Here is a 121,896-nt window from a genome sequence, read left to right on the forward strand (position 1 = left end):
TGGCAGCAAATGATGTGGCATTAATGGATTCTAAAATCTAGAAAACAAATCTAGCTGAGTTGGTCCTTCTTCTGCTCCAGAACTTCACAAACTTCTCAAACACTTACCTAATGTAGGCCTGCCATTCTACACTTTTTTTTTTTTTTTTTTAGGTAAAGTCCTGCTTAAGAAAACAGATATTTCACTGGATACAGCTCCTCATCTCTTCCTCTGCTTGTTCTGAGACTTTTGCACTCACTGCCTTTTTTGACATCTGTTTTCTGGCTGCTGCCATCTCTTTCTTGCACCTGCTGCACTTAGTGAGCTTAAACAGCACTGGCATTAAAGGTGAGCGAAAAATTCTGACTGGAACTAGTAATTGTGCACTGCAGTACAGGGCCAAGGCAGATGTCCATCTGAGTTGTGGCACCGTGGAGTCAGGACAGATCATGGGGACCTTATTCCATGGGCTCCACATTCCCACAGTGAGTTCAAGAGATGCACCTCCACAGTCAGAAACCACTGACAAAGACACCGATCCGACCCCCGGCAAAATTCATACCAACCCTCAGGCTTGTTTCTGTAAACTGTGGCACAGGACCCAAATACTTCTGATGAAAACCAGGCAGCATTTGTTAGAGCAGTTGGCAGGTAGGTTGTCTGAACAATAGTAGCCAGTGTTAATAACTCAGGGTCCAGCCAACAAGGCATTTGATAAGAGCAGGAAAGTCTTTGTTCTTTATGTCCACCAATGAAATTTCTTGTGCAGTTTTACTTGATTTCCCCAGAATCACTCTTTTAGAGCAGATACCTTAAGATGATTTCTCTTTTATAAAGTGTACTCTTTACTTCGTGAATTATTTGGGGGAATGCCACTCAACACAATATTTCTGAGTCAAGCATTTGTAATAAGCTTGAGACAATTCTTATTCTCCTTTTAAAAATTAAACGAGATTCTTAGACAAACTGATAAGCACCTAGGTTTTGTAAAAATAAAAGGACTGTAAAAGGTAAGTCAGAATGTGTCTGTTATTACAGACTACTACAGAGCACCAAGAGAAATGCAGTCCACTGCAGTGGATTTAGTACCTCTTCGCTTTTGGTTTGTAGTTTGTCTTTACAACCTTCCCCCGCTCCTTATTTTCTCAGGGTCAGCTTCCTTGCCAGGTTCCTGAACTAGAATCTGACAAGAAGGGCCACAGAAACTGGAAACGTGCTCTTGATAGGCTGCATTTGCTGTGTTTTCTCCTCTGTCAACAATTCTAAGACTGTGTGGTTTATTTTCTTAGAAGAAATATGCAGCACCTTTAGCAATAGGGGAAAACTGTAAAACCTTACAAAGCATATAACGCCTAATAATAAATAGAAAGGGAAAATTATGTTTTAGCTTAATTTTTGTTTATTTACTTATGATACAAAACATGCTCTGGGATTTGCCCACTGATCTTACCTCCAGGGACAAATCTTGTAGAGAGCCCTGGGACTGGAAACTGGAAAATATATGAGGAGCCAGAACCCCCAAAGACACTCCCTGCCCACCCCACAAGTTTTGCAGAGCTGCTGCTGGAGAGCACGCACAGCTGTACTTCAGCCAGATTTTCCCTTTCAATCAAGCCCAGAGGGGAAATACTGCCTTCTCGCACATGCAGATAAAGGGACAGAAAATATATAAACCCATTCTAAGGTGTTCAGGACTCACCTCTTTACCTTAGAGTGTCAGTTTTTATTAAAAAAAAAAAAAAAAAAACAACCAAACCCAGGAAGTTTTAGCCTTAACAGCTCCCAAGAAGAATTTGAGAAGGTGACCTGACAATATTAAATACACAGGCATCCCCTTGAAACAACAGTTTATCTGAGGCTCAGACAGACACACCTGAGTGGGATTTTGACCAAGAGATGCACCACTCTGCAGAGCGCATCTCCTACAAGTTATTCAGCAGAAAAACGTAGAAGGAGCAGGAGTACAGCAGGCCCAGACCCGGCATCAATTGGGTGTACCCTGGATCCAGCTGCTGCCAACCTCTAAAGGCATCTTCCGCTCCAGGTGGAAGCAAAGATGAATCTCCTGATGGAGGCAGATAATCCTTTGCTGCTATTCTGCCTCTCTGGTAGATGAGTATCATCTCATTCCACACATCCCAGGCCAGGAATAAAGGCATCAGGAAGGGAGGTAGTTATAGGCAGCTTTAGCAGAGGTGTGCTTACAGCCATAGACTGATTGCTTCTCAGAATGACGGTATTTTTAAAATACATAATTTATGGTTTTAATCCATCAGGATTAGTATTGCTTTTCATTTGAAATTATATTCTTTTGGTACTTCAGTGCTTGTAAAGTACTTTCTGCTGTTCCATTGAATTTATTCTAGTGCATTAAAACAAATCTCAAGGGTGAACGATGTTAACTGTTTATTTCAGGCATTCAATAATTGTGGCCTTTTGTAGCCTCAGAAAATAATGTTTTATAGCAGGACATAGAGGTTTCTGGATTAAATGCTAAAAGCCAGTCTGGGTAGACTATCAGCACAGCCTTCCGAAACCATCAGGGAAAGAAAAAGGTCCTGCATTCTTCTGAGCTGTTGGCAGTTTCACCCATGATAGCTAAAGCTGGAAGTAAGGCTAAAAACCATCCATTGTTACTTAGTATTGATTTGGACTCTGTCAAAGTGCTTGGAAGATACAGAACAAAGAAGACAACAGAGTTAATGACAACTGTTAACAGGATGTGTGTTGAACGGCAAGGACATCAAAACCAGCTCACTATGGAAACTGAAATAATTGGCTTGAGAAGCTTCCCGAGAAGCATATAAAGCAAACATTTACAAAGGTTATTGGATGGTATCTTCAGTTTCATCCCAGCTAGCCTCAAATTAGCAAGACCATAAAATAGGTTTCTTAATTGATCAAGAAGTTAAGATTGTTACATGAAAAATATTGTGGAAAGTGCATATTTAGAAAAAAAAAAAAAAGGAAACGTTTGTCACTGGTAGGGCTTTATATCTGATACTCCCAAAATGAAGCCAGATGTAGACCATGCTCTATTATTATGTAAAAGCAACGATTTTAAGTGATCATATTACATACCAGAAAAATCTACTAAACCTGTCCCTGGCAGACAGAAGAGGGAACAAACCAAGGACTTCTGCGAGGCAGCTCACCACAGGCAGACCTATTCCCTGCAGTGTCCCGTCGGGAAAGGCTGGGATCGCTCTGTATTACCTCCCTCCCAGAGGCCAACAAGAGGCTTTAGAGGGCGAGTGATGCAGTGGTCGGGGAGACCTGAAAAGGCTCCGCTCTGCCCAGCCTGCTCAGAGGCTCGCAGGGAGGAAAACAGGCAGCAGCAGGGCAGGCAGCATGCGCCAGAACTGACTGTTTTCACTCCTGCTTCTCACGCAAGAGCAAGGGTGGTCGCAACCGCAGCTAACAGGCCTTATCTTCGAGATGTGCCGAGAAGATGCTTCCTAAAAATGGTGGTGGACCTACGGTACTCCTTGCCAAAAGCTGGAGTCGATGTGGCTTCACAGAGGCTGAGGAAATTAGTGGTAGAGGAATCTACTGAGGGAGGGGAAAACAAACAAACAAACAAACAAACAAAAAACTAAGGGGTGAGAAAACAACCCCAAATCGTTCAGCAGAGGTAGTCATCTGGTTGGAAGCTGGGAGAGAAGCAGGGAAAATATTCTACATGAACTTGTGAAGTTCTCACTTGTTTCCTTGGTACCTCCTCATAGTTACTTATGGAAACAAGATGCTACTGAAAAAAGACTTTTGGAAACCCTTACGTGCCATTATACTGCTATTCACTCTAGTTAAGTAGCTCATAGTTTCCAAATTGGGTCAGGGCACTGTGGCCAGTTAAGCTCTGTTTCCTCAGTACGCTCTGAAAGAAAAAAAAAAAAAAACACAACAAAAAAACACAACAAAAAAACAAATAATCCACAATGAGATAAGCATCACCAGAAAACACACATCCTTTGCTTGTCTGGAGACAGGGAAGGAAGGGGACCTTGACAAGCGCCTGGCTTATTCGCAGGGTACCACACCGAGCAGCCATTCGCATGAGTCAGTACCGCACTTTACACAGGTGCGTGGAAGCGGGAGCGCACAAGTGTTTTTTGACGCTCTGATTTATCAGACCCAGCACGGGAATGTCATGCCACCTTTCCCTTTGGGAGACAAAAGGGGCTGCCTGCCGCTCCCTGACCCGCGGGGCACCCTGCAATAGCTTCACCCCTGCATGGCCCAACTGACTTGACGCAGCAGAGATAATTTGGTGACATTATCATAGAATCACAGAATGCTTTAGCTTGGAAGGGACCTTAAAGATCATCGAGTTCCATCCCCCCTGCCATAGGCAGGGACACCTCCCACTAGACCAGGTTGCTCAAAGCCCCATCCAGCCTGGCCTTGAACACCTCCAGGGATGGGGCCTCCACAACTTCTCTGGGCCTCGCCACCATCAGAACGAAAAATTTCTTCCTAATATCTAATCTAAATCACCTCTCCTCCAGTTTGAAGCCATTCCCCCTCGCCCTATCACTACACGCCCTTGTAAAAAGTCCTTCCCCAGGAAGGAATCACATATTTCCTACCCACGCCCCCGCTGAAAAACAAAACAAAAAACAAACCCCGTTGAGAAGAAACCCGGCGGCTGGTGCGGTTACGCTGAGGCAGGACGCTGAGTACTCCCTACTTCGACCGAATCCAAGGGGGGCCCGGGCCCCGGCCCCGGCCCGCCGCACTCACCGCGGGCGCGCACCCAGGAAGGCCAGGCCGGGCCGGGCCGGGCCGAGCCGCGCCGCAGAGCCCGACGAGAGGCGGCGGCGGCTGCCTGGCCCGCAAGCCCCTCCTCTTCCTGCCCCTCCGGCTGTAGCTGCTCCGCTCGCCGGTTGTTTCCCGGCACAGGCGGCGCGGCTGTGGCGGCGACAAGCGCGGCGGGTTGTGTCCCGCTCCCCTCGCCCCCCCCTCCTTCCCCGCCCAGAGGCGGAGCCGCCGCTTTCCCTCCCGTCCGCCCGCGGCCGGGGGTTGTGGCCATGGTTATGGCCATACTTCGCGGAGCGGCGGCGGCGGCCCGGCGATGGGGCCCCGGCCCCGGCGGGGGGAAGGTGGCGGGGTGGCGGCGGTGTTGCGGCGCGGCACGGCGGCGGCAGCGGGAGTGGGTGCTGCCGGCGGGGTGGGACAGCGGGATCGTGGCTTACAACAGCCGGAGCCGGAGCAAGGAGCCGCTCGTACTGGGCACGGAAGGAGTGGCGACCTGGTAGCGGCGCGGTGGGAGGGAGGGCGGGCGGGCGGTGGGGCCGGGCCGGGCCGGGCCGGGCTGGGGGTGACGGGTGCGGTTTGTTTCCCCTCTCCGCAGGTACAGCTGCGGGCCGACGGTGTACGACTGCGCACACCTCGGGCACGCCTGGTGAGTCGCGACTGTCCCCTGTCGCGGGGGGGGCGTGGGTGGGGGTGGTGGGGGTAGTGGGGTGTCCCATCCTGCGTGGGCACAGCACGGGTGGGAACTGCGGTAGGGAGCAACGTGTGCCTGGGTGACAGACCCCCTGCGCGGGTGACAGACCTCCTGTTCCATGACAAGACCCTGCATCTGGGTGACAGACCCCACATCTGGGTGACAGACCCCCTGTCTGGTGACAAGATCCCGCATCCAAGTGACAGAACCCCTGTCCAGTGACAAGACCCTGCATCTGGGTGACAGACCCCCTTCCAGTCCAGTGACAGACCCCCTGTGCGGGTGACAGATGCCCTGTACAGTGACAGACCCCACGTCTGGGTGACAAGACCCCGCACTCGGGTGACAGACCCCCTATCCAGTGACAGACCCCGCCTCAGGAAGCGCAGAAGGGGCTGTTGGTGCAGCTTGTCCCGAAAGAGACAGTTCTGGGGTGGAAAGTGTCAGGAACACGCATTTTTTGTGCCGGGCAGGGTGAGTTATTCCAAACCATATTGGCAGAACATCACCTCCTGCGCGGAGGAGTAGGGGTCCGGTGTCAGAGCCTCCTGTCCCTGTGAAATGGCAGTTCTGCCTGGAAAGGAGTTCGGATGCTCTGTTGGCACCCAGGACAAGCCATCCAGGGTTGACTGTTACTAAAAAGGTGCTTTTAAGGTTAACGGCTAAAGTGTCGGCTCCTAAATGTCGGAAAGCCCAGGTAGCTTAAAGGCCTTTTTGCACAGTGGCTTATTGTGTTTAAAAAAGAACAACAAACAAACAACCCCAAACAGCGCAGTGTTTTCTCGTTAGGATAATGAGAATAATAAACCAGCTTCATTATAAGTAATCTTGAAAAAAACCCACTTTAAATGCGCCAGAGAAGGTTGCTGCCTGTTGTTCCGACACGTACCTGGTGAGATGACATGCAGGGTGCCTGCAGGTTCCGGGGAAGCCAGCGGGAGTTGCAGCAGCTCTGCTGCTCTTCAGCTCCCATCCCCGAATTCTTGAAAGAACGAGATGTGTTGGGCTCCTTGGAAGAGCCGGGGTTTCTCGGATAATTGCCGTCTGCATGACAATCAGATGCTGTATTGAGTAATTCCCTTTTCAATGTAGGGCGTTACACAGCTTCTGGTCCCCTCTCAACTTCATTCAGAAACTTGTGTTGAATTTTGCTGAGTGTCGAGCGATCGCAGTGCTGCACAACTGCTCCTTTTTTCTGTAAAAGGGAAGTTTTAACATACCAATCGTGTAAAAATACTGTTGGCAGCCTCTCCTTAAGCATTGCTATACTGTTGTGTGCATGTGGTGGTGTCTTTTTCCTCATTGCTTTTGTCCAGTCTTAGCAGAAAACTAACCTAGCTTTTTACTGGTGATCTAAAAATCAAGAAAATGGTATATTGAATTATTTCGTTTGTACTTAGTACCTTCAGGGGAACTTAAATATTTTAAAAATAAAAGTCATAGCAATTTGTATATTTAAATGTACAGTTATAATACAGTTGTAATACAGGCTATGTTGCAGTTTACCTTGAAATAATTACAGTTTCAAATCATCGCTTAAGAGCAGCTGTATAAAAAGATGCTAGTACATATATTATCTCTGATCACTCAGTGGAGGTTTTCTGGTACAGTGGGGTCTCTCTTCCCTGAGGTGGTGTAACAGGGGAGGGAATTGCAGACGAGCTCCCATGCTAAGGGCTACAGTGGATCTAGAGCACAGTGTTTACCGAGGTGGAGAACTTCACCTCTCAGTGTTGCCACTCTCTGTGGCTTTTGAACGTCTGTTTTTGTCAGTAGTTCTCCCTGTTCTCCTGCCTTCAGGCTTCTTTGATTAAAGGCAGGAGGAGTAGGAAGGCCTTGCTCTCTCTGCCTCTTCTCTTACCCATCTCTCATCCTAACAGTTTCAAGCTTCCCTGATGTGGAGGTTTGCCGTACGTCTGTGCCGCCTGGCTTTGACCTCTTCACTTGCTGATTTAAGAAAGACTAGTTAGGGCTGAATATCGCCTTTGGAGCTGTGTATCACGCAGATAAGTGGCTGTGTTACACCCTTTCTGCTGCCTCTTTAGCTTCTTCACGTGTTGTTCCCGTAGGACTGTTGCACGGCAAGATGTCTGCGCTGAAGACCTCTCTCTTCTGTTCAGTTAAACCCTGCAGTGTGTGAGGAGTTGGCTGTTCCATCCCAGCGTCTGTGGTCTTGCACATGTCAGCATTGGCATCCAGTTGCTCAGCTGATTTGTTCAGGATGGTGGAGCACTCTTGATTTTATAGATTAAAAAAATAAAAAATAAATATTTTTTCCCAGTAGGTCCAACTGTAGAGCTTTGGTAGGCACAGCTGAAGTGCATGCTGCTGATGGAATTCTGCAGGCCAGGAGATGCACTGGGAGAGAGCATGAAGTCAAATGGGGTGATGGCCATTGCTATTGTGCCACTCTTGTAAAACACCATCTTCTTGTTGCACTCTTGCAAGATGTTATCATTAGAATTCCTTTTTTCCCTTCTTTTTACATTTGACTGGTGGCAGGCACAAAAAACGCGACAGGTAGTAATACAGAAATGAATAATGCAAATGAGCTTGAGGTCCTTGAGAAGAATTTGAAAATCATGGCATTATTATTTTTCTCCCCTCCTCCTTCCCCTCCGCAAGGATTTCTTTTTTCTCTAAATAATCCAACTTTCTCTAGTATGTTGTGCTTCCAGACTTCAAAAGAGGTGGTCTGTGTGCCTTGATACAATATCCAAAACTTATTCTGTATAAAGAAAAAAATCAGGTGGGCAAAGAATGCCACCTTTTCCCTCCATTCTGAGGCTGGCTGTGGTCATGCTGGTGTAAGCTGTAGCCTGGTTGGCATCCAGGTTCCTGGCTGAATGCTCGGAAGGAAGGGTAAACCCAAGCACGAGAGGAGATTTCATTCAGTCCCTTGTGCCTGCTCTGCCGCTCTCCTGATTTTGACTGTTTGGTGTTTATTTTTTCTTTTCAGTCCCGAAGTGGTAAGGACCTTGCTTTCTGAGGTGTCGGGAGATCTGCTCGGGCTCTTGCAGTGTTTCTTCCATCAATTGGAAGATCAGAGGAGAGGGAATGGTGCAAAACAGCGCAGAATTTGTGTCTGCTGTGGGAACTAGGACTGCAGGGCTGTTAAATCTAATATCGGGCCTTTGATGCTGGTATTGTTCATCTGAACGGGGTCTGAAAACCAATTTAATATTCTTATGGAATTGTGTCACCGTGTCAGATGAGCGTTACTTCCAGTGAGCTGGTGTTCATTAAAAAACATCTCCCTGGCAGCACGTGCCACCTTTCAGAAAGCCTTTTCCTACATGGGCATAGTGCAAACACCACCACCACAAAGTATTTTTCTTCATCAAGATATTACACGCCCATAAACCTGAGCCTTAGTGCCACCTGGTCCCTGCAGCTAAGGGGAAGGATGCAAATCCATTTGCAGTATTTGCTTACACTTTTTTTGCTCTGACAGCCGCGGGAGTTCTGGTTCAAGAGGTGCTGCGGTGAAATGGGAACCTGTAGGTCTGCAAGTCTCCTTTTGGGCTCCATTTTCTCCAAAGCTGGCGCAGGCTGAGGATTCCCATCACCTTGCAGGGCAGACCCAGAGCCTGTTAGTCACCTTCTAATCTCTCACCTAACTGGGTTTTACTCAGTCAAAGCGTGTTTTGAGAATTACGAGCGGAGAGTCTGTGAGCGGCAGGAGGGTCTGCCGCAGCCCCGTGCAGCTTGTAGGTACATCAGTCTATCAACGTTCAATACTCTCTTTTGTGGCAAAGAGCCCGAATAATTTTGAAAGTTTATTCTCGAGTGTAAATAAAACAAAATAACCCCCAGAGCAGCTGTTCTTTGCTATCAGAAAAGATCTGTGGTGGTGTGTGAATGAAATAGTTTATTGGTGGCTGGTAGCTGTAGTTGTTACTCAGCCCCAAGCAGAGTTCATTTGAACCCTGTTTTATTTCTCCCTGTTCTTCTGCCCTGTGGCTTTTGAAAACCTGTTAGTATATACAAAGCCTGAGGGATGTATTTCGAGAATATCTGATCTGCGTGTCTGTTTGTGGTGTTTGCTTTGAGAGAGTCTTCTGGCGCACGCGTAGCTTCCAACGACGCACTTCGGTGCTTGAATAACAAGATGCAACAAAAGAAAACACTCAGAAAATTTGATGTAATGTGTCGCTAATGCCAGAAGAGGGTAGGCCAGTTCAAGGGAAATTTGCATGACTTTTGTGCAGGTGGTAACTGGGTTTGGAAAAGCACTTTATGCACTTACAGACCTTTTCATTGCAAGTGTTGGGGGGGTTTAGATTGTCCCTGTGGCTGTTAGTGCTGTTGGGTTTATTCTTACTACTGCATGTTTAAAAGCTTGTGTTTTTTCTTTTCCAGCTCCTATGTTAAGTTTGATATAATTCGGAGGATAATGACTAGGTTTTTTGGAATCGAAGTTGTCGTGGTGATGGGGATCACAGACATAGATGACAAGATAATAAAAAGAGCCAATGAGGTAGGTATTTGCTGCAGTCTTTGACCCAAACTTTTGGTATTTTCTACAGCTGCTTACATAGGGAAATTAACCTGGGTTTGGGCTTTTTTTGGTTGAGTTTTGTTTGCTTTAATTAGTAGATAATCAATGTTGAGATTTCTGGTCCTCTGGCATAGCTGTAATGGGGCTGGGAGTCCGGAGGGCTGTGTGTCGAGAGCTGCGCGGAGGTAAATTAAGGGGTGAGGGGGAGCGGTGGGGAGGATGGTGTTACACACTCCTCCTGCCCTCACCCACTGCCCGGGAGGCCAGCGGGGAATGAAAAGCTGTGGTGAATCCTCAGCACAGCTGGAGAGTGTCTTATCCCAAAAAGCAACCCAAAACGTAGCAGCCAGTAGGCTTCTGGCTGTGTTCTGGAGAAGCATTGTGTACCGTCGATGGTTCAAGGCAGCATATGTATAGATATATGTGTAGCATTGCCAGGGGAGAGGCTGAGGGTGGTTCCCAAAAGGTGCAATGTCAGCACTTGGAAAGCTTTATCAGTCTTGTCACCTACATGAAAGGTGACACTGAGTGTATGGGTAAGTCTTGATAAGACCGGGGCCTGGTGGCTGGATCAATATAGAAAATATAATAAATAATTAAAAAAAACCCAGCACAACCAAACTTTTTACTGAATTCTTGGGGTTGTTGGCCTGATTGAAGATTTTATGGCTATAAGTGGTTCTCAGTTGGATTTTAATCAGGCTTTTTTTACCAGCAGAGCTTGGTGAATGATTATTCCAATTCTTTTCTCTTTTTCTTGAATTTTTTTTTGGACCCTAAGTGCCAAGAATGCATTCTGCGTTTTGAAGTTGGCTTTCTTTTTTTAAGCATTACATAGTGTTTTTTTTTAAATCTGTAACTCACGTCTTCTGGATCATAAATGGATGCGTTGGATCAAATTGCAGTTGCAAGCTTTAAGCCAGTTTCTTGTAGCCAGAGAATTTGACAGCTGTCATTTTTATTTAATCTTTAAGTAAACAGTTACTATTCCTGTGAAATATAGGGTACTACGTTCAAAAGAATACTAGCACAGCACTTGTAGAAATATGTTTGTTCCCATAGTTCATTTACTTGCATTTTTTAAAGGCAGTAGGCCATCTTAAAAAAATAAGATTGCATTTTAAATCTACATATATACATTTTAAAATTTTTCCTTATTGACAGAACGTTATGGAGAGTTTATGTTTGAGGGGTGGAAAATGACATGTTTTAAAAGAACTTGTGTTTATTTACTGCATTCTTTGGTTCTCTGAAGAAATCTTTTTGTGGCTTTTTTATGGCTTTTTGAAATGCCTGCTCTGCTCTCTGCATTTTGTTTGCATGGCCAAGGCCTCTACCTCTGTGGGTTGATTTTGTTGTGGGGACCTTTCTACTTGAAGCGTTACAGGCAGTAGGGTCAACATGCCTAAGTTGGATCTCCATCCTCTGGTGGGATTTATCTAGGAAAAACATGAAGTTTGGGCATCTAGTCTATGATGACCATGCTGCGTGCCCTCAGTGGTCCTTTGAGAGAGAGATGAGTCTCTTTGCATTTTGGGCATCTGTCTGGACAGGAGGAATTTCCCCGTCTTCCTCCTGTAGGCACCTTTGTCTTCCGCATTGATTGAAGAAGCAGCTGAGTTGTCTGGGGAGATGAGTCCCATCACTGGGGTCTGGAAGAGCACTCTGGTCTATAGGCAGAAGTGTGCCTTCATTTCTCAGTGCTGGCTACCTTCATCATTTCATTGCTCATTGAGCATCTGGTCTGTCTTCACCAGAACTCCTGTCAGTCTAGGAGCTTGTCCAAATAGTGGTTCCCACCTGCGCTCTGAAAATCAGCCCTTTGAAGATGCTCCAGTAATGAATTGGAAGTGATGAAACCGGATTTGTTTTGTTAATGATTCAGTTATCTGCAAGCTGGAGAGACTGACTATGTTGTCTCCTCCCCAGTAGGTTCTTCTCAGAGAAGACGTAAAAGCTTGCATTTGAAACACTTTCATATCATGCTTTTGCTTGCTAGGGCAGGTTTTGCTGTCCTGCATCTTTCAAGCCCTGGCCTCTTCTGGGTATTGGAGAACAAGTGTCTTGGCATGCGCAAGTTGTCCCTTTCCTTTCGGGTTGCATTTTCTCGTTACTTCTGCACAGATCTCTGTTCCTGTCCATCGCCCCGTGAATGAGGAATGCGGAGAAGGTGCTTGAGAAGTGCTGCAGTTGGCAAAGCATGGGACTGACTCTCAGTTCATTTCCCCCGGTTGTACTGAGATCTATGAGTAACCATGATCAGCTGAAAGAGCTTATTTTTCTTAATCACTGAAAATTAATATCCTGTCTCATGCAGCAAGTCTCTGATCTGTCTTTCTGACACGTAGGTGGTATCGGTGTCCCCTGCCAATAAGTTGAATGAATTTCACGTCCCACGTACTGTAGTATATCTTGTCACTGGAAATGGAAGACCCTCTTGAGAGGAAAATAATGAGGGAGGGAAGGAGTTTGTTATTCTAATCTTTGGTTGCTTTCTCTTAAAAGTAGTATTTCATTTACGCTTCTGAATTTCCAAAATATTAATACATAACTATTAAGTTATTTATAACTTACATCTCCTCCCCGTGACTGTTAGATTAATAAGCCTTTCTGACTCTTTACCTTGGGGGCTTTGTAAGTTTTCCAATTAGCTATTAACTGTCTGATAAAAGATTGCAATATTTTATATTATTACTTTGATTTATGATTTCCTAATCTACTTTTCTCTTTTTCAGATGAATATATCGCCAGTAGCTCTTGCTCGTATTTATGAAGAAGACTTTAAACAAGATATGGCTGCCTTAAAGGTACAGATACCCGACCTTCTAAATTTAAGAGTATTTTAAAGCAATTATTTTATTAAGGAATCTGATTTTAACAGTTTGATATGAAAAAATAAATTGATTGCTTATGTGATGAAGTGTTGCTTGGAAACTGAATACTGATTCACTTTTTCATTCTTCTGGAAAGGTGCTGCACACCTTTTGAGTAAGGAAATGGGGGGAGAAGCAAACCGTAGCTTTGGAAGGAACAAGTTAAATTTCTTTAGGAATGCAATTTTTTTACCCCATGCAATAGAGCCTTGGTTCACAGATAATACATCAAATATTCTTTCATTGACTTCAGGTGACTTTGCTTCTTGTGTAGAATACTTGTCAAAAGCACAGAGTAAGCAACTGGGAAAAATTAGTGGATTTTTTTTTCGAGTGTGTATTATCTTAAATGCTGCTTATGACCTTTTTATGATTGTCATGGTTTGGGCCAGACTGGCCACTGAGACAAATGACAGATGCTCCCCCCCCACTTCTCTCTCGCCTGTGCTGTGCTACAGGGACTGTTCACAAGAGCCATCCCACCACTCATTGTCACAGGAGTTTTGACTTGCTCTGTCTCTTGCAACATTTTTTTTTTTGAAAGATAAAATTTAAGAGAATGTTATTTAAAGTTTGTTTCTTAGATTGAAGAGACTTGTCAGCAGTGTGTTTCATACAGGCTTATGAGATATTACTCTTTCTTTGTTTAAGGTCCTTCCTCCTACAGTATATATGAGAGTGACGGACAATATTCCTCAGATAATTTCCTTTATAAAAACAATAATTGCAAGTGGACAAGCTTATGCAACCTCGCAAGGTAAGATGTATAGCAAGGCAACTGCTTGTTCAGCTCATGTGCAGGAAATCAGCGCTCTTAGTAATCCTGTTTTGGGATCAGATGAGATACCCTGTGCCAGGCTTTCCTTCTGTTGATTAACAGACAGGGTGTGAGCAACTCGTTTGTGATTATATGAGTGGGCAGAACAAGTATTACTCAATTTCTGAGTTAAATGTAGCTCATTACCTAATATAATTGTTTACTGTCATGAACTGCTATCTAAGCTCCTGTGGGGAAGTCCTGGTCTGGCTTCTACAAGAGAGCTGGGGGAACCTCTTAGCTCTAAACAGGAGGTGCTGTAAGAGATGTGCCTGCAAAGCACAATATGTGGATTTTTTTTTTAACAGAGATGATGGTTGTAGAAGCATTCGAGTGCATTGTAACTCGACATAGCAGTCAGCTACATCTCAGAGGGAATTGCTGATTGTGCATGGGCAGGGAAGAACCTAGGGAGATCTCCAGAATACAAAGTTACCCTATGCGCAGAATGAACAGATGCAGTGAGGTTACTGAAAAGCTGGTCATATGGAAACACGTGCTACTAGTTTTGCAATATTTCTGAATTTATGAATTATAATTTCAAATGGGAGTCGAAGGCCATTTTGTTTTGCTTTCAGGGAAATGTTCCCTCTTTATCATGAACGTGTCCCACCTTTTCTATAAAACTAAACATTTTTTTTTCTGTTAGGTAATGTTTATTTTGATGTTAAGTCTTGGGGAAAAAGATATGGAGTATTAACTGCTATTTATCCTGATGCCCAAGATGAAGCAGGTATGTTCATGGCACCGACTTGTTCATATTAATGCATTGTCTGAGCTCTTGATGTCTCTATGCATAAACCTTAATTCAAAAGCCTGAAAAAGTTTTCCAGCCTGTTGTGTATAACCGCATTATTAATTAATTAATATAGTCTTAATTAATTTGGATGTCTTTTTTTTTTACTGGTACCCTAGAAAGATTAAGATTCTTAATTTTATTTAAATATTTGGGAGTGGTACATACAGACTTCATAGTGAGGTGGTGGTCTCATCTGTTGCGCTAGCCTGCAGTGAGATAGTCAAGTGTGAGTAAATGCAGGGAAACGTCACCTACCGTGTTATTGTATGGGCAGTTGCACCCTTCTGATCTGTGCTGTCCAGATGAATTTGCTTCTTTCATTGCTTGCCACTGGACTACTGGTAAGCACCCTGTTTGTGTCAGGGTGAGTAATCTCTTGACAGGCTGTGCTAGAGCATGCCGATACCCTCAGCTGGGCGTTTTTTGCTGCGGTTGTCCAGCTGCTGAGCAGGATTGCTGAGCCGCTCTGTCGTTTCTGTAAATTTGGGTCAGATCAGGTCTCTGCATTGGAGAATTAGATGCAGGTGTCCTGCATCCTTTGCACGCTGAAGTTCAATATTTCTTCATTGAAAAAAATCTGTTTGCAATTACTGAAGATGCCTGGCAGGCTGATGCTCAGGTGAATTGCAGCCAGAAGGAAACTTCTCACAGCTCCGTTCTGGAGTTGTTTCAACATTACAACTCGCAGAGGGAATGTGTTTTGTCGACAGTTATTTAGAGGCAGTTACTGACTGCAAAGGCAGCCAACAGCTTCCGGGGCTGCACTGGGAAGAGTGTTGCCAGCAGGTCAAGGGAGGTGATCCTTTTCTGCTCAGCACTGGCACGACATGCCTGGAGTGCTGGGTCCAGTGCTAGGCTCCCCAGTACAAGAGAGACGTGGGCATATTGGAGAGAGCCCAGCAAAAGGTCACAAATACGATGAAGGTACTGGAGCATCTTTCATATGAGGAAAGGTTGAGAGAGCTGGGACTGCTCAATCTGGAGAAGAGAAGGCTCAGGGCATCTTGCCCATGTGTACAAGTACCTGATGGGGGAAGTAGAGAATATGGAGCCGGGCTCTTCTCAGTGGTGCTTGTTGACAAGACAAGAGGCAATGGGCACAATCTGAAACACAGGAAATTCCATTTAAAGCTAAGAAAAACGTTTTTTACTCTGAGGATGGTTAACACAAGAACATGTTGCCCAGAGAGGCTGTGAAATCTTGCTCTTTGGAGATGTTGAAAACCCCACTGGTCACCATCCTGGGCAGCCTGCTGTAGCTGAGCCTGCTCTGAGCAAGGTTTGGACTAGATGATCTCGAGGTGCTTTCCAGCCTCAACTGTGACTAATTGCGTGTTTTACCTTATTTCCCCTCCTGTCACCTACAACTAAATTTATTGTTATTTCTAAAGACTTTGACTCTTTAGTTCATAACTGAGAAGATGAAGAATGTTTTGTGGTTGTGTTGTTTTCTTTTTTGTAGCAGTATACTCAAAAAAGGCAAGAGAAGGTTGCAGTCAGCTGATACCGGTCAGCCAGAGTTTGGCAAAGTAGTGAAAAAGCCAAGATGAAGATTCAGTAGATAAAACTAGGGTTATATTTCTGTCCCTTTATTTCTTATCAATTTTGAATGATGAAGCAGGTGTAATGGATTTTTGTAATGTGCTTCCCTTAATATTGCATGACATTCTAAATAAAAACTGACTCTGTATATCAATAAAGTACAAGCGGAATGTCTCAAGGAAAATGACCATCTAATGGTTGTCCAAAAATAGCTGTGAATCATCATTAAAATGTGTTGATATCAGGGTGCTCCAGACCCAGTGATACACCGTGGTTTCATTAGTGATCTGAAACAAGTAGAGGAAAGAAGTAAATCTAGCATCAACTGCTGATAAAACAGATGAGCAGTGTTAAATAAGGGAACTTAAAACAGTGCGAGTTGCTTGCCAAGCTGGATCCCTTCAAGCCAAATAGGTATATCATTCCGCATCAGTCAGATGTGAGGTCATGTATTTGTCAGCAAAAAAACCCCACAGAGTCCAGAACCCCGTTCTGTAGCTCCTGCCAGGGAGAGGTGTGTATCTGCCCGTGGGTTAGGAGCCAGTAGAGACAAACCCTCCTCTCAGCTGTACTGCGGCAAAAAGGAGTGCATCCTTGGCTGTGTGGTGAACGAAACAACAAATCTAGCTTCTCTGTAGAGAAGCCATTGGTGAAAATGATGCTGGAAGGTTCTGCTGTCCAAGAATAGTTTTGTTTTTTCATCTCTGTGCTGCTCTTGGTTTTATAGAATCTGAACTAGAAACTATTTGTGTCCCAGAGGAAAAAAAAATTTTTTTTTTTTTTAGTTTTTTTTTTATTATTATTTGTGGGTTTTGGTTTGGGTCATTTTTGTTACCTTTTCTATTGCAGGGCAATCTGTTTTTCCTGGGAAACTGGCTGATAAGTAACTAAATGAATGATGTAAAACCATAGAAGGCCAAAAGGACTAAAAGGATAGCATGTATTAAAGAATCTTGAATCCATCTTTTTAGCCTGCAGAAATCTAATTCAATGTTATTTTTTTCAAACACTTGATTGAGAAACTGGAAGCCCTGTATAAGGGGGAAGGGAGGAAAGTTGCAGGAAAAGAAGTTGAGCAAAAGAGATTAACATCTGAGTAGTTCACTAAATGCACATTTCCACTTGCTTTCATTTGCTCATTTTTTTTCCTTTGAGACGCATCCCATTAACAAATCATTTATTCTTGGCAGTTGATACTGATAAACGACATGGTAAAGATTTTGCTCTATGGAAGGCTGCCAAACCTCAAGAGCCATTTTGGACTTCTCCATGGGGAAAAGGAAGACCTGGATGGCACATTGAGTGTTCCACAATATCAAGGTCAGATTTCTTGGATTTTAAATCTAGTGCTGGTTTTTGTTTTCGGTTACAGTACAATGGTAGCAGCAGTACTGAAAGTGTTTTTTTCTGATCAGTAGAAATAACCAGTTTTGATGTGAATACTTTGTGCAATTTTTGATGTTGTGTGCAGCCCAAATGAACTCTGCTCTACCTTAATGGCATAGCTGTCTTGCTGTGTTTAGGCACCTTCTCGTGAGACAGATGTGTTTAAAATATGACGGGCAGGATTGCACAGTTGATTACAGAACCATAGAATGGTTAGAGTTGGAAGGGACCTTAAAGATCATCTAGTTCCACCCCCCCTGCCATAGACAGGGACACCTTCCACTAGACCAGGTTGCTCAAAGCCCCATCCAGCCTGGCCTTGAACACCTCCAGGGATGGGGCATCCACAGTTTCCCTGGGCAACTTGTTCCTGTGCCTCACCACCCTCAGAGTATAGAATTTCTTCCTAATACCTAATCTAAATCTACCCTCTTACAGTTTCAAACTGTTACCCCTTGTCCTAGCGCTATAATCCCTGAAAAGAGTCCCTCCCCGACTTTCCTGTAGGCCCCGTTTAAGTACTGGAAGGCTGCTATAAGGTTTCCCTGGAGCCTTCTCTTCTCCAGGCTGAACAACTCCAACTCTCTCAGTCTGTCTTCATTGGAAAGGTGCTTCATTCCTCTGGTCATCTTTGTGGCCCTCCTCTGGACTCACTCCAACAGTCTATGTCCTTCTTATGTTGGGGGCCCCAGAGCTGGACGCAGTACTCCAGGTGAGGTCTCACTAGAGCAGAGTAGAGAGGAAGAGTCATCTCCCTCGACCTGCTGGCCATGATTCTTTAAAGGCAGCCCAGGATGTGGTTGGCTTTCTGGGATTAGCAAGTCTTTTAACTTGAACTGAGTAACCAGAGTTTTAGTGAAAGTTATGGTACCTCTTTCATTTGCATCCCTTCCACTTCTTGCAGTCTCCATCGGATGTAGTCCAGCATGTAGTACTGTGTCAGGAGGACAGGGTGTGGGATTCCATCTTGACTCCAGCGAGTGTATGAGATCTTGCTCATCTTACCTTAACAGCAGTTGTGGATGTTCATGCTAATCATCTAAGTGTTATTCAACTTTCTTTAAAAGTCAGTCACAGTATTAAATATTCTGATTTCTCTGTGGCAGTATATTCTGTGGGCACGATGGGAATTGTGTGTAGCAGCGTTTTGCTTGTCGTTGGTTTAAATTAACTTGCTCTTAATTTGGAGGTTTTTTTTCTCCACAGGTTGGTAGTACTTACACTGCACTGTGTTAACTTATGGCCTATTCATTTGTATTTTAAAAAAAGAGACTAAATCTCTCCTGGAAGATTGATAGCGGTACTTAGTTTTGCTTTAGTCTTAGTTCTTTTTTTTTTTTTTTTTTTTTTTTTTTTTTTTGAAGCTAATAACAAACTATTTAGATCTGGCCCTGTTTAACTTAAGTTTTCAACCCAAGCTGAAATTAGATGGAACAGGTGCTTTAGATTTCTTTCATATGCTTTGCTGCTGCACTTGGGGTTGTTAGTCATTACTACCTAGTTGTTTATAAGGGTGATTTTCTGTCTGTAAATAGTTTCAGCACTGTGAAACAGTTCTTAAAGCAACTGAAGTGCACAAAAATATGCTATATTTGGAGTGCAACCTGTGACAGAAGTGCATAGGTAGGACATGCCAGTTATAAAATGGCCTATCTGCTGATGCAGTGCTACCTATAGTCTGCATTTCTTTCTGTAAAGACTTATTTTACTGTGGTTGGATGAGGCTCCTGCCATGTAAATAAGAGTTGACCGATGGAGAGCATAAGTGTGGTAACCTTGGGACTGTGAAAAATGGAGACCTTATTTTGGTAAGGTACCGAAGACATTTTGCTGTCCCAGTCAGCTGTCCAAGGCCCATTTTAAGCAGTACCTACTTACCCGTCTGTTTTGCCAAAGATCTTAAAGCACTTTAAGTAATCTAGGTGAACTAATTTTGAAAAGTCTTTGAAGTGTGCCTCTGGGGAAGGTGAGTGGGAAGGGCACTGGTCTCTGGTGCAGCCCTGGAGGAGGGATTCACCTGCTGTGACTGAGGTCTGATCTCACAGAATCACGGAGTTTTCAGAGTTGGAAGGGACCTCTAGAGATCATCTAGTCCAACTCCCCTGCCAAAGCAGGATTGCCTAGAGCACATTACTCAGGCGGGTCTTGAAAATCTCCAGAGGAGGGGACTCCACAACCTCCCTGGGCAGCCTGTGCCAGTGCTCTGTCACCCTCACCGTAAAGAAGTGTTTCCGTGTATTTGAACGGAACTTCCTATGTTCTAACTTGTGCCCATTGCCCCTCGTCCTGTTACCATTGAAAAGAGCCTGACTCCATCCTCCTTCAACCCACCCTTTAGATCCTTTATGCCATAATAAGGTCTCCCCTCAGCCTTCTCCAGGCTAAAGAGTCCCAGCTCTCTCAGCCTTTCCTCATAAGGCAGATGCTCCAAGCCCTTAATCATCTTAGTTGCCCTTTGCTGGACTCGCTCCAGCAGTTCCCTGTCCCTCTTGAACTGGGGAGCCCGGAACTGGACACAGTATTCCAGTTGTGGCCTTACCAGTGCAGAGTAGAGGGGGAGAATGACCTCCTTTTATCTCCTCCCTGGAGTTTTCCTTGTGGTGAGATGGGCTGCTCCTCCCACCCCTTTAACGTTTTGCAGATCCATCTCTCCCCTCTCCCCAGCTCTTAATGGTTTTGTTGGAGGAAATGGCGAGTGGCTGGTGCTCCTCTGTAGACGGTACAAGGGAAGGCATGAGCCAGGGCGGCTCCTGTGAAGGTCTGTGCTTAAGCTGGGTTTGGAGCAGACAGGAGGAACCGGAGGGGCACGAGCCTGGGAAATGGCAACAGCCCGTCTTTCTTCCCTCCTGTCTTCTCCTTGTTTTCTTTTCTTCCTGTGCCCTAACTGCTTCTGCAGAGCCATCATGAGCCAGGTCATTAACAGGGTGTTTTGTCCCAAAAAGGGACAAAATTGTTAATATCTAGTCAGCTACCAGGAGCAACTTGTTAACGTGACATATGGAAAGACTGTGTGTGTCTGTGTGTACACACACATGCACGCCTGTGTGGGGCTTGCCTTTTATTTTCTGCTGTGTAGACTTTGCGTCTTCCCCAGCTTAGGTGTCCCTGGTTTCTGGACAGTTAGCGTTGATTTACCTCCCTGTGAGTAGATAAATGCTGTCTTTGTTTAACAGATGGGCAAAACGAAGTTATTCGATTGCCCAGCGTGACCTGGCAGGGACTTGCTGGAGCAGTGGAAAGAGTGGAGCAGCCTTGACTCCTGGGGTTTCACCAGAAAGCGCCTGAGTCTGTTCTGTTGCCACATGAATACCTTGCTGCCAGGCATTGGTGTTTGCCGAGACCCTATGGGTGACCTGCACCGATACAGCAGTGATGTTGGGATGAGAGGAATGGCCTCGGGAGATCAGAGGCACCGACACTTTCTTTTGACATTATAATGACGTAGAGCTAAAAGTTTTCTATCATGACTGGGTATGGTGTTGCCTGAATTCTTACAGAAAAGGTACAAGATAAAGAATAGTAATACCAAATTTACAGAAATGCTCGTCATTTTGAAGTCGTTGGGTTTGCAGATGAAGGCAGCTGTCTGATACTGAAACTGTAGCAGTACAAGGAAAGGAGATGTCCTGCTTGCCATTCTTTAATCTACATTAGAAAAATAGTTGTTCCTACTAAGGAGAATTAATTGCGGGCAGATATGGGTCCGGTCCATGCAAGTTCTGCTGCAGTTTTGGTGTCCAATATCTGTGCAAAGTCTTGTTTTAAAATTGCAGTTGTTAAATTGTGCACTTAAATTTATGTTTTTTCATCTTATTCTTTTCTGCATTTCTTTTACAAAAAGCTTTTGTAGTGTTCTACTTACCGATCAGGAAAATATTGTTACAGTGCAGTGTTTGGAAAGCAGCTGGACATCCATACCGGTGGAATAGATCTTGCATTTCCTCATCATGAAAATGAAATTGCACAGTGCGAGGTGTATCATCAGTGTGAGCAATGGGGGAATTACTTTTTGCATTCTGGTAAGTAAAATGTTAATCATCTTAAGAGGCCTGTAGGATTTTTTTATTATTATTTTTATTTTTTTAGGTTTGGCATTTGTATGGTATGTGAGGGAAGCCTTCCAGGCAGATGGTCCACTACAATGACTGAGTTCTTGTACTCACTAAGTGAAGAAACATAAATAGGAGTGAAGCTTGAACATGTCAAATGAATGCCTTTATTAGTGAAGCAATTACAGTGAAATACTCCTAAATTTCATCTGGGAAAATCTCCAAATAATAACAGTATGTGCATTGCTCATGTACAGTGTTTACTCCTAATTAAAAATGTGGAAAGAAGAGTTCTTCCTGTAGAATCTCTTTCCCTTTCCCTTGAGTTTCCTCGAAATTTGAAGGTGCTCTTTGTGATAGGCTTTCTTTTTAATTGTATTTTGGCCGTAACAGTCCTCCAGGATGAGGGTGAAAATAGTTGATCTTTTCCATATGTGTTTTTGTAGTCCTTCTAAAACCAGAAATTCCTGCTGTCTTGGAAACAGGACCCCCAGTATCTGAAGGCAAGGCGTGGAGGTGGCAGGCGGGCAGGTAGATGGTTGTAATGTTCTAAAAGCATTGAGAATAGAACAAACCACTCTTGTTCTCCAACGTCTCTCAGCACCAGTTGCTTGTGGGCTTAAAAATAAGTCTTCAGCAGCATGCAGAATAATATAGCCTTTTATTTTATATTAAAAGCCTATATTTTATAGGCTTTTAATTGTGGTAAGAAAAGACATCTGTACTACTGGAAAATAAGAATGGAGAGAATGCTAAGATACATGAACAGATGAACCAACAAAGCTCACAAAGTTGTGGTCCTGCAGAGAAATGTCTGAGTTGGGATGTTTCTTGTGGTTTGAAACGTGGGGGAAGCCTTGCAGGCAGACATTCTGCTGCAGCAACCAAGCACTGGATGTTCCATGTGCGCAATTCACATACCTGTAACTATTTAAATTTTCCTGGGAAGCCTTTTTTTATCCACCAGTAGCATTAGGCCTAATGATGGGTATGAGAAACAAGATTCATGCTAAAGACCAAGCGAGTCAGATGCTTTGGTCAGGCATCATCAGTGAGGTTGCTGGTGGGTAGAGACAAGGTCTGTGACATCTGTGGGCTACATAAAGACCAAGTCACTCACCCCTTGGGTCTGTAGAAAAGTGGAGACACTGAGTCCTGTCACTATAATCCTTAACCCTCTCCAGTGCTTGGACCAACTTAGCTGTCTCTCTGCTTTCCCGTGGAGTGTGAGTAACTTGGTATTGGTGTAGCCCGTAGACGTCGCAAACCTTCTTTCTTTCCCCAGGAGTGACCTCGCTGGCTATGCCTCACTAAACTGTACCAAAGCGTCTTTTTACTCGCTTGGTCTTCACCTTACGATACTGCCTGGCATTATGTATTCTTTTTGCCTTTGCACGATAGTGCTTCAGTGACATTTGTGCCATACAGTGCTTTGAACTACATCATTGTCTGATGGTCTTAGTGCTGTTGCCGTTGATGGAAATCTTGAAATCTGTTCTTCCAGTTGCAGTCGTGGTGGTTCTGGATGGTCTCCAAAGAGCTGAAGTCAATAAAAAGTCAAGTTCAAATCTGTAGTCTCTCTTCTTGCTGAACGGTACTTTGTGCAAGATGTCTTGGTGAACTCTGAGCTGCTTCCATGACTAAGAGATGCAGAGTTAAGCCTGTGCTACGCTCTGGGCATTACTTGGGCTTTCTTTTTTATATATATTTGTACTGTATGGAATGAATATTGAATTATAGTTTCAGTTCCCAGTGTAGAGCCTGTAATAAACCAATAGCAATTGTCCAGAGGCTGATGCATCCTCCAGGGTGTGCTTTGCTCTTGAAGTGTTGGGGAATTCTCTGTGCTCCCACTAAGATCCACTGAATACTGCCAGGTGCAGCCTTCTGTTGAAAACCAGTGAATCTGACTTTTCAAGCTTGGAACTGAAACTATAGGGGAAATATTCTTTGAAACTAACTAAATAAAGAGGAGTCAATTTTTCTTAAAAAAAAAAATAAAAAAAAAAGGATTAAAAACAAAAAAAGAACTTAATTCCAAGGGCAATTTGTACACTGAGGTTCTCTAGGAGCTGACAGATCACATTCATTAAGTCAAAAAATTTTGCTGGAGGACGACAGTGTGAATTATTTAGGGCAAATGAATCAGCTTCAGAAACAATTTATTCTGGTAGCAGACTTCAGAATTTTAGCAGGCTCAGAATTGGAGGAGCAATCCCCATTAGAGGAAGAAAATCCCCGCACTGGGGATAAATCTTTTTATAAGGACTTTATTTTTAGACTGCTTGTAGTCTGGGAAGAGCGCCAAGCCAAAGTTATGAAAATCCTTGTATTTTGTGATTCTTTAATGAAATCATTCTAAGCACTGAAACTCTTGAAGAGGAGTATTATTTCAAATTCAGATGTTACCTGTACCTTATTAGGAAAACACAATCAAACTATTTTAAGCTTGGCTGCCTAAAGTTTAAGTCAGTCAATACTTAGGCACCTTTGCAAAAGAGAAGATAATAATCACACCCAGGCTCTTCCCTGTCTCCCAGGAGAAGTTTGTCTGTGGGTTTTACTTGGGTTGCAAGAGCTGCAGGTGTCCAGTGCCGCTGACAGCCTGAACGTTCTTATTAAGGGCCCTGAATTTAACCACGCAATGGTGAAAGTGGCCTCGCCTGCTAGCAGTCAGGACAAATATGGTGCAAATGAGATTTTGGTTTGATCATAGATTTCAACTGTAGCTGGTTCTGTATCCACAGATCTCTTGATGCTTTCCTACTCCGCGTAGAGTGTTGTGCAAGCTTAAATTTCCAGGTGGTCGGAATAGGACCAGAGATAGCCTTCTTATGGAGAATCCCCGCTGCTTTGAATCATTGTCAGAAGTAGTTAAGAAGTGAAAACAGATGCTTTTTACGTCCGTTTACCAGGCCTGAGCGTGTTGCTTTTGTATCTAGATGAACATAATGGGGATTTTATGGGCTTGGGGAAGTGAGGGAGTTCCAGGCAAGGCTGCAAAATCAGCGCTGTGCAGAGTAGCACAAAACTCAGAGAGCTGCTTGGGGTGCTGAGCAAGAAATGCCACCTCTGCCAACACCTGTAAAAGCTAGGAAGCATGATCATATGTTGTCTTTGCGGAGTACTCTGCGGTGTTGATCATGTTGGACTGCCAAATCTGAAAGAATGCAGAGCGCTGATGTAGTATTCCAGAGTAAGAAAAGTTCATGCTTAAACATCTGCCACCAAGTAAGATTAAGTGCTGGATTCTGCAGGTCATGAAGTGCCTGAAAATTGCTTGTTAGTTGTGGGTGCTCGGTAACTTACAGGATTACTCCTTTATTAGGGGAAGCCAATTAAGGCTTTTAACAAAATTTCTGAAGTGATGCTGAGTAGTCTGCTGTTGGCTACATGTTTGGCACGTCTCTGGTGCTGTGAATAACTCATGTTTTCCATCAGCGGTGATGCTGTGGCTAGCACAGACAAGGCCCAGGACCGTACAGCCTGAGGTTGCCCATCTCCTGTCTTCTTTGACAGAACTTTCAGTCCTGATGCTGAGCTCTGCGTATTCTCCTAAAGGCAATGGAGATGGTTACTGCTTTTTTTCCTGTACCACAGCCCTGCAAACCAATGGTCCATGCGGTTGTTGAAAGCTCTGGCAGTGCTCAGAGATAGCATTTTAAAATAAGCTAGTTTAAATTAGGCATCATAGCTACATCCCTCCCTCCCCCTTCTTTTTCTCAGTCTCCCAAAGTCTGTAGAAATAGGGAATGTGCAGAAAATGAATTGTACATGTAATGTGTTTTGGACTGGCACAATAAACCATTGGATTAAAAAAAAACAGTGTAGCAGCCACCAGCAAGTCATAAGTACAGAAAATTGCTTGAGTTTCAAGAATATTTTAATGCGAAGTCACTGGAAGATCTTTAAAGGTCTTAAAATATTTCTGAAAAGTCAAGAGTAACAGGTAAAGTACTTTTCTGTGAAGATTTAAAAGTATTTGCTTGTTTGCTTGTTTTTATCAGTTTATTATCAGTTCCGAGCAGGGAGACTTTTTGTTCCTTATTAATGTCTCTGCTTATGGTGGTGTTTTCTTTTCCTGTGTTTTAAAATTCGCCCAGCCAAAGTTGAGGATGGAGAGGTGTGCAGGACTGTAGGCAAAGCTATTGAAAAATATGTTACAAGTTGCATTGAAATGGTTGGCACATATCCATCACAGCATATGCTGCCTCCAGCGTTTCCAGTGTCTCAGTGCAGTCTTTCTCTTTCACTCCTCATTCAGAAGCAAGCTCATTTATCCTGATTTTTTTTTTTTTTTTGTTCTAGGGCATTTGCATGTTAAAGGAAGTCAAGAAAAAATGTCCAAGTCATTAAAAAACTACGTAACAATTAAGGTAATCTATTTCTGTTGATTGACATAATGTATGTTGGTAATATATAAATATTAATCACAACCCTCTTTTTGAGAAGACTCTGGAGTGTGTACTTACACTGCAGTGAAAGACCTGACTCGGAGTGTTTCTGTAGTGCTGGTGTACCTGTTATTGTGGATCTGGGTGTAGGAGGGTGTAGGAACCCCGCTCCGACTCAGGGTTTCCTTATTACATGGATCTCACTGAGCTGAGAGCATTTGTAGGAGCAGCATTTGTGCCCCATACCAGACTTCTGCATTACAGGTTTATGGTTGGACTTGACGATCTCAAGGGTCTTTTCCAACCTAAATGATTCTGTTCTATAGGGGTGGGTTCTCATCTGTCTGCTCTTAATAGAGCTTTTGGGACTTAGAAAAGAGCAGACGTTTTCCCTCGTTCTCCTTTAGGTGAAATTGGACACAGTGTCAGCGTTGTGTCAGGAAGCTGTTGGGTGTCCTGCAACTGCACTATGCCAGTGGTCTCTCGTACTCTCCTTTATTTTTATACAGTCACCTTGCTGATGCACAGAGAGCTTTATCTTTTGGTACCCACAAGCCACGTGAATATGTCCTGGTTTACTGTGTCCCAAAGTTTTTGGCGTAGCCCAGAGCAGGGTTTCCCTGCCAGGCGTGTGCCGTAGAGCTGTGCTTGGCGCTGGGGTGGCTCCTGTGATGGCTGACACCTATCGCTAGAAGTGGGTAATTTCCTTCCTTTAGACAAAGCTTGAGAGGCCGTTTCAGCACATATGTTCCCCTTTGCACTCTTGGAAGACTTAATTGAAATCCCTTTAAAAAAGAGTTCAATATGAGCTGCTTTATTCTTAATTCTCCTGATGCTGTCTGGGCATGGTTAAGCCCTGTCTCCCCCAGGGAAATTACCCATCGCTTTCAATTTTCACAGAAATTTCCTGAGTCTCAGCAGACGTTTTGCAGAGGGTGGAGAAATGACCACAAGTCAGAGAACGGTTAGAGCTGGAAGGGAACTTAAAGATCATCGAGTTCCACCCCCCCTGCCATGGGCAGGGACACCTCCCACCAGACCAGGTTGCTCAAAGCCCCATCCAGCCTGGCCTTGAACACCTCCAGGGATGGGGCAGCCACAAATTCCCTGGGCAACCTGTTCCAGTGTCTCATCACCCTCAGAATGAAAAATTTATTCCTAAGACCTAATCTAAATCTACCCTCTTTCAGTTTAAAACCATCACACCTCGTCCTAACACTCACTACACTCCCTGATAAATTAAAAAATGCATGCAGTCAAAAATAACATGTAGAAACGTTCCCCTCCATGTCTGTGGTGGGACTTCTTTATGTTGAGAAAACAAAAACTTCAGGCCCATCTCTCTTCCCTTGTGGGTCTTGGCTTTTAATTTCTGCCCTTAGACACGGCTAACAAGTATTAATCCTTCCCTGTAAGCCATTTTCAGTCCGGCCAAACAAACTTCTTCCCGTACAGCCTTCCTGAATCTTGGAGTTAAGCCCTATATGGAAGTTTTCATGCCCAGTCCAAACGACAGGAGGCCTGTCCGGGATGGGGCCTGCGGCATTCCCTTGGTCCCACCAGTGGCCATCTGCATTCCAGGCCATAACCCAGGCACAGCCGCCCTGTGTCCTCTGCGTCCAGCTGCCCTGTTTTCCCTCCCCCTGGTCACCTTCTCTGATTTTTTTTCTTTTCTGCTTTATTTTTTAATAGCTGTTAATTCTGACCCCCAGATAGCGCATGGCTGAGCAACCTCCTTTGAAAGAGCAGTGATATTTCCTCTGTGCTCCGTTTTTAACAACATGCAGAATTGTTTTTTCCTGTTTGCATACTCCTGTCCCAAATTTGAATTTATTTCTGTACTTTACTCATATTGTTCTACCTCTGTATATTAGCATAAAGCTTCTGTGCACATTGGGTACACTCAGTTATATAGACTATTTAAAAAAAAAAAAAAACAAACGAAAACAACAAAACCCCCCAAAAATGCGCCTACCAAAATAAACAGTATCGCCATCTATTTCTTCATTTATCTTGCCCTGATTGCCTCAATTATTTCTGTTTTCACTTGAGAGACAGCACATTGCTGACAGTTTGCTATCTTCAGTGCTCAGGCTGGTTTAGTCTGGTAGCAGAAGCTAAATTTTGAAATGTGCATCTTTAAGCAAATGGCACTTTCCGTATTTTCTCACTTGTATTCACTTCTCCCTAAGATTTTTCTGTTTCAGTGGCACTTCTGTGTTACAAACTTACCATCAGCAGTTTGAAAATTAAAAAAAAAAAAAAAGTTAGGGTGAAATTAATGAGGTTTCATAATTAACACAGATAAATTTTAGAAATATAAAAAAAGTATTTTGTTCACCCCTGTTTTCCTTCATATTATAGTCCTGCAGAAAAAGTACACTTACTTTCTTTTTCAAGAAATATTTCTTATTTCATGAAGTTTGCAAAGCTCAGAACCTGTCCTTTCCTGTATGATTGTATCCCAATCTTAGCCTGCTAATTTCAGTTTGTCTTTTTGCAAAGGTCTTTTTACAGTGTATGTTTGATCATAATTACGAAGTCTTATATTTGACATTGACATATATTTATATATTGTATATATGTACGCACATCTATCTTATATGGAACTAGATTAACTAGATTTTATTTAGTTTAGACTTTAAACCGGTGTTACAGTTTAAAGCTTTATGCCTATCTTAAACTACAAAGATGGGTTATTTGTCATGTTAGTTTGTCTGAAATATGCTGTGAAACTAGGTAAGGGGGTGGAATAGCTCCTGAAGAAATTGTTTGATATAATGCTAAAGCTGTCTTTTTGTGGGTGGAGTTTAGGATTTCCTGAAGAAATTTTCGTCAGATCAGTTCAGAATGTTTTGTTTGCGCAGCAGATACAGCTCAGGTAAGGAAAAAAAAAAAAAAACAACACCACCCAAACCCCACCCTTATTTGTTGAGATATGCATGGTTTCCCACGCATGCTTCCCAAGCTGGCGGTGCAGTGGTAGGGCGGTGGAGCGGGGTCTCCTGCGGTGCCTCGCTGTCTCCATCGGGGAGGTGGAAAGGCTGGCGACACTCTGCGGTGCTGCTCTTTGGCTCGCATTTAGAAAAAAACATCTTTACCGAGCACAGTACGTAACCATTCGTCTAAATACCTTCCTGAGCTGCAGTTAATTGCGACTCTCAATTAATTGCACTTTCAATTAATGAATTACCTCCATCTCTGATTTGCATCTGTTGCAGTCACTTGTATTTCAGTCACGATCAGCTGGTTTTGGAGACGTATCTAGGTAGAGCTTTGCCTTATATTCCCGCAGGGTATGACAAGGGCTTGCTAATAACTTTTTATCTCCCTGCTGTGTTATCATTTTTTGTCCCGTGGAGTTACTGAGTGTTCAAGCAGTTCGACTCGCTTACACCAGTGCTTGATAACCTAATGATCATCTTAGCCTGGCAAACACTGTCGGTGGGGAGAGGTGCGGGAGATTTTGTCAGCTTCCCTGTCCACACCTTGGTGTTTCCAGCAGGCAGATGCTACTTTGAACTGGAAGAGGTGTTCATATGGGTAGTGTTTTTACCAGTTTATTGGGGCCTGCCAAAACCAGGTGGTATTTCCCTAACCACAGCTACGTCGTCTGGCTTGTTGGCCATTCTGGCAAGGAAAGGGGATGGTGGAGCACGGGGCAGCACCTGCTGTGATATTTTGGTGGACCTCTAGGAGTGTGACCAGGAGAGCTGGTGTGGGTAAGGCTATGTGGCTTTGCTAGTGTCCGTCAGCGTGCAATGCGCTGCAACCTTTATAGACATGCAGTCATTGGACCCAGAAGTCTTTTTGCTCATTAATACCTCTAGCTGCTGATAGGAGGCACCCGTCTGATCTTCCTGGTGCAGCCTCCCTCTCCTAAGGCAGCTGAAGGCATTGGAAATGCCATGTATTCCGGAAGCATTTTGGAGCATGGGATAGTACAGAGACTATTGGTTATTAACTGCTGACCTCCACTGTGGTAGGAAGGGAGGAGGCCATCCAGGTGGGAGGTTTGCTGCAGAAGAAGCCCCTGTTTGGAGCAGGAGAGGGGGCAGGCAGCGGGGAGCACTCACCATGGGGTGAGACGGTGGGATGGTGGCATGTCTGGCTGTTTTGAGGTGATGCTGCAGGGCAGTGGCACAGCTGGCTGTTTCCTCTGGGTCTCTGTCAGGAGATGAAACACATTGTGCACACATAAATGGCACCCCGGCTGCAGCTGGGGGCACTTGGGGGTCTTCAACAAATGTGTGTTTAAAACAAAAGAAGAAAAAAGGCTAACACCTACAACACTGTCATATATAAGTTTGTCCTGTAAACAAGAGCTGAATGGCTGGCAATTTCTAAGCTTGCCTTGGGGAAAGGAATGGCACTGGAGCCCGGCAGCAGAGGGCTGCCTGCACTGCCTGCACCCCTTCTCCGCTATGTGTCAGAAGGATGTGAGCCTTTTTTGCCTTAGTTCTAGGTTAAACACCTTCCTGTGATAAACACAGAGGGCTACTTGTGCAAATGTAGGTGGCTTTGATGAAAGGATACGGTGGTGTTATGTCAGAGTATAGCACCAGTAAGCCAGTCAGCAGATAAGGATTGCTCAAAGGTCTGCTGCGTTTGCCACCTCCACCTTATGAAGTGGGGTGCAGTTGTCCGCTGTCAGATCACAGAATCACAGAATGGTAGGGGTTGGAAGGGACCTTTGGAGATCATCTAGTCCAAAACCTTCCTGCCAAAGCAGGTTCACCTAGAGCAAGTTGGACAGGAACACATCCAGGTGGGTTTTGAATATCTCCAGAGAAGGAGACTCCACGACCTCTCTGGACAGCCTGTTACAGTGTACTGCCACCCTCAAAGGAAAGAATTTTTTCCTCATGTTGAGATGGAATTTCCTGCATTCCAGTTTGTGCCTGTTGCCCCTTTTCCTGTCACTGGACACCACTGAAAAGAGTCTGGCCCCATCCTCTTGACACTCGCCCTTTCAATATTTATAAGCATTGATGAGATCCCCTCTCAGTCTTTTCTTCTCCAGGCTAAAGCAGACCCAGGTCTCAGCCTTTCCTCGTAAGAGAGAGGCTCCATTCCCTTGATCATCTTCATAGCATTCTGCTGGACTCTCTCCAGTAGTTCCTTGTCTTTCTTGAACTAGGGGGCCCAGAACTGCACACAGTACTCCAGTTATGGCCTCACCAGGGCTGAGTAGAGGGGGAGGATAACCTCCCTCAACATGCTGGCCACAGTCTTAATGCACCCCAGGATACCACTGGCTGCCTTGGCCACAAGGGCATGTTGCTGGCTCATGGTCAACTTGTTTTCCACCAGGACTCTCAGGTCCCTCTCTGCAGAGCTGCAGAGATGAATAGCCAGAGTCAGTCCCTGCTGAGCCAGGTATTTACTGTGCAGCCTGTCAGTTTGTGTCCCTGCTATCAATTCACTTTGGGCTGAAGATAAGTTTACTGCACTCCTTCTCATCTTACTCTCTGCTTCCTAAGTGTTTTTATTAGAAGTGAGATCCCAAGCACCTTCTATTTGTTCCGAAAAAGGTTTTCTTAGCCTAAACCTGTTGGCGATGATTCCTGCCATCCCTGCCTCTGAAGCAGAGCCTTTTGTACTTGCTAAAATCCAGGTCTGGGAGGTCGGGTAATGTTACCGTACTCGTTGGATTGGGTTTGTAAAAGATCTTTGTAGGCGTGTGGATGAGGGCAGCACCTGACAGTTCAGAATGGCTTGTGCTGGGTGCTTGGTGGATCTTGGGCTTGGAATGGGCCTTTTTCATGGTCTAGGCTATTCCCAGCCTGCATATGTGCTGATGTGTTTGCTGGGGACAAACACAACTCCAAACTGCCCCAGCCACAGAGGAGCAATGCCTGGAGGGGCACGTGCAAGGAGGTGCAGCTGTTTTGTGAAAATTGCTGCCCCCCACTTCCCCCTCCCCCCCGAAGTGGTCATTGTCGCAGGGTGGATAAAACTGGATGTCTTTCCCGTGGGGAAGAAGAGAAAAGTCGGAGGGAAGAGGCTGTGATGCAGGACATCACCCTTCCACAGCGTGTCTTGGCAGCCGTTTCTTCTGCTCCATCGCCCTCCCTGCCTGTGCAGGCTGGTGGGATGGAGCTGCTCGGGGTTCAGCTGAGCGCTGGGGACAGCGGTGGTGATCCAGCCTCCTGCTTTGGCTGATGCCTCTGGCTGTCCCCTGCTCGGCCTGAGTCACCACCCTTTGGCCCACCTGGGGCTGTTGGGAAAAGGTCTTTCCGAGGTGCCCCACCACCAGTGTGCCTGCCAGGCGGCTTCTGGGTGCAGCTTAAGTGGAGAGATGCCATCTCCAAAGCCCTGTGGGACCCCGCTGTGAGGCACTGCTTTTCCTCTTGCACCTCGTCAGCAGTGGCTTTGCTTCTGCACTTAGGTGGAGGGGCTGTGAGCCTGCTGTGGGCAGCAGGGTTCTGTTCCCAAAATGCTCTCCTGGTCACCAGAACTGCTCCGGTGATTTTGTGAACCTGAGTGAACTCCAATGTTTTGGTCCCTCTGGTCTTTAATTACTTGTTGGTGCTAATAAACACATGTTTTGTAATTTGATGATGCAGCGATGTTGCCCTCGGTGGCAAAGGAGGGAAGGAGTCGGGAGTACGGTGAAGATTTATATTGCTGGGCTTGCCTGTGACGCGCTGTGGGTTTGCAGTGCCTGCAGGCGGTGGTTTAGGAGAGTGCCGTGAATCGGGGAAGAAGAATGGCTTTAATCAAAGCGGGCTTCATCAGGATAAACTTTCATCAAGTATTCCTCGCTGAGTTCCTATAACCAGGGTAATCAGTTGAGTAATCTTAGTGGCTAGAAATGATCTCTTTCAGTATCTCACTGTTTTCTAAAAATCTGTACACAGGTCTTTTTAAAAGCTGAGTAAAGCTTTTTAAAAGGAGTAAACCAGTGTTAATGAGGCTGTAATGCAGATTCTTGATTACACACAAGTGTAAAATCTGTCAAATACAGGTCCAGACTTATGCCTTACTTATACTGGGGCAAATCCTGCGGAGAGTCTATTTAAACAGTTAGGCTTCTTTGGGATTTAGGCTAATGGAACTGAGATCAGGTCTCACATCTGGCTGCTTCTGCGCTCTTAGATTGTCCCCTCAGACAGTGCTGATGCTCAGTGCTGATGAGATTAGGAATACGCTGCAAGCTCTAGTTTGGCTGTGCATAAATGGTGAAGCAGTATTGCGCTGGCTATGTTTGGCTCTTCGATACAAGTCATCGACTCTGGTGTGATATTGCGGGAAGGAATGCATTTAAACTTAGGCCTGTCCTCGGTGGTTGCAACTTCCACTGAAGCCGGGTGAGCTGTTTGATGTGGGGTCTGAGTGCTCTTCCGCAGAAGATTGCGTGTTGCTGTACAGATAGTAAAATTGCCCCTTGCTGATGGCAGGTCGCCATAAAAGTACTGGGGGCCAGTGCGGCACCCGGGCTTCTGAGGGCGTAGGCAAGGCGAGAGGAGCCTGCTGAAATCCTAAACCCGCAGGAGCGGACGCTAGTGGTTCTCACAGCGCAGTTGCTTGCTGAAGCCAGAGTCCTGCTGGAGGCAGTGAGGGCGTCCCTGTGCATGGATGCCACGATAGTGGGGCGGGCAATGTCATCTTTCCAGTTGGTGGAAAAGAAGCACTGCAGGGTTAGGGTATAGCAGATCGCCTTATAAAGCAGAGCTTTGCTTAGGATGTGATGAATCATTTACCTTAAGGTTTTGTCTTTCTTTCCAGTGCCTATAAAAAGGCTTAGCTGTAAATGTGTAAGTTGAGTGTGACGAATCCCATCCCAAACATGCCCTTACAAGTTTAAACAACTTGCATTTTCTTTAATAGTTGCCTGCAAAAATTGATATGGCCAGTTTAGCTTTGATATTGTGAGGGAATTGTATATCTAGTGCAGAATCTAGACTACAAAATTTCAGGTCCATCTAGATTTTAGATGCTGGTAAACCAGCCCTTTAACTATTAAGTGCCTGTATTCCTCACAGAGTCAGTGGTGAGGGCTGGGTCTCTCTGGAGGTCTCCAAAGACAGATCGTGCCTACCTAAATTAGAATAGGAACAAAATTAGGAATGAGATCAAAGATACGTCTTGCCAACTTAAATCTGGGGAGGATGCTTAGAAATATATCCAATCCAAATGCTTTGGAGTAATAACTTCACAGTGAGATTCAATAATGAAAAAAAAAATTAAAGCTAAGTAGCTATTGCTTCAGTCAGCTTCCAAACACTTTTTGAATCAGTCTGATACTTTTCCGGTAGGTTATACTTTGTCATATATAATGAATATGGTTTTATATTGATTTAATTCACCTACTGTGCATGAAGAATAGAGTTTTTAATTAAATATGCAATCAAATGTAAGAAAAGTTTGCCGTGACAAATAATAACAAACTTTTCCTGGAATGACTTTGACTCAGAATATTGTTCCAATGGATGACAGACAACATCCTTTCTGTCATAACGCCCGAATATTTTTTTTTCCTTTAGCGGTAGAATTTAGTGACGAGAGCATGGATGATGCAAAGCACCTTCTTCAGGCAATTTCCTCATTTACTAGAGAGGCAAATGCTTATATAAAAGGACAGCTGGTATGTGACCCTGTTAGAGAAGACATACTGTGGGAAAGGTAAGTGCATCTCCTGTATCTGAAAGATTCTGATTATGTGAGCAATAATTTGCTGACAGGCTTAGAGGGCTGACCGCTGTGGTGTGCTGAGTTCTCTTCAACAAGCAGGACAAGAAAGAGGCCCGAGAAGCAGTCTTCCCGGCCAGCCCTTACCAAGGGCAGGTTTTTTTAGTTCTTTGTCTAGCCAGCTGCTTTTCCTCACGCTACACTTAGTTGACTGTATTTTTAAAATCCATGTTGTTTATCTAGCGTGCCTGCCCCAGCGCTTGTGTCTTTGCCCCTTTTGAGTGATGTAGAAGGCAAAGCTGTGACTGACGTTGTGAGGCTGTTCAGTTCATAAGTAGAACTGTGCGTTAGCAACTGAAGAAGAAAGAGGATGACTGGAAAGTAATGTGCCGTGAGCACATGAGCGTGTAATCAAGCTGGCTGGCACTGTGCCATGCACAGAGGAAGAAGGGGCTACTAAGAAACTGGCCAAGACGGAGATGTCGCAGGAAAAGAAGAAATTATGGTTGCTGCCACCCTGACAATGATGGGGAGAATCCTCTCTGGAGTCCCTCAGGAAAACTAGATCATCTTCCAGGAGAGAGATGTGCTGTGTGTTGGGTGTGAAGCTGAGAGGACGAGTGCAGTGCTCTGGAGGTGGGACAGGAGGGGGGCGTTGAGCACCCCGAAACAACATATGTGCGGGCAGCTCTGGGGCATTGGATCAGAGGGGAAACAGCCTGTGGTGCAGAAGTGAGATGCAGCTCCCTTGTGGTGCGGGCACCGAACGGTCGGGGAGCTTGCGGTTGCACTGACTGAGGCTTGCAAGGGGCGCTGGGATGTGTTACAAGGAAGGGCAGTTGAATTAACTGGTTGTGGTATTTGGCAAAAGGAGGTCCTTCAGCGTGAGGCTGCCGGAGACCTGCTGGTGAGAGTGAAGGCTGAGAGACGTGAGGCGAGTGGGGAGGTTGAAATGGATTGCCAGTGGGGGATGTGTGGGAAGGAAAAATGCGTGTATCGCTAGATGTTAAAACAACCATGATGAAACAGAGCTCTTGATTAGGAAAGTGGTAGATGTTCAATGGAGAAGGGGGAACTTGCAGGGAAGAGCACTGGGAGGAATGGATTAGGGCAGCAATCATCTGATATCTGAGGGGAGGTAGGCAAAACCACTCAGAAAGAGGCACAACAGGGTTAAGGAGAGCCCCAAAGGCTCTAGGATAGCTTGAGGCTCCCAAGGTAACCCTGCTCCCTGAGCTTTATCATGAGGTGGCACCCTTGGTTCAGCGCTATCGAGGTCCAGTTCACCTGGCTGAGTACAAGAGCGCGCTGCCAGCAGCTGTTTGCAGCTCACCGTTTATTTCCCCTGCTGTCCTCGTCCTGCTCACAGCGGCTGCAGCAGGTGGCACTGGTCCTGCGGCGATGAGTGCTGGTTGCCTGCTGGCTGGTGCTGTTACACAAAGGGTCCCACCAGACCTTTCCGTCTGGGCCAAGCCGAGTGGAGTCCCGGGGCTGGGACTGGGCTCACCTGGGAAATGAGGAGTCGGCGCCCGTGTCCGAGCAGGACTCCTGGCCGACCCCGAGACAGCTCTCTTGCCAGGCACTGGAGTGATGTGTGTGACCTGGCTTTGGAAGAAAAACACACCGTTAGCATGAAAAATGGGCTGCTGGAAAAAAAAAAAGGCTTAGCAAAATCGTTAACGTGCTTAACATCAACCTCATTTTCCATCTGTTTTTAAATGATTAAGGCAAGCCTTGCTCTGCTGTTGGTGGTTCCTGTGATTAACCATGTATTTATTGAATGGATGTAGCACTCTGGATTTTGATGTGCATCAAGTTTTTTCCCTTTGCAGCTGAAAGATGTATTCTCCCTGATCAGCGTAGCATCACCCATCACAGGACAGCTAGGAAGGAAACGACGGTGTCCTTTCGATGACTCCCTCTGGCTGAATAGCTGATGAATTCCGTGTACTGCTGGCATCTTGTTTGTCTTATCTTAAAAGTTACCTTTTCTTCTTGAAGGCTAGCCAACACAAAAGTAACCGTGAAGGCTGCGTTTGCAGATGACTTTGACACCTCCAGGGCTGTTGCAGCAATTATGGACCTCATTCACCATGGCAACAGACAGCTTAAGGCTGTTACTAAGGTAACCCATTAGGATACAGAGATCAGAAAATGACAGCTGTCCACTGTCCTACTGCTTAATGCAGACAGATTAGTTTATTGTTCACATAAGAAACCAGCAGAAACAAAGCTCCATAAATTGTTGACCTTAACGGTGCCCATTTGTCCTGACTGTATCGCAGGAATTGTGTACGGTTATTGTTTTGTGCTTCGTTGTGTCCAAAGGATGTTTCTTTCCCGCTGCCCTGTATTATTTATACCTTAGGTTTTTGAAAGGCCTGAAGCCACTGTGGCATGCTGCTAATTTAAGTGCTGGTTTTATGTTCTTACCCGGCTTCTTTGCTTAATACCCATGCACAGAAATCAACCTAAATTGGGAAATGGGGGGGGTGGTTGCTGTGCGGGCTTTGGTAGGCAGTCCCAGGTGCACGGGGCAGTCGTGGTGGTGAGCTCAGCTTTGGGGACCGAGTGGCTTCTGCTGTTGGCAAATTGTAACTGCGGCCTCAGCACGCCTGTGTGAGTCCGTCTTCAGGGGCATTTTGGCAAACTGAGACCCTGTAAAGGTCTCTCGATGCTGAACAAGACCTGAGCAGTAAACGCAGTCTGGAGCACGTGTGAGTCTCCTTTTACCAACGGCTCCCTTTCTCGCTCAAGGCAAGCAGCTCAGCCTTGTTGCAGTGCTCCTTGGTTGCTGGTGTCGCCACAGCCGCCATGTTTGTGCTGTGAAGGAAATGCTGAGTGCATAGTAAAAACTGATTTTAAGAGAGAATTTGCCCATTGGTTTAGAAATCCCGCCTCCTCCTGGTCCTGTTTTGGCGCTGGCTTTAATTTCTGTCCTTAGCCTTGTCTTGATAAAATCACTCTCTGAGCGAATCCCTGACCCGAACCATTTTGCAGTGGGGATCTGTAACAGCATTAGCACTCCTAAATACAAGTAGCCTCATTTTGCCAGTCGTTGCTCGTTTCCCCTGAATTCCTTCTGTCAATCGTTTTGTTGAGAATGGGGTGAGGTATTTGTGGGGCAGCTGACTTGGATCTCTGGTTGCGGTGGTGGAGCTTTTCTGGGCGCAGCCCAGCTGTCTGAGCCTTACCTCGTACCGACTGTGCGTGTAGTTTTTCTCCTTAAGAACTGCGAGTTTATTCACATAAACAAAACCACTCATTCTTCTCTTTAACCTTCTCACTGTTCTTAACCTTAGTTGGCACGAACCTGTTTCTTTCCCTCAGCAATCCACTTCAGCTCCTTCCAGCTCAGATCTTTTGCAAATTTTAGGTTATGGCTTATCTCAGGCCCTAATGGAGATGTCGTATAAAATCCACTACCAGCTGCTAATTTGGTTGTGTATGTCATCACTCTTTTTTTAGGCAAGGGTTAGTCCTTTAAATTGCTTCTCAGTCTATTGTTTAATCTTGATTTTTTTTTTTTTTTTTTTTTTTTTGTGAAACAAATATGGAGGAAAGAAAGAAATACACGTGTTCTTAAAAAATGCTATTCTATCACTGCTGCTGGTCGTTGCTGGTGCTACCGGGGCATGACAAAATGCCATAAGCTATCTCAAAGCAACCTTCACATTGTTTAAATCAATAAGGCACTCAAAAAAGGATTTGAGTTTTTTTTTTAATCATTTATTTTATAGGTGCCCTTGAAGCTGGGATTTTGTTCTTTTGTGTTGTTTTCATACACACAGACCTTTCATGCCCAGAAGTGCTATTTTTAGGTCTAATTTATTGTGTGCGTGTAATGCATGGCAGCTCCACGCATCTCTTTTCCTCGCCACGCATGCTGCTAATACACTTTTTCCCTCCCCTGGTTACTTAAATCTTTTCCCTTTGTGTTGTGAGGTGCTTTTATATCTCTAAAAGTTCCCGTCTGGGCAGGTGCTTACTGGTGAAGGTAGATCTATATAATTAGTAATAGTTTTCCCTTGTGGACCAGGCTGCAGAGAGATGCTGAGTTCTGTAATATGTATTGACTGGACTATCTCTTCTGAGTGTTTTTTAAACAGGATGCTGGATTTCCTAGAAGCTCCGTTGTGTATGGAAGCATTATTTCCTATATAGAAGGCTTTTTTAATGCCCTTGGGATGTCCTTCGGAGAAAGACAGGTACGAAACATCTCTTCTGTGTGTACTAGTATGTGATAGCAGCGCCAGCGTTATGTTTTATAGAAAGCTTTCCGAAAGCGTCAGATGTAATAAAGTTATTTATGGTTTTAGTAAACCTTTCTGCACCGCTTGCAGTTTCTGTCTTGATGCCTTAGGAGAGCATGTAAGCAGGTAGAACAGGAGAAAGCAAAGTGTGTTGTTTTTTTTTCTTCTCTGAGGTACTCCTGGGTGACTTCTGCAGCAATTGTGCTGGGGAAATGAAAGTTTGAGGAATGAAACGAGAAAAAGTTAGCACTGGAGGCCTTTTAAGTTGGTCCTGTTACGTCCCAGGCTTTTCCCCTGCTCTTCCTCTTCTTTCTGATGGTTGCACCCAGGCTGACTTGGATAGCCGTATGAATATTTGCGGTTGTGACCTCCCTGCACAGCAGGAGCCGGGGTCCAGCCCCTCTGCGGAAAGCCAGGGCTGCTCTGCCTTGAGCCACGGTGGGGTGCGGGGAGCGGAGGGCAGCGGGGGGGCTGTCACTGGAAATACCTTACCTATTCTTCAGTGCTTGGAAAGGTATGAATGGGGAGGGGAAAAAAAGGAGAGAAAAACCTCAAAGCAAAGTACTGCACAGGGAAGAGAGTGATAAATATGGAGGTGATGTCCTGATGTGTGGAAGGGGAGCATTTAAGATGGCCCAGGGTGTTGGAGACTAGCAGGTGGTTCTGTGCTCCTCTCTTGCTCGAATCTGGAGCTTGAATACCAAGAAGTTGAAAACTTTCTTCAGAGAAACTGTTCTGCAAAAATTTATTTTGAGGAGCAGGAGAAGAGGATAAAAAAATGTGGATAACTTTATTCATCCTTTGAAAGTCAGGTAGTGTAGCAATAAATGCTTTTATTTATTTTTTCTCTTTGTGGATTTTTCCACAAAATTTCTTTCAAAACAGCGGCTGGATGTGATTTGGCTGTGTGTTACTCCTCATAACCCATGGTTTGTCAGGTTAATTTTTAGTGGCATACTAAACGCTTATATTTGTCTGTAAGTTGGATGGCAGAGTCATTCCTCCAGATTCTGGGCTGTCCGTATGCCGGTGCCTGCTGCACCTACATTTGTGCTGAAACAAGTGTCTGAATGCTTTTCTTTTTTGTATGCTGTGCTGGTTTCTCTGAGGCAGCAGGGTCAGCAGAAGACATTGGTGCAAGGTGGGCAGGAAGGAAGGAGCAGCACGGCAGGCTCTTCGCTGTCCCTCTGCCCTTTCAGCTTCCAGTAAATGAATCAATCAAAATCTTCATCAGAAAGGTCTGTGGGCTGCCACAAGCTAGTAAATAAAATGGTGTGGGGACTGTTCTCTGGCCTCAAGACCAGCCACAACAGCTCAGCATCCAACCTTTCTTGCCCCTTAGCCAGGTGGCCCTGGGCATGCAGCTTGTCGGGAGCAGTCCCTGACCACCACGGGTCCTGGCAGTGGGCTGTCTGGGAGAGGGCTAGCTGGCCTGGCCACCGCTGTGCTGGCAATTTAATGCAGAGGCTACTGGGAGCGGTGTTTGGGCTCTCTTCATTTGGATGTTCGCATATAGCCTGTGGGTCCATCTTGCTCTTAGGATGGGATTCATCTCAGCTAATTGGCCTTGCAGTCTAATGTCGCTGCCTGTGCTTCTGCAGTAGTTGGTGGAGAGAGATGTACTGCTTAGGGACAGTTAATCTTAGTCTGGTGGCTGTATAAAATAGGACTGCCTGTCTCTCCTCTCTTCATTGGCAAGAGAGGGAGCCTGGGCAGCCACAGGCAGGTAAGATGAATCTGTCTGAGAAGACAATGGGTGGAAACCATTGTGCCTGTTTTAGAACTGGGGAGCAACGGTGAGGACTTTTGCTCTGCCGAGGAGTGCTGCATTGCAGCTGCAGCCAGGGACAAATAGGTGATCATCTGTGAAGCAGGCAAGGGCCAAATTTTCATATAAAGTGTCATATGAGGATTAGTTGGTACCACAGGAGAAGACATTAGAGATCAGCCCTGAGAGGCTGCAGTGTTTTATGTGGAAGTGGGATCGGTTCATCTCCTAAAGCTGCCCCTTCTTTTGGAGGATCTTGCCTTGTGTCATGAAGTAGGTGCTTGGTTTGAACTTTGGCAGTGGTGTTTGTAGAGGTGTGTTTCTTACTCCCCTCATCTTTCCACCCCCTTCTGTATTTAAGCATTTATCCTGCTTTTTTACCTGCCGCGGGTTACAGTGGAGCATTTCTGGCTCTTAGTTTTATTGTCGTCTTCTGTCTTATAAACTACTTCTTTAGTATGTTTACATGTTTCGAAAGTTTGGGGTATTTGCTGCCTTTTATGATTGTGGAGAGCACTGAGCATCTCACATTCTGTCTTTGATAGCTTCCCCCTCACCTCCTTCTCCTCCTCTTTGTTTGTTTGCTTCAGTCAGTGACCTCTGAAACTGCTGCCTTTCATTTCTATCCTGCTGTTCGGTGACTAAATACAGTCCCCTCTGGCTTTAATTACTCAGCTGCTCTTCTGCTCCCAGTTGAGCGTCACTGCCAGCAACTTCACCCCCCGGCCTTGGTGTGCTTTACATTTCACTTCTCTCTTGTCTGTTCCCCCTCTTGTGTCTTAGTGATAAAATAACACCATGGCGTTTCCTTGTTTGTTGGAGGCTTGTCCTTTTCCTCCCACTTACGAGTTTGCCTCTAATGAGAAACAGGGATGGTTTCTCTGCCAAGAGCGAGACTGAGAGCCTGGCTGTGCCTGCACCGAGGATTGGCCTCCCTCTTCTGCTGGCACGTGCGCTCCCGTCCCGGCAGCCGTCAGAGTAGGACCCTCTAGGAGGAGCGAGGCCATTCTCTTCCCGAGTTGTTGACCAGCGAGACTTCAGCCAAGCCAGAGGAGGCTGAGAAAGCTCGGAGCTGGCTGAGGGCAGGAGAGGGTCAGTGCGTGCAGTGGCTGCTGCTCGGTCAAGTCTTTTTGGGTAGCTGAAACTGGATAAGGTAGATCAGATAAAAGTTCTGTGGATTTGGGGAGGTTCTCTGGGTGCACGGAGAAAGGGTAGTCATAGAATCACGGAATCATAGAATGGTTTAAGTTGGAAAGGACCTTGAAGATCATCTAGTTCCAACCCCCCTGCCATAGACAGGGACACCTCCCACTACACCAGGTTGCCCAAGGCCATGTCCAGCCTGGCCTTGAACACCTCCAGGGATGGGGCCTCAACAACCTCTCTGGGCAACCTGTTCCAGTGCCTTACCTTTTACTTAGTAAAAAGTCCTTCCCCAGCTCTCCTGTAGGCCTCCTTTAGGTACTGGAAAGCTGCAATAAGATCTTCCCGGAGCCTTCTCTTCTCCAGGCTGAACAGCCCCACCTCCTTCAGCCTCTCCTCATAGGGGAGGTGCTCCAGCCCTCCTTGTGGCCCTACTCTGGATACACTCCAGCAGGTCCATGTCCTTCTTATGCTGGGGACTCCAGAGCTGGATGCAGTACTCCAGGTGGGGTCTCACCAGAGTGGAGTAGAGGGGCAGAATCACCTCCTTTGACCTGCTGGCCACACTTCTGATGCAGCCCAGGATGCAGTTGGCCTTCTGGGCTGTGGTCGCACGCTGCTGCCTCATGTTGAGCTTCTCATCAATTAGCACACCCAGGTCATCCTCAGGGCTGCTCTCCAGCCATTCCCCGCCGAGCCTGTATTTGTGCTTGGGGTTGCCCCGACCCAGATGTGAGACCTTGCACTTGGCCTTGTTGAACTTCATGAGGTTTGCTTGGGCCCACCTCTCCAGCCTGTCCAGGTCCCTCTGGATGGCATCCCTCCCCTCCAGCATGTCTACTTCACTTGGTGTCATTGGCAAAGTTGCTGAGGGTGCACTCAACCCCACTGTCCATGTCACTGAGACTTAGACTAGAGACTTAAAGCCAAAATACCTGATTTTCCTGGTTTGTGATTCTTGAAGAGGGTTTGGAGCTCAAAGGCAGAGTAAGGGGCTGGTGCTGCTGTAGCTCTGCAGACGTTAACAGCCGAGGGACTGTCTGAGCTGGCAGCTGGGCTTCCCTTGCTGTGTCGGGTGGCTGTTGTCAGGCCTTTCTTCCATTGATTTGACTAATCCCTTTTTAATTTATGCACGCTTCTGGCATCTTGGAGGTTTCCTGTGGCGATGAGTTCCACAGTTGGGTTATGCAGCATATTATGTTCACATGAGAGCCCTCTGCTCCAAGATAGACACTTTCCTGTACAGGAATACACTGAACTACTTCCACCATATCCACCATTAGTGAGATTGCAATGTTTTAATCGTACTAATACAATGGAAGATGCAAAACCAAGAGAGGTGACAAGACCTCAGCGTGTGCCACTCAGTTGGGGTTGATTTTTAAATCATTCTCAGATGTTTGTAAAGCAACATGTTTCATTTCTAGATGGCTCTGGGAGGAGACAACTCTGCTTTGCTCTCTAACATCATTGATGAGCTTGTAAAGTTCCGTGCGAAGGTCCGTCATTACGCGCTCGCTCTGCCAGAAGAAGCAGAAGACACTGTGCCACTGGAGGGTGCCACAGGAGCCCAAGGACCAAAACAAGAACAGAAGGAAAAGAGGCAGCAATTGATGCGGGAGAGAAAACCCCTCCTGGAGGCCTGTGACAGTCTGCGTGGAGACCTTGTTGCCTTTGGAATCCATATAAAGGTAGAAGACAGTAACCTTATTTGTGAAACTGGTAGTCATTTTTTAAGACAACATTTATTTTTGCCCTTTGTGCCCCTTCGGCAGCTTTCAGTGTTGTGGTTGGTAAGCTGAGAAAACTTCTGAAAATAATGCCTTCCCTCTACCCTCCCCGCATTCCTCCACCGAAAATGGTAAGTCCTCACGAGGAGGCCTCTTCTGTCTTCAGCAGTTCCATTCCCAACTGTTCCTGAGCCATAAGTAGTTTGCCTGATTCCTGTACCACTCCTCTCTCCCCCCTGCTTTCTACTTTTAGCCTATACCTAATCTTTTCCTTTTCCATTACCCCAACGGTGTCTCCTGCTCAAGAGAAATCCCTTCACTGGCTTACTGTCATCTGCTGGTTTCAAAGCATTATATTACTTCTTTAATGGGTGCCGCTTCCTCCAGTTCCTCTTGCTTCACTGCCCTTCTCACCTTGTTGGGTCAGCGTTGCTCCTCACATGCAGAATAATCCTCCACTTTCTCTCCAGCATCTTCCTCCCTCCCTCCAGTTCACACTACTCGTTTTTCCCTTGCTCGGGAACCACGCCTTGCATCGTCTCCTTGCACCATTTTACCAACGGGAAGATATAAAGCACAGTGACTTTAGGGAGTGACGACATACATCCTCTTTAATTGCTGAACATGAGAGCTGTCATTTGTCAAAACACCTATTAAAACCAAATAAGAAGTGTGGTCGGCTGTCTTGTGATCTCAGATGCAAGTGAGGGTGCTGATACAAACTGGGGTGAGGGCCAAAGCGCAGCGGTGGTGAGCTACAGCTGTGAAAGCAAAGGAAGACCGTGGGAAGTTGGAACATCTGCTTCCGTAACTTGTTTGTACATAGCTAAATCCTCGCTCCACTTATCTGTCAAGAAAGGCTGCAAATCCAAACAACTGCACGGAGACAAAGTCTTGGAGAAGACGATTCCCTTTTGATCTCTTTGGCAAAACAGATGCAGCCCCACCTCCACCCTTTTGAAGATTTGTTTTTGAAGGGATTTATAGGCGTTTTATAACCTCCTAGAAACTGGCCTTAGCCAGGATTCAGCCCATTCCATTTATTTTGATTTTTTTTTTTTAATAACCTGAAGCTCGGCATAATCTGTCTCCTGCTTGTCCCAGAATAGTTTGCTTCTGAAGACGAAGCACGCATATGCACGCGTGAGGACAGGCAGCACGCATCCAAAGCTGAACTCCTGCTTTTTTTTTTGCTGATGCTTTGGAAGTATCTGAAGGTGTGCTGTGAAGGTTGCTCGTATCTTGCCTTTGCAAATCCCAGAAGAGTCCTGCAAACCGAGCGATGCAGCTCTGCAGTCCCTCACACAGGCTCACCGCAGCACACGTATGACAAGACACGGCCCTACCCAAAGTGGGGCTCTCACCCCCCTCGTGCTCAGCACGTGTCTGCTTGGCTGGGCTGGTTGGCCGCCCTGGGTTGGCTGGTGCCAAAACATGGCATGGTAACACAGCACCTAGCAGCTGGCTCCTGAAGCACTTGAAGAAGTAATTTGAATTTCTCTTTTCTACCCAGCCTCCCACTTCCATGAAACTTTTACGAGCCCCACGATACGCATGTGGTCATACGTCTATTAATGTGCTCTCCCTCTGTCAGGTGTGGCTGAAGTCAGCCAGCAGTTTCTCAAGGCCACATGCAGGAGGAAAAGCAGAAGAACCGATGAAGCAGATGAGCCTCATCTCCACATAGTGCAGCTGAGGAACCCCTGGTCTGGGACTGGGCGAGGAAGGGTTGGCCGCTCTAGAGTGCGAGCGGCAGTTTAGGGAATGCTAGTAACTTAATTCCTTTAAAAATCAGCTTTGAAGAAAGGGTTTTTTCTCCCTCAGCTTCTAAGTTTGTGGTTTCTGTACACTGGTTTCTTCTCTCCTGCTGCTCAGTGTGGATGATGTTGTTTGCCTGAAGTTACCGAACTTGCAACAAACAGATTAAAATATCCACCGGTCTTTTTGTGTCAGGGTAGTGTGCTGGAAATGCATTCTAATCTGTGCTATTAAGTGAAATATAGTAATTAGCTATTTATGCATCAAAACCAGTTTTCGCTTTGAGGTAAAGAAAATTCTACATTGTATTCCGGCCTCTCTCATGTGTCAGAGCTCATGGAACATTGTTGTATTTCAATAGCAGAGTAACTTTTGGTTTATTTGCAACAATAGCAGTCAAACAGCTAGATCTTAACAGTCAGAAAGGCTCAGTTTGACTGTAATATTTGCTTTCAAAAATATGACAGTATTGCATTACTGTTACTTATGGAAATGGGCTACTATTCTAAAATGCAGACCATCAGGTATGTTAGGCAATATATTCTCATGTATTGGCCATAATAAGAGCTGTTCTCCACATACATGAGCCATTTAAACACAAAAATGCGATTGCCTGAGTCTAATAGAAGTTACTCATGAGAGAGACTACATACTGCTGTGGCATCCCCTGCTAAAGAATTTACATTTCTGTTGTGGTGGGGTTTTTTTTACTTCTTAACTGGAAAGACTTGCCTGGGTTTTACAGCTTCTGAGCAGTAGTAATAATGGCATTCCTGTGAGATGGTAACTGGATGAAGAGCTTTGCTGTATGGTCAAAAACCTGTGCCTCCAAATACCTACACATGTATATGAATGATACCTGTGTGATCCAGACCACTGGGACTGACCATTTTTGCTTCTTCTTACAGGACAGAGCTGCTGTTTCAACCTGGGAAATGGTGGAAGGAGGGCAAGCAGAGCAGCAGACTGAGAAAAAAAGCTGATTGATCCTTCATCCTTGGACTTGGTTGTGGTGTTTTTTTTTCAGCTGCTTTGGCAACAATTGTAAATACTAATACTTTCCCAATAAAATCTTTGGAACAGAAAGGCAAACAAAGATATAACATGATCTGAACAAAACTGCTGCTGCTACTACTAGGTAAATAAATACAGGACTCGCAGCAGGTCTGTATGGGGCACAGGTGGTGGAAGCATCCAAAACACAGGGCAGCAGGACAGCAGCCGCGTTGTATGACACAGGTCTCGGTGCATTCTAACGTGGGGAATGCCCCAGCCCCAGCTGCTACAGGATCTGTACTCGCAGCCTGTTTTGCTGAGCTGGCACTGAGCACTAAAACATAGTGAAGACAGAGGCACGAGCTCAGGCCTGTCTTTGAGCGTGAAAAGTTTTATGCCTACTGGCTTCAACAATTCTGGTTTTCTCAGGCACAGAAGGAGGTGATGCTTTTAGCCTTTAAGTATTTCCTTATGGCAGTGTCGCTAGCTTGGTCCTAAGCAATCTTTAACTGTAATATGACGGTATCCAGTTACCTGTAAGGCTCAAATTCTTTCTGGTTTTCTTTTGCACGGTTTCCCTCACGCTGGGAGTACAGCACGCTCAGGGTCTCTCCATCAGAATTGGGAAGATAAAATTTAGTATGTTTAAGCTATTACTTTGCAGGGGATTAATGAGTGAACAGGTAAGTTACCTGCATAAATTTCAGGATCAGTATTAAGTGTCACGCTGGAGGCCTGCCTTACACGTGAGGTGACCCATGTTCTAGTGGCTGAGTTTACATGGGGCTTGTACTTACCCACTGGCATACTTCCTTTAAATCAACACATGAGAAGATGACAAAAATAAGAACGTGGATTCATATATGCAGAATTTCATTTGAAAATACAATTCACACAAGTAATCCGTTCAAAAGGCTTTCTTTTACATTGTAAAGCACAGAATAAAACTGCTGCCCAGGGAGGTTGTGGAGTCCCCTTCTCTGGAGATTGTCAAGACCCGCCTGGATGCAGTCCTGAGTAATGTGCTCTGGGCAATCCTGCTCTGGCAGGGGAGTGGGACCAGATGATCTCTAGAGGTCCCTTCCAACTCTGAAACTCCGTGATTCCGTAAAAACGTGCAGCTGTTTTTCTGCTCCCTTTCTGGTTATCGATACTCCTAGGGAAGATGGGGGGGTGTCTTGATTAGCAGTTTGGCAGATACTTATTTGCCACTGTTAGTATTTTAGATTTGCTAGTGGCTGTATTGCTCTAGTAAACTAGAATGAGTGGAAAACAGTCAGCACAGTTTTGGCACGCACCAAATAAAGTACACACAATTAATTTGCTATTATTTTTATTTCCTACCAAAAGAAACTGCTACATTTCCAGAATGTTTAAAAATTGTAACAATTTGTATACATTAGTGAATAACAGAGTTACAACGTCTGTAGCTTTAAAACCAACAGGGCAGGTTGAAACCTGTACTGAGCTCTGGTGATTGATTGACTTCGCCTACAAATGCCATTTAGATTATAATACCACTGATGTTCTAAATACCAAAAAAATTTGCTCATTTTAAAGGAAATTCAGTAGCTGTTCTAAAATCAGATTTAACTTTCTGATTTTATTTAAAAGGAGTTGGGTATCCCAAATAGTTTTAGGGGGAAAAACAGTAGTAGCTTAGTTCCCCCCAAATTGTAGACAGTTTACAAAACTGCTTAAATTGAACACCAAAACCCCAAATCTTACGAGTAGATGTTGCTCTGATCTAAAAAGTCTGTGAACCCTCATAGACCAACATGAGCAAACACCTAAAAAAATCTATTTTAAAGATAGGTAACTGGTTTAAAAAGAAAAACACAAATGCATCAGGGTGAGGTAGTAGTCACAGTGCATCCAGAAATATTGACTATAAGGGCAGAAGGGAAATAGTCAGAGCAGCCTTTCTGATTCCAGGTGCTTTCTATGGGCAGCTATTGCAAGGTATGAGAACGCAATCTGACCAGTATGCATGACACAGTCTTCCAATCTAGAGCTAGATCACAGGAAAAGAGTGGCTATAACGAATATATAACATCTACTGCAATAACTAGACACATTATATGCTTGTTCCTGTGCTTTAATGAGTATATGCACTTGGAGCTAGATTGTGGGTTTAAGGGCAGTACCCGCTTCCAGAGCTTACAGGAAGTTTTGTAAATGTACTTTGCATGAACTTGCCTCTCTCTCCCTATTGGTTCAACCCCTACAAGCTTTGACTGAATTTCCAAAAATTTAAGAAATGATACTGTGCAAAATCCCACGCAACTTCCCCTTTATACCCAACACTCATCTGCTCTGCCAAGGGGCCGGACAGATGCGGCCCTAACAGTAGAAGTCCTGTCTGTCTTGAAAAGGACAGAGCAAAAAGCTGCTACGCCCCAGTGCAGCACTCACAGCTCCAACATCTGCCACCATTTTTCTATTCCTGCCTTTGACTTGCAGCGTATGGCTGCCTGCACAGCACTGAGAGCGGGCAGACAGGTGCTGCTGTCTGCCTTGGGGTTTTTTGTTTGTTTGCCTTCAATTCACATTCCTGCCGGTTAATAGAAAGCCACCTATGTATCTGTATGCTGATCTTCTCACAGCTCTAACCCAGCAGGCAATTTGAGTTTTAAAAGCACTTCACTCTTCCGTGATCACTGAGAGTCTGACCAGTTCAGTCAGGTACCACTAAGTTTCTTACCCTGCCTAGTACCTCTCCAAACGATAATTTTACAAAGTTCATCCTACCGAGTTCTAGATGAGTCAAGGCCAGCTAAAGGAATAGAATTTTTTTTTTTTAAAGGTAAAAGCATAATTACTGTTTAATGCTAAGATACCTACAGTATATCCTTATTCTGCAATGGGGGAGCCTTTTCCAAAAAAAACCCCAAGGTGTTGCAGGAAGGGGTATACTGTCGAAATGAACGCTGCCTCTGGGACTGGGAATGGGAAAAGGCAACTAATTACATTCAAAATCTACAGCAACTCTCATGCATTCCCTTTCTGAAGAGGCTTACTTTTTGCTTCTCAATATACTAGCGTGGCAAAAAAGGAAATGCAATAGCTAATTCTAGACAGAGGGTCTAAGAATGAAAACATGACAACCTTGGTGCAATCCAAGGCATTCAGTTGAGCTGGTGGAAGAATTTTATCTAAGTATCAAGTGCATTATTTTTTTTTGCTGTTCACACTTTAGTTATTGCTCAATAACTATCAAAAAGAACAGAGGAATATTTTCAGTTTAGTTTTATTATATTATAACAGATCTGCAACTACAGCTTATTTCAGCCAAAACATTTTCATATTCCAAACTCTTAAAAAATATCTACATTAATCATATTTTTCTATTCTTAAAAATAAAAAAAAATCTACCTAGCATACCAATGCTGCTACAGCACTTGAAAGGGTGCATTACATATGTAAATTCTACGGTAAATGTAATTACTCTTGCAGTCATTGTTCTTCCTTTTCTTCTTCTCTGCTGCTTTGGCTTCAGGTTTCAAAAAGTTTGTTAAAAGCTGTTCCAACTTCTGAAACCATGTCAGAGGCAGTCATTGAACGTCCAAATTTTTGAAAGGCTTGGTGGTTGGACTGCCGCGTAAGAGAGCAAGCTCCAAATGCAGCCACTAGAAAGGGATTTTGACTAAAAGGAAAAAAAAAAAACAAAACAAAACCAAACAACATTATAAACAAAACCTGAACAGTCTTGTGTAATTTATAAGGTGGTGGAGGTAATCTTTGTACCCACAGATGTTTGTCCGCATTATTGGGAAGGCCTCTTAAGCAAACACCTGTGTTTCTCAGACTCTTGCAGAGCACCTTTGGCTGAACTTTTTTTTTAACGAGTACTTCCCTTCCCATGGCACAGCATGTGACTGAGAGAGAAACACCACTGGGGCTGAAGCGTGCAAAAGGAAAACATGCTTAAAAAGCGGGTAAGAAGGTACTCCATGTCTAGTTTTACCGATGTGAGACTTCATCCTTTCCTCCAGAGGAAGACTGCAGTCTCATCTGGCAGCCTTTTTACTCCCCTTCCTCCCCAGTCACTGGGTAACTCAATTTAGTTTTGTATGGCAGGGGGTGAGGGAAGGACGCGGGGATGCGGACAAGAGACAATTTTTAACAGGGCCATAGTCACTGCTCTGGGGCCTTCATTAGATCAGCTTAACAGGGGTACAGTGGGAGCTGTAGACCACAACAGAAATTAAGGCACACATCTCTTCATGCCTCCTACATGTTTATGGACTTCCTAAGAGAGTGTATCCAGCCCTATTCCTCAAGCGCTGAACATCCCCTGCAGACGGCAGCACAGACCTGCTACCTCCAGAGCACCTTCTCACAGCCTGGGCCACGGGAGCCGCTCCTGCTGCCTTTACAGCACCAGAGCAGAGGAAAACAACCGCAGAATAATTTAGCAGCCAGCCCTGGGCTCCAGTTGCTGGCTGGTTAAAAACCAGACAAAGCTCAGCTGTGGCTGGGACATAGCTGCCCGTAAGTCTCTAAGGACCCGCCGACTTCTGTGCCAAGTAAGAGTTTTGTGAAGGATCATGATATAAAGCACAGCCAAAGCAGAAAGTGAGTTTATGATTAGGTGGTACCAGGGCAGTTTGAAGTATCTTTTCCTTGAAAATAGCAACTTCATGCACTCATCAAGGTGCAGGGGTGAGTATTTAAGCCACCTTGAGAGTCAATCCTGGATGCCCAAATACCGCTCTGAAACAAGAGCTGTGTAGCACAGGCTTCTGGGCTCAAAACAGCTAAAGCACCTATTTTCTAAGGTACCAGTGTGATACACACCACGCTCCAAAGACATCACCTTAGCATCCTGTCTACTTAACAGGAGAATCCTACCTACTGTACCATTAGCATCGTGAAAGCCAGTGCAATCTTAATGTTTCAAAATCCTGCTCTGCACAGACCCGTTTTGAAACAAGAGAGCCCGGCACAAGCGTGGAAGGACTGGCTGGACTGCCTGCAGTGCAGCCTACGAGCTGATGCCCTCATTCGCTGAACCCAAAGAGCTCCTCCTTTCCTGAAACACAGGAGATAAACAGGACTCGTACAGCAGGTGTTTGAGAAGGGTCACTTTGACACCACCACAGGAGACATCATCTATTGCTGATGCCAATTATACTCTCCCACTTTTCCTTCATCTATAAAATAACAGAGTTTGAGTGAGCTGTTTGGAAATGCCACAGGAGCCCAGGTCAGGAGAGCCTGGAGAACACATGCTGCATTTGCTAATCTCTCCAACAATTTAATATTGATGTGTTGCACACCATGCAAAAATGAAGTCACTCTTTAATGAAGTAAACCAAAATTTCTCCTTTAGTGGCAGCTGCAACTTTAGATACACAAACCACCTTGGTTTCATTTTTCATTCTGGCTATATTAAGATTTCAGAATTTTAAAGCCTGGTTCAACTGGTCCCTTATTCCTCCTGGGGGACCTAGTGCAGTGCTCTCACAGTAATGCAAGCACAGACTAGTTAACTCCCATGGACATCTAACTGCATGCATCTGTAGCAGCCAAAAGACCACAAAATATCTCCCCTCCTAAAGTTTCAATAGCTCTTTACTTATTGAGAAGAGGGAATGTTATTCCCTAACTGCTTGTGTCAGGGTTCCTTTCAACTTTGTTTAAAGCAGCTACTTTCACAGAAAGACTACATGACTATATAGACCAACTAGTCGGACAGGAATGGACACAATTTAACAAAAAAGTCACTAGTCAGCTGCAGCTGCGTGGCTGCTTTACATGCAACCAGACTGGACTGACATTTGGCCTTAAAATGGTTTTGAAATTGTATTTTATTTGCAAGTTTCAACTTACCTGCCCCACTGAATTACTTAGGTATAATGCAAGAGGATTCCCCAAATTACAAAACCAAAGGTAAATAACATGTTTTTTGAATTGTTTTGAGATGTTACTGCCAGTGACTACCACTTACTTATTCTTCATACTTTCTGCCTACATTCAATTGCTTTGAAAACACATACCTTATACATAAATGTCCTTGGGAATCGATCCAGGTTCACACTCCTCTGCCTCAAACTTGGGAGATGTTAGATTACTGGAGAGTTTGTCATATTAAAATTGTAACTATTATGTAGACGGCTCTAGAACACCCTTACATTTTTTAAAAATACATGGATACCTTAGTCCCAACGACTCCAATTTCATTTGGAAATTTCTATAGCAGGTCTACGACAGTTGCCATAGGAGAAAACAGACTCACAAGAATTAGGAAGCTATTAATTAATGTTCATACCCATTTGTTTTTTCTGCTCCAGCAAGAAATGCCCAGTGCGCTAAGACTCCAAGAGAACCAGAAAGGAGGTCCCCCTGTCCACCACATCTCCGGCTGCTTCCTTCGTGACTGCATACAAGTACTATGAACAGACAAACCAAAAACAGTCATGTGCGTTTTTCCTTCTATTTGCAATGATATCACTGTAGCTGTGAGGGTTAACCTCTGAGACACACAGAGATTAGCAGGTAAGAGATTAATCACAGGCAGCAGCATGTGCTGAAGTACACTATTCTTAAAAAAAATAATAAAGCATTAATACGTAAAAAATAATTTTCTATTACTTTTCAGTCCTTTACAAATAACATCACACAACGTACACACTTTCTCCACTCAGCCTGTACAGAGGATTTGGTCACTAATGAGTTTAGTGATTCAGGTGAATGGATGCTGCCATGATAAGCAATCACCCCAAATTCAACCGGGTCCTTCCACAAAGCCATTGCACAAACGCAGCCCTCCAGAGTCTCTGCCCTTCAGAGTTTACAAATGTAAACCAAGGTGTTTTACAGAGAGCAAATGCAAAATAGAACTAAAAACTCAAGTCTTCTGCCATGCCCATCAGAAAGATATTTTACTGAAAACAGCCTTTTCCTTAGGCTTTGTAAAAACCATAGGCAAAGAGATCTCTCTGTCTGCCAGTCAACAGCGTCCTCAGCATCTGTGTATGTTTCTGTCAGCAGGTCACTGCTCTGTCAGAATATCAGATGTTACATTTCTATTTTAAATATACAAAGGACCTTGGTCAAACTGATCTCTTTGTGGAGCTCTAACTATGAAGAACACGCAAACGGTTTCACTAAATTTAACTCCTTTCTTCTCCACTCTCAACAAGCCCAAGCAGGAAGCCTGAAGGATATGTAAGGCGCACAAAAAGAAAACGGCATCAATTCTGCTGCCCATCTCCAAAATCTCTTGTAGGTGTGTATCTATCCTTAGCTTTCCTTCTCGCTAGGCTCTGGGGGAAAAAAAAACAAAACAAAACAAAACAAAAAACAACCCAGGAGAAACTTATTTTCCTCTCCTAGGAGAATGGAAAAGCTGGCAGAATCATTGGCGGCCAAGTAATGATCCTTAGCATCTCCAGTCAGCTCCTGCAGAGCTACTCAGGTTCAGGAGTATGCTCACAATCGTTTGTGAGCTCCTGAGTGTGCCAAATACACCAGCAAAATTTAAAGCAAGACATTGTTTGGACAACAGCTCTTACCTCAATTTTCTCAAGTCACCTGGGCTGGGTTTCTTCAAGGTGTATGAACAGAGCAGCTCAGGTGTTTTAGAGGGAGTACTATTCTTATTTTTAAAAGGAATTTTTCTCTTACAAAATAATGATAAAAATCTGCACAAAATTGAAGGAGTTGCAGGTAAATCTTCTTAAATAGCAAGAGATAAAAAAAATACTTAACGCAAGTAAACCTTTTCCAGTTCATTAGCATAGTTCATTTCTGCTTTTTGTTACTCAGTGCAGGAAAGAATTGCACTTCCATTTCCCACTGATTCTTCCAGCAGTAATTGCTGGGCTCATGAGGCCAGGCAGTTGTGCATTCTTCCTGCCACTGAGAGGGCAAAGATTCATTAGTCACCACGAACACAGCAGACACCGCTGCAGCATTGCCAGCAGTTAATTTTCCCAATCACTCTTCTCCCCTCCCCCCCTCCCCCCCAAATTAAGATTCTGGATGTGTTTCTCAGTGAGCAGTAGTTAATGTCACATTTCACAAGTGTAATGCTCTTCTGAGTTAGCTATTTGAAGAAGGTATGCCCTTTTAGGTAGTGTGGTTTATTTAAAAAAAAAATAAAATACAGTGCTTTGGAGAAATTACCTCTAATTCTGCTACTTTGAAGATGGTATCTCACAGGATTTTCACTTTGAGGGCTTGAACTCCTGGCAGGAGGCAGGATGGAAATCCTCTGTTCAAAAGCTTTGGGGCCTTCTGACTGACAGCTGAGCACAAGCCCCTGCTTATTAGCTGTATGTCACCATCTGCCACTATTCTGTAGCCCCACAACCTTCCAGTCAGTTTTCAGCTGTATAGGAAAGCTCTCCTCAAACTAGGCCAATTATAATACCCCACTACAAAAAAAAAAAAAAAAAAAAGTGGTCTTTTGTTTGTGACTTTTTAAAAAGTAAGTCTCAAATATGTGCAGACTACCACACAGGCAACAACAAAAGCAGACCTTTGTACTCTGCACAGAGATGCCGGAAAACAAATCCATGCAATACCTTCAAAGAAGCAGAACTACAGGAAATTCACTCAAATGAGAGGGGAAAGGTATAATGCTCGGGCAATTCTTGCGCAGAGGCTCAATTCCTCAAAGAACATCTCAAAATAAAAGGATGATGAACATTACAACAGGCAATGGGAAAAAGAATGAAAAACTCCTCTGAACTACAGTCACCATTAAGAGCTTTTAAAATAAAAGGAGGAATCCCACACTACCATCAAGACAAACTGGCACACTACCAAATCCGCAAAGGACAAAGTCTTCCTGATGCTTTTCCCAGCCTTCTCCTAGAACAACAAAAATAAAACTGCTGTCTTCTCACTCCCCCGATCCAACATCCCCCACTAAATATCCATGACCTGCTGTGAAGACAGCTCAAGCAGCTCTTTAAGACCACGGGGGTGACGTCCTGATATGCTGCACTGAGCAGTGACAACCAGTGGCAACGTTACAAGACCTCGATTAGACGGACATAGCTGAATAGTCAGCGATGATGCTGAGAAGGCGGGGCAGTTCTATTCCCTGGAGAGATGCAGAACGACATATTTACATGAGGATGAAGTATTTTTTGGTCCGTTGCTCAGCGAGGCTATACCACATTCAACTAGGGATGAAGGTGTACATCAGAAACCTAGAAAACGTGGTACTCGGAACAGCTGAGCAGACCAAGAGGACTGGATGCTGGACAACAGGGAAACTGCAAACACTGAAATCACCACAATGTGTCAATGTTGAAAGGCAGCAGTCGGGCCACTTAAGGTCAATTAGTCTGACACCAGTCCCAATCAAAATAAAGGAGACGTTCATCTATAGTTTAACTGACAGACCTTAAGAGAGAGAAACACATAACCACTCGGCTGCTGGGCCAAGGTGTCTTGTTTTATTTTTAATAGGTCTGGGCAACCAAATTTGATGTCATTATTTCACAGGGTGACGAAAGAAAAAAAACCTCAGTGTAATTAATAAACAGTGTTTTAATGAAAACTGATTTATCCTAAGTAACTTTCTGAAAAAACCCCAGCTCCCTAACACTTGCCTGTGGAACATACATATACTATGATAAGAAAAGGCTAGATGAAATACAAATGTTATCATTGAAAAAAATCGCTGAACAAAGTATGGCAAGGAGACCTGCCAGAGTCAGAACAACCACAGCCCTATCAAACAGTTTCAACAATCTCAGTGATTAAACAGCGCGTAAATATTGCCAGAGCTGTATGCAGCAAATACAAGACATCCCTCACATACAGTCACCCGGACCTCTTGCTTACCTAAGTCCATTGAAAACAGTTTGCACTGAAACACGAGTGCAACAGAAACAAAAACAAAAACAAAACAAAAAAAAGGCTGTCATACTGACAGGATATTGGAAAGTAGAAATTCAAGACTTTTAGGTTCCACACAATTCAAAATTCTGCCCCAGACTTCCTGGGTAACTATGGCCAAGTCATTTAGTAGCTCTATGCTTAATATATTTCAGGCCAAAAAATAAATTACCATCACTCCCTTTTCAGCAGTCCTTGAAGGCAAGATAAACATTAGCATTTGGGGCACATTCAGACCATGGTGTCATGCTTAACTATACCATTGCCAGCAAGTTTTAAGCTGAAGAAACTCTCAGTCCTAACTGTGCTGGCAGATCAAGGCCCAGAAGAATGACCCATTTATGGGTATTGTATGCTTAATTAAAAAAAACAGCCTGTTATGTAACTGAAAATAGATGCCCCCTCTTTGAAGGAAAAGAATTAGAATTTAATACTTTAATGCTGAGATAAAACACAACGAGTTAACTGGGAAGCACAACTTTTGATATGGCTGTACACAAGGCAGCCCTACTTACAACACTAGCTCCTAGACACGTTGCAGTTAGAAAACCAAGGGCCCATGTAGTATAAAAAGTAATGTATGTTGGCGTGCATTTGCAACGTTCATAGTAGTGAAAAAAACCTAACAAAACAGGGATTCAGTTTTGATGTTTTTGTTTAGAGCACAGAATGTGAAATACAGAATAGCTAAAGGTTAAACACATAATACTGATGGTGATAAAGAAGGCTAAAGAGCCTACATGAAACATCACACTTACTGAGGCTGCAGACCAAAGGACAGCTTGGAGATTATAATTTAAATTCTTGCACCTCGTATGTCCTGAACAAGTTGTCTGCACTTGTTTTCCTCTTACAAACAGGAGTATTACTCTTATCCTAACATGCTCGAGGATCCGCGTGTGTAAAAGTACAACCGTTCTGACTCTTGATATGATTCAGCTGGATTAGATCAACTAACATCAGCTACCTTACAGAACAACAAACACTTTTGTTTAATTAAAAGGTTTAAGATTTCCATTTGCTATGCAAAATAATGTAGCTGTCAAAGACCATTTTGCTCCATCAAATGCACGACTCAGGTTTAGACCATTATCAGATTTGAGTAAAATCTTTTACCAATATATATTTCTGACCTGGCAGATGTTCATACTAGTAAGAATTTTGTCTTTTTCCTTTTGCAAGTTAGTTCACAAAAGTACATAGTTGGAGATTGTGGACTCCCAGAAACATGTCCCAGAGTGCATACAGACAGGGAGACCAATATTGATGATTTGGGCTGGAGAAATCACTCAACTGATGTGGAAAATGTAAGTTGGCTTTTATATAAAGGGTGCTTATACTTTTATATTCCCTAATCACACTTTTAAAACTTAGATAGGTCCTTGAGTGTGAGAGAGTAGGCAATTTAAGTTAAAAGAAAATAATCCAAATTTTATATTACGTTTCCTGGATAGGTGCAGGAGCTAGGGGACAGATGTCATGACAGATGAGCAGTGCCAGGGAGACAGCAGGCAGGGCTGCGCAGGCAACGGAGAGAGCACAGTGGCACAGTGGACAGGAACCACACCACCCTGTTTTGCTCACTCTGCAGAAGCGGGACTAGAGACAAAGGTGCTGCCTCTCCAGACAAAATTCGCTGGGCAGCTGGACACCATAAGAGCTTTTAGTTGAGTGAGCCAGGGACTGACAAGCGCTGAATAAGCTCCCTTTCCAGCTGTACAAAGAATGAATGGTGAAAATTACTATACTGCTTGGGGATTTATGGCAAGAGCTGGCTTTTTACCCCATATTCAGTACTCTGCACACTCTCTCACGTGCTTCTTTGCTTCTCTTGACCATAGCTGGAGCTGAGCAACTGGAGAGAAACAATGTTTGGCTACTGGCTCCAGGTAAAAGTAGTCACAGGCAGCGGCAGGCTGGTTACCCGTAAAGTCTGCCTTTTGGAAAAGAGGAGAGGACAAACACGAGTGCTGGGGAAAATACAGAAAAACTCAACATTTAAAAACAAAAATCCAATTCCTCTACTTCAAGGACCTAACCAAATTTTAAACATGTTAGGAACTAAGACTGGTATAACCACACTTTATTATTGACCAGTTCTCCAAAGAATAATAAAAAGAAAACCTTAGAGAGCTGTGCCATAGTGAATAAAAGCTGACTTACCTTTTACCCACAGGCTGAGTACTCATTCCTACCCTGGTCAGTGATGGCACTGATATCACCTACCAAGAGCATGGTGAAGCTCATCTTTGTAGAGCAGGGAATCAACAACTGTAGACCAAGCTATAACGTGAAATTGCAAAAGGAAAGAGAAAAAGAGTATATAAAACTTAATTTTAAATCTTGGTGATTATGTTTACAGGGCAGTGGGCAGCTCATAACTGAAATGGAGACAAATTTGAGAAAAACCTCCTTTATAGTGGAGGACTGCTACTGATTTCAGAGAGGCCATGCATGTGATTCAGTACTGATTTTATGGCCATATGGATTCACCTGCATCATCTACTCTGATCTGTAAAAACAAACCTCAGAGGTGTCCAGACACTTTACATTTGGCAATCTATCAAAACTCTAGGTATGTTATTGTCATAGCTGATTTAGGTATGTTATTGTCATAGCTGATTTCTTTGTCTGTTAATAAAATCTGCCTTACCTTTAATCTGAATTTAACCTTCTGCTTCCAATTAGAATTTATTGTGCCTGTCTGCTTAGATTACAGAGCTATCTGTTAACAGTAATCCTTCACCAGCACTTGTACTTCCAGCTTACTATCACATCACCCGATAACCTTTTTTGTCTTCAACTAACAGAATTAAACTGTCTGCTGAATTTCCTACAGACTCATGAATAAAAGTATTGTGAAAATAACCACTATAATCACTCTAAGCTATAAAGTATTCACCACGCCAGTCTTCCCTGCTGCAGAATTCAGCATCTTCAAAAAGCCTTCCTTCCCCAACAGCCAAGCACAGAACACTACAGCAACATTAAGTTTGCAACTTCTGTTTTTCCTGGAGACCATTGAGACTTACTTTTTTTTTTTTTCCCTTTTTTTTTTTTTTTTTTTTCAGAAAGCATGCATGCAGTATATTCCCAAGGAGAAATTTTAAAAGTGATATATGGAAACTACAGCATCAGTGTGCTAAGCACATGAACTCAAGCAGGAAATGCCCCCAAACAGGTATGGTTTAAGCACTACAAACAGATGTTGACATGAAAAATAAAAGGCAAGAGTAGTACACAGATCTTTTAATAATATTTGATTGTGCTCAGAGGACATTGGCCTGATCCAATGATCTGGATTTCCCTCACACTGGAATCATGATGTATGTTGTCTTAGCTGAAAAAAAAAATGGTATCAGATCAAAAGAACAGACAGATGAAAAAATAAGTTAAGAGTGAAAAACCTGGAAGAGAATTCAAGGTCAGGGACATGACAACATGTTCTGTGTTGTGGCACAGAGCAGACAGAATCTCCTTTCTCAATGCAATTTTGCATTTGAGGAGCTTTTAAAAAATTGGCTGACAGTAATTCCCAGACTCAAAGAACATTCTTGTTAAAAGGAAGCTGAAGTCTATAGTTTCTGCAAAATTCTCAGGAACCTTCCTGCAAGCAATACAAACCCTAAAAACAGTGTTTGTAACAGACATTATAACCTGTATTAAACCTTTCTTACAGCTCAGCTGTAATGTCTGTAATACAGGAGGGAGAAAGCATCACTGATAGAACCAAGGTAAGAACAAGAAAGCAGCCTATAGTCAGACATCAAACAACTGCTATAAAGGCACAGAACTGTTTTTATTTCAAATCAAAAAGCCAATTACCTATGAGAAAAAAAAATATCGGAACACAACAGAGACAAAGAACAAGGTGGGAAAAAAGTTAAAAACAGCAAAAAGCCCCAAAAGCACAGAAGACATACACCAAACTTGCGCCACACTCAAAATTGAAATTGGAAAGAGTTTCAGTTGCTTCCTGGTTTCTTGAATCCTGCATGACAAGAGACAATGAAGATGGAGTGTCCCCTCTCCAGAAATGATGGGTGTACACTTATCTCAAGAACAGCAGCTCAAAACAAGAACAGAGATATACCAGGTAATGTGCTCAATCTAAAGCGCTCATCCAGTTTTCCCGACATTCATTAAGAAAACAACAATCCTACATAAAAAGAACATTGTTGACATAAAAACAGGGAAAGAAGATACGCTACGGTGCTCTAAAGCTCTCTAGCTGGCATAAACTGGAGCCAGGATATTTTATCCTCCAGCAGAGTTCACCCTCCCTTAAGCCTGGCCTGACTGCCCGAGGTTACAAATCAAGTCTGCTATGGGTGCAAATATAACAGCAGACTTCATGCAGCACAACTTGAGTACTGTATGACCGACTGAAGTCCTTCATCAAATACGCATAACTATACTGCTTCCAGATCCCATCTTGCTTCACAGTCTGCTTTAGTATCTGTACTAATGGGGGTATGTGGAAGGTGGCTCTGCACAAACCAGTTGTCATATTACATCTGTTTTTCTGTTATAAAAGACTCCCACGGCTCCCAATAATGAAAAATTGACTGCATGTACAAACCAGTTCTGAAGAGGCATAAACATTTACCAGAGATTAGCATTTCAAGCAATTAGAGGCAGAGCTGCTGCTTGTTATGTATATGAAATAACACTATGTAGTCAAAGTGTGATGAAGGCACTCATGAATTAATTTTATACTGATCACAGTAAACGATCAGTTTAAAAAGCATCAGACAGGCAGCTAATTTTATTAAGTATACTTTAATCATATTAGTAATTGACTGTTTTAAAAAAGTTGTAATGGCAATCTAGAGTTAATTTTTTTGTTTGTTTTTTGTCAGGGCTAATGTACAAGTTATATATTTACATGCTAATCTACAGCATGGTGTACAGTATCAAGGAACTGAGCAGCTTATGAACCTCAAGATGTATTCATTTCTCAAACACACCAATATATGGTGAAAAAACAATATTATTCTGCAGAAATTTAGCAATGACATCTGCACTTATATAGACCATAACAGCTAAGGATTCTAAAACAGTTCACAAAGAATAAAAAATTAATTTCTCAATACCTGTGTCATGTAAAACATGTTACAGCCTTTTAAATGAGAAATAAAATCAGCAACTTTTTTCAGCAAATAAATTAAGTTGCACTCTTTTAAAATATCAATTTACACAAATCATCTAAAAGGTGATCTGCAAAGACAGCCATCCTTCCCCTTCAATCTTCAGGGGAATACACTCAACCCATTACTGTATGTAGTCCAACCACTGGACTACAACTGAAAGAAAACAAACAAAAAAATAATCACATTGATAAAAGCAAAATGCTTCACTTACCTTTCTCTCCATCTGAAATAAGATCTCTTTCTCCCTTTTGAACAATTGTCAAATTCCCCATGGCTTGGCTGAGTCTTAACACACATCCATGATGATCACTACTGTCTACGGGGTCTCTAAGCTACAACACAAGAATTCCATACACAGTACATTTTACTACTAGAACAATATATTCTAACACATGCTACTTCAGCATATGTATGGGAGGGGAAAAAAAAAAAAAAAAGCATAAGCATCATCATCAGTCTTTCCAGGTATTTGTTTCTATACCCACTGCAATGCCAAAAAATGCATAAGAATGGGTCATCTTTAAAGACGAGCTCTGTTTAAGAATATGCATTATTGTGGCAATTATCCCATGGAATAAAAACCCAGAGAATACTTCTCGCAGATAAGAAACAGCACATGATGTTCAAGCCAGTAATAAGTTGTTTATTTTTAAAACTAAAAGACTAAACTTGCACATACTTAAATATCAAAGAGGAAAACAGCTCACCATGGCTTCATACAGTCTACTAAACTCCATGTAGTTTGGAGTAAGAATAGCTCGCTGGTAGCCTTGAATAAGAGAAGGCTGCTGGGAAATGAGCCACAGTCCATCCTGCAAAAACCAGTAAGAAGAACGTTTACTGAATAGATTCTTAAATGTCAAACCACTGACTGAATCAAGAAAATACTTACAGCATCAATAATGATAGGAATTCCTTTCACTTTCGATTTTTCTATGATACCCTGCAAAAATATGCAGATAACTTTAGGATGCTTGCTAATTTAAATCCCATAAGATCCAAAACAAATTCATACAATAAATCTGACCGCATAAGTTTCTTCTCAAAGTAAGACAGAAAACAATCTGTTATATTCTGCAAACTAAGGTAAGACATTTTCATATCAACTGGTAATTTTAGTTACATTATTCTCTTCCTGGTTCAAGTATAATCAACACGGTTTCCACAACTGATGCCTCGGTGTTGATATGCAAATAAGCAAGCAATTGCACTCCCTCTCCTTGCTGTAGGAGGCGTGCAATGCCAACTAAGTCACCAGAGTACACATGCATCTCCAATTATAAAAAAAAAAAAAAAAAAAAAAAAAAAGAAATAAAGAAATATCCAAATGAGTACTGCCACGATAGAAATCTATCACTAACACTAATTTTAGTTGCCTTTGTGACGATAGCCCCATTGCAGTATTTGAGTCTATGTCCCAGGACAAGCAGTACATAAGACATGTCATTTCAACTCATGGTCCTAGAGGTTTTAAAAACCTACAAGACCCAGAGAACAGACCATTTGCAAAACTGTTTTCCAGCAAACGGTATCTACCAGCAGACTGTCTGCCCTTGATCTCTCTCCTAACCAAGCAGTGGCAATGACTGATACTCAAGTTTTTTAATGAGCAATGGCTGACAGTCAAGTTTTTTTTGAATGCTGGTCATTACCAACTTATCTTTGAAGCTGGAAAGTTTATCTTTCTCCTGTACAGATAACAGAGGATGGTATCCATCCAAAAGTCTAATTATTTTTGAATGTTATTAAGCTCTTCAGATTAACTATCATACGGCACTAAGCTCCACAGGTTAGCAAGTCATTACGTAAGGAATAAGGAAGCAGTTTTTAATTAATTGTCAGGGTACTGAACACACCTCTGTTCTTGTGTTGTGGTCAAAATAAACACCGCCCATCTTGCTTTCTGTAAACTATTAATTATGGCACATACATACTGTCACTAACTCATTTCTACCCGATTCTGATTTTTCCAACACCAGTAGAAATATTTCCCTTCTATCTTTAGCTGGATGATCAGAATTTAGCAGCGTGCTTCAACTCCACACTGCTTTTGCTTGTTTGGGCACTGCTTGCATGTCGTAAGCGTGAGACTGAAACACTGCCCACTGCTCCAAAGCCCAGGACTTGTCTCAACATACAGCTGCAGCTCCATTAGAAGCCTTTACAGAATAAAAACCTTTCCATGACATACACACACTTGCACAGGTCTCGGCTTGGGCTGTGTCACAGACTGCCAGGTGTCCACCCTCCTTGGGATCCTAGGGGAACACCACAAGTCTTCTCTTATATTCAGCTACTGAAATAATTTTGAATCAACAGCAAGTTTTACACAACCCGTACCATTCAGCTACTACTAAATTATTCAAATTTATGAACAAGTATATTTAATAGCTGTGCAAGGATGGAATCTTAAAATGTACCTAGAATTAGTTGTGGCATACTGAAAACCAGAGAGCCTTACTTTCAAAGCTTTTAAGAAATTTATGAGACGGAGTCATTTCTTTATTCATTAATGTTAATCTGCACAGATGTGCGCAGCTCAGTTTTCCTTCACAGAAACTGTACTGCTTTGACCCTGCTGTGTTAAGTTCATTAACAATTATGTTTAATTTGACTCACTTGGTTATAATAAAATAAGGCTGTGGATCTAGCAACCAGGTTTATGGGCTGGTTTTTTTTTTCTATATGAATGAATGTTAAACATCCAACAGTCCAATTATTTTTGAACCATACTAAGCTCTTCTGATAGGTGTCATATGGCACTGAGCCCCAGAGGTTAGCAAGACATTATGTAAGAAAGCATTCAGACCATCCTCCCCCAATTTTTGAAGATACAAATCCCATTTACTGCAACCTCGTTTTCCAAGTGGTTTTAATTAGAATATTTTTGTACATTAGCAGCTTCACCAAACTCCTTCAGTACACTTAAAATGATTATTTCTCCACTTCCCACTAATATGAATCACCAATTTATTCTAGTATGTCAACTTTAGTAAGCCAGTCTTTCATGACACTTTATTTTTAAAACCAGAAAAGATTTCCCCAACAAATTCCATAAGGAAGTCTGAAGAAAGACACTAGATCTTAGAAGTCCTTGTCCTTCCAAAGTATTCTCTTAAATTCATTATGAGCAATCCATGGAACTAATTTTGGCAAAGTTCTGTTCCTGAAACAGTTAAGGTTTGGCTGCTGCTGTTATTGTTTGGCCCCTTTTCACTTTTCCTCAAAAGTGTCATCCCGACTACTGATTAGAACCTCTCTTTTTGTCTATATATGTATCTAACAACAGGCTAAATCAAGAATCCTGAAGATCCATTGTCCACCAAAAGAATGTAAGTATAAGAAAAAAAAGATAATGTGGAAGTTACAAAGCATGAAAGTATACATACAGGTAAATAGCTTCTGGAAGGCTGTGACACTGGTACACCCCAGAGAAATAAGACATTTCTTCTGAATAATAATCTGAGTTCCTACCGCTCTGGTCCTCCACAATCTTGAGACATTTGACCTCTGCTCTGAAGAGAAATTTCATCTTGCTAAGTAAAACCTACTGGCCAAGCAACTTTTATTGTGTACCATGTCTCTGAGGTATCAGTTTCTAATCTAACATACTGAGTGATCTGTGCTTTTTCTTTCTCCCCTTACAGAACAAATAATCAGGGGATACAAAGTCCTTTATCTTATTTAGAAAGCTCATTTTTGATTTAAAAGAAAAACAAAACCCCAAAAACAACAATAAAACCAAACCTCAAACTAAAAACTACCCTAATTAGTTTCCTTTCCTCCTTTTTCCTTAAAGCCAGAAAGAAACTGCTGGGAGACAGAGAAGAAACCTCAGAGAGGAAGTTCTGGGGAAGGAGGGGGTAACCTGGCAACTGTAATAAAGCAGTAACAGAGATAAGAGAAACCCCTGTAAGACAAACACCCATTTGAAGGACACAACATTCATCGGAGAACCTCTGCTTCCTATTGATTGTGGACAGAACCCATCTCACCTGCTGCCATTTAAAGGTGAAACTGCTCACCACTGGAGAGCAATTCATCCTATCTGGCTTAGACGCTGCATTTAGGGTGGATGAATCACCAACAGACATACTTGTCTCTCCTCAGCTATCACAGACACCTTACTGCTTTATTTTTAGTCACCAAGAACTAGGTGAGATAAAGTCCACTTTTAAATGCTCTATTACTGCAGATATGGTCTAAAAAAATATTTGTTGTAAGAGGTGTTTACAGCAATAATGGCTACATCCTCTACGCAGTATTTTGTCCCTGGAAGCAAAAAATCAATTTTTAGCTGAATATGTGTCTCCATATTTGGCATGGACTTTCCTGTTTTAATACTTGTAGCATATAGAAAACCTTCACTGTTAATTGCACAATTAATACAGCTCAGACGACCTCTACTTTCACACCAAAACCTATTTAATGGTTTCTGATAGGACTCTATGTATGAGCAGGAACCATCTGTTCGGTTTTGTCCCATGTAATAATTATTTATATGGGAAAGGATTTAGAAGAGAGCATTGCTAATTAAAAATACTAAGAAATGTTACTAAGAAAAGACTTGAAATCCAAACACCAATCACACAAGTGAACAGCAACACATACAGGTATCAATGACAAAATCAAGACATCACCCCTTCCCTTCAAACAGCATTTTGTCTGTTACGATTTTGGAGATTCTAGCTCCGGGATATCCCAATGGACTACCTTTCTTTGCACAGAATATATTAGACCACAACAGTGGTGGTACAGCTTGGTGCAGAAGCAATTCCTTCACTCGATTCCTAAGCACTCGAGGACATCCAGAAATGAAGGACTGGGCTCACAGGGCAACCTTGGCACTAGCCACAAAGCAGAGAGGACAATGAGGAGGAGGAGAGTGACATGCTGCTTGCCATCCAACCTCATGACCTACAGCCACACTGGTTAGCTAAGATACCAAAGACTGAAATTCGGACCTTTCCTCTGCAATATTCACAGCCAGGCACAAATTTCAGTCTCCCTACCTTTCATGTAGAGAGTCCTAATAACAGGGGTTTGGGCAGTCTCTTGCTAGAGATACTCTGCTTTCTATGAGTTAGCTGAATACTCAGTAACTCTCCAAAACAGTGATTCCACAGCCCACAAGATTTGAATAAGAAAAAGGAAACAGGTTCCAGCCCACTGTGATTAAATTCGGCAATAATGAACTGTATTACAAGACTGCAGTACTCACACTAGAACTAATCTGTAACAAGAGCTTCCTCTCCTAATAAGTGAAGGTGAAAGCTTAAGTTTCTACCCTAATTAAGCCAACAAGGAAATGACCTGGGATTCACACATCCCATGAAGATGCTGTAGAGAACAACTTCCCACACAGTTATCATTTCTTAGTGGCATCAAATATTCGACATTTAGGAATGCCCAAAATAATACTCCAGTGATTGCAATTTTTGGTGGAGGTGGTTGAGGGGAGAAGAGCCAGAGAGGGTAAAATTAACCTGAATCTACTCCCACTCTACTCTTGAAATACACAATTTCCTGAAAAAAATCTTTGTTCTGTGACTGGGTACCCAGGACTTGTATGCAAGCAACCTACTCAAAAACTGAAAAAGAAGCGTCACAGTAGAAACCAGTGCTCTATCTGGGTAAAGGTAACCCTTTACTGTAATTGGGAAAATTAACAAAGCAGGAGCAAAGAATTTATGTGTTTTAATTTATTAATTCTTTTATTATCATGGAAGCTATTCTCTTAAATGCAATGCATTCATTTTAGTAGAAATCTGTGTTCTGTGTCCTGTCTTTCACATGGGAATTATAAAATAGATTCCCAAAACCAAATTCCAATCTTTTATTGGAAAACAACTCCAACAACCCCAACAACCAACCAAACCACAACACACTGAAAACCAGAACACCACACACACAAAATCAGAAACAGTCAGGCTGGAAAGGACCTCAGGAGGAAAAGGCTTGAAGGAACGGATGGACAGACTACTGCTGAAAGAGTACAGTAATGTAGAAAAGCATGATGCGATTTATCCAGTCGCTAGCCTGCTGCTGTGCTATGAAACACAATATTCACCTGCACTGCATTAACACAGACATCCAGGACTCTTGCACGCTTCCACAATTACTATGGAAAAAGGGAATGGGCCAAGACGAACCAGTGCAAGACACTGGCTGCAAAAAACAGCTAGGAGGGGAATGGGGGGAACATGTGAGGGAGGAATAAATTGCTGTGGAGCTTCTAGGTATAGAAGCCACGGAACTCTTCATAGAGCAGCCACCCTGGGGCACCAGGAGCAGATAGCAGGTGGTGCACTCATAGTGAGCATACACAGCCTCTTGCAAAACTCTGCAGTCCGTCCGGACTTCTCCACCCAAATCCATGAGCCAGCAATAGCACACATACCCTATTTACTCTGCCTGCCTACAACAGTATACAAGCTGGTTTTCCATGGCTCCTTGGAAAAGACAATTATGCATAGTTTTGCCTGCACCTGGCTTAAATGTACTCTTCAGCTTTTTTAATTAGATGTGGACTGGCAGCAAAATGTCTGCAATGATTTTTAATATATTATTAGTCATATCACTACTTGTGTTTTTCCTGATGAACTGGTTTACCAACACAATAACTTTGGCATTTGGTGCCTGCAAAGGGAAGAATCAGGAAATTAGAGCCAGTGGTTTTAATAAAAGATTGAATTTCAATGAAATAAACAGAAAACCACAATAGCAGCATATAAAGCAACATCTATCCCACAAGAGTAATTAATTTTCACTAAGGATGCATCATGCTGTCATCTTTCGACCTTGCAAAGGAAAGATACTGTGGGCAAGGTTTCCTTTACTGACACTAGCTACGAACACTGCATTTCCCAGGTCCCTTCAAGAGTCATGTCTTTGTCTACTCTTGGCAAAATTCCTTACCCATGTGCTCAAAAAGAAGTTCAAGCTTCAGCATGCCATAATAATGGATAGCATTCACCACGATGACATCCAAACATTTTAGGAAGCAGTATAACCTTGCCTTCAGCCCACCAAAAGTGCATTCTACTGCAACCTGCAAGTGCCAAGTATGTAACTAAATCTTCTGCTAGATGTTCCAAAGTAAAGTTAAAATATCTTAGGAGAGCAGCTAAGCAGGCGAGGTCCTTTAAACAAGAGTTTGCACCCATGCAACTTGTTAATAACTGGATTTCTAAGAGAAAGTAATATCCTTGCTTGTCCAAACAGGAAACTGCCAGACCTCCTTGGCATCTGGGCAGTATGTGCCTTGCCAGCAAAACGCCGTGCCTGCGTTCACGCATCTAAAACTCCAGTCAGCTGAGGCCTGCAGAGCAAGTCAGTGCTATCCTGCTGTACTCCTCTGGCAGGGTAGTCGAAGGCCTGCCCATAGCCCAGGAGAGCTTGAAAGGCCCATTCTCTAAATGCTCAAATACTACCTTCTGGAACACTGGTTACATTAAGGTAATTGATAGCACAGTTTAGCTCCACTGCTCCTGTCCGTGCTACTGATTTGAGAACACTGGATTGACCCAGGCTCCTGGCTGACTAAGCTGGAGTCACCAGACTCAAGGCAGCAAGAGCAACTAGCTTCTGGTTTGGTAGAGACATGCAAGCATACCTGGCACTTAAAGAAACAAAAAGGAGCGGCAGCCCCTTTCACAAAGACCCCTCTACTAAAAACTAGGACCAGAAACTGCTGCTAAAATGCCACTATAATTGCTTGTATTTTCCGCATGGATGCTGCTCCCATCAAACAATCCTGAAGCCATGGTTTTGTCTGGAACAGAGAGATAAAAGGGAAGCAATAGCCAGAAATTTCGCTGTAAATGCTGCAGCTGGAAACATTTCTGCACACCCCCCTCCCCAAGGTGCCCGGGAGGAACAAACAAGTTCAATCCTGCCACGCTGCAAACCAATTCCTACAAATAGGCACAGAAAAGCCTAGGAAGCATTTCTGCATTCCTTGCTTCAAGCCTGGATAAATGCAGAATTAACAGGGACTCAGCTGCATAGAGGTCAGGATGCAGCTCTGTGGCGGAGATGCTTGGAAAATGGGCTTGGCAAGCAGAAGTTTGTAATCTTGCACAGCTAGAGGTAGCCAAATATCCCGAGCTCAGGCTGTGCTCAAGGCTACAGTCAGGGGTGGCAGGGGGGAGAAGCTTCCCTAAATAGCATATATTCGATACAGGAGGTTTTGAAAAACGCTAAAAATGGTGTTGCACTGTTTGAGATTCTTCACGTTAGAGCCATATTTTCAGTAACTCGTTTTGGTTTTTTATTTACCCACTGGTGGAAACATGCAGTTAACACTGAAGTTTGCTTTCATTAGTTCCCACAAACCGATCCAAGAACTCATCCCCCTTTCGCAGCTCAGCAACGTCAATCAAAATCTCACTTTGTGAACAAGATTTATATAAATCACCTTTAACTAGCCTAATTGCCTCAGTTTTACTTTATATATTCCTATATGCGTAACTATCACTAGCTCATTAATCACTCCACTAAGCTCTCAAACCTCACATAAGAAATGATTAACTACTGACCACCATTGATACTACTTGAACGAAGAGTCACATAACAGAGACGAATATCCTTTCTTTGAAAAAAATAGCTTCTTTATCTCATGGTTTACGCTCCATTCAATTTAACTGGGTCTTTTGTCTTTTAACTGTAGGACCACATGCTAGGCCCCATTTTCCAAAACAGATTTTCACTTGCACAGGAAAATACTTCATTTAAGCCAAGCAGAGGGTTATAAGGACTCTAAAGAGTACCCCACTACATCATCAAGCTCATTAAGTGCTTTGGGAAATATTAAAAGCTGTTGTTACAACTAACAAAGCTGAAGATGCTGTAAATCGCAGTTAATCAAAACTGTTCTATTCTACATAAAAAAAAAAAAAAAAAAAGAGATGAGAATGATCCACTTGTAGATTCCTTCTTTGAATTCAAAGTAGATCACTTGCTGTCAAACTTGGAGTAAAACTGCAGCTAACAGTTTCTTTATATCTGCCTCAATCATATGCAAGATTCTTAAAGAAGTGACATAATTGAAAGTAATGCCTAAATATAAGGAACACAACAAAACAAAATAAAAGCCCCTGAAATACTATCCTAGTTAGGCAAAAAAAAGAGCACTCCTTTTTAGCTATCCCCCCCCAAATTCATGATCAACCAGACACCACTTGAGAAGCTCATTTACACATTTCCATCTCTAAATACATCCAAATCCAGTTTAAACAATAATCCTGTTTACTCCAATCCAAAGTAAAAAATCTAAATCAGAATAAATAAAGGCACTAAATTTTGTCATGCTGTCTCATCCACTGAACGTATGCACTCACAAAGCAAACTCCACGAGGTTTCCAATTTATGGTTGATTATGTTAATGTTAGATTTGGCTTAAGATATTCATGGTCAGCTGTTGGCATTTTGTCTTAAAATAAAATCAATAAACATAAACTTAAAATGAACTCTGGAATTTATCACTGCCAATTTTTTTTAGTGTTTCTAGCTGAATGATGCTCAGAAAGAGTTGAAAACATATCCAATTCCAGTCTTTTGCTTACAAATGCTTGTAAGTACCGAACAACAATATAAGCCTATGCACAGAAAGCAAATAAACATCCCACTTCACTGTGAATTACTTTCAACAAGATCCATTACATATATTAGAAAATAAATTTTGCTTGCAAGCTGCATAAACCTGTATTTAAGGTCCTGTTAGCAAATTTTCAAACAGTGTTTTCCTAATCAAGACATTTACAAGGAAGCCACAGAATACTAACAGTTCTTAGCACATGCAGCAATAGTTCTTAGCATAACCAAGAGGATCCCTCTGCCTTGAACTGCCGCTCCCAAGCTTTATCCACACAAGCATCACCATCACAGAGGAAGAACTGCATCCTGTCCCAGCAACTGCTTTACCTTAGGTGAAGATGCCCACAAATTCTGCATCTCATCGGGCTGTTTGAAAGCAATAAGGCTTGGCTGGTAAGAAAGTAGTTTTTCACTGGATACTACTTGTGGTACATGCATCAATCTTGGAGGTTGGGTGGGGGCTGAAAGAAATACAGTTCACCCACACATTCTCACAGTGGGTGTGCATAAACGTCTTCTGGTTTTGCCTCTGCATTATTACAGGCAGAAGATCCCATCCACCTCACCTCCTTCTAACTGAAGGCTGAGAACAGAAGGTGGCACGTCCTCACTGTTACTCCAGTTCTCTATGAACTGCTGAATCCCCACAGCAGGAATCTCCAGAGGACATAAACAGGGCGGGAAGTAAATGTACATGTGACACATACTGAAGAATTAAGTTTCTGGTAAATAATTGTTCTGCTAACTTGAGTCAACGTGAGCAGTGATTCTAAAGAGTTAACATATCCTGTTGTTCATGTTCATACATGGTGGCAGGTACCACAGACAATATTAATATCTATCAACTGCAGCATTAGCCCCGGATGCTTCTCAGATGTCTTACACCTGGTACAAACAGAACCCAGGGGGCTGCTCAGGAGCAAGAGGAAGATGCTTCTCAAAGCCCATAGCAGCAAATTTAGCTTTAACAGACTGCTTATGACAACAAAAGATGGCTCTGTATTCTGTAGTCCATTTAAACTTGCAAAAACTAGTGCAGATAGTGTAGTAAAGCACTCGGTCCCATTCTCTCAATTTATTAAGGCTGAGAAGTGTTGCCTAAATCATGAAGGCATGAGGCTTGAAGGGGGGAAATTAATCCAACTAACGAAAAACAAACACAGAAAGGATGAGGTATCAGTTGACGTGGAACTGAGAATCCATATGAAAGAGAACATTTCAAATGGGCTCTCTCTGGGCGCACTCGATGAAGGTGATCCATGACAAGCTCCCTCTCTCACCAAAGCTCTCCCACCCTTTGCTAGACATCAACTACAGCCAAGATATTTCCACACAACCTTAACATGATGTCCACAGGAGTGGATAATGACATTTCTGAAATTTATATCTCAACAGATAGGAAAGATCTTTAAGGGCAAACGGCTGGCTGAGGGTGGCGTTTGCAGGCTGAGAGGGGCAGAAATGGCAGCTAGGCAGGGCCTCAGCTAAAAGAAGAACCCAGGCTGGTATTCAGGACATTTTCTTAGAGCTAAAACAATAACTTAGAATTAAGCAAGAGGAGCAAGCATGCAGTTTGAGAACCCAGTCAGTTTTACCATGTATTCTGAGTTACACAGAGCCATTGTTGCTATTAATCATTACCTCTTTTACAGGAGAGAAGCAAGCATGCTCTGCTGAAAAAAACAATCTAACTTTGCGGCTGCAAGACAAAACATGGCAAGACTGGAGTGACCAAGTCCAGGATTCAGTGCTGTCACTTCAGGGAGAGAGGCAAGGAACCCAGTGACGATTCCAACATTAAAGTCTTACTTCAGTTAAGGATAGGGGTCTTCATAAGGATGAGTGATTTCCCCCCCCTCCCCCCATCAATCCCAACAGTAACTACTATTCCATCAATGATTCTGTATCAGTCCATTTGACCACAAAGCCAGTAATGTACCCAATATAAAGATTCACCAAACTCAGAAGCAGAAAATTTGACAGGAGCATCCCACCCATGCCAGAAGCAGCTGGAGGAGAAAGGAGATGAGAAGAGGCTGGAAACTGATACAGGACAGAGCTAAGCCTGCGACTGCCTAACCGTTCGGTAGCAGCAGAATGCAGAACGCCCTGGAGCACCAGGCAGCATCAGCTCCTCTCCCAGAGGGCTATGCAAGGAATATAATATTCTTTCCAAAGTCGTCTCGGGAGCTGCACTCATCACCCTGCAGGAGAAGAACTTGGTTCTCTCACAAACCTGAGGAACAGCTCTTGATGGTACAGACAGGAACTCCCCTACTTCCAAGCCTCAGGCTAGAAGAAAAATCAGATCAGAGTAATACCAGAAGTGCAAACATCCCTGGAACGGCCAAATGAAGAACGCTGTGGTGGGTGGATATGATAGTGACATAGTATTGCTGCTGTGTGAAAAAAGGAGAATATCCAGTAGCTTTGGAAACATGCTGCTTCTAAGCATTGACAGAAGACAGTTGAAGGGACCTTGGCCTTGCTTCCATGTGGCAGCTAAACTCTTTCTCAGCAGAGTCTAAACCATCACCAGTAGCATACCAACTGAGATGAAATCGGGAAAGTAACTACTGTTGTCTCTGGCCAGAATCAATCATAGACAATGAAGGGAAAAACAGATGGCCTGATGTTGCCTACAAGGAAGCTGGCTGTGGTGGTCAAGTTCCACACCAGATGTGGTAACAGCATTTTGGAAGTCTGAAGCAGAACAGGGAGCAGAGGTGCTTCAGTCTGCACAGTCCAGAACTGAGAAGTGGAGGAGAAACATGGTTTTGTTCCTTTTTCTTGAAGAGAAATAGCTTGGACTGCTTATTAAGACTTGGATTGCCAGATCTGCATGGGGTCCAGCTGCACAACTATTAGGACACAACAAATGCTTTCTTTAGGAGATTCTTCTGAAGTTGCAGCTCCTGCAACCCATGGCTAGAAAGCTCTGTCAGAGCATCAGCCCTCACCCAGGCAACTGAGAACCAGCATGTGAGGGTTTTGGCCCAGACCCACAGAAGTGGCATATGAGAGAAGGATATAACTTGTAGAGTGGCTTCTTGTAACAGGACTTGTTAAAGGAATTACAACCAAACCCAGACAATCACAGGAAGCCAGTAAGTATGTAATCTAAGAATACCACTATGCTTTCGAGAAAAAAAGAAATTTAAAAAAAATAGTCAAAGGAAACTGATCACAAGGTCTTGCTCTTCCACCAGACTGTTAAAAAAGGAGCTGAAATGCCACAATGCATGCACTGCAGGCATTAAGCATGAGGGAGGTACATGATATAGTAAAGATACAGAGGAAGCAAACATTCTCTGGTCTGGAGAGAGAAGACGTACCATTTGGTCAACAAGCATTCGGGCTACTCCACAATAAAACACTGCCCATGGGCCGTATACCAGAAATTGCAGGTTACTGCACGAGCATCATAATTTCTCAACGCTCAGAAGAGAGAAGCAGACGAAACACATGACTGTTTGGACAAGAACAATCATTGGCAATGTGCTGGCACAATACTGACAAGAACCAACACAAAAACAGCATCAGAGAGGTGACAGACCACTATGCCTCAGGACTTTATTGGGGTAGAAGGAGGAAGAGGAGAAGCTCTCTCCCATTGTCACTGCCACTCTGATAGAAAACTCTGACCAGAAAGCAGACATTAATCTACATCTCAGCCCTGCATTCATATGACAGCATGCTGAGGTAAGCTTAAAGGGAACACAGAAAACTATATACCAAGCCAGACTCCTATAAAAGTTTAAAATAGCAATGCTATCATCACTTGCTTTTTTTTCTTGAAGGTGAAGAGTGATAGAAAGCTTAAAATGCACTGTTGAAGCAAGAGGGAGATGCAGCCTTTCTTCAGCACAGAGAAGCACCAGTCTTCCTCAAGCAGTCAACAAGGGTTCACTTGTCCCAGTTACACGCACTTATTAAAGCTTTTGGCCGAACAAAGAATTTAGAAGATTATGGTAGCAGGATTAAAAAAGCAGCACTGGGTAACAGTTACATAATTACAGTGATGACAAAGAACTTGAGCTTTAATGTGACTTCAAAGTAATAAGGTCAGATCCACAGCTCATATGAACATGGCCCGAGATTTTAGCCTGAAGTAACTTCCAAATGCCTTGTCTTCATTGGCTGGGTTTGTTTCTTTAACTTTAAGCTAGCTCACACAGGACAGCCAGGCTGAAGTAAAAGTATGCTTGTAATTCACTAAGAAAGCAAAATTATTTTTAGCAACAATGAAAAAAAAAATAAAATCAAGGATTCTTTCAGATAAGCACATTGATGGATATTTATAAAACCCAGAAGGAATTCTGATATAAAAGAAGCTTGTTACATATCTTAGATATTCTAAACGAATTCTTATTTTGTTTAAAGTTGTTTTTCCTTTAGAAAAAACAACTTGAAATTTTTTTAAGAACCAAAAAATCATTGCCCAAAATTTTCTGTAAAAATAATTATGAAAAAGTTTTCAAAAAATAAAATCTCTGTTGAAATTTTTCATTCAGAATAGAATTTGATTTACTGATCAGCTGTAATAAATTTATTTTTTCTTTCTTTCTTTCTTAATTTGTGTTCTTTATTAGTTTTGCACCTCTATATCATAAAACAAACGTTTTTTGGAAGCAAAAGGAGAATTAAAGAAGAGAAGAACTCCAATAGCAACTTTCTCTAACAAAAGCCTAGCAAAACCATCCTCCACAGCTCTCAAGGTATTCTAAACTACTTGGGATAGTGTGGTCTCCAGTCTCTTGCCTCCCCTGTTTTGCAATTTCACTGTGTAACTGTCAGCAATTCTATAAATTAATGTAAAATTGATTCTACTTGTTAGTACCACTGATTAATTCAGTAATACTTCTCAGGAAAGAAAATAAATTAAAATTGTACAAAATTAGATTGACATTTGACTGCAAGATATTCTTTGAACATATAAAGGTATGTTGACAGTAATACAAGACATTATCTGAAAGACTGTGTAAGTATTTATTATTTAGACTACAGAACTATCTTAAGCTCCTGTTTTCAGCTTCCATGAAGGCTTGACAGAAAATAGGATTATCTCTTTATCCAGAGTAAAAATCTGCAACATTTTATAATTAAGACTATTATTTCTTATTGCAAGGGGACACAGTCCCTGTTCTTTGGTGCCTCTCCTGACAGAAGTTGTCAAATACAGTTCAGAAAATTAGGAACTCAAATTCATATTTATGTTCTTACAGTACAGGTGCTTTGCACCTAAGAAAACACAGAGCCCTTTATCTAGAGATGCCAACATTTATTTCTTAATTAGCAACTTTCACAATCAAAACAAAAGCAAACCAAAATAACCATATGGGTGCCTAAAATTCAGCGTGACGCCTACAGTTTAAAAATGAAGACCATGACTAACAGCTGGAATTTGCAGTCAACAATATTTTATTAATTGTTTTATTTAATAAACCTAATCAAAAACATCTGTGTAATCACGTAAAAGATAGGAAATTGGTTAATAAAATTCAACATAAAGACACAGAATAAAATATCAGCATACACATTACCTTAGCATTCTCAAGTAGAACTTCATCTCTACCTAAGCCAGGTCCTATGACAATTGAGTGCAGTCGCGGTAACCACTTTTCCACCTCATGGACAGCATTGGGACTATCACTAAATGGAATTGGGGAAAAAAAAGACAAGTTTAGAAAGACTCTGTTTTAGTATTCTCAGAATCAGAGTTCCAGATGCAAGACAGAGATATTTCTCATTTTTAGTGTCAGGCAATTTTATTCTCCAAACTACCAAAAACCTGTGACCCAGGAAATACTGAATGGTTTTCCAAATAGTTAAAATGAAACAGTTGATTCATTCCTTAGGGGATACCACATAAAAATGTGGAGGTAATTGCAAGTATCCGCTATGGTTGTTACAAAATAAGAAAATAAAATCCAAGCAGGAAACCAGCAATTCTTACAGTCAGTCACAATTCCCAATTTAATGCTTCTTTGCAAAGATTACATCTTGGAGAGAGATCTACCATCTTGCAGATATATACTGCAGCTCACTGGAAAAGATGCAATTATTTATTACCCTGGATGGCAAAATGATAAATCTACTCATATGCTTTTTTGTCAGTTGCTTCATAAGCATTTGTTCCAACTGAATTACGGCCAAACTGTCCCCTTTCCCCAAAAGGCAACAGGAGAATCAAACTATTCAGTAAGGGTATTATCTGCTTGTAATACTTTAGATTTCTGTAGCATTCAGGTTTTGTCTACATTGGAAAAATGATGAGAAAATCCACTGCCACATATAGTTGCCACAATACAGCATTCAGCCGCTGACCAGAACTGTTTATTTTGTTCTGATCAGTTTTGTTGTGTAAATAGGTCAGAATATTTTCAAAGCAGTGCCCAACAGTGTCAGTTAATCCTTACTGACAGCATGGAGGGAAAATTTAGCCTCCCTCTCTCCCCACCCTGACATATACAACAACAATAAATGAACATTTTAACTGAAGCACGGGGTGGAAAAAAGCTCCCTATAGGCTAAGCAAGGAGGTACTGTATGATAGTATTACTCAGAATATTTTGAGCTTGCAATACTTCAACAAAGCTCTATTATAACGGATGAAAGCCCTTGCATGTTTTTCATAACCAACAGCTGTACTGATGGGACACACACACCACTTGGGAACAAGTGTTTAACTCGCGTCTGGCAGAATCAGCAAATTCCACAACGATTTCTGCAAGTGCCAGGCAGGAGCCCAAAGCTTTTGCAGCTGCACCGAGCAAGGTGTCTTGCTCAAGGCCACAGGGATGCAGTGCCTCGCTCCTGGCTACAGCCCAGTGGCCCCTCCACCAACAATAGCTGCTTCAGAAATTCCCGTCTGCAGCAGCGCCGGCTCCCCAAAGGAGCCCTGTGCTGACACCACAGAACAGCTCTGTGAAAACAAGGCTGCTGGGTTGGAAGCGATGACCCGCTTGCAAGGACAAGGGAGACAACGAACCACGTGAGGACATTGGTGTCCCTGAAGCAGTCCCTCGCTTAGCAAGCTGAAGTTGAATTTCCATTTGAACGATGCAGCTCCCTCCCTTCTCCTCTAACTCGCAAGGAAACAGGAGTAGCTTGAGAATTTACAAATGGCTTGCTTGCCCCCCCCATCCCCTACAACCACCTATTGGTTTATGATGTAGATACGGGCTGGAAATAAAAATGATTCAAGAAATATTTAAAGCACTATTAAAAAAAAAAAAGCCAGTTCTTTTATATGTGGTAGGTTGAACATGTGAAAAATTGTCTGTGAACCAAACTCTAATAAAATGTCACCATTTCTGAATGCAGACCACTTCTTTATTTACCTGCAGAAACTGATTTTATCTCTAGAAGAGCAATATATCTCAAATATATGTATTTCTTAAATAAATATCTCATAGAAATCTATATATCATACAGATATAAGAATATTGCTATATATACAAGGATGTTTGAATGGATTGCATTCAAAATACCTTTGGATAGTAAAAGCCAAATACATTAAAAAATGTTCCATTAAACGTAAGCTAAGAACGGAGCCATAGATAGTACCATAACTGCTCTTTTACAAATATCTCATGCAAATAATCTCAAGGTAGAAAATTTGCCAATTTATTTATATTCTGGATTGAAATAAGATAATTTTGTTTCCAACTCAATTGATAATGTGTACTCTTCAAAACAAAGCCATCTCTTGGGAAATGAACAGTCCAACATTAAGCCACTCCTGCTCACTTTGCCTCTGGTAATAATAAAAACCTACTGTAGAGCTTTTCATCTTCAAAGCATTTTACAAACATTACGTTCACATAACTCCTTTGCAACTTCACATCAAGAAGCAACCCAAGGCATATGAAGGGCCAAGAGATTTAAAATGGCAATAATAACTATTACATTGCAAAATCAGCTATAAAAACATGCTGAAAAATAACTGATGGATTATGATTCTTCATAAAGAACGCAGAACCAATACTCCACTTTACGATACTGGATATTCACAACAGCTGTGGTTCTGCAGCTAAGGACACCTTACAAATATCCTGTACCTACAGCCTCTCTGGAAGTAAAAGGGCTATTGTAACATCTTGGAGTTTATTCCCACACACAGACATCAAAGTAGTAGCACTTTAAAGATGACAGGCTACAAACTATCAACATGTAACATTCTTCAGGAAGGGGCGGCACCTTGAATGTTACTGACCATGGGATTTAGCACAAAGACAGAAACTCTACTAGCTCTTAACAGCTACAGTCTATACACAACATTAAAACGTGCCCAGAAGAGTTCTCTGACACCAAGGTCAGCTGGCTTCTACACCCTCAGGCTTCAGAGCAGGTAACACTCAAGCTGCCTATCAGCCACAGTCCCTGAACCATGGTGGTTCCTCACCAGTGGAAGAAGTTGTTGGGAGAGGCTAGCTTGCACCAGCCAAAAACCTTGCCAAGGATCATTTGGAGAATTTGCCAGTATAGATAACCATGTTCGGCTACCTGGGAATAAATATTCCTTGGTAGTGTTTAGTTACTTATTACAGAAAAAGTCAATGTGTATTCTTGTTTGCCCGTGGATGAAAACCAGAAAAAAAAAACAAATACAAAATGCTTTGGAGGCACCAGCAGAGAATGCAAGCCAGGTCCCCAGCTGTTCATCGTGTACTATGCTCACACAAATAATGCTGTTAACTTCCTTTGTCCCTTCATGCCAATTTCTCCGCCTGATTACTAACCTGATTTCAAACCTTTCCATTTAATTATCACCTCCACTGCCCAAGACATGCATGCACAATTGAAATTAGCACTGTATAAAAAAAAAAAAACAAAAAACAACAAAAAGTATCTGGAAAGGTATGAAGTATGAAGAAGATGTCCCCTTGATCAAAGAGATGCAATCTTCAGGCTTTGACAGAACAGGATCAAGTAAGCAAGAATCAGTGTTGCCTTTAGAGGTGCAGAGCCATACAATTCCTGACTTAGCTTTTCTCCAAAATGGGAATCACAAATACAATACCCCTGCTCTAAAGCGCAAAGCTAATACTAATATAAACACGAGTCAGAAAATCTCTTGCAAGGCCATGAGAAAACAGCATTTGGATTTCTGAAAAGATGGCAGAAACCTTTGAGAGAGACTTTGATTAACTAAAAGTGAGGGATTTTCCAAATAAAGCAAGCTTTTTTCTTTTGAAGGTGATGGGGCAAGAGACTGGGAAACAGCCTGGCATTCCCATAATTTGAAAATATAAACTCTGCACCACGGACGTGCACAACAGAAATAATTTGGGAAGCTGAATCCAAGCAGTAACACTTGTAAACATGGACAGTGAACTACCATACCATTGTGCAGATATGTGCAATTAAAGATTCTGGTGACAGACCACAGCTGTAGACTTGCAGGGAATGTTCAAACAGCTACTTAATTTCCAGCTAACCACTACACTGTTACGTGACCTGTTATCAGATGCCATTCTGCTGAAAATCTAGATTACAATAGCTCACTGTTGTTCAATCAAGCAACCAAACAACACCCCTCCAAATCCCAAAAGCTTCCTCAAAGTCTTAGCTTGTCTGGAAAGCTACTAATAAAGCTCTGACTGCATACAGAAAAGAACTACTACAGGATAAACATGTAAATAACAACTACAAGACAACAGGATCATTAATAACAAACTGAAGGAGCTTCTATAATCTGTCTCATTCCTGTGAAGCCTAATAGGTAAGGAAAAGTCCAAAGCTAATGTGAAATAACAGAAAAATATCTTCCCATCAACGTCAGCTTTACACACTGTCCATTAGACAAAGCAGATCTAAAGAAATAAGCAAGCATACAGAGAGTCTCACGGTGGGCAGACTATGGAAAAGGACTCCACGGTTGATCACAACCTGATCAACTTCCCTTAGCTATTAGTGAGAGGTGAAGGAGAGATACAAAGCTTCATTCAGAAGAGGTGAAGACTGTGGATCTCTTGGAAAGACAGATACAACAGCTTTGTCATTTGCCTTCCTTGAAGCCCCTATGTAGGCAGGGCGAAGATACGATGTTCAGCATCTTACCTATTTACCTTTTTGCTCTTTTCTCTGCCTCCAAAACATACTAAGAAAAGTACTTTCTATGGCAAGTTCTACAAAGAATCTTCAAATTAAACAGCACCTACTCTCTGAAATCATAAGGATAAATTTTCTTTGTGAATTATTGGTAGCTTTAGATAACTTATGCCAAACTAAAATCAACACACCATGAAAAAAATTCCTTGTCTCACCACCTCAATTATTTTTGCATATGAGAACAGCACTGGTTTGGTTATGGTACTTACAACAGTAACTGCTGGATTCAGTACTGGACAGTCTCATTTGTTGCTTCTTATGCTAATGCACAACCTCACAGCCTCTTATAATACCTTTTAGATTTGAAAAGCTAATAAAGAAAATAAAAACTTTAAGTCAAGCTTTTTGCTCTTCAGGACTCTTCTGTATATCACTATCACACGATAAAAATTGACATAAACCACAGTTCTGTAGATCACCTTGGTAAAAGATTGATGTAATAACCTTTCCAAAAACAACAAAGAGCCTGAAAAATAAGGTGGCTACTGCCCTAAGATCACTCACAGTTCCTAAAAATCTTCCAGAGCAGTTTGGAACAGATATTTGACAGGTGCCATTTGCTTGAAAGTCTGCTCTAGGCTGGTCACTACCCAGAGTGGTAGGACACTTGGACAGGGCCAGAAAAGCAACTTCCATCCCCAGCCCCCCAAAAGAAGAAAATTTTGCTGTACACTGCATTTTATTCAAAGACTAGCTTTCACCAAATGATCAAAAGCCACCAAAGCAATAGTTTTAAATTATCACAGAAAGCTTTAACCACAGCAGCTTTCCTCATTCAGCACGAATGACAGCTACTGTCATTGCCTTCTAGAAGAGGGAAAGGAACAACAGTGATAAGGTGCAGCCTTGTCAAATTTTACATGGAAACAAGAAAATGTGAAGCGAAGTCAGCATGGGTGTAACTGGGAGCTACAAAAAGAGTAGATAAGCATGAATGACAGCACAGACAGGAGGCAGCAGGATCACAGCTCTTCACATGTGTTTTAGGCAGAGCTGGAACCACCTTAGTAATCAGAGATATGGTTTGGACATCACAAAACGCCAATCAGCAGGACCTCCCGCTCGAGAAGGACAAGCAACTATACGGCTCCTCACTGGAGAGCATATTTTTCAAATTTTGCTCGTTATCTGAGCACACTTGGTGTAACTGATGCAACTCCAAATGCATTAAAATGTATCCCTGCAAAAGCCTGTTATGTAAACTCAGGCAAAGCCACTTTAAGTGGGCAGTTTCAAAAGCCAACCTAGAGTCTTATCTTCAAAGATGGGGAAAAGTCTCTGATCCAAGGATGAAAGAGTTTCTGTTTTGTTTGTCCAAACACTGCAGGTAATTATATTAATGTGAATCAAATGTTAGACCTGCTGACATTTAGATCCTGTCATGTTATACAGCACATCAAAAGAGTGAAAGACGGGACATAACGCGTACCTCTAGAATTTAAGCAGTTATCCCAGAAAGCTAATTATTGACTATTGTGGTAAACCCTGGGTGAGGTCATTATTGGAAACTGGGTAAATATATAGGTAGATAGGATAGGTAGAGAGATTATTCTGGAAAGGTTAGGCCAAAGGAATTAAAGGCAAAACCAAACAGTTACAAAAAATGTTTGAGCATAAAATTAAACTAATTCTATATTCCAAGAGTAGCTATATTTGTTAATATTTAAATCATCACTCTTGTAAATTAACTCCAAATCTCCAGAAGCCCAGGGGCTTGAGGCAGCCTCTTTTGGCCCCATGAACAGAACTAGAAATAACAACCTATTTTAGAGAAGCTCATTGATCCCATTATCAACTCATGGGTGCCTCACCAAGCACATCAAATCAGGTAGAGCAAATCTCAGTGACAACACAGAGGCATGAAGTTGGCTGGATGCAATTAGAGACCAAAGAGAGACATAATTAGTAAATTAAGATTAGTATATTAAAACGTCCTCCAATAACTTTAGAAGACAGAATGGTCATTTTCAAATACCAGGCTGTTGAAAGATCTTTCAGTAGTGTTTAATCTGCAAATGCTGGGTAGACAATAACTATTTTCCTGCTACAATCTGACTAAACGACAAGTAAGAAAATGAAAGAAAAACAAAGACCCTAGTAAGAGGGAGATTGAGATGATTGCGAAATCTAATGATTGAGAAATCAGATGTTCCTTCTCAGCCATTGAACAAGTTAATTTAGACACCAGAAGTGAACCTGGTAGGCTTCATCTGAATATTAACAACACAGCAGCAAGAACAGCAACCCATCACCCAGGAGAAGCACTGATGTTACAAGTTCATAGCAAGAGACTGCTCTTAATACGCAGATACCACAGCCTTTACTTGGCTCCATATTCTACCTTCAAGGCAGCAAGAGCATGAATGACCTATTGAGGTACGCCTTTAGAGAAAATGCCATGTTTACCATACCATATTTCTTATATCATAATAACAACAACAAAACCCAAAATGTTTTCCACACCTGCTACTCAGACACCAGACTCTCATTTAGGTATTAGATCTCCTGTTTCACTAAGAATTGGGTTGTCAACACACTACAGGCATCAAAGCCAACAACCACGTCTTTAATAATGAAACCAAATGCATTATACAAATAGGGTCACCTCTCTTATGCAGAGCAGAGCCTTTCACATCCTATGAGAAAGAGCCCCAAAGGAGAAGGTGGTATTGCTTGACTCTATTTTCTTACATTTCTCACACAGACATGACAACAGCCTTCAAGGTCAACCTTATCTAGCCTTGTAATGATATCACAGGTATCAACACAATCATTTTACAACCTGCATTTAGGTATATCCAAATATTTAAAGCAGTTGTAGTACGTTTTGATCTCAATCACATTACCAATGTGCGTTATGACAATCCCCCCAAAAAGTATAATGATAACCAAATGTCTTGACCTCATATTTTCACAGGTCATGGAGGCAGTTTTGACCTATTAACAATTCCTGTAAACTGACTTGATAAGTAGAATGTGTCAAATATTCTTCCCCATGGACTGCAATCAACCAAAACCCGTGACTTTAAAAGTAACAGAATGAAGTTAAGGTGACATTTCCCTCAGAATGAAACAGACTTAAAATGTCTCTAGAAAAACTAATGCACTTTTTTTTAAATGTTAAAACCAATAAATAAAGTGACAAGCTTTTATCACATTGGTATCCTTCTCTAGTTTACATTCAACTCTTAAGGCACAAATGATAGCTGATTCAATACCCAGAATAGAGTACTAGAGTACTTCAAATTGGCTGTGGACACATGAGAAGATAGAACAAGTCTCAGTCTAAATATCTGCTTTGCTGATTGTCAGCTGGAAAAAAAAAAAAAAACACAGAATAAGACCCTAAACCCTCCAAATAATAATAATAATAAATATGCAAAAACAAATCCAAGGCATGCCTGCCTTCACTCAAACTCAAGAAGTATTAAATACCAAAGAAACCTAATCCTGGTGTCAAATCACAGCAGTCTGGCAAGTGTTCAGCAGGATGAACTCTAACTGGAGTAAAACATTCCTACACACATATACATCTCTTTCTGACATACCAGAAAGCAGCAAGAACAGCAGCACTCCCTGCAGTGATGTTAAAAATCTTTGGGTACCTCCTGCATCTTGAGGAGGTAGCAAAACCCCAGTTAGTATGACCTGGGATAAGGACCTCTGCAACAACATGGAGGAAAGAAGGGACTATATTATGGGGTGAATACACCTCCCGTCTTTTATTCACTCTGCAGCATCCAGCAAAGCAGCATCAGCTTTTTGCCGAGAAAGCTGGACACAAGAAACAGGTCCATAGACAAGTTTTGTCTATGGCACTGCACAACAGGATTAGAAACAGTTTAAGTATACTTCTCTGAGTCGGCACATACAAACTGACCTTTATCTTTCCCTAAGTACTTAGGAAAAAAAAACAAAACAAAACTTTCTTATGTGATTCCTAGCCAGGCTGCTGTCTAAATGAGGTTTGGGAGAAAGATCACAAAGTTTATGCTTGTATCTTCTCTGCAGGTATAATAGGGATCTAGCAGCCAAGTCACTTGGGAAACATCATTTCAGTAATCGGAGCAATCTGTGCTTTCTCCTTGACTTTTCCTGGTGACAAGAATTCTTGCGCTTCTTCCAGCAGCAGTCCTCCCACAAAGGACCAATGTTTTTTAATCTCCTCTCCACATAATGAATTAGAAAGGGCCAAAAATCTTAAGATTGTTTCTGTGCTTTCTTTAAGAGACTTGGCACTGGTTAAAAGCGCTCAAATAACTTATCAGGAGCTCTCTGTCCATGAGTCACTTTCATGATTTTTTCAAATCATCAAAACATAGACAAAATTCAGTAAAACTAGGTAAAATATGTTCTAGCAGCCCTGATCTAAGCAAAGCTGCCTCATTAATGGTAACTGGCCTCAACACACCAGCCAGCTTCATAAAAGCTTTCTCCCCAATTATTTTTATTTCAAACTGAAAAGAATAATCTTTTTTAAAATCCAACCAAAACTTGAACTCCGCAATTAACTACTAAGATTTTCAGTAATTCTGGCAATCTTTCCCAGTCCATACAGACCCATAGATACAACCAGCTGGGAGGAAGGTATTAATTCTAAATCTATATGTAGTTCAAGGGTGACTTTTTTGGAGATAATGGAAAAATTATGCGACTTCTTCAGGACCACAAGAAGTTAATGACCTGACATCTCGTTCTACTTCTCTGATAAAACTCTGGAGATGAAGGAGTGTATTGACTGTTGACTCTACAAATTGCCTGACAACCGGGTTACAAGTGGGCTACTCAGTAGTATCTCGATCTTTCCTGGCCTCCAGAGAAAGAAAAACTCTGAAGATTATGAAAAAGTCCTTGCAAGAGGGGAATCTAACACAATAGATTTGTTCTCTCTTCTTTTAAAATATAACCAGCTGGGTTCACATACCTCATTTAACTCTGTGATCATTCACCTATCAAGACAGCATAAGCTAACTGAACACAGGTATCCAAAAAGTCTATTCAACTTGACCTAAGCCAGGGAATTACCCTGGGGAATATAAAAAAGCCCCTGAAAACTGTTCTCTAGAAAGTTCCCAACACTAATGCAAGAAGGTACACACACATCTACAGCAGAAATCCACATAGAAAACTCCTGCAATAACACTTAATAAAATGCAAAAGCTAAGTTTCATCTTGTCTGTATTTGTGTAGAGTTTACAGTAGGAGCATGTTAGCTAAGACAATAGAAAAACGTAGCACAAACACAGGGGGCAGTGGTGACAAGAGCAAGGCAGCTGTGACCAAGACTAGGAATACTCCACTATTCAAAAGACCTCGACTTCTGCAATACACACTTTTCACTTCTGCACAGGAAAGCAGAAAGTCAGTCAGCAAAAATACTGAACTGGTCAGCTGGTCAGTTTTTAATTAATACTTTCATTAATATCGAATTGTTTTGGAAGGGGCCATAATGCATTTGACAGAATCCTTGAATAAAAAGAAAAAGGCTACTATTTATAATATTGACTATTCATGGCCCCTAGACACCTAGCTATCATTATTCAGCTCAGGTGGTGAGGACGCACAGAGCCAGGTGTTGAAGATTTGTCTTTCCAGATCCCAGACTGCCATGTGCTGTCCCAACTCTCTTACCTTCACTCACAGGAACAGGGAATGAAGTCACAAGACAAAAAACACAGAGAAAGTTGTGTTATGGGTGTCCCCAGCACAGGATGTTACACCAAAAGGAATCCCAGGACAGTCTGCAGCTGGGGCCACATGGAATTGCCCTGGCAATGCTGCAAGCTGGATCTCCGTTTTCATAACCCTCCTTCTGCAATCCTACTCAATCTTGCTCACATAACATTCCTCGCATCCTTGAAGTGACAGACATTTGCCAAGGACCTAAAACGCAACAGTGCAACTTCTAACTCTCGCATACCTTTGCTAGTCATGCCGTCAAAAGATCCGCAACAGCAGCTCTAATGAGCTCGAAGAGCCCTCGCGTTCAGGGGGCAGCAGCAAAAAAAGAGCGTGTTCTTCCCTTGAGGTGATCCCCTGTGAAGTGAAGGCAGTAGGGAAAGGTAGCGGCAGCCAAGTCGCAGAGGAGATGATAAAATGTCAGACTCCTGGCAGTACAAAATGGCAGCTGAAACTTGGCAAAATGCCAAGCTGTTCAAACAGTGAATTGAGGAGTACATGGGGCCATAATTATGATTAGCATAATAAGAGAGTGGTACAACAGCTACCTAGTTACTCTGAAGGGTCATGGAGAAATCATAACAAAGCAAAGTTTTAAGAAAGACACAAAAGAAAACAATGACGTTGCTGCTCGGTGGGTTTCACCCGGAGGTTCTTCCATGCGTGAAGTGCGGCCCGGGAGAAAGTACAAAGACTTTTAAGAGATCAGTCTCTGCATCAAGAGTGGCCAGCCGTGCCTGCAGAACTCAAATGGCTCCAGAACATATAAAAGATCATATGAAAAGTGTGACACTGAAGACAAAGGATCTTATGAGAAAAATAGGCTGCTTGTGTAAATTTGAATAAAACCTGGGTTCAACAGAGTTAGTCAACATTTTTTCCTTTCTAACCAGAAAAGACTGTTTTCTCTTTTCCTCAAATGAAACAGAAGAGATAAAAATATGAGAAAATTTAATAAACAAAATCTGAATGTTCTGATATTTGCATTTTTTCATTTTTAATGTCATATAAACAATATTTACAGATCCATTACTTCATGCAATTAGCCAGCTGTCTGAGTGAAATTAATCAGTTGTAATAAAAGTATTAAACGTTGAGTTTCAGACTTAAAGCTATATGGATATGAAAATTCCTGGAGCCACTGTACTTTGTACATCTGGAAGAACTTATAGACAGAGCTGAAGTTTAAAATCAAAAGATCTCTTTCTGAATAGAAAGATCAGAGTTTTCATTGAGACCTGAATTCCACAGAAAACACTGAGAATCTGCATATAAAAAACCCTACCCTTATTTACTAGGCACAATCTAGTCCCCCACGAACAGAAATTTTACCATTTACACATTGTCACCTCCCTTTTTGTCTATGCTACTTCTGTTTCTCCTATTAACCTTTTCCATTACCACAGATATCAAGAACCCTGGGTATATGAGAAATGCTTCTCCCAAGGTAAGGTCAACTCCTTCCCATACAAGACAACCATATGCTGTATCCCAAGCGTCATCCATCAAGACAACCTAAGTTACAAGCTAATACTGCCATTAAGATGCTCCATCTCATTTGTAATGGTATGATATCAGACTGAACAGCAACTGAAGATGTGCCTTTTGGACTTTAGAGGTTAACGCAGTTGGACTGGTAAAACCTCTGCCTTTGTATCTTCCCCTTGCTTTCAAACATCATTTTTTCCCTGTCTAAAGTCCACAAAGTCATGGGTTTCTTCTATCTTTAAAAAAAAAAACGCCACCAAACAACCCAACCCAACAAAACACAACCCTTGATATCTGTATGTTTAACTGACTTCTTTCTAAGCCTCCCTCTACACCGACAGGAATGAAACCCACCTTTAGAATGTAATAAACTTATGGCTTCCAACCACAGGCATCCCCATAAGGGAGATAATATTCTTCTTCTCAGACACCAAAATACATCTACTGTCGTAAATACTTCCTGACAGCAATATCTGACAAACATGATTTTAAATTATGCTTTTTCTAGCTTAATCACAGCTTTGCTATGTACACCAACAGACTTTGACACGCACTGGTGCAAGCTAAACTCAGGGACATATACCTAAGGCACACATCTTAATTCTCATTTGCAGTGTTCATTGTAAACCATCATAACACCTAATTGAAACAATTGATCCTGCCAAAGTTCACCGATCAGTAACATATTTCAGAACACAAATTCAGGGAAGTGCACGCTGATTTTCCCAATTAGGACAGTTGCTGATTAAACTTTTTATCTTCCTGTTAACAAACCCTCTAGTTTAGATCATTTTAGAATGTCAATTTATTCCCAGGAACAGGTGTGCATCTAATGCAACATACTTATGAAGAAAAATGAGAATCAGCACCTCCCCTGCCCAGTGATTTTGTGTAAATTACTATATACACAGCAGTGAGAGGAAAAAAGATACACTACCGTTAAATACTGTTAGGACTGAAGAAGCAAGAGAACATACTCTATTTGACTTTCAAAAGCAGATTCTAAAATGCTGACTTGTAGTGATTCTTAGTTCTGGATTTTGCTACTCTTCACAGTTAAATGCATTACAATCACAGAACATGTCAGCAAGTAGCAAAAAGCAAGATCTTTGCTTTTTAAAAAATTGTACTTTGATAATGAAAAAAAATTCGCAACTCTTTGTTCTTTATTAAATATCTAACTGTTTGTAGTGGAAGGACAAACCCAGGAGTTTTTGTAACCTCCAGCTCACCCATCCTGTAACTCAGAAAAAGAAATAACCCAAACTAATCAACTGTCAGACTGAAATGTTCAAACTGGTAATCCTGACTCGCTCATTTAAACAAAAGATAGGTCACTTACAGAACTGGATGAACAATCAGCTCTGGACTATATGATTTGATTACTGTTGCTGCATCTTTGGTACAAAACACATGGGATAAATCTGCACCCTGAAAAAGAAAATTTGCAAACAGAATTAGCAAATTTATATTTAATAACAACTTTATTATTCCAAAGTTTACTCAGTGAATAATTCACCTGAATCCTTACTTCTCAGTAGTTGAAGCAAACTATTATTTTTTTTTAATTTCGGTTTATACTACCATTCAGTGTTTTAGAGAAATTTTTTTGTATCTAACTTCCAATATATTTTTTTTTCTGTTTCTCACTGATAGGATGACTGAAAACACAGATCTTGAACCCTTACTTGAGAAATGTTTCTCATTTGGAGATGAGCAAAGATTAAAATGATACACATGCAATAAGAAAAAAAGCAAAAGAACACAGTTGAACAAGAGACAAGCTGCATTAAAAAGGAAAAATAATACTGTAACATACTTGTAAAGTATAGCTATGACAATCCATGAGGACATTTCTAGTCCTACCATTTTTACTCAGTGGGCCAAATCCATATCAGATAAAGGCTGGCACAATTTCAACAACACCCCCTTAAGTTAAATAAACATTAAAGCTGAGGAGTTTAGCCTCAAGCTTCTGTTATCAACTCAACAAATCAGACGTACACATAAAAATTACGCAAGTGGTGACCAGAAAGCCTGATCTTGTATGTCTTGCACATTGAAAGTTCCCACAGTTAAGTGTCTCCCCTGCTTTACTACTATACATTTAACATTTCAAGCTACTAAGCGATGCAGAGATTTGATGCTACAACTCTATGTGCAGATGTAATGATCTGAGGCTAAGTGACTTCAATGGGGGGCCCCCTAGTATGCTACTGTATTTGCACATGGTGAACAGAAAGCTGAGTGGCCTTAATATCTTATACAAGATCATTAAATAATATCATTTCAGTTTTAAATCCTTAAGGGACTGCATCCAGCAAGGTGGTGGAGGTGCAAATACCTGGATTGTTTACCTACTTATTGAAACAGATCTTCAAAAAGAAAAACATACACAATGAACTGACAGTTCTGACACACTATATAGAGAGTACTGAAAAGTATATGTATTACACAAGCGTGATTTGTTTCATTTAAATAATGACCACTGTATTTACACAGTCTGCAGTTTTTAGCCAGTTAATATGTCTCTAAAATAAGAAAGTTCACACTTCTAGGGAAAAAAAGCTTAGAAAATACTTCTGCTAAGGATTATAACATAATTAAAATGTGCTATTAATAATTACATTAAATTCAACCAACAATCTTTAAAGTTACAGCACATAAGAATTTTACTAGCCTAAAGCTCTAAGTTTTGAAAGAAAATTATTTCATTCAACACACTTAGCAGGTCAGAAAATATTTCTGAAGAACTGACTGCAGCACTGAAAACACAACTTTCAACATGAATCTAAAGTTACTTTATTGTTCACTTTTGGAGAAAATATTTCATCAGCTTTTGAAATTTCCTATCCAAGTCTCTGATAAAACAGATGTCCCTCTGAAATTTTCCTTTTTTTTTTACATATGTCTAACTTTACCTTATACAGAGAAAATATTCATAGAAAACATAGCAAATGACACACATTTACAAAATATTTCTACAATACGGGACTAAGGATTCTCTTTGGTAAACAGAAGACCTTTTAGAAGTCAAATTTCATGTGAAGCACAGAATGAATGCTTTTCAAAAATGGCGCTTAGCCAATATAAATGATGGAAAGTTCATTTTGGATTAGTATAGAAGAACACATACCACTTTGAGAGCTGTAATTGCAGCAAAATACGGTGCTCCAGTGTATCTAGAATGAAATACAGTTTAGGTTAGGAAACACAGTCGTGAGATTGGATAATCTGGAAATCAGCCTGCCATAATGAAGTCCCAAATTCAAGAGCAAATTCTAAAAAAAGCTTTCTTGTTTGCTGTAAAAGACAGACAAAATCTTGCTACGCTGAGGCCAATCTCAAACCTTGCGTTGATTTCAAACGCACAGGATTTCACCTTAGTCACCTGATCCTTTCACAGAAATATTTATAAAGATCATGCCATAAAAAAGCAAACTCTTCTCAAACAACCAACTTAAAAGTTTAGAGACAAACAAAACAAAACAAGAGTCCAGTACTGTTTGCAAGCCAAATCTGCGATCTGTGACCTGGATCAATCCCATCTGGTTTTAGATGCTTAACTGAAGTGCCTAAACTGTGATTTCTGTTGCCCTAAATTCTGTTTATGAAGACTGAAGAGAGAGATATGGACAGAAACACCCTCCAGAGGTGCCTACTTCTGCCAAGAGGTGAGAACTTGGGCCCATTAGACCAACAGAAAACTAACTCCTGGCTAATCAACCCAGCTTATGTAAGACAGTGCCTTTTTGCTCTTAATAGAATATTTATTAATGGCAGATGTCCAACAGCAGATCTCTTTTACAGGAGAAAGATGCCATCTCTATTTCAAAAGAGGAAAACAAAAACCAGGAAGGTGTAGTGGTTCATTCAAAGTATTGTGCAGATTATTGAACATGGCCAAGAAAAGAATAAGAGCCTGTTTTATTTCTAGGTCAGTACAGCATTTAACCGATTTATGCTGAATTTCTTTTTTCTTTGAAACATGCTATTTCTATTGCTCCAGAACATAAAACAAGGTATTGACAGAGTCTAGTAAACACCATAATCTATCAAAATAAAAAGCGCACAGAAAGAAAATATTCTATTCTTGATTTAAAAGACCCAGTTCCCAAGACATCAAAACATAAAAAAAACCCAGATGTGCCTTACTCTAATCTACTTATTCTATAACTTCATAATGCAATGGGAAAAGACTAATGCTGAAAGCAGAGAGAGTTTGGTGGTCAAAAAAGACAGGGAAGGTAGACACAGACACAAACAGCATTCTAAGTTTCAACCACATTCACTACCAAAATTTCACAACACAGCTACAGGAAAACATTTTCATTCATAAGTATGCATGGTCGTGATGATGGACTATTAAAGCTCTTTGGAAAATACTCATGTTTTAAACGTAAAGTGAGTTTGAATGGCTTCTACAAGTACTTATGACATCCTCAAACCCTCTCAGAAATAAAAATCAAATTTCTGTTTAACTTACTCTTGACATCCTCCAACAATGCCTATACGTCCATCTTGACCTTTATGCCTTTTCCCTGTTAGAGGAGGGATAACATTGCGCACCAGTTGAAAAATATTCTCCATATCCTTTAGAGAGTGTGTTCTGTGCAGTGAAAAAGATCTCTCTATAACTGAAAAGAAGAAAATAAGTGTTAAAGTATGTTCTTTCTTAAACTACCATCGGTATTTCTTTTGAGCACTCATAAATGCTAATAAAATCACTCGAAGATATACAAAGTGACATACTTCTGAACACCAAATGCTTCGGCACTTAAAGGCTTTTAAATCAGTGAGTAACTAGGAAAGGTAATAATTTTAAAAATTAATTTAGGGTCTGATGCAGAGAATATTCCCACTGACTGGTCACAGTCCTAATTTAGGGCTCAGATACAGAAAGAAACAACAGCCCAGAATAGTTATATGAATATTTTGTAACTAGAAATATCTTCTTCGTTCAGCTTGAAATCACTTCCATAATTAAGTTCAACTGAAATAGGTACATTTGGTAAGGACTAAACACATCCAGACCCAGAGCAAGCACAGAGCAACTGAAACCACATTTTAAATGTACACCCTACCTTACTTTTCGCTTCCCCTTAGACTTCCACCTCTTAGCAGAATCAGGGCCTATCTCACTGCTTTTTATTTTGGCAGGTGGTTACAAAGCTTTATGAAAGTCTTTCTGCAAAACTATAATACAACGCACTAGATGCAAACATTTCAAATGTCACACAAAGATAATGATTAGCTATAATACAACTACAGATCTCTGATGCAAAGCTACATGTCAAGCTACATATTAAAAGAACTGCACACTCAGAAGGCTACATATTCAAATAACTGTTTCAAAAGACTACAAAATTTAGAAGAAAAAAGTATTTCAACAATTACAACTAAAAAGAATTACGTTTCCCTAACATGGGACAAATCTGAAGATCAGTACTTCTATCAACAATGTGTTAACTACAAATTGCAATAAATACCCTAAAAGAACAAGTTCTTATATTTCAACAAAGCTCCTCATTAACTGTACAATTCTGTTCAGAAGAGTGGTTTATTTGAACGTTAATATTAGTCTCCTAGAGTGTAGCTATGCTTACTTTCTTTTTTACAATCTTCTAAAAAGCTTTCAAGGAACTGCTATATAGTAATACATATTATTTAAAAAATAACTCCCACAACACTCCTTATTTTCAGCTGTATAACACTTAGTAATTCCACCCCCCAACTCCAAACACAGGAGAAGAAAAAAAAAAAAAACCACAAAGTGAAAACTGTTCCAGAAATGTTGGACATAATGGGGAAAAAGTGTACTAAACAAGAAAACTCTGCATCTGTGCACTATCAGCAGAAAGCATCTTCTCCTCTGTCTTCCACAGAATCTAAACCTAAACCAGACACGTTAATCTTCAGTAATAAAATGCTTTAGCATTCAATAATGATAAATACTCCTGGCTGATCTTTTGCTTTTAAAATCCTTCTATAATACAGGCATCCCATTCCTATTAAGATTAAAAAAAAAAAAAAAAAAAAAGGAAAAAAACACCCTGTTTTGGATTATGGCTAAAATAGCATTGCAGTGACCCAGAGGAGAACAAAACGCTCATCTCCTTTCGAAATAGGGCAGATTATTTTCTTTAAATCACACTTCATACACTCACTGGTTTTCAACGACACTTATCATATATCTTGTAACCCTTAAAGTGCAATGTTGTTAAGAAGGTCCTCTGTTTCTTTGTTGCTGTTTTTTGTTTACGTGTAAATATAAAGTGATTGTATAACAAATGGCAAGAAACAGAGAATTATGCAGAAAGCAATTCTTAATAGAGCACCACTAAAGAGAAACACTAAGACATATTTAGCTATAAACAACTGAAATCTTAATTCCTTAAAAGAGGTGCTGCCTGAAGTTATTTTTACATCATATTATAAATGCTTTGTTACACATCTACCAATTAAAAGATTAGAATCCTGTGTTGATCTTGCTACAGTTAAATATATATCTAATGCATTTTTGCACAGTGTAATATGATTGTACACCTATATGACAAAATCCAGCAAGAAAAACTGAACTTCAGTTTCAAGTCTTTACAGATAATGAAACTCTTTCAGCAAAAAACCTTTCAGAAGTAACAGTAAGGCATTGTAGGTACCATCACCCCAGTCCAGAACCTCAAATGACTTCCTAAAGGATTTTCTAAAGTACTTCAAGTTTCCTTTTGATTTAAAAGTGAAAACAACATTTAAAACATGGAATCCATATGTACGCCGTAATTTATCTATGAAAGTCTGCTGCCATCAAGAAATGCTACAGACTGACTATCCAGTCAAGAAGAAACACAGCCAAGTCAGCCAACCTAAACCCTCAAACAGGCCTAACCATCCTCTCCCCCATGCACTTCACAGGGAAACGCAGTATGTAACCTAGAACTAAAAAGGCTCCGAGATCCTCTCATGAATCAGAGAACGCCCTTTAAGATCTGGCATGCCAGATTATTATTCAACACTGAGGCCAGGTGTTTTTTTTTCTTTTCAAACCATGCTTTTTTCTTCCGAGCAGTGTGAAATTCAGAATTAAAACAGAACGAGACTTGTTTCGTTTCCACATGGCGGGCTACAACCACCAAGCCCCAAGCCGACTCTGGTTTCAGCACTGACAAGAGTATCTCTGTTTTCTTCCTGCCCACACAGTCTACCTCCACGTACAAAGCAACTACAATAAAGATAAATGACACGGAGCCACAGATCCCGAGAAGTCTGTTAATGAATGCTAATATCCGATTATCAGCTTCTGGCCCACACATAAAGTACGGAAGGAAAAGTCTGTGCATAAATACTAATTCTAGAGTTACTGCTTTGCCTTTTTCTAAATAAACTGGTGTAGAATAAAAATATATGCCAATATTGTCATCTGCTATTATGCCTACTACAGTAATACGATGTTTAATTAAAAGATAAGATTCAGAATTTGGATTTAAAGGAATTTATTTTAAAGAAGATGGATTTTAACATTTGACTTACTTCAGCATAGGCAAAACTCCACTGTTTTCCCAACCCTGAAAAAACATATGCACAGCCTTAACTTCACATACTGGGTTTAGGCCTGTTAACTTCAATAGCAGCAGAATTTCTGCTACAAGGTATCTAGTGTTTCCAGACAGCTTTCAGCAAATGTGCTACTTTCCTTTTATATGCAAAACTTCTCCTGATTTTACTTTACAGAGACTTGAAGGTGGAAAGAAGTCCCCAGTGTTTATAGGGTTTGAAAAGTGTGATTTCACTCATTAAAATTTGTTATAACCAATGTATCTATATGAAATAATCAGTACAATGGTACGAATAACGTTTTAATTTCATTTTACATCAGACAGACACCTTCACCACAGTATTAAATAATTCCAACTAACTTTTATTTTCAAAAGCTACTTACTACCAGTGCTTTCACACAGAAGTTTAAAAAAAAAGAGCTTTTGTTTATGCTATAGAAAGAAGTACCTATCGGCGGAGAAAGTGCTGCTGTCATAGCATTATAATTAAAGTTATCCCCATATGAACGATGGTTTGCTCTCTGAGGTGGACTTGCTGGTATAGACTGTGACCTTTGTGATACTGAAGAAGAAATTCCTGCCAACATCTGTCCCAACATCTGTAACATCTGGAGCTCTCGAGCATGCTCAGCTTCCCGACGCTTGTCCTCAATTTTGAGCCTCTGCTCTTCGTATCTGTAAAATTTCTCTTCTGTATCCACGCTCTGCTGCAGGAATTTTTCCATCATTTTATCCAACGTTAAATTTGCATGGCGTTTTTTTGATCTTTTGGGTTGATTCAGAGGTGGGGTAATAGTTGGAGCATTGATTTCTTTAAAACCTAAAACAAGAAGAGACAATTATTTTTCTGGAGAAAAATATTTTTCTAAGAAGAAAGCAGCAAAAAATCTCCCTATGAGATGCAGACCTAACGTATCACCAAGTTGTTATTTGTTTTCGATGTAATTGTACTTATGTCAGGTACTTTTAATTCAGAGTAACAAAGCAAAACCAAAAGCTTCTACAAAATTATAAAGGTAAAAACATGAAAATCACACAGAGGCATATTTTAATTGTTGTAGTACTAAACTTCAACAATAGGAGTCTTTTTGATCTTCTAAAAAGGTTTAAGTGAAGGCTATTAAATGGTATAGCCTCATTTGTGTATTGCAGGTAATTACATTAATCTAAATTGAGTTTCAGTCTGGTGGCATTCTGGATTTGCATTTCAAAAGAACATTAGTGTAAACAACTCTTTGATGGGGTTTATGTGTAAAAAGAAGGTTGGTTAAACGTCAACCAATTGGCTGATTCCTCAGTGATGTCAACTTCTGAAGACAGGTTCATGTTTGTATTAAAACCACCGCATTAATCTAGATTTAAAACAAACAAATAAGGCTGCCCTCCCCACCTCCACAACACAAACAAGGAGCTGAGGGTAAATAACGAGCAAGGAAGGGACAGACTTTATCTAAGGGCTGCTTCTGTCCCCAAGCCCGCTAAAGTTAGCAGCGTTTCTGAAACAACTCAAGCCATTAATTACATAAAAGCTCTCCCCTAGCTTTCTGGCCCATCTGCAACAATAAGCAGATTTTTCAGGTATTATCGTCATCATCGTTTTAATACCGATTAACAAAACTGCACATATTCTGCAGGGAATGGGAAAATCCTCCTACGAGAAGGACCCTGTTTTCTTGTACAGTGCTACCTGACACTTTGTCTTGATAATCTCCGCGCTAGTTTTCCACCGTTTTCCCATTGATACACACCGACAAAAACTCACTACAGTCTCCGTCCCCCAGCACCTACTCCTACCCGCTTTGCAGCATTTCCCGCCCCTCGCAGCAGCCCGCTCCTGTTCCAGGCGGCGTTCCCGGGGGGGGGGGGGGAGGGTTGGCGAAGCTCTTGGGGACGAGCAAGGTGCAGGGGAGGGGGTGGACGGGGACATGGGCGGATTTCGGAGCGCAGAGGACGGGGCGGGAGGGAGGAGGGTAAGGCAGAAGCCACTAGAAGCACGCTAGCCGGGCTGCGAGAGCCCGGGGGTGGGGGACGGACGGACGCGCTGCCCGCGGGGTGAGGGGAGGACACCCGGCTGCGGTAGCCCGCCGGCTACTCACCGTCTCCCGGCGGCACGGGGATGGCGAAGGGGGGGCACTCCACCTTGATGGGGTGGTCGGCGTAGGAGGAGCATTCCCCGGAGTCCTCGGTGAAGTTGTCGCGGGGGGACTCCAGCTCGGCGTCCTCGTCCAGCTCGGCGTCCACCTCGCGGCTGTTGTGCGGCGTCCCCGGCGTGGGCGGCCCGGCGAGCGGCCCCGCCGGCTGGGCGCCGTCGGGCGGCGGGGCCAGCGGCTCCGGGGCGCCGTCGGGGCCCCCCCGGCAGCTGAGGATCCGGTCCATCTCGTCGTAGTACTTGCATATCTTGCGAGCGTGCCCGTTCTTCTTCAGCCCGTCCCGGGCCTGGTAGTACTGGCGCTTGAGGCCCTTGATGCGGATGCGGCACTGCTCGGGGGTGCGCTCGAAGCCCAGCTCGGCCAGGCGGCAGGCCACGTCCCGGTACACATGGCTGTTCCGAAAGTTGCCGTCCAGCGCCGACTGCACGTCCGCCTCGCCCCAGATCTCCAGCAGCGCCCGCGTCTCCAGGTCCGACCACAGGAAGCCCCGCGTGTTCGTGATCATCCTTGGCCGGCCGGGGTCACTGCAATGGCCGCGCACCGGGGAGAGGGAGGGAGGGAGGGGGAGAGCGAGGGAGGGAGCGAGGGAGGGAGGGACGGAGGGGGGCGGAGGAGGGCGGCGGGGAGGAGGGAGGGGGGTTTAATGCCGGCACTCGGCTCTCCCAGGGGGCGCCTACGCCAGCCGCCGTGCGGCGGAAAGCAGCGGGCAGCCGGGCCCCGGGCCCCGCATCCTAGCCCGGCCCGCCGCCGCTCGCACGCAAACAAAACTTTCCAGGCGCCGCTTTGCGCTGCGGCCACCTGCAAAAAAAAAAAAAAAAAAAAAAAAAAAAAAAAAAAAAAAAGGGGCGGGGGAATGGTTTAAAAAAAAAATTAAAAAAAATTCCCTCCCCGCCCGCCCCCGGGTTCACCCCCCTCCGAAAACAATGATGATAAATAAAAAAAAAAAAAAAAAAAAAAAAAAAAACAACCAAAAAACAACCGGGCTCCCGGCGGAGAGCCGCGACCCCCTCCCCCGGGGCAGGACGCGCCGCCGCCCGGGCTCAGGCAGTCATCCGTGCGCGGCCGCTCCCCCGCCCCGGGCTCCTCCGGGAGCGGCAGGACGACGGCGCTGGCTGGACTTGAAGGCCCTGCTCATCACAGCGCGCCTCCCTCTTCCCTCCCTCTCTCCTTCCCTCCCTCTCTCCCTCCCTCCCCGCCGCAGTGGAGCGCGATCCCTGTACACACACACACGCAAGGCGCTGCGGCTCGGCGCACGGCGACCCAGAGCCCGCGGATGGGCTGGGCGCCCTCCCTCACCCCGGCAGCACGGGCGGCGACATCCCTGTCCCCTCCCCGAGGACTCCGCGTCGCTTAGCCCCGAAGTGGGCATACAGCCGCTTCCCCCGCACCATGGGTGTGAGCGTGGGAGCCCTGGCGCCGGCGGCTCAGGTCGACTCGACTCGCCCCCGGAGCCTCCCCTCCCCCGCCCCGGATCGGGCAGCCCCTGCTCTCGGCGGAGCCCTGCCAAGGTGCCGGTGGTCGGGTTTGTGTGCGCTCCCCGCCCCCGCCGCCATCCCTTCCCAAGGCAGGTGAGCGAGCAGCCCGACCGACCGCCGCCCCGCCCCCGCCGCTGCAGGCCGGGGGTGGGTTTCATTGTGCCGGGCCGCCCCCCCGGGCCCCGCTGCCGCCCATACGCCGCTCCGGCCCCTGCCCTTTCCCTGTGGTTTTGCTCCGTTTCAGAGGCGGGAGATGCGGGGCGGCGGCGCCGAGCCCACCTCCCCGTCACTGGCGGGGGGAATAGAGGCCGTGGCCCCCGCCCCGGCGGCCTTTCCTTCCGTGGGGAACACGCACCCGCGGGCCCCTATGACCCCCTCCGCAGGGCAACCCTCGGCACCGGCCGAGCCCGCCTCCGCTCGGCGCCCACCCGCCCGGCACTGAACTGCACGGCACGGCCCGCCCCCGCCTCCCCTCAGGGGCGGGCCCTACCCCCTCCCCGCCAGAGCCCCGCCGCAGAGATGTTTATACCTTCATCACACCGCAGCCAGAGGGCCGCCGCCAAGGCCAGCGCAGCCAGGGCGCCGGCGGTGACAGCGCCCCGTCCCCACATCCTCCCCGGGGGTTCGGAGGGAGGTGGGGTAGAGAAGGCAGAGGGGCTGCGGCCTGGCCGGGCCGGGCCCCGCGGCGCGCCGCTTCGCGCTCTCCTCTTACCTCGCCACAGCGCGGGGCTCCCGACACCCCCCGCCAAGCGGCGCACACAACTCATCGGCGCGGCTTCCGGCTCCGCGCCGGGCCGGGCACGGTAGGGCAGGGCCGGGCCGGGCCGGGCCGGGCAGGGCAGGCCTTAGGCGGGCGCGCCCGCCCGGCACCGCTCCGCGCCTCCCCGCGGCCTCCCCTCACCTCCCACCACCACCCCCCCCGGCGGCAGCCAATGGCGGCGCCGGGCCCGCGCGGGCGGGCGGCCCTGAGGTAACGGCGGCGGTTGCCGGCCGCCCGCCCGCCGAGCCGGGGAGGGCCGCGGCGGCCTTCTCCGGCGGCCTCGGGCTTCCTCCTGCCTTCCCCGCCGCTCGGGGTCTCGGGCGGCGGGGCGAGGAGCCGGGGTGAGGGGGGACCGCGCAAGGTGCGGCCCTGCGGCGCGGTTGTGTGGCGGGGCCCGGCCCCGGCCCCGGCCCCGGCCCCGGCCCCGGCCCCGGAGGGGAGAGGTAGAGCCGGGAGCGCCCGGCCCTGCCCTCACGGTGCTTTGGGGCAGCCCTTTCCCAGCCCTTTTAATTGTCAGCAATTAAAAACTCTGAGGAATTACCATTTATTGCTCCCAGCATTTAATAGCTCTTCACGTCCCTCACCTCGCCAGGCGTTCCTGAGCGCACCCCTGATTTACGAGCGTGATTCATTGCTAAGCTGCTATTTCTAGCTCGGATACGTCATTTTAGAGCGTATTCTTGTAATATTTTCTTTTATTCTAAAACACAGCAGAGCCAGTGGAAATACCAGCTGATGTTCACCTCTGGTCCTATGGCACTTACTTGAATCTAGACAATAAATCAAAATACAGCGTCACCCAGGAAAAACTTAACGCAATTATACGCATGAGAAATCTGAAACATTAAAGCTCAAAACAGCTGTAATTTCTGCTCTCGACTCCTGGGTATTTCCAGCAAGAGGGTCATTACTAACTCAAAAGCTTCTAGCGTAACTACAGCAGTAAAATGTCAATGTTTCAATCGATTAATATTTTGAAGGGGTGAAGATGGACAACATTTGCCTTTACAGTTTTTTTTGTGTTACAGATAAGCTGTGGTCAAACAGACCTGCTGGTTTTACCTGGACCAAACCCCCAGCACGAGAGATTTGTGCCCTTCAGCTTCGGAAGCATCACTTAAAAAACAGCCGTGCTGTCTGCAAACTGCAAGACCGGCGGCCTGAGCTTTTAGTAGATTGAACAGTAACCCAGGTACTGGAGCAGGGACTTGGATGCCTGACAAGTTCACTGTCAGGTATTAACTTGTTTATGCAAAAGTTACTCTTCTTATAGGCCCAGGTGCCTGGTACGATTTTAAAGCCAATACCGTGTCAGTAAAATTTGCCCTGTATTTAGTCAGCACAAGTAATGCTTTTTTAGCCTTTGATTATCTGACTGCATGGCAACCCAAAAGATAAATGCAATGGCCAATCACATTTAGTTTTCACATGAGTTTTAGCCCAGAAAGAAAAGGTTATCGGGTTGTTGAATACCACATTTCTTACACTTGTGTTTTGATTCCAGCTGGAAGGATGAAGACCATGCAGATTTCCTGTAACTCCAGCACTGATTTAATGTCTGGAAGAGGGGAAGGAAGAACGATGCGGATGTTTTCTTCATCCCATCAAGTATCTCTGCCTTCACCAAAACCAGGTCGTGTACCCAACAAAAGAGAGAGGAAGAAAGATATAATTGTAATGTTTTTCACTGGGTTCCTTGGTTTCCTTTGTAGCAGAGATGGCAGCAAGTTTTGATGCTGCAGAACCCTCAGAAGTTGTTTGTGGAATCAGTGAAGTTTCTAGGACCCAATTCTCAATTCGTGTGCAGAAGAAAACCTAAGAGTATCTATGGGCTTCCTCTATGCCAAAGTTGTTCAGGCTGTTGTTACACACAACCTTGACGTCAACTAAACCAGTCTTGCTACTCTTATTAGCCAACATGAGTGTAAAAGCTTTGAGCAAAATACATTGCCACTCCTCAAACATTCTACTGCTCTGCAACTACTTCAAGTTACCTTCTTTTGGTATAGTACTGGCTGCCATCTCCATGGTGTGTCCAGCAGCTAGTGTCCATGACTGCTAGTGCCACCTCTGAGCCCAGCATCAGCAATGTTACTTAACTGGGAGGTGAGGGAGGGCAAAAGAGACGTTTACAGAACTACAGAAGGTAAAAGGTGGATGAGGCAAAAGTTCACACGCCCATCATAGAGTCAGAAAAAGCAACCGCAAGAGGCACTTATTTCTTTAGGTATATACTGTGCTTCCTGTGCTTATTGAGCATCTTGTTCTGACTGTCCTGTGTCTGCTTGTCCCTGTCTTACATGGAGGGAGGAATGACCCTGCGGAGTTCCCTTTCATGCTTTGGGCAAAATCCTTCTGGCTTCATTGCTTGTTGCTCCATTGCTGGCCCGTGTCTCTTTCTCAGAGTCTCAGTCCTCCTTCCCTAGCTCTTCATCTCAGCCTTCAGTTCCAGCATTTTAACCCTTTTCTAGCTGCACTGTTACCATAACATATCCTCCTCATTAGTGGGATGATTACTGCAACCTCTTCCCTGCTACACAAAGAAAGGCTAGCCATCAATGGCCAACCTGAGAATGTCTGACCACTGTCAAGGCAGGCAAGAGCTTGGAGGTTTCACTTAGTGGTAGATGGCAGCAGTGACTGATGGCTGATGCTTGCTGGGAACAAAACGTATATACGTGGATGGGGTGTGGTATGGACTGTAAGCTAGATGTCCCTAGATAAAGACCCCACAATAGTGGCCACTCTGGACCATTCTGTGGTCGCTTCTGCAGGTTCCTGCTGAATGTTTGTTCACAATATTTTTGCTTCTGATCACTTTGTACCCACCCAGCACTTAAGTTTGAGTCCTTGCCATCCATTTGGTAACTGTTGTGCAACCCTGCCAACCCAAGCCATTCCAAGGTGAATGTGGACAGCAGGTGGCAATAGCAGAGCTTGCAACATCCTTTGATTGCGTTCTCTCCACTCCAATAATTGTCAGCCTGTACTGGAATCACCACTTAATATCATAAATATTATAAACATACCCATATTAACATATCTGTGTTAATAACTGAACAAGAGGTTTAAGCATTCACGTGGAGTGAGGGAATGGAAGAAATTGGAAGTAATAAGTAGCTTTTATTGAAACTGTCCATAAAATATGACCAATGTCATATGACCAAAATATGTTGTTAAAATGGGAGTCTGGAAACATTTTTCATCATGAAAAAGGTGAAAAAGTGGAAAGCCTTAACTTCATTTGAATGTATACCTAGCTAAATTGTAGGAGTTAGAATTGATAGTGGTAATAGAGAAGGCAGGAATGGTAGATGTGCTAAGATGAAAAGGGGGCCAATCCTGCAGGTGTTGTTAGCAGTACTATGTACTGCCATCAAAGTGAGTGGAACGAGCATGTTTTACACCAAATATTATGTTTCTCTTAGTACAAGACAAAATGTGGGTTTATATGGTGCCATGTTTAGTTTGTTAATTTTGATGTCTCTCTAGGCTCCAAAGAAGCTAAATACAGAATAAGAAGACCTGAAGCTATAATAATTATTCCTGTCACTGCACTTCTGTGCATTTTTATATTCAAGAGAATGGATAGCAGCAAGCAATTAACAAAAAGCCGTTACAGAAACACATCAACATGCTTTAATTTACCTATAAAGTTTACTAAATAGGAAATGTCACATGGGCTGAAGAAAGGAAAGGAAACTAAATGAGAAGAAATATACCCACATCCGATTAAATACTGTGTAATAAGTTAGTCCCTACAGCTTCTGTAATTCTTCATATTTTTACCTGGGCAGTACAGATACTATCACTTCTAGACATATTCAGTATAATAATATTTGTCAAGCCCCATGCTTCACTAGATAATTTTTGGTTTATAATATATTTTATATTTATAATATATATTTTTATAATATATTTTATTACAATATATTATAATGTATTTTATAATATATTTTGGTTTTGTAAGATTTTTTTTCTCTTTGCTCAGTGTTAATGGTGAAAAAAACAGGTATCAAGGAAACAATAAAGAGAACATTTCTGTTTTGTGCTCTTCTTAGAGCAGGTGATAAGAATGATCTATGTACTGCAATAAAAGTGAAGAGGGTTCTTCTGGGCTCACCTAACTTCTTCAAACAAGTCCCTGATACCTGGTGCAAACAAACATATATAAACTTGCCCACCTATTAAGCAACATCCAAAAAGTTAAAACAAATGGTTTCTTTTTCAATATGGAATAATGAGAATACTGTGGTGTTATACAGTTTTCCATAGAACTGCTTTTGCTCTGTCCTTTGGTGGCAGAAGGTAACATTTGCCAAATCCATTAACTAAACACAATTTAGAACACTGCTATTGTTATGAACTATACTACTCATTTATATCACTTTTTTACTGTTCAGTAGCTACATGAGGTTTTATTTTAATTGTGTTGTAGCTGAGTCTGGAGGCTTTGCTTGGGTATTGTCTTTTCCATTGTACATACACAAAAGTTAACCCTTTGCTCAAAACTCAACTTTTTGTGCTTTTAAGAGAGACACAGAATACTCAGAATGCTGGAAAGATTTGTAAAGGATAAATTGGATTTACTTTTAAGTGACACAGTTCCGTTCAGTCCTGGAAACACATAGTATATATTGAACACGGCTGCTAGAAGAAAACTACATGCTATATTCACAAAGGGATTTGAACGCTGAAAGGTTCCTCTTTCAGGTACCTTGCTTCCCTTTTCTTTCTGTAATACGTTGCTAGTCATCTCGCAGATCCAGCATATCAACTTTAGTAGTTGTGTCCCCCAGGTGTTTCTGGAGACTTTGTAGTTGCTTTCCCCACAGTCCCCTAAGCCTTGCATTTGTAGTCAGTCTCAGATTGCTGTAATGCCACGGGTGATATCTTTGCCTCCGGTTGCTTCGGGGGTTGCGCATAATCTCGTTGCCCAAAGGAAAAAGCTGTAGTTCTCTTTCCTCCTTGTGAGAGCTGTTCACATTACAAATTCCTGAAATCTCATATATGGAAAACATACTCTAGTCCTCAGTATTTCCGCTCTTCAATATACAGGTGTTAAAATTTGGCACACATACCTGAGTTTGCTTACAGCATCCTCTACCTGAAAGTCAGCATACGTGCTTGTATATTATTTCATCCTGTTGTTGCCACAGCTGTATAAGTGTATGGGCAGCGACAATTCATTTTCTTCATGCCAAGGCCAGCTCTGCAAGTTTTACTGGTATAATTAATCCCATCGGGGGAGGAGAAGGTCATTTAAAAATAAAAGCCAAAATAGGGTAAGAGGGTGGATATAACTATGTCATTATAAAGATGACACATCAGAATGGTGATTTTCCTTTCTGTATGGGAATAGCTATCCCAGGATAAAGCACCTTTATACAAATATAACTATAGACTTTGAAAGTAGTTGAGATAGTAGGGAAATTGTATTGCTTTAGCTCTATCATGATAATTAAAATGGTACTTATTTTTGACAGACAAGCCCCAAATAACCTATGGCAATTTTAAATTACTTCATTTGGCCAATGGTTTTCCACAAATAACCTTGTCCTTTCATGTGAAGTAAAACAAACTCTTAAAACCCACATTTCCATTTTCTATCCTTCATTATTGTTAACACCTTTCCCAGAATGGCATGCCCTCTCAATGAATCCTGCTCTCCTAATTGCACATTCTCATGAAGAGTAGTTAATGAAGGAGCAGCAAAGATCAGGAAGGATGGGAATTTTGGGGGGGGTTGTGGTTAGGAGAACCTTGACAGATGTTTCCCCAGAACTAGGGCTGCCAAATGTCACGGGTCAAGAAAGAGGCTGCGCAGCCAGGGAGGAAGGGAGGCAGGTAGCCCTTCTGCCCCGAGCTCTGGGTTCGCATTACATGAATTCAGGCAGCCCATGCCAGGGTCACCACTCCGTACTGACCCACCCCCTCCTGCACTCTGCTCTCCTGCTGTCTCCCAGTGTCTTCCACCAAAACCAGGACTCATTCACAGATTAAAATAAGATTACTGTACTCTACTCTGGTGAGACCCCACATGGAGTACTGCATCCAGCTCTGGAACCCCCAACATAGGAAAGACACGGACCTGTTGGAGCAGGTCCAGAGGAGGGCCACAAAGATGATCAGAGGGATGGAGCACTTCTCCTATGGGGACAGGCTGAGAGAGTTGGGGTTGTTCAGCCTGGAGGAGAGAAGGCTCGGGGGAGACCTTATTGTGGCCTTCCAGTACCTAAAGGTACAGGAGAGCTGGGGAAGGACTTTTTACAAGGGCATGTAGTGATAGGACTAAGGGGAATGGCTTCAAACTGGAAGAAGGTAGATTTAGATTAGGTATTAGGAAGAAATTTTTCACTCTGAGGGTTGTAAGGCACTGGAACAGGTTGCCCAGAGAAGCTGTGGAAGCTCCATCCCTGGAAGTGTTCAAGGCCAGGCTGGATGGGGCTTTGAGCAACCTGGTCTAGTGGGAGGTGTCCCTGCCTATGGCAGGGGGGTTGGAACTAAATGATCTTTAAAGTCCGTTCCAACCTAAACCATTCTATGATTCTATGATTAAACTCTCTGTGAGAGAAGGGGAGAGGTCTCTCCATGCCCATGCAGTGTGGGGAAAATCTCGCTGCCCTGAGGCCATCCCACTGGTGCTCCCCATCTCCAGAGCCTTTCCTCTCCCCCTGCACCTGCCCCCTTCCCTTGTTGGCCACTGTCAGCATCCAGTGCTGGCTGGCTCCAGCCTGTCCCCGCCATGCACTGAAGTTGTCCGCAGTGGCCTTCTGCTCCCACTCTCTCTGCGCAAGAAGCGGCTCTTGCTGCTGGCACTACAGCAGACACAGACCACGCTTCACCAAAATCCACCCAGGCAGGACCCTGATGGAGGAAAAAGAGGAGGTATGTGCGGCAGAACCCAGACACCTTACTGAGGACTAACCACAACAACCCCTGGTACTGTGGGGGCGGACCGGGTGGCAGAGTGATAATGAGCTGGAGTGCCTTGGGATGCTGAGGCCAAACCTCAGCTAGGGATGCAGAGCTCAAGTGAGGGTGCAATATCATCATGTATCATCTCCAGCCTGCAGTGTTGGCTGATGTCCTATCACGCTAACCCACCCCTCCCAACACCATGCAGGGACAGGAAGTCTAAAAGCCCTCTTCTGATACCCCCACTCCACAAATAAGGACCGCGGGACATCCCTTTTATCTTCCCCATTCTTTAATTATACATCCCTTTCCATTTTTTATTTAAATTCTTTATTTACATCCTATACATTCTTTAATTATACATTTAATTATACATTAGACAGGCTGAGAGAGTTGGGGTTGTTCAGCCTGGAGAATAGAAGGCTCCGGGGACATCTTATAGCAGCCTTCCAGTAGCTGAAGGGCGCCTACAAGAAAGCTGGAGAGGGACTTCTTTCAAGGGCAAGCAGTGACAGGACAAGGGGTAATGGCTTCAAACTAGAAGAGGGTGGATTTAGATTAGGTATTAGGAAGAAATATTTCACTGTGAGGGTGGTGAGGCACTGGAACAGGTTGCCCAGAGAAGTTGTGGCTGCCCCATCCCTGGAAGTGTTGAAGACCAGGCTGGATGGGGCTTTGAGCAACCTGGTCTAGTGGGAGGTGTCCCTGCCCATGGCAGGGGGGTTGGAACTGGATGATCTTTGAGGTCCCTTCCAACCTAAACCATTCGATGATTCTATCCCAGTCCCTCAGGCTAGAACCCCTAACATTTGCCTCCCTGTTGCTCCCTTCTTTTCTCTCGAATACCTCCCTGTCCCACTGCAGAGCAGGCTTTGGTCCCTGCTCTGTGTTTTCTTTTGCAAAGATGGTCCCAGCACTATGTTGAATGTGAGGGAACACCTTGCGGTGGAGCAGGCACCGTACCTGGGTGCCAAGCCTCACGCACTTTTACCAGATTGCTGTGCATTTCCATACGATATACTGTATGTGCCACAGGTCAGCAGTTTCTGCAGGTGACGGCAGAGGACCAAAGAAATAATCAGCAATCCAGTTTCAGCCCAGTTGTCAGCTGGCGAGTTACCTGCTGCAAAAAAGTCTGTTAAGGAACTGCCTTCCAAGTGGCCATGAAGGCTCCCTCCAGTTTTACGGAAACCAGATTATTGCTGAACTTATTTGATCCACTCCTAGGGAGTAATAAAGTGCACATTTTGCTCAGTAAAAACTCCATCTGGTTTCTGAGATATATCGTCATGGCAAGCGTCCACCTTCCATTGCTGTCACTTGTAGTCCCCATCCAGCCACTTATCAGTTTGGCTGTCACAAGAAGCAGAAAGATTCCCCTTGCGTAGACAGAAAGTCACCTCCCCGAGGCCTCTAGTAACTGGTCCTGCCTCTATTCTGGCAACCGAAGCAGCACATTTTAAGGCTGTAACAGCCTAAAAAGGATTTAACAGGCTGCCCCTTCTGCTCAGGCATTCACAACTGTCTCTCTGCGAAGAAACTGTGTAACGGGGAGGGGAAGCATTGGGAATTAAAAATTAATCACTCTTGTGGTTTTTTTTTCCGGAAGAGCTCTTTTATAGTGCTTCAGAGCAGACAGGAGCTTGCTGGTTAGGACAATCAGCAAACTGAATGCTGTGTTTTGGGTTTTTTTTTTTGAGATAAAATGTGATGCCTTTCATTTGCAGCTGTTCACACAGAGTCTTAATCCACCCTGTGTTTATCAGGTTCAAAAGCGCTTTTATCAAATTCACCGAGGAAAAAGAAGTGCCGCAGGTTTGGGCTTCACTACCCTTCTGATACCTTGTGGTCAGGGCTGAGACCTCAGGTCTTTCCTTTCTCAGAGGGGGGACCTACTTCCCCCCCTGCTTAGGCTGAGTTCAGTAAAGCTGCTGACCAGTTGCAGTTCATCGTGATTACACAAGTGACTCAGTCACCTTTTAAAACCATCATGTTATTTCAAGAGCAAAACATTACTGAGTAATATCATGATGGTAAATGTTTGATGGAAAAAAGTACTGTTTACCAGGTTTAACAGATGCTTGAGGTTATTAGTTCTTCCGTCAAGTGCGTGTTTCTGCGTGTGTTTCCCAGACCCTGCTCAGAGGTGCGCTGTCTCTGTGCCCTTCTCTCTCCCTGGTTTCTGTCCTGTTGACCCAGAATCCACTAGTACAGTAATTTTCTTGAGGGCATAAGGCTTCTCAGACTTGTTTACCAGCCATAAGGTTAATCCTAACTACTCTCCAGTGATTCTAGGATCTCAAAGATGCAAAGAACACCAATTGATACATTAACCTGTGAACATCTCACGTGTGCAGAGTCTGGAGATACAACTTTTGCTTTTTCTAGGCTTCCAAAGTCTCGTGTCTGTTACAAAAAGGCACTTAGACTATTTAGTGTGAGTAAAAAGACTCAGAATTGCAGGTCAAAGTGACAAAGGACAAAGATGACATAATTGTGGAGGTGTGAGAGGACTGTTTCAGAGTAGTAGAAAAAATGGAAATAAAGGAGGTCAAAGAGTTTCAGAAGAAGCTTCTGGCTGAGTATTCTTGCCAGGTCATGAGCTGTAACGGGAAATATGGAGTGTAATTCGGCTCCAGATTGTAGACATCTAAATTTAGCTATTAAATGTAGGTAAGTGCCTGTGAGCCACGTACCTAAACTTCCATTTCAAGCAATGGAGATCAAGTCCTTAGAGTTATTAGGGCCTGGAGAGCTACTGAGCTCATCCTAAATTAGACACCTACCAGGCCAATCAATCAAGGACCCGCTCCTGCTGCTGCTAGGGTACTTCTTAAACTTTGGCAAGTCTATTTGGCCCATAGCCAGATGCCTAGGGTTCCCTGAAGCCAGAGGAACCACACACATCTCTCTGGGAACTGTGTTGCCAGGGGGAAACTACGAACCTGTGTGCCCACACAGAAACACACCAGATGGTTGGGACAGCTGACTGTAATGCATCCTTCAGTGCAAGCCTCCCTGAATGTCCCAAAAGCTGCTCATATACTTGCTTGTTTCACGTGGTAGACATGTGAAGGGCATAAACATGGCATCAGCCACTCCTGGGAAGCCCAAGAACTTCATCTGTTCAGAGCCTCTCTGTCAGGCTTACCAATGTGGGCATAGTCTTGACTGTGGGGCTATGGAGAGGAGCTGTAGGACTCAGGGCTCTTTGATAACAGTGGCTAGATATGTTTGCAGTAAACACTATTAATTGAAAAGACGTGGTGCGACAACCCTGGCACTTTATAGGTATGGAGTATATATGGAGCATATAGGGAAGGCTAAACCCAAATTTTATAATTCCAGCACTAACATCTATAGCTCACTCATTTACAAGAGAAAGGGCACTTTCCTCATGTATTTCTCTTTTATCTTACGCTCTACCCAATCTAAAAGGTGGGAAAAAAAAAATAAAAAAGCCCAAACAGACCCGCAATGACATTATCAGAGCTTATTTTTATCTTTTCCTTTGCAAAGTTCGATAGCAAGGTTACAATTCTTTTTGGTATATTGCACAAGGATTACAAGAATTTAACTACTAATGGATTTTCACAGTAGAACATAAGACGAGTACAGAGCAATTCTGGAAATACAGTATGTTCATACAGTTCAACATAAGATGTGTGAACACACGAATACTTAATAGCGGATGTTAAGAACAGATACCATCGGCTGACATAGGAGGATATACACATAGATAATTGACTTGCACTTCATGAGAAGGTTCTTAGTCCCTTGCTGCTCATTGCACACTCCCTTCACAAAGTATTCCTGGTACACATCTGCCTTAAAAGCATCATCAGCTTTGTCTCTGCCACTGTTTCTACACAGTTGTGTCCTTTCTTGCTGTTGTTAGGTTTCTGTTTGCAACCAAAGGCTGTTACTTCCATCTGCTGTGGGCTAAAATCTGCCTGTGAAAGACTCTCACTGTCCTTTGGCAGCGTGCCACAGAAACATTTCTCCGCAAAGACAGTAGCTGTCAGCGCTGGATTTTAGGGACTGCAGGATCACCTTCAGTGCGTAACAGTGCACCTTTAAATGAGTTGTTATTATTAGGTCTCTCCAGAAGATAAATTTTCTGGGCCTGGACTTCTGAGCCTCTTACATTCCCCAGATGGGCAAAGTGTCTAATGTACAGTTCCTGCAAACACAGAACAGCCTGGCCAGTTGTAGTGCTATGAATGTTCTCCTTCCTTTTCTCGCTTTTAAGCAAGAGAGCTTGACAGAGAAGTGATTCCTCTCTCGTAACCCATACATATCACTGTGCTCTGCTGCCTACCCAAAAAAAGATTTCCTCTCTCCTGTGCCCTTTGTAATCGTTACGGACAGCACGATTCTTCTGATTGTTAAACAGATTTATCACCTGGGCATCACCTTCAGATTGAAACTTCTCTTGGGTTCCTTGCATCCAAACTATGCTTAAATCTTGCAGGTGAGTTTTGCCTGCTGGTCTGAGGAAGTGATCCTTCCTGTCTACCCACACACCAAAAAGCCTGTCAAATACAGGCACTGCAATATCAGAAGAAGAGCGAGAACTGCTATTTTTTTTGGTCAGAATCCTTGTCTGTAATTCCTGTCACGCTTAGAAGAGCTACACACTTGCACCCCATTGCACTAGGAATTGTGTAAAGCTCGTAAAAAGGACAGGGTCCCGGAAAACTTTACAATCCAGGTATAGGAGACAACATGTGGGTGGATACAAACAAGCAGACAGGAAAACGCAGACAATCAAGGAGGTCAGCGTGGTGATGGCGGTACTTCCAGCGCGCCTGCGGCATAAGGGGTTCAAGATTTTTGCTGGAAAGCTTTGAAAAGCACAATGCATTCGCTACATAAACATTTATGGCATTCTTCTCCCATTTGTGATGGCTGCATGGGAGGAAGCACCAAAGGGATGCATGGAGAAATGCAACAGATGGCTAGTTGGTGGCTGGAATCAGCATCTTTATAGAGAAAGAGGGGTAACAACACAGTGCAAACATGCCAGGAAAGTCCTTGAAAATAAAGACAAGGATATATTTGATGAGAGAGAAAAAAGAGCGGAGAATAAATGTGGGGTTCAAAGACAAACTCTTGGAGAGGAAACAGAAAACCTAATTGAGGACAGAAGCTGTTATACATGGTGGTAAGGGACCTTTAGCTCAGCAAGTCCCCAAGCTGCTGACTATGGGAAGAAAGACAGGAGCCCTCTAAAAGTCTAGTTTTCTGCCCATGCTCTGAGCATCTCTGGGACTCCACAGGTGATTTCAAGGAGTGCAAGATAACGTAAATACAAAGGAGAAGTCTTGCAAGTTGGGTTAGGCATTTACACTAGTGAATGTTTTGGAAACCTTGCATTGAAAAGCGATGGTCTGTACCTTATTTTCCCTAAATACACTTAATGACCAAAAGTAGGGTATGAGTTCAGATGCCATGTTTTTGTTACCAGGACAGAGGAAAGAATGAAGGTCGTATACAGGATGTGGGACTCAGCAACAGAAACTTATCTGGATTACAGTTACAAATTTCTTAGCTGTATTTAGCTGGCTCGAGAAAAACTATGACATCTGACTAGGATACTGGTATCCAAATAAATCCAATTCACGTACAGTCCACATTAGATTATTTGCAGCATACAAAATTGTCTCCTAAATTTATTGAGTTTTCCCTCCAACCACTCAGCACCTTTTGCGCAACAACCTGTTACCCCTGGAACATCTCTGCCTTCAGAGCCGCTCACTCCATCTCAGCCTTTTTTCCCTCTTAATATAAAATAAAAGAAGTTTTGAACCAAACATCACTTACAGTGAAATCCTTTTCATTTCTTGTCATTTAAAAGTTAGCCTGTTAATCTAAAAGTCAATCTCCTGATTCAGTTCTGGATGAATAAATCAAGAGTAGTTCATTTCATTCCTTAAAAGTAAGTGTGTACGTACATTTGCAAAGATATTGTAAGTCCTTTAAGGTAGACCGTCAATTTTTTCTTGACTTTGATATGAAAACTGTGGTTCAAGTGGATTTGAAGGTAAATCCTGTATTAATAGTCACCGATTGCCCGCATCAGGGAACCTGTTCAAGTACATCACTGCCCTCTCCTTTCTCATGTATCTAGGTATAGCTCAGGTGGAAAAGAGCCTCAAGGAAGGAAAAGGAGCACAAAGATCTGTCTTTCTTCCTAGTGTGCAGTCAAGGTGGAGTCAGACTGGGTATCTGGACTCCAGTGATCTTTGATCTATGACATATTATACCAAATAATCTCTATTTATGTTTTTTATGTAAGAGTAATGTGATTTTTTGAGCTGTCAGATATGGTACACAAATCCGTAACCACTTTACAAAGGAGGTCACAAAACCCAGGAAGGGGAAGAGGTTAACAGGACTGTATTCAGAGGTCTTTGGCAGCCACTTCTGTCTCTTTCCTGTATTTTTTATACTAATATCTTAAAATTTTATTATGCTGTTTTCATATATGTTTTCCACATTTATTGCTTGGGAATATTTATATGTTATTATTGATCTGTTTATGTGTCCTTGGCTGCTTTTCTCATGATTCTTCTCATTTTTAAAATGTTCATTATTACCTTCGAGGAAAAAAAGGAAGCATGTACAATAATTCTTACACATAGCAAACTTCAAAAAGCTGCTCAGTTTTCTGAGCTCTTAGTTTTAATTCTGTCTGTCCCTTTAATGTCAGCTGAACACTTAATACTGATGAGAAGACAGCTGGTTGCTCAGACACGGATACACAACATCTGCTGGATGCTGTATAAGCATGAGACTTGGAACAACTTCCCCTCACTGTGCACCTGACTTTTTTGAAAATGGTCCAGTTTTTGTGTTTGTGAGCTGATTTGGTGCCTTTATTCATCATAGAGCATCTCCTCGCCCATTCTTTATCCATCCTTGAATGTGTGCCACTCCATCTAAAAACAAAAGACTGAATTGGAAGGGTAGCACTTGGGTTTTAGCTTTTACACAGTTCTTCCAATATTTCCTTTAGTTAAAACAAAAAGAAATGATTTTTGGAGTGCCTGCAAGTCTGTGTGACTCTCTGCCTCCCTTGCCACAGGTGGCAGGAGGGAGAAAAAGAAACACCCAAATGTTCACAAGCCTGGAGCTATGGGCAAGGGGCTGCTAAAGAATCTGCGTAGGGGTGAAGAGTCTCTGGTCCTGCAGCAGCTGAACTGTGAGGTCTCGCTTCTTTAAAGAGGAACCAGGTAAAGCTTGTGACTAGTAAGTGTGCCCAAGAGATGAATTAAAACAGCAGTGTTGGAATCCACTCACATTAAAGAAATTTGAAGAGCTTCTGGGTCCTTGATTGTACATGGGTGAGCATCCAGCGAGGAGAAACCTTTCCAGAGCTGTAACCTGCACTCAAAATGCTTCCCATGCTGCTGGGGCCTTTCAGCAAAATACTGCAAGATGGTTTGCAAGTACTGAATATGTGCATGCACGGACGGTGGCTTTCTAATTCTGTAAAATGCTTTCTTTCCAACACACAACACAGGCATGTCGTTCCGTGCTGGTGTGAGTGTGCGCGTACAGTTTGCTCAAAACATCCTTTGCATTAAAGGGACAAATGGGGGCGTGGGAACTTTATTTACCATCAACACAAAAGTAAGAGGGGATGCATTTCACCACCTCTTTCCGCTTCACCTTAAGCGCTTACTCAGGGCAGGACCTGCACAGACATACGCACCTGTATAAACTCAAATGTGCAAACTGGTTTCCAGGGTGGGGTGGGAAGGTGTTGATGTGCTCAAAGCTAAGCACAAGGCTAAGAACTTGCAAACCCAAAGCTGGGAACGTAAGTTCTCCAGGGACAGGAGCACGCCTTCCTTAGCAGCTGGATATATAATACTTTGTCAACAGCATGCCCTCATCCAAAATTCCTGTAACCATGTTTGCTGGCACATCACTTTAATCTCTCAGTCATGCTTAGTAGCTACAGTAGCTACAGCTTCAAGAATGCGTCTACACGTGTTCTGGATTGAAGTTTGCTCCCTGGGGTGAGGGTGAGGGGATCTTACTGGGTTGGGTACTAGGTGCTATCCAGTGTCCAGCACAGACAGGGCTTTGGATCTTGCCCAGAACCCATATTGCTATAGAAATTTCTATTGCTATAGAAATAATACTTTTTGCCTACTTTGTCAAGATATGAGACGGTTTGCTGCTTTTTAAGAAAAAAGGGAAATTATTATTTAGGATTTCAAAGGTATCTACGAGGTATAATTTTTCTCTTCTTCGTTGGGATTCTGCATTTTTACCCCTTGTTGAACTATGTTCACTGGATCATTCTTACTCTCTTTCCAAGCAGAATTTGTGAATTGTGCCAAGAAGCGTTGGTCTTTTTAGGTCTCTCACCTGCACTGGATGAAATAGCTGTGGTGATTTAGGCTAAAATCATTTCAACAGCTGCCTGCTCCTTCCCTTTGCCAGGGGGAGCAGAATTTCTTCTTTTGGCTGAGCTACAGTAATCTATAGGTCAGGGTAACAAACCCACTTTGTCTGCTTTTTAGCTACGGTAAACTCTGAACTGGAACACTTAAAGTATGTGTTTGATTATGCTGATACTCTTCTGGGGGTGTGTGGATGGACTAGAAATCTTTTTTGTGACTGTCGTGCCTTTGTCAGGTCCCCCCTGCACAAATGTCCTATGAGGAAATACGGAGACACCGATCTCCATTTTGGATTGTAGACAGAATCAGATTTTAGCTTACGCCACTGGTTGTGACAAGGCTCAAGTGTATTTGCTTGTGTACACATCCTCTTGGCACGTGCATTCCTGTGAAGTTTGAAAGGTAAGGATAGAACTCATTTGCTTTAATTTAGGTGTCTGAAGGTAAAGTATTTAGCCTCAGATTGTCATCATAGGCTCCTTTTATAATCAATGACCTGGGAAATGTGCCATCAAAGATAGTATTTGTTATCCTAAAATGAATGTCTGTGAAAAGTTAGGTGACTAAGAGAGACAATTCCTCTGTTTCCTTCCATTGTACTTAAAGAGCACGTAGGGTACTAGCTCCAACTGCTGTGTATGACTTTCAGGCTCCCACAGATTGGTGGCAATAATTCAATGTTCACTGAACTTGGACATCCCTCCTCACAGGTAACAAAAGTAGAACACAACTACGAAGGCATACAAATAAGTGACAGAAGGACTTGAGATGACAGACATTTACAGTGGCTATCGGGACTGGATGGCTCTCCTCCAGGAATGATAAAGAATGGAACAGCTGACTTGTTAATAGATATCTACAAGTGATCATCTCACATTTATTATGCCGCGCTGAGATGAAACCCTAACCCTGACTCTTAACTCTAGCACTAGGAATACCAGTTAAGTTATAGGTAATTTATTTTTGCGTTATCCTGAAGAACAGAAATATTGCTAACGCTAACCTCATGCTAAAGAAATTCCCAAGAAATACCAACCAGTGACCTTAGTCTCATTTACTAAGAACAGTAATTAGCAAACACAATGAGAATGACAAAATTCTAAGATGCTTACGTTTTAAGAGCAAACTATCAGCTTTCATGGAGGGCAAATTCTGAGTTATTTTGTGTCTAGTTTGTAGCAAATTAATAAAGAAAGGGAGAAAGAAAACCAGGCAAACAATTTACTGGCTTAATTTTCACACGACAGGCTGTAAAAGAAACTTGTAAACCACAGGGTTGTAGGAGCTGTTCTATCATTAATCAAAACCTGCAAGAGAAAGAAAGCAAAGGATAATAATGTCAGTCTGAAATGAGGTTAAATCTGAATTTTTCAAGCAACCAGTACACGGAAATTTTTTTTCTGTACTATCATTAGCCAGAGTTAAAAAGAGAATTAGCCAATTATCATAAAATGTGTGTATAATTAATTAGCAAAATGTTACAGATCTGAAAAATTATTTCAAGTTGGAGATTAGTACTTATTTTTCTCAAACTTCGTCTCACCCAGCTATACTGCAAAACTTTCCTACAGTATTATTTTATTCAAGTATCTCATAGAGTGAAGAAGGATTCAGTTTCTTCATCCAAATCCCTGGAATACATCCATTTGCTAAGTTTCAGGTTCTGCATTTTTTGGTGTCCATGGAACAGGGTGGGAGGGCAGCTGGTCGCAGTTGCTCATGCTTTATACCTCTTGACATATAAGAGCCTGGAAAAGAGCCGTGAGCATGTCATCGTGAGTATGTTGGCTCGAACATTTGGCCAGTGGCATACAGAATAGAAACCCTAATGGCCAACCCCCCCCTGCAAAACATAGGCTCAAAGTACGGCAATACTGCCACAGAGGGAGAAGAAAGCAACTCATAAGTTAACGCTGTGTAAGAACATGTTAAAAATCTTACTCCAGACTTAAGACTTTCTGTGGACTTTCGCATAGGTTCTCCACCCAGTTATTTTGTAGGGGCTGGTGGTAACAGGAGCTTGGCAAACTGGGCTGGCGATCTTATTCAGTGAACAGTTGCACTGACCAGGTGGTCCTGTGAGGTTGGCTGGGGACACACACGCTTCTTTTTACACTTTCTAGGAAGCGTCCGGATGCAATTAAGTGAGCCAGCGAAAAAAAAAAAGTCTGTTCTTCATCGCTTGGAAAGCTGAGGCAGTACGGAAGAAATGCTTGGGGTTTTCCAGAACACACTCCTAAAAAGGTTTGGCGAAGGAGCGTGTTTTTTTCAGAGAAACACAGACAACACTCTCACATTTTTGGAGGGGTGGGGAGAGGGGGAGAACTCCTGCAGTTTGGAACAACCCAAGGTTGTTTTTTGCTGCCTTCTATGCCTTGTGACACCATGAAGGTGTCACACAACAGGAGCCACAGGGTCTGTCACCGGTAATCTTCCCACACCCTGTGGAGGCAGTTTCATTTACCTGCCCTCTGCCCCCAGACTGGCTACTGGTATTGAGTGGAGAAGGTCTCAGGGGGAGCCAGCTTGTGGTAGAAATATTTCCTTACAAGGATGACAGCAATTGGTCTAACTTGGTTTGACACTTTCTTAACCTCATTTGAGTCCTGTTAAAGACAGGGTCTTCATCTTACCTGTTCTTTTTGCACGCTCCTGTTCTTCAGCCCTTGGAAAGACAGTGGCTTTCTGGAGGAGAATTGTTTCTGTAGCTGAGGGAGAGGTGGCTAACCAAGTAAACTGCTTCAGAACCACATTCAGCACCAATAACACACCCATTAAAGCCTGTGAAATGCCTGCAAAGTCAAATTTATGGAGTATGATTATCATTTGCTTGTTTCCAGTGCGTCTTAGTTTGTCAAATAAATTGTTGAAGGTTAGGGCCTCCTTATCCTCTTTATTGGAGGCATGAACTGAGGGATGGAATAGTAAAGGAATATGTATAATAACAAAGAAGAAAGCCACTCCTAAGGCTTTGGCCAGGATGGCAAATTCCCAATGAGGTAATGAAACAACCCTTTTTTTTAATGCCTTCAGCTCAAAATGCCAACTGAATGAATCAAAATTAGGAGTGTTCAGCAGAGCAAGAAAGACTGCAGAAAACTGCTCCCATGAAAATTAATAGAGATGTTCTGGAACCCCGACTCAGACGCATGAACGAGTCTGTAACCTCAAACTATCAAAAATTCGTTATATACGTAGCTTTGGGGGATTTAACAAGCCATTTGAAAGATCGGAGCCAATAGGAGAAATGAAAAACAAATTAAATACGTTCATTACAGTATCATTACTTCATTTTGCCTTCAGAAACTGGCACGTATGATTTGGCTGAACAGACACAGAACAGTTTCTTTTGATCAGTATGAATTACAATGCATTCTGCCCTGCTGCTGCTCTCCGTTACTCTTTCTGTGGCTCAGATTGCACAGGGTTTGATTAATGTACATGCTTTACATGGGGTTATTTTTTCTTTTATAGACACACTCATAATTATATAAAAAGCCAGTATTTACCCTGGATCAGAACTCCCTTGTTAGAGAAAACACATACACACACACACGCTTTTTTTCCCCTGAATTTTTTCTCTGCAGTTTTAAAGGAAAATAACTTTGAAGCTCATCATTTCTGCTCTTTGATGAACATAGTATTGGTCTAGGAAGTAGAGCAAACCTGGAAATGAATAATCAGCCAATGTCTCTTACTGATCTGACAGCTACAGGCTTGGCCTGATGGGACACGCTTTAATAGAGTCACAGCAACTAGTAACTGAAGGCACCAACTATCTCATTGGCCCTACCAAGACCATTTGATTTAGGGATCTAGTTTTAGGTATCCAAGTAAAACCAGTTACTCCTGATGTTCTGTATTTTTGTGATTGGACTGTGTGCACTTAATTGGTAAATAAAACTTAAACCGATGGAATAATATTGTGTTAATGTATATATACCACTGCTAAAAGACTCAGCTTGCCTCCAAGCTGAAAAAGTTCAGTTATCCCTTTTCAGTATGGATAAAAATAGATTATGGGGTTTTTTTACTTTCCCAAAAGGCTCATGCAAAATTGCATTTCGGACAGACTTCAGGCTTGTTTTTGTTCTCGTATAGATGTAAATCTACAGGCTTCAAAATGCCCCATATAAAAGTTATTTAACTTTTAGAAGACTTGACTAATAATTTCCACTGGTGTACAAGAGTTGTTATCACATTGAAACAATTCAGATTGTATTAATATTTACAATACTGGAAATGGTGTCAGACACTGGAAGCGCTACTCCCGTGCCCAGGACTGGCAGACGCTGCTCCATAAAGCCCTGTAGCAGGTGTGTAGAGCTTTTTACTCACCACGAGCAACCACCAAAATACATTCAAGATCCACACATTATTGTTAAACTTAATTAAAAGTGGGGAGAAAAAAACCCAAACCACCTAAAACTCTCACAACCGCAGTTGGCATCAAAGGAAATCCTCAGGTTTTTTTTTTGCCCCTCCCCCCCGCGTTGCATTTTCTTTACTTCAACCTTTGCTATGCAAGGTGCGTACCCAGATTTGGGTTAAGAAAGTAGGATATTTAGACCACCGTTAACTCAGTATTGTTTATGTACTTTCTTCTCATATGAATGAGAGACATTCTCCACTCTGGAGACATTCAAAACCCGCCTGGACGCTGTCCTGTGCAACCTGTTGTAGGTGACCCTGCTCTGGCTGGGGGGTTGGACTAGATGATCTCCAGAGGTCCCTTCCAACCCTGACTATTCTGGGATTCTGTGATTCTGTGATTCTGTGAATGGCTGTATTTTTCATGCTGCCAGAGTACTTAGTCTGGTCAGGAGGTAATTTCTGAGGTAGGTGAGGAAGCATAACGTACAGACATTTTGTTACTATAGATATACTGACATTGTGTACGACTATAAATCCCGATTTGGGAAGCGGGGGACGTAGAGGTGAAAAAGCACTGTTTGACAGCTAAGAGGGTACTTAGAAGCGGACTTGACGACTTTCCCTCCCAGCAGCCTAATGCAGTATGCCCGCTTGCTCCCGTAAGGAGGGGTGAATTCAGGCCCCCGTGATTCCCGCGGCCGAGGCGGTACCGGGTGTCCACCAGGCCCCAGCTCTGCAGCCTTCGGGACACGTGCTGCTTGGACTGGATTTTCTGTTCCGCTCTGACCACTTTGCACAGCTCAGGCATTGTCAGGGGGCTGCAGCACATCTGGAGATGCCCAGAAGAGAATTCCCTCCACACAAAGGGGCTTTCCATCGGCGTTAGACGTGCAGAGCTAGCAGAGCTGCGCTCTGCCCCAGCTGTGCTGCCCTGTGGTGGTTTACTGGTGCCAGGGGAAAATGGCAGGCTGGAGAAGAGGGACTGACAGAGGTCTGTGTCCATTTTCCTCTGTGCCATCCTCCAGGGAATTCCAGACAGCCCCAGGACGGGAGGCACTGCACACAGAGCCCCTGCACCAAGACCATCACCTGCTGCTGATGGAGAACAGCGGAGTTCTACGTATGTATTTAGGCACAGGAGGAAAAAATATCCTCAGCAGCAGCCCCAGTACAGCCAGCTGGTAACACACGGCCTGAAAATTATCCAGTCGGCCACAACGGGACACCTGACATGGGTTTTATTCTAAACAGGGTTCACCACGGAACATGGCTGCATAGGAGGGAGCAGAGGGACACGCCATGCCGGCACATCTATGAGAGCGGAAGCAAGGAGTATAAACTGCACTTTAAAGGAAGTTGTTTTCGTGTCATTAGGGGAGGCTGCCAGTCTCTATGCCCATCAGAAACAAATAGCAAACAAGTTTTCCAGGAAAGTGAGCATGATCTTAACAGCATCTGACTGCACATGTGAACATTTTCTGAATACAATGACGTTTCTATTGCTTTTTCATACAAAGTATCCTTGGGAAGAGCACTCCAGGACAGAGGATTTACTGTAAAAGCAGAGCAGAAAACAAGTGACTGAAGAAGGAAATCCTTCTCATTTCAGTGCCGTAAACATGGAGGTGGCTGTTCTCATCTGGCTTGAAACCCAAGAGATCTTGCATGCAGCACTCTTCCTGTGGCATCCATTTCCAACCAGTGTGAGGAGGGGTCTCCGGCTGGCTGGCGAATCCCCAGGCAGCCGCAGCCTCTGGGCTGTCATGACAACCATGGGGCTATGGCCACAGGCTCTGGACGGTCACACACTGCATGGCGGTTGGGTTTGTGACTAATCCTTTACCATCAGCTGACTATTGCCCCCTGCCAATGCCTCTTCCAGTTCAGAGATCACGGGAAGTCATTTCCACTGGGCTGTTCATTTGTATTGCTGACTTAATGGTACTTTTCTGACTAAGGGTACCAGATTATTCCAGGAAATAATGTATCAAAGGATCATTTTATCAATGGTCTAAAAAATAGTATACCCTCTTTTGTCTCTTTCAGTTCAGTAGTGGCCCCTAAACCATTTCTTTCCTGGGTTCAGGGTTATTCTTGATTACTGCAGTGGTAGACTACAGTGAAAGGGAACACGAACAGCTATATCCCAAGCATGTCAGCATCTCAGAACAGTGTGACTGCAATACAAATAATTTCTGGACTCATGCTGTGACTATTCAGAGGAAGAGACTCTCCTTCTCTGCCACAGTACCTTCACAGCTCTTATCAGCGGAGTTTTTCC

General features: G+C 43.0%; 2 protein-coding genes and 1 long non-coding RNA gene across 5 annotated transcripts; 2 read left to right on the forward strand and 1 right to left on the reverse strand.

Moving 5' to 3' along the window:
- The first annotated feature begins 9,814 nt into the window (after positions 1-9,814).
- Positions 9,815-46,160, forward strand: CARS2 (cysteinyl-tRNA synthetase 2, mitochondrial). Its single transcript, XM_082498517.1, has 13 exons — positions 9,815-9,908; positions 12,665-12,736; positions 13,454-13,559; positions 14,269-14,352; positions 17,151-17,280; positions 21,232-21,365; positions 25,704-25,771; positions 28,604-28,670; positions 34,279-34,417; positions 36,425-36,548; positions 38,533-38,631; positions 43,015-43,278; positions 45,984-46,160. The coding sequence occupies exons 1-13, from the start codon at positions 9,825-9,827 to the stop codon at positions 46,056-46,058; spliced, it is 1,446 nt and encodes a 481-aa protein (XP_082354643.1). The 5' UTR covers positions 9,815-9,824; the 3' UTR covers positions 46,059-46,160.
- Positions 46,161-47,396: 1,236 nt separating this feature from the next.
- Positions 47,397-100,001, reverse strand: NAXD (NAD(P)HX dehydratase). 2 transcript variants are annotated; one of them, XM_082498614.1, is made up of 11 exons: positions 97,615-98,310; positions 95,967-96,338; positions 92,452-92,602; positions 91,102-91,147; positions 89,308-89,396; positions 76,226-76,334; positions 61,978-62,028; positions 61,793-61,897; positions 61,297-61,417; positions 52,346-52,466; positions 47,397-49,717 (listed from the first exon to the last, which is right to left on the reverse strand). In XM_082498614.1, exons 1-11 carry the CDS (start codon positions 98,171-98,173, stop codon positions 49,567-49,569), a joined length of 1,875 nt encoding a protein of 624 aa, XP_082354740.1. In that variant the 5' UTR covers positions 98,174-98,310; the 3' UTR covers positions 47,397-49,566. The 2 variants fall into 2 exon arrangements, with proteins under 2 accessions (XP_082354740.1, XP_082354741.1); XM_082498615.1 differs by lacking the exons at positions 95,967-96,338; positions 97,615-98,310 and adding an exon at positions 99,856-100,001.
- On the forward strand, positions 99,664-103,761 carry LOC309686085. Of its 2 annotated transcripts, none has more exons than XR_014270516.1 (4): positions 99,664-99,731; positions 100,932-101,095; positions 101,408-101,536; positions 103,396-103,761. It is a non-coding gene; the product is annotated as an uncharacterized lncRNA (long non-coding RNA). The 2 variants fall into 2 exon arrangements; XR_014270517.1 differs by having other exon boundaries at positions 99,692-99,777.
- The last annotated feature ends 18,135 nt before the right edge of the window (positions 103,762-121,896 follow it).

Source organism: Vanellus vanellus (assembly GCF_965231255.1).
Source record: "Vanellus vanellus genome assembly, chromosome: 1".
Classification (NCBI taxonomy): Eukaryota; Metazoa; Chordata; class Aves; order Charadriiformes; family Charadriidae; genus Vanellus; species Vanellus vanellus.

Bases quoted from the DNA above. Each gene is read 5' to 3' on its own strand.
- NAXD (XM_082498614.1), bottom strand. From the start codon at position 98,173: ATGATCACGAACACGCGGGGCTTCCTGTGGTCGGACCTGGAGACGCGG. The intron at 91,148-92,451 runs GTAAGTTAAACA...ATTTCATTCTAG, and splicing joins ATTGTTGGAGGATGTCAAGA to ATACACTGGAGCACCGTATT. The intron at 62,029-76,225 runs GTAATGTGTATG...ATATTTTTGCAG, and splicing joins TTCTACTTGAGAATGCTAAG to GGTATCATAGAAAAATCGAA.
- CARS2 (XM_082498517.1), top strand. From the start codon at position 9,825: ATGACTAGGTTTTTTGGAATCGAAGTTGTCGTGGTGATGGGGATCACA. The intron at 21,366-25,703 runs GTAAGTAAAATG...TTTTTGTTCTAG, and splicing joins GAATTACTTTTTGCATTCTG to GGCATTTGCATGTTAAAGGA. The intron at 34,418-36,424 runs GTAAGTGCATCT...TTCTTCTTGAAG, and splicing joins GAAGACATACTGTGGGAAAG to GCTAGCCAACACAAAAGTAA.